The 144,179-nt window shown below is 45.9% G+C and overlaps 4 protein-coding genes, 2 long non-coding RNA genes and 2 pseudogenes across 38 annotated transcripts; 7 read left to right on the top strand and 1 right to left on the bottom strand.

Annotated features, from left to right (window-relative positions):
- Positions 1–39,501: 39,501 nt before the first annotated feature.
- Positions 39,502–44,823, top strand: LOC125508190 (uncharacterized). Of its 2 annotated transcripts, none has more exons than XR_015619368.1 (3): positions 39,502–39,932; positions 41,130–41,204; positions 44,500–44,823. XR_015619368.1 is itself a non-coding variant. In XM_048672831.2 (3 exons), the coding sequence occupies exons 1-3, from the start codon at positions 39,566–39,568 to the stop codon at positions 42,894–42,896; spliced, it is 537 nt and encodes a 178-aa protein (XP_048528788.2). In that variant the 5' UTR covers positions 39,502–39,565; the 3' UTR covers positions 42,897–43,115. The 2 variants fall into 2 exon arrangements, 1 of the variants encoding a protein (XP_048528788.2); XM_048672831.2 differs by lacking the exon at positions 44,500–44,823 and adding an exon at positions 42,802–43,115.
- Positions 44,824–49,138: 4,315 nt separating this feature from the next.
- Positions 49,139–55,498, top strand: LOC125547811 (uncharacterized). 18 transcript variants are annotated; one of them, XR_015619355.1, is made up of 8 exons: positions 49,139–49,690; positions 49,792–50,345; positions 50,497–51,537; positions 51,714–51,765; positions 51,977–52,910; positions 53,008–53,069; positions 54,870–54,952; positions 55,028–55,498. It is a non-coding gene; the product is annotated as an uncharacterized LOC125547811 (long non-coding RNA). The 18 variants fall into 18 exon arrangements; XR_015619357.1 differs by having other exon boundaries at positions 54,798–54,952; XR_015619356.1 differs by lacking the exon at positions 54,870–54,952.
- A 2,784-nt stretch (positions 55,499–58,282) lies between these two features.
- Positions 58,283–61,306, top strand: LOC125547868 (uncharacterized). 14 transcript variants are annotated; one of them, XR_015619338.1, is made up of 5 exons: positions 58,288–58,971; positions 59,102–59,312; positions 59,399–59,502; positions 59,976–60,146; positions 61,024–61,306. It is a non-coding gene; the product is annotated as an uncharacterized LOC125547868 (long non-coding RNA). The 14 variants fall into 14 exon arrangements; XR_015619344.1 differs by having other exon boundaries at positions 58,290–58,971; positions 59,428–59,502; XR_015619332.1 differs by having other exon boundaries at positions 58,291–58,971; positions 59,417–59,502.
- An 8,661-nt stretch (positions 61,307–69,967) lies between these two features.
- LOC147990113 (uncharacterized) lies at positions 69,968–70,615 on the top strand. The gene has a single exon (XM_087537127.1). The coding sequence runs from the start codon at positions 69,968–69,970 to the stop codon at positions 70,613–70,615; it is 648 nt and encodes a 215-aa protein (XP_087393253.1).
- Positions 70,616–77,793: 7,178 nt separating this feature from the next.
- On the bottom strand, positions 77,794–80,429 carry LOC147990112 (uncharacterized; annotated as a pseudogene).
- A 1,874-nt stretch (positions 80,430–82,303) lies between these two features.
- LOC147990111 (uncharacterized) lies at positions 82,304–93,179 on the top strand (annotated as a pseudogene).
- Positions 93,180–102,842: 9,663 nt separating this feature from the next.
- LOC125531752 (auxin-responsive protein IAA8) lies at positions 102,843–104,221 on the top strand. 2 transcript variants are annotated; one of them, XM_087547669.1, is made up of 4 exons: positions 102,852–103,141; positions 103,262–103,488; positions 103,600–103,717; positions 103,934–104,221. In XM_087547669.1, the coding sequence occupies exons 1-4, from the start codon at positions 102,921–102,923 to the stop codon at positions 103,995–103,997; spliced, it is 630 nt and encodes a 209-aa protein (XP_087403795.1). In that variant the 5' UTR covers positions 102,852–102,920; the 3' UTR covers positions 103,998–104,221. The 2 variants fall into 2 exon arrangements, with proteins under 2 accessions (XP_087403789.1, XP_087403795.1); XM_087547663.1 differs by having other exon boundaries at positions 102,843–103,488.
- A 2,833-nt stretch (positions 104,222–107,054) lies between these two features.
- BSH (transcription regulatory protein SNF5, putative (BSH)) lies at positions 107,055–110,908 on the top strand. The gene is made up of 10 exons (XM_087547653.1): positions 107,055–107,217; positions 107,322–107,410; positions 107,503–107,597; positions 107,733–107,804; positions 107,885–107,932; positions 108,041–108,124; positions 110,167–110,205; positions 110,365–110,444; positions 110,596–110,658; positions 110,808–110,908. Exons 1-10 carry the CDS (start codon positions 107,165–107,167, stop codon positions 110,899–110,901), a joined length of 717 nt encoding a protein of 238 aa, XP_087403779.1. The 5' UTR covers positions 107,055–107,164; the 3' UTR covers positions 110,902–110,908.
- Positions 110,909–144,179: the final 33,271 nt, after the last annotated feature.

Below are 144,179 nucleotides of genomic sequence, written 5' to 3'. Positions count from 1 at the left end.
TTAGCAGGTGCTACGCACGACAGATCTTTCAAAGACTTCAAACTATGCCGGTTGGTGATACTTGGCAGTATGGTGCTGAGGTGTATCAGTGGCGACCGCGACGTGCACAGCTGTTTGCGCGCAGGAAGGAGGTGTCGTTGGGCGCCGTGGTGGCGTCGATGATAGCTAAACGGAGTAAGGTTGATGCACCAGTACAGTTCTGAAGATGGAGCGGTGGCAGTTGGGGCGGCGGCCTCTGAGAGCACGCCGGACCGGCGAGACCCATGCCCGGCAGGCGTCCTGGATGGGTCCTCAGGTCTTAGATGTTAGGTTTGGCTGTGATGTCTATTTGGTATTAGGCTCAGACTATCTGCGCCCTTCATCAATTGGATAGGTGTAGCGACAGTTTGTTGCTTAGACGGCGGCTTTAGTCTTACTGTGGCATTACTTTGTAAGGTCTTGTGAGAATAATTAATAAAGTGGTTGTATGCATCGCCCAGATGCAGAGGCCGGGATCATCCTTCTTTTCTAAAAACAAACTAATAGTGATCTAAACACTCTTTTATTAGTTTACGAAGGGAGTAGCATTTAAGCCATGGAAGCTCTCTATATTCTCACGTTTGTGTGTTTGTTTTGTTTGACACATTTTGAACACCTCTCACGAGGTTGCCCTATTTCTTCAATAGTCTGGGTCACTGTCCTCGATTGGTACACAGGAGAGGGGAGGAAATCCATCATAGCAGCTTATCATTAGGATAAGTCTTTACCCTATATATTATGTGATATAAACTTGGTAACATTAAATTTGCATTCCATATTACTTAATTGTGGTTAGAGTTTTGTACCACCAAAGCTGCATGTTAACAGTGTTAGTGTACTTGGCCAAAAGCTTGTCCTAATGGACCTAATATGATAGGCAATCTTCAACAAAGGAAGTGTTTTTTCAAGACTCATTCCATACCATTTTGGAGGCTGCCTTCTTACCCCAAGGAGGAGATTGTCGAGAAGTTGATGACTTTTTCATTTCTCACGTAAATAACATATATTTCTGTTTTCCCTTGTCCTAAATCGATAGAATGACTGCTTTTCCGTACAAAACCTTACTTTTCCGTAACCTCGCGATATGATTTTTTTTACTAAGTTTCATGAAACGTGTCCATACATAAATGCATAGGTTTTGAAAATGCATTCTAGATAAAGAAGCTATTTTTTTAACACAGTACAGACACAAACGCTCATACATACGCGCATACACTCACCTCTATGAACCCGCACACACCCTTACCCCTATGAGCACCTTTGAGAGACTGAGTCGACATATCATCTTGAGATTTATGAAGTCACCATAGGTTCCTCATCGACAGCGGGAACGTCTCCTCCCACTGAGAGCGCATGGCCAAAAATTTCTGAAATAAATTCAAGAATAATGCGAGCACCGGGACTTCAACCCTGATGAGTTGTGGATATCATTGTCCCTCTAACCATCCAACCACAGGTTGAGTCAAAGTGCTCGCTCTAATGATGACATTCTTCTCATTACAAGAAAGATCCACGGCTCTGCAACTAAATGGTGATTCCCATGCCATAAAAACAAAAGTGATCCCCACCTCTCCAATGATGTCCTCATTCTTTCCTTAGTTTTCCATATGTGCGTCATTGAATTAGGTAGAACATCTGGTAGGAAATACTCTAAATAGAACACCATGACATAAAATTGAGGGGCAAATCAATTGAACATGTGAAGTAGTCCCGTCGAGAATAATTTCATCAGTGCCCCGTAGCATTATGTTAGTCACGCATGATTTTTTTTTGTTTGTGTAGTGAAACGACATCTCAGATCACCAGGGGTCTCTTGACATGACTTTTACTGAGTTTTGGGCCCCTAACATAAACGCCTTATGATCGATAGATGATCATGCTTATATGTGAAAGAGCTTGAAATAGATAACTTGACAACTTATGATCGATAGACAATCAGGGCAAGATGCGATATATCTGTCTGGCTTCTATTTTCTGGTTACGACGTGTGTAAAACTTGGATCCTCTCGCATGATGTTGGCATTATTTGTATAGTCGGGGTATTGGAGACTTCGTTTTCTCCGAGTAGGACTTCAAACCATACATGAGTGGGACTCACGGTCTCTTGCCAAGTACTTGTCAAGACTCCTCAGGGAACCCAGGGGTGTGCCAAGTAGATCAATGCAACCTGTATACGATATACATGACTCATGGAGACAGTAGTATGACTATCCATCGCCAACTCAAATCAAGATTACTCAAAATAAGAAATTTAGTGCGTGGACCCATTGGTATTTGTAAGACATACCTTGTGTAGGTTGTTCATTCATGTTCAATCTATGAATTGAATACTGAAGTACGACACCCACATATGTTCGCATTAGGGGCTCAAATCTTCATTTACTTCCCAAAATATAAGTCATATTTCATTGCTCTACGACATATGTTCTTATGTTTGGCCATGTGTGGTATTGGTAATACATATCTTGCATAGGTTGTCCATCCGTGTTCAATCTACGATTGGAACACTGATGTGGAACCCTATCTTGCATACATATCTTGCACATGTTCTCCTTGGGGATTAAACTCTTCTTCCTCCCAAAAATATAAGTCATATTTGTATTGTTCTAAGTCATATCTTCTTAAGTTTGACCATATTTTGTGTTGGTAAAACATATCTTGGGTAGTTGTCCATCCTGATTCAATCTACGAACTGAACACTGATGTATGATACCCACACATGTTCGCCTTAGAGCCTAAACTCATCTTCTCCAGAAAATATAAATCATGTGAGTATTTGTTTTGTTCTAATTCATATTTTCTTAAGTTTGACCAAATTTATAGATATCAATATCAATACAATAGGTACATCATGAAACATGTATTCATAGTCTATTTATTTGATATTAGACATCGACACTTTTTATAGACTTGGTCAAACTAAAAGAATTAGGACAAAACTAATGAGGCTTACATCTTGGGAAGCAGAGTATGCCCCATGATTTATGACGTATGCTAGCTTCATTTCAATGAATAAGGCATGTGCGGATCTTGAGATTCAACTTTGACATCAATTAGACTAATAATATACAAGTTATATGACTTAAAAGTTATGCCATTAAAACCTTATTTGAATATGAATCCAACAAATATAACTTTTATGGCACATAACTCACACTTTGTTGCTTACATTAATGGTCAAATTTAAATGTACAAACGTGTGCATGCTTTATTCGCTGAAATGGTTTTTTTTCGAAGCACTGGCCGTAAAACAATTGTTCTACAGTATTTATTCGCTGAAATGGTGGGTGTACGTATGATTTATTAGAGTGATCTTCGTCATAGATCTGGTTTTTATTTCTGGGTTAGTTTTGATATTTTTTTTATGATAGGACGAGTTGGGTGCGGTAATGCCATGGTGTGAAAACCACCCTCATGGCATGTGTGTGGGCTTGTCGATCTTGTGTTGTCCTCGTAATTATATATTCAAATAAACGAGATAAATATAAAGAAATGCATTGGTTCATGTATATGACCGAATGGAAATTATATATATTTAAATAACTCGTATCATCACCAGTTCACATAATCGGATTACAAATGAAATGAAATTAGAGGAAAAGCCAACACCGCATTGTTCGCATGTACGCATGCGCGGGTGCAACTGAGGTGATGCTAATATCGATCTCCCTCATGCCTTCTCCCCATCAGTAGAGGAAATATGCGATGAAGGAGACGGCGGCGAGGGCGGCGGCGGGGGCGGCTGCCACGGTGTTGGCGTCGCTGGCGGGTGCTGCTTCGGAGGCCACGACGGCGGTGGCCGAGGAAGCGACCATGAGGGCGGCGAGGGCGATCTTCTTCATCTCCATCGTAGATTGGTAGTTGAGCTTGGATCCAGATGGCTTATTCTTCACTTTGCTGCGAGATGGAGCTTATTGCTTTGATCTTATTGCGCTTGATGATGAAATGCAAGGGAAATGGCTTGATTTATAGGCCGGGACGGTTTGGATACGAGTGGTTAAGAGCAGGATTAGCTGCATGTATGGACGATACTGCGTTTGATTAGTTCTGGCTGGAGAGAAGGTCAAAGGGAGAGCAAAAATAGGCATCTATATATAGTGTACGTTTATGGGAGGCACTAAGTGTTTCCCTTTATTTTTCCTGGACGTATAGTTGACGGTTAATTCTGTTCGGGTTCTCCTGCCGCAGATATCAGAAAGCTGTGGTTGAGGTCGAGCTACATGGAAAACCTTATCCTCACCTTTTCAACATTGTTTTGAGATCACTCCGCAAATATATGCTTAGTCACCTGACGCAAATACACACGGGTACTTGCGGCCATCGAGCTCAGGTCAATCATGTCAAGTTTAGATAGAGAGACGTAACTAGGCCGTGTTCATTCTCTTGATGCACAAACATGAGAGCAACAAATCACATAGGGCAAATAAACACGGGAATTGTTATTAGTGAGTAGTACAAAAGTTTTCTTAGTACGAGAGTACCCAGATTGTCATCCTTCGACTTTCCTTCTTTTCTTGACCCTAATATTACGCTGGCGTTTTCTTATGAAGGTCACCCGAGCAAATTATCTTTTCCTACGGGAGCACTACCAGAATTTACCCAATTGCCGACGGCCCCCGTCCGCATCGACGGACCTATCCCGACGGCCCAGGTCATCGGGATAGGCTTGGCCCATGGACGGTGCCACGTCATCGATCCGCGCCATACGCCACGTCATCGATCCATGGCTCTACCCTTCTGTGGCTGTAGCTATGCCGACGGCATAGCTGTAGGCATAGATTTCTAATATTTTTCATATTTTATTTATTTTCTCTTTTTCCTTAGGCCGTCGGCATAGGCTTGGCCCATGGACGGTGCCACGTCATCGATCCGCGCCATACGCCACGTCATCGATCCATGGCTCTACCCTTCTGTGGCTGTAGCTATACCGACGGCATAGCTGTAGGCATAGATTTCTAATATTTTTCATATTTTATTTATTTTCTCTTTTTCCTTTTTATTTTTTTCCAAAATAATTAGATTAACTTAAATGTGCCTTATGTACAGAAAACATATCTGGATTATATATATATATATATATATATATATATATATATATATATATATATATATATATATATATATCGATTGCCCCCTCACGGGCGTCGCTTCCGTCGTGTTACGGAGAGGGGAGACGGGACGGGGTACCTGGGGGTAGCAATGCCGCCAGGTGTTGCGGTGGGCCCTCCTACGATTGTGGAAGCGTGGTGGCAGGCGCAGGCACCCGGCACGCGGCTCCAAGGTGTGCCCCTCCCCTCACGGGCGTCGCTGCCGCCGTGTCCCGGAGGGGGGAAACGACAACGTCGGGCCGACACGGAGGGAATCTTGGGGTGGGTTGGGCCGGGACTGTGTTGGGGGTGTACCTATAGGCTGGGCTATGACAACCAGGTGAAAAGGTCCACCGGTCAAACCCCGTGCGGTGAAAGACAAAGGGCTAGACCCGGCGGTCGTCTGTGTCAGGGTTAGACGGGACGGTGTACCTGGGGGGTAGCAATGCCGCGAGGTGTCGCAGTGGGCCCTCCTACGGTTGTGGAAGCGTAGTGGCAGGCTCAGGCACCCGACACGCGGCTTCGGGGTGTGCCCTCCTCACGGGCGTCGCTGCCACCGTGTCACGGAGGGGGGAAACGGCCACGTCGGGCCGACACGGAGGGAATCTTGGGGTGGGTTGGGCCGGCACGGTGTTGGGGGGTCTAGCTATGGGATGGGCTATGACAACCATGTGAAAAGGTCCACTGGTCAAACCCCGTCCGGCAAAAGTCAAAGGGCTAGACCCAGCGGTCGTATGTGTCACGGTTAGACGGGACGGGGTACCTTGGGGGTAGCAATGCCGCCAGGCGTTGCGGTGGGCCCTCCTATGGTTGTGGAAGCATGGTGGCAGGCGCAGGCACCCGGCACGCGGCTCCGGGGAGTGCCCCCCTCACGGTTGAGGTCCCGGTGCGACGCTCTTGTGCCATTGCTACCACGCACGGCCCCCGTCCTGCCTAAACCTGTAGCGTTTGACCATGGGATCTAGCCCTTTGACTTTGTACGGACGAGCTTTGACCAGTGGACCTCTCCACCCGGTTGTGTTACGTCAGCCCATAGGAACACTTTGGAACAACATCCGGGCCAAAGCCACAGCAAGATACCCTCCGTGTAGACCTAACGTGTTCGTTTCCCCCCATCCAGGTGCCGGCGGCGGCGCCGTCCGTGAGGGGGGCACACCCCGGAGACGCGTGCCGCCTCTTCGAACATGCCACCAGACCATCCCTCATGTATGAGGTCCCGGTGCGATGCTCCAGTGGCATTGCTACCCCCCAGGGCCCCTGTCCCGCCTAAACCTGTAGCGTTTGACCACGGGATCTAGTCCTTTGACTTTGCACGGACGAGCTTTGGCCAGTGGACCTCTCCACCCGGTTGTGTTAGGTCAGCCCATAGGAACACTTTGGAACAACATCCGGGCCAAAGCCACAGCAAGATCCCCTCCATGTAGACCTGACGTGTCCGTTTTCCCCCTCCAAGTGCCGGCGGCGGCGCCGTCCGTGAGGGGGGCACACCCCGGAGACGCGTGTCGCCTCATCGAACATGCCACCAGACCATCCCTCATGTATGAGGTCCCGGTGCGACGCTCGGGCGGCATTGCTACCCCCCAGGGCTCCCGTCCTGCCTAAACCTGTAGCGTTTGACCACGGGATCTAGCCCTTTGACTTTGCACGGACGATCTTTGGCCAGTGGACCTCTCCACCCGGTTGTGTTAGGTCAGCCCATAGGAACACTTTGGAACAACATCGGGGCCAAAGCCACAGCAAGATCCCCTCCGTGTAGACCTGACGTGTCCGTTTCCCCCCTCCAGGTGCCGGCGGCGGCGCCGTCCGTGAGGGGGGCACACCCCGGAGACGCGTGCCGCCTCTTCGAACATGCCACCAGACCATCCCTCATGTATGAGGTCCCGGTGCGACGCTCCTATGCCATTGCTAGCCCCCAGGGCCCCCGTCCCGCCTAAACCTATAGCGTTTAACCACGGGATCTAGCCCTTTGACTTTGGACGGACGAGCTTTGACCAGTGGATCTCTCCACCCGGTTGTGTTAGGTCAGCCCATAGGAACACTTTGGAACAACATCCGGGCCAAAGCCACAGCAATATCCCCTCCGTGTAGACCTGACGTGTCCGTTTCTCCCCTCCAGGTGCCGGTGGCGGCGCCCTCCGTGAGGGGGGCACACCCCGGAGACGCGTGCCACCTCTTCGAACATGCCACCAGACCATCCCTCATGTATGAGGTCCCGGTGCGACGCTCCGATGGCATTGCTACCCCCCAGGGCCCCCGTCCCGCCTAAACCTGTAGCGTTTGACCACAGGATCTAGCCCTTTGACTTTGCACGGACGAGCTTTGGCCAGTGGACCTCTCCACCCGGTTGTGTTAGGTCAGCCCATAGGAACAGTTTGGAACAACATCCGGGCCAAAGCCACAGCAAGATCCCCTCCATGTAGACCTGACGTGTCCGTTTTCCCCCTCCAAGTGCCGGCGGCGGCTCCGTCCGTGAGGGGGGCACACCCCGGAGATGCGTGTCGCCTCTTCGAACATGCCACCAGACCATCCCTCATGTATGAGGTCCCGGTGCGACGCTCGGGCGGCATTGCTACCCCCCAGGGCTCCCGTCCTGCCTAAACCTGTAGCGTTTGACCACGGGATCTAGCCCTTTGACTTTGCACGGACGATCTTTGGCCAGTGGACCTCTCCACCCGGTTGTGTTAGGTCAGCCCATAGGAACACTTTGGAACAACATCCGGGCCAAAGCCACAGAAAGATCCCCTCCGTGTAGACCTGACCTGTCTGTTTCCCCCCCCCCTCCAGGTGCCGGCGGCGGCGCCGTCCGTGAGGGGGGCACATCCCGGAGACGCGTGCCACCTCTTCAAACATGCCACCATACCAACCCTCATGTATGAGGTCCCGGTGCGACACTCCGGTGACATTGCTACCCCCAGGGCCCCCGTCCCGCCTAAACCTGTAGCGTTTGACCGCGGGATCTAGCCCTTTGACTTTGCACGGACGAGCTTTGGCCAGTGGACCTCTCCACACGGTTGTGTTAGGTCAGCCCATAGGAACACTTTGGAACAACATCCGGGCCAAAGCCACAGCAAGATCCCCTCCGTGTAGACCTGACGTGTCCATTTCCCCCCTCCAGGTGCCGGCGGCGGCGCCGTCCGTGAGGGAGGCACACCCCGGAGACGCGTGCCGCCTCTTCGAACATGCCACCAGACCATGCCTCATGTACGAGGTCCCGGTGCGACGCTCGGGCGGCATTGCTACCCCCCAGGGCCCCCGTCCCGCCTAAACCTGTAGCGTTTGACCACGGGATCTAGCCCTTTGACTTTGCACGGACGATCTTTGGCCAGTGGACCTCTCCACCCGGTTGTGTTAGGTCAGCCCATAGGAACACTTTGGAACAACATCCGGGCCAAATCCACAGCAAGATACCCTCCGTGTAGACCTGACGTGTCCGTTTCCCCCCTCCAGGTGCCGGCGGCGGCGCCGTCCGTGAGGGGGGCACACCCCGGAGACGCGTGCCGCCTCTTCGAACATGCCACCAGACCATCCCTCATGTATGAGGTCCCGGTGCGACGCTCCAGTAGCATTGCTACCCCCTAGGGCCCCTGTCCCGCCTAAACCTGTAGCGTTTGACCACGAGATCTAGCCCTTTGACTTTGCACGGACGAGCTTTGGCCAGTGGACCTCTCCACACGGTTGTGTTAGGTCAGCCCATAGGAACACTTTGGAACAACATCCGGGCCAAAGCCACAGCAAGATCCCCTCCGTGTAGACCTGACATGTCCATTTCCCCCCTCCAGGTGCCGGCGGCGGCGCCGTCCGTGAGGGGGGCACACCCCGGAGACGCGTGCCGCCTCTTCGAACATGCCACCAGACCATGCCTCATGTATGAGGTCCCGGTGCGACGCTCGGGCGGCATTGCTACCCCCCAGGGCCCCTGTCCCACCTAAACCTGTAGCGTTTGACCACGGGATCTAGCCCTTTGACTTTGCACGGACGATCTTTGGCCAGTGGACCTCTCCACCCGGTTGTGTTAGGTCAGCCCATAGGAACACTTTGGAACAACATCCGGGCCAAAGCCACAGCAAGATACCCTCCGTGTAGACCTGACGTGTCCGTTTCCCCCCTCCACGTGCCGGCGGCGGGGCTCCCGTCCCGCCTAAACCTGTAGCGTTTGACCACGGGATCTAGCCCTTTGAATTTGCACGGACGAGCTTTGGCCAGTGGACCTGTCCACCCGGTTGTGTTAGGTCAGCCCATAGGAACACTTTGGAACAACATCCGGGCCAAAGCCACAGAAAGATCCCCTCCGTGTAGACCTGATGTTTCCGTTTCCCCCCCCCCCTCCAGGTGCCGGCGGCGGCGCCGTCCGTGAGGGGGGCACACCCCGGAGACGCGTGCCGCCTCTTCGAACATGCCACCAGACCATGCCTCATGTACGAGGTCCCGGTGCGACGCTCGGGCGGCATTGCTACCCCCAGGGCCCCCGTCCCGCCTAAACCTGTAGCGTTTGACCACGGGATCTAGCCCTTTGACTTTGCACGGACGATCTTTGGCCAGTGGACCTCTCCACCCGGTTGTGTTAGGTCAGCCCATAGGAACACTTTGGAACAACATCCGGGCCAAAGCCACAGCAAGATACCCTCCGTGTAGACCTGACGTGTCCGTTTCCCCCCTCCAGGTGCCGGCGGCGGCGCCGTCCGTGAGGGGGGCACACCCCGGAGACGCGTGCCGCCTCTTCGAACATGCCACCAGACCATCCCTCATGTATGAGGTCCCGGTGCGACGCTCCAGTGGCATTGCTACCCCCTAGGGCCCCTGTCCCGCCTAAACCTGTAGCGTTTGACCACGAGATCTAGCCCTTTGACTTTGCACGGACGAGCTTTGGCCAGTGGACCTCTCCACACGGTTGTGTTAGGTCAGCCCATAGGAACACTTTGGAACAACATCCGGGCCAAAGCCACAGCAAGATCCCCTCCGTGTAGACCTGACGTGTCCGTTTCCCCCCTCCAGGTGCCGGCGGCAGCGCCGTCTGTGAGGGGGGCACACCCCGGAGACGCGTGCCGCCTCTTCGAACATGCCACCAGACCATCCCTCATGTATGAGGTCCCGGTGCGACGCTCGGGCGGCATTGCTACCCCCAGGGCCCCCGTCCCGCCTAAACCTGTAGCGTTTGACCATGGGATCTAGCCCTTTGACTTTGCACGGACGAGCTTTGGCCAGTGGACCTCTCCACCCGGTTGTGTTAGGTCAGCCCATAGGAACACTTTGGAACAACATCCGGGCCAAAGCCACAGAAAGATCCCCTCCGTGTAGACCTGACCTGTCTGTTCCCCCCCCCTCCAGGTGCCGGCGGCGGCGCCGTCCGTGAGGGGGGCACATCCCGGAGATGCGTGCCACCTCTTCAAACATGCCACCATACCAACCCTCATGTATGAGGTCCCGGTGCGACACTCCGGTGACATTGCTACCCCCAGGGCCCCCGTCCCGCCTAAACCTGTAGCGTTTGACCGCGGGATCTAGCCCTTTGACTTTGCACGGACGAGCTTTGGCCAGTGGACCTCTCCACACGGTTGTGTTAGGTCAGCCCATAGGAACACTTTGGAACAACATCCGGGCCAAAGCCACAGCAAGATCCCCTCCGTGTAGACCTGACGTGTCCATTTCCCCCCTCCAGGTGCCGGCGGCGGCGCCGTCCGTGAGGGAGGCACACCCCGGAGACGCGTGCCGCCTCTTCGAACATGCCACCAGACCATGCCTCATGTACGAGGTCCCGGTGCGACGCTCGGGCGGCATTGCTACCCCCCAGGGCCCCCGTCCCGCCTAAACCTGTAGCGTTTGACCACGGGATCTAGCCCTTTGACTTTGCACGGACGATCTTTGGCCAGTGGACCTCTCCACCCGGTTGTGTTAGGTCAGCCCATAGGAACACTTTGGAACAACATCCGGGCCAAATCCACAGCAAGATACCCTCCGTGTAGACCTGACGTGTCCGTTTCCCCCCTCCAGGTGCCGGCGGCGGCGCCGTCCGTGAGGGGGGCACACCCCGGAGACGCGTGCCGCCTCTTCGAACATGCCACCAGACCATCCCTCATGTATGAGGTCCCGGTGCGACGCTCCAGTAGCATTGCTACCCCCTAGGGCCCCTGTCCCGCCTAAACTTGTAGCGTTTGACCACGAGATCTAGCCCTTTGACTTTGCACGGACGAGCTTTGGCCAGTGGACCTCTCCACACGGTTGTGTTAGGTCAGCCCATAGGAACACTTTGGAACAACATCCGGGCCAAAGCCACAGCAAGATCCCCTCCGTGTAGACCTGACATGTCCATTTCCCCCCTCCAGGTGCCGGCGGCGGCGCCGTCCGTGAGGGGGGCACACCCCGGAGACGCGTGCCGCCTCTTCGAACATGCCACCAGACCATGCCTCATGTATGAGGTCCCGGTGCGACGCTCGGGCGGCATTGCTACCCCCCAGGGCCCCTGTCCCACCTAAACCTGTAGCGTTTGACCACGGGATCTAGCCCTTTGACTTTGCACGGACGATCTTTGGCCAGTGGACCTCTCCACCCGGTTGTGTTAGGTCAGCCCATAGGAACACTTTGGAACAACATCCGGGCCAAAGCCACAGCAAGATACCCTCCGTGTAGACCTGACGTGTCCGTTTCCCCCCTCCACGTGCCGGCGGCGGGGCTCCCGTCCCGCCTAAACCTGTAGCGTTTGACCACGGGATCTAGCCCTTTGAATTTGCATGGACGAGCTTTGGCCAGTGGACCTCTCCACCCGGTTGTGTTAGGTCAGCCCATAGGAACACTTTGGAACAACATCCGGGCCAAAGCCACAGAAAGATCCCCTCCGTGTAGACCTGATGTTTCCGTTTCCCCCCCCCCCCCCTCCAGGTGCCGGCGGCGGCGCCGTCCGTGAGGGGGGCACACCCCGGAGACGCGTGCCGCCTCTTCGAACATGCCACCAGACCATGCCTCATGTACGAGGTCCCGGTGCGACGCTCGGGCGGCATTGCTACCCCCAGGGCCCCCGTCCCGCCTAAACCTGTAGCGTTTGACCACGGGATCTAGCCCTTTGACTTTGCACGGACGATCTTTGGCCAGTGGACCTCTCCACCCGGTTGTGTTAGGTCAGCCCATAGGAACACTTTGGAACAACATCCGGGCCAAAGCCACAGCAAGATACCCTCCGTGTAGACCTGACGTGTCCGTTTCCCCCCTCCAGGTGCCGGCGGCGGCGCCGTCCGTGAGGGGGGCACACCCCGGAGACGCGTGCCGCCTCTTCGAACATGCCACCAGACCATCCCTCATGTATGAGGTCCCGGTGCGACGCTCCAGTGGCATTGCTACCCCCTAGGGCCCCTGTCCCGCCTAAACCTGTAGCGTTTGACCACGAGATCTAGCCCTTTGACTTTGCACGGACGAGCTTTGGCCAGTGGACCTCTCCACACGGTTGTGTTAGGTCAGCCCATAGGAACACTTTGGAACAACATCCGGGCCAAAGCCACAGCAAGATCCCCTCCGTGTAGACCTGACGTGTCCGTTTCCCCCCTCCAGGTGCCGGCGGCAGCGCCGTCTGTGAGGGGGGCACACCCCGGAGACGCGTGCCGCCTCTTCGAACATGCCACCAGACCATCCCTCATGTATGAGGTCCCGGTGCGACGCTCGGGCGGCATTGCTACCCCCAGGGCCCCCGTCCCGCCTAAACCTGTAGCGTTTGACCATGGGATCTAGCCCTTTGACTTTGCACGGACGAGCTTTGGCCAGTGGACCTCTCCACCCGGTTGTGTTAGGTCAGCCCATAGGAACACTTTGGAACAACATCGGGGCCAAAGCCACAGCAAGATCCCCTCCGTGTAGACCTGACGTGTCTGTTTCCCCCCTCCAGGTGCCGGCGGCGGCGCCGTCCATGAGGGGGGCACACCCCGGAGACGCGTGCCGCCAGACCATCCCCCATGTATGAGGTCCCGGTGCGACGCTCCTATGCCATTGCTAGCGCCCAGGGCTCACGTCCCGCCTAAACCTGTAGCGTTTGACCACGGGATCTAGCCCTTTGACTTTGGACGGACGAGCTTTGACCAGTGGATCTCTCCACCCGGTTGTGTTAGGTCAGCCCATAGGAACACTTTGGAACAACATCCGGGCCAAAGCCATAGCAATATCCCCTCCGTGTAGACCTGACGTGTCCGTTTCTCCCCTCCAGGTGCCGGGGGCGGCGCCCTCCGTGAGGGGGGCACACCCCGGAGACGCGTGCCGCCTCTTCGAACATGCCACCAGACCATCCCTCATGTATGAGGTCCCGGTGCGACGCTCCGATGGCATTGCTACCCCCCAGGGCCCCCGTCCCGCCTAAACCTGTAGTGTTTGACCACGGGATCTAGCCATTTGACTTTGCACAGACAAGCTTTGACCAATGGACCTCTCCACCCGGTTGTGTTAGGTCAGCCCATAGAAACACTTTGGAACAACATCCGGGCCAAAGACACAGCAAGATCCCCTCCGTGTAGACCTGACGTGTCTGTTTCCCCTCTCCAGGTGCCGGCAGCGGCGCCGTCCGTGAGGGGGGCACACCCCGAAGACGCGTGTCGCCTCTTCGAACATGCCACCACACCATCCCTCATGTATGAGGTCCCGGTGCGACGCTCGGGCGGCATTGCTACCCCTAGGGCCCCCGTCCCGCCTAACCCTGTATCGTTTAACCACGGGATCTACCCCTTTGACTTTGCACGGACGGGCTTTGAGCAGTGGACGTATCCATCCGGTTGTGTTAGGTCAGCCCATAGGAACACTTTGGAGCAACATCTGGGCCAGACCCACGGCAAGATCCTCTCCGTGTAGACCCGACGCGTCCGTTTCCCCCCTCTAGGTGCCGGCGGCGGTGCCGTCCGTGAGGGGGGCACACCCCGGAGACGCGTGCCGCCTCTTCGAACATGCCACCAGACCATGCCTCATGTATGAGGTCCCGGTGCGACGCTCGGGCGGCATTGCTACCCCCCCAGGGCCCCCGTCCCGCCTAAACCTGTAGCGTTTGACCACGAGATCTAGCCCTTTGACTTTGCACGGACGAGCTTTGGCCAGTGGACCTCTCCACACGGTTGTGTTAGGTCAGCCCATAGGAACACTTTGGAACAACATCCGGGCCAAAGCCACAGCAAGATCCCCTCCGTGTAGACCTGACATGTCCATTTCCCCCCTCCAGGTGCCGGCGGCGGCGCCGTCCGTGAGGGGGGCACACCCCGGAGACGCGTGCCGCCTCTTCGAACATGCCGCCAGACCATGCCTCATGTATGAGGTCCCGGTGCGACGCTCGGGCGGCATTGCTACCCCCCAGGGCCCCTGTCCCACCTAAACCTGTAGCGTTTGACCACGGGATCTAGCCCTTTGACTTTGCACGGACGATCTTTGGCCAGTGGACCTCTCCACCCGGTTGTGTTAGGTCAGCCCATAGGAACACTTTGGAACAACATCCGGGCCAAAGCCACAGCAAGATACCCTCCGTGTAGACCTGACGTGTCCGTTTCCCCCCTCCACGTGCCGGCGGCGGGGCTCCCGTCCCGCCTAAACCTGTAGCGTTTGACCACGGGATCTAGCCCTTTGAATTTGCACGGACGAGCTTTGGCCAGTGGACCTCTCCACCCGGTTGTGTTAGGTCAGCCCATAGGAACACTTTGGAACAACATCCGGGCCAAAGCCACAGAAAGATCCCCTCCGTGTAGACCTGATGTTTCCGTTTCCCCCCCCCCCTCCAGGTGCCGGCGGCGGCGCCGTCCGTGAGGGGGGCACACCCCGGAGACGCGTGCCGCCTCTTCGAACATGCCACCAGACCATGCCTCATGTACGAGGTCCCGGTGCGACGCTCGGGCGGCATTGCTACCCCCAGGGCCCCCGTCCCGCCTAAACCTGTAGCGTTTGACCACGGGATCTAGCCCTTTGACTTTGCACGGACGATCTTTGGCCAGTGGACCTCTCCACCCGGTTGTGTTAGGTCAGCCCATAGGAACACTTTGGAACAACATCCGGGCCAAAGCCACAGCAAGATACCCTCCGTGTAGACCTGACGTGTCCGTTTCCCCCCTCTAGGTGCCGGCGGCGGCGCCGTCCGTGAGGGGGGCACACCCCGGAGACGCGTGCCACCTCTTCGAACATGCCACCAGACCATCCCTCATGTATGAGGTCCCGGTGCGACACTCTGGAGGCATTGCTACCCCCAGGGCCCCCGTCCCGCCTAAACCTGTAGCGTTTGACCACGGGATCTAGCCCTTTGACTTTGCATGGACGATCTTTGGCCAGTGGACCTCTCCACCCGGTTGTGTTAGGTTAGCCCATAGGAACACTTTTGAACAAAATCCGGGCCAAAGCCACAGCAAGATCCCCTCCGTGTAGACCTGACGTGTCCGTTTCCCCCCTCCAGGTGCCGGCGGCGGCGCCGTCCGTGAGGGGGGCACATCCTGGAGACGCGTGCCACCTCTTCGAACATGCCACCAGACCATCCCTCATTTATGAGGTCCCGGTGCGACGCTCCGGTGACATTGCTACCCCCAGGGCCCCCGTCCCGCCTAAACCTGTAGTGTTTGACCACGGGATCTAGCCCTTTGACTTTGCACGGACAAGCTTTGACCAGTGGACCTCTCCACCCGGTTGTGTTAGGTCAGCCCATAGAAACACTTTGGAACAACATCCGGGCCAAAGACACAGCAAGATCCCCTCCGTGTAGACCTGACGTGTCTGTTTCCCCTCTCCAGGTACCGGCAGCGGCGCCGTCCGTGAGGGGGGCACACCCCGAAGACGCGTGTCGCCTCTTCGAACATGCCACCACACCATCCCTCATGTATGAGGTCCCGGTGCGACGCTCGGGCGGCATTGCTACCCCCAGGGCCCCCGTCCCGCCTAACCCTGTATCGTTTAACCACAGGATCTACCCCTTTGACTTTGCACGGACGGGCTTTGAGCAGTGGACGTATCCATCCGGTTGTGTTAGGTCAGCCCATAGGAACACTTTGGAGCAACATCTGGGCCAGACCCACGGCAAGATCCTCTCCGTGTAGACCCGACGCGTCCGTTTCCCCCCTCTAGGTGCCGGCGGCGGCGCCGTCCGTGAGGGTTAGACGGGACGGGGTACCGGAGGGGGGTAGCAATGCCGCCAGGTGTTGTGGTGGGCCCTCCTATGCTTGTGGAAGTGTGATGGTACGCGCAGGCACCCGACACGCGGCTCCGGGGTGTGCACCCCTCACGGTTGTCGCTGTCGCCATGTTACGGAGGGGGGAACGTCCACGTTGGGCCGAAAACTATCTATTCCGACGGGCAGAATGCAATCAATTTTTTTTTTGAGAACCAATAAACATGTGTAATATTTATGTGTTAGGAAAAATGCACCTTAAAATAATCAAAGAAAAAGAATATACCTATGCCGACGGCTTGGCCGTCGGCATAGGCGTACATGTGGCATACAGAGCTATGCCGACGGCTAAGCCGTCGGCATATCCTCACCTTATCCGCATCGGCCACCGGTGGCCACTCATTCTCTCTACCCTCCTCCTCGACCACTCCGCCTCCCCGACCCCGACCCATGCCGCGCCACCCGACCCCGACCCCCACCCGCGCCGCTGCTAGATCCCGACCCGCTGCGCCGCCCACCCTCGATGCCTCTGTCCGCCCCCTCCACCCAAGCCTCGCCGCGCCGCCACCCCATCCCCTCCCCCAACTCCGGCGCCGCCCCGCCCCAACACCACCGCCGCCCCCATCCCCTACCGTTGTCGCACCGCCCCGCCCCCGCCCCAACACCATCGCCGCCCCCATCCTCTCCCCTAACGCCATCGCGCCGCCCCCATCCTCTCCCCTACCGCCGCCGCACCGCCCCAAATCTGCCGTCGCCGCCGGGCCGGCCCGTCCCCATCCTCGGCCGCCCCGTCCCCGACGCCACTGCCCCGCCCGTCGTCGCCCTTCTCCGCCCCGTCGCCGCCCCGCCTCTGCCTCGCCGGTGAGGCCCCCGCTTGCTGCTTGATGCTTGTTGCTTGCGCTACTGCTTGCTGCTTGCTGCCACCGCTGCCGCTGCCGCTGGTTGCTGCTTGCTGCTGCCACTGGATAGATTAGTTAGTTAGTTTAGGGTTTAGATGGATATATTAGTTAGGTATATAAATAGTTAGATAGATGGATTATAAGATATAAAAATGTTGTTGATGGTTTAGTTGAGAAATAAAATTGTTGTTGATATATAGATGGATAGATGAGTGGATATTACATCATGATATATAGATGGATAGATGATATGCTATATATGTGGTTCGATGAGATGCTATATATTGCATATCCTGCAAAAAAATTGGTTCGATGAGATGAATCAATGATGATGACGAATAGATGTTGATGATGAATATGTGACGAATAGATGATGATGGTTATAGTTTTTTTGCCTACATGATGCAAAAATAAATGAATGCATGTTTAAATGTTTTAAATATGCTCTATGAGTTGTGATGTTCTAAATTTTTGACGCGATGGATTTTGTAGGCTTTGTGGTGTCGCATTTCATCGAAGTGACCGTTGTATGACGCGTTGGTCCCCCTGAGCATCCCTCTGCTGTTCGACTACTTCCTCTACAGCCGAGAGTGAGCTACAAGTCCATCTCCTCCATTTTTTCATATCACTAGATTTCATTCTCAAGTCAACTGGTGTAACCTAGGCGTCTCCCGTCCGAAAGGGTTGCATCGATAAATATGCATTCAATTGCATATTTATCACCGCAGCTCTTTCGGATTGTCCAGCGTTTTCCACGGACAGCCCGAGGATGTGTAGATTGGGTATGTTCTCCATGTTCTACCCCGTTCCGAGACAGGATTTCAGCGGCGCCTCCCCATTGTTCTCCGGAGCACATTCTCTCGGCTATTTGTTGAGACGTGTATCTGGAGAACAACGGGGAGGTGCTGTCGAAATTTTGTCTCGGAACGGGGTAGAATGGAGAACGTACTCAATCTACACATCCTCGGGTGGGATTAGGACCCATCTTTACCTATTAGAGATGTAGGTGGATTAAACGCGGTAGAAACTGAAAATTTGATGTGATTAATTTAAGTGAATCCTTAATTATGTTGTGTGGCTTGCAAAAAAGCAGAGGATGGCAGATAATCAGTGGATGTACAGTGGTTTTATCCATCGGAATCGAGTAACATCAGAGTGGATCACGAAAACCGATGTGTATTTGAAGGAGATATTCCGTCGTCCAATGAGAATTATCCCACAATGCCCCTGTGCGAGATGTGCCAGACGTCACCATAGAAATCAGACGGACATGAGTGAGCACCTTCGCACGCACGGATATATGCCAAACTTTGACATGCCGCCGATAAAATTAGCCGAGCAGGACCGTGGTAGAGAGGAGGTGATGCGACAACCCATCAATGGATATGAGGACGACGGGGTCAGGGACATGCTAGATGATGTCATTGTTGCAAAAACGGCAAATGCAACACCTTCAGAGAATGAACCGAAGGAGCCGAAGGCAACCGCAAAGGCCTTCTTGGAGGTCTTGGCCTTGTTGAAGAAACCTCTTTATGCGGGTGTGAAAATATCTCAGCTGGATGCCATCTCACAACTGATTGCAGTCAAGGCTGAGTACGGCTATAGCCAGAAATGCTTCGAAGAATTCCTGGGAGTATGGGCTAACAGCCTCCCTGAGGGTCATGAACTACCGAAAAGCATGTACGATACAAAGAAAATCATGAAGGCACTCTCTATGGATTATGAGAAAATAGATGTTTTCCCGAAGAATTGCCTTTTGTTTAGGCACGGGTATGCGGATGACAAGTACTGTAGGAAGTGCGGTTCGTCTCGGTACATTGAGGTGGTCGGTGAGGATGGTGAGAAAAAGCAGCTAACCATCCCCGTTAAGGTTCTTCGGTATCTTGATTTTATAAAAAGACTACAGCGCCTTTTCATCACGAAGGATTCTGCCAAAATGATGAAGTGGCATAAGGAAGGTATAAGGTACAATCCAAAAAAATCGTACATCCATTGGGAGGGGAAGCATGGAAGTCGTTCGATGAAGAATACCCCAAGGAAGCAGCCGAGGCTGGGAATGTCAGAATAGCCATATCAGGTGATGGGTTCAATCCATATGGTATGTAGTCCAATCCATACAGTTGCTGGCCTGTGTTTGTAATTCCGCTCAATCTTCCTCCCGGTGCCCTAATGCAACGGAAGACCATGTTCTTGTCGCTCATCATTCCGGGGCCTGAATACCCGGGGAAGCAATTGGGTGTGTTTATGCAGCCGCTTGTGGATGCTTTGCACCATCCTTGGTACTTTCCGAGGTTGACAGACGACCGGGATCTGCAGAGAAATTTCTTGATGAAAGTTTGGTTGCACTATTGCATGCATGACTTTCCCGGCTATGCTCTATTCTGCGAATGGTGTACAAGTGGGAAGATGCCATGCCCAGTGTGCATGCAGGCTCTGCGAATGATTTAGCTGAGTAAGGGTGGCAAGTATGTAGCCTTTAACCTGCATCGACAGTTCCTCCCTCCAGACCATCCAGACAGGGAAGACAAGAAGAACTTCACGAAAGGCCGGGTTGTTCATGAAGTAACCGAGATTCCAACATTTTCGAGGGCAGATGTTCTTGCTCAGCTAAAAGCTCTCAAGCCTAAAGTCAAAGGCAAAGGCAAAGGCTTCGAGGGATATGGTGAGACGCACAACTGGACTCACATTACCCCCTTCTCGCAGCTTCCCTATTTCAAGGACCTCAAACTTCCATACAATATTGATGTGATGCACACCGAAAAGAATGTGGCAGAGTCCCTTTTCCACACGATCCTCAACATTCCTGATAATACGAAGGATAACGTTAAAGCTAGAGCCGATCAACAGAGAATTTGTGATAGACCACGCCTGAACATGAAGCCTCCCACAGGCGGTCAAAAAAACTGGTTCAAGCCAGATGCTGACTTTGTCCTTAAACTGCAAGAAAAAAAAGAAGTACTTATCTGGCTGAAACAAATTTTGAAGTTCACCGATGGTTATGCATCGAATATAAGTAAGGGAGTCAATCTTTCAACGGGAAAAGTGACCGGCCTGAAGAGTCATGACTACCATGTATGGATTGAGCGGATAATGCCGGTGATGGTTCGAGGCTATGTCCCCGAGCATGTCTAGCGAGTGCTTGCCGAGCTTAGCCATTTCTTCCGCACGCTCTATGCTAAAGAAGTAAGTAAAGAGGTGATTGAAAAATTGCATAAGAAGGCACCGGAGTTGATAGTCAAGCTAGAGAAGATCTTTCCGCCAGGCTTCTTTACTCCGATGACACATCTCATTTTGCACCTCGCGAACGAGGTATTACTGGGGGGGCCTGTGCAGAATCGCTAGCAGTACGGCCCTGAGAGGCAGAACAAGCATCTCCGACGGAAATGTGGAAACAAAGCTAAGATTGAAGCTTCCATAGCTGAGGCAGTTATCCTAGAGGAGGTGTTAGACCTCAGGACATCATACTATCCAGACCACGTTCCCCATCTGCATAACAAGGTGCCTCGATATAATATAGAAGAGCCCAAGTATCAACCCAGGCTCGATCTATTCAACGCGCAAGGTGGGAGGGCTGGGGCCTCGAAATCTTATAACATGCCACGACAAGAGTGGGAGGACCTCATGTTCTATATCTTGCACAACATCAAGGACGTTGAGGAAGTGTGGATGAGGTAATACCACTACACCATTCCTTTATGTCTTCCACATCATCATGTTGCATGTTCACTCAGTCCCGGTCTAACACCGCTTTTCTTTTTTTAGTGATTTCGTTCAAGAGGAATGGATGGGAGTGAATCCTCCTACTGAGGCGGAGGCACTTACTCTTCTCCGTCATGGAAACCCTGGATGTAAAAATTTTGTTGCTTGGTTCATGGAGAAAGTAATTTTCCACACTCCCCTATTAAATACCTAGTTCAACATTTATTAGTTAACCGAACTAATGCACGCAACAATTTCCATTATACTTGTAGGGAAAAGATCCGAACATATCTATGGATGATGAATTGAGATGAGTTTCCATGGGTTTTGACCCTGCCGTCATGACATGTAAAAAGTATGATGTGAATGGGTATCGCTTCCATACAGAGGAGCACCAAAACAGCCAGCCCGATCCCAAAACTATAAATACCGGAGTGTACACCCCCGGTCAAAATTCAGTAGACTACTAAGGAAGGGTACAAAATATATACGAGGTTAAATTCCGCCAGGGGCGTGAGACCCTAAGTCTGCCTGTGTTCAAATGCCGATGGTTCGATGCGTGGGAGGGGGTAAAACATACGCCTTCCATTGGTTTGGTCGAAGTTAAACCATCAACCGTCTATGCCGGAGCCGATCTCTTCATTGCGGCTACCAAGCTACACAAGTATATTATCTGCCTTACCCATGCCAGAAAGTGTATCTAAAGGGTTGGGAAGTTGTGTTCAAGGTGTCGCCACATGGTAAGCTACCAGACCCGAATGAAGACGATTACTACAACATTAACCCCATGACATATGAGGGAGTGTTCTATCAAGAACCTGATGATGATGATGATGTGGTTAGAAACGATGACGCTAGACCATTGGGTGATGATGATGTGGATCCAAACGTCGACGATGCACGGAATGATGGTGAGACCATTGTTAATGAAAATGACATACTTATGCTAGAAAAGTTAAACAAAGACGCTGACGACGAGGAAGAGCCTCCACCTCCGTCGGACAACAAAGATGATATGATTTATAGTGATGATGAGACGGACCGAGAAAGAGGTTACAACAGTGATGATTCATATGGGTTCTAGCAGATGTATGTTTCAAGTCTTTTTTCTATAGTTTAGGAATATGCCTTTTTATGCATTTTTATTAATGTGTTTATTATCATGCCTTTTCCTTCATTTCATTAATTTACTAATTCCTTATTCTCTTTTCAATGCAGGTTCGTGGAACATGGGCAAGGGGAAGGCCGACGGCGTGGGTTTCCTACGCAAGGTCATCGGCATGTCTAGTCGGAGTGGTCGAGCACGTAATCCTCCCCCTCGGCTACTTGACGATGACTCCTCATAGGAAGGTCGAGGGAGAGGTGCCCCTAGAGGAGGAGTGGGCGGGGGGAGCCTCTAGAGGGCGAGGTGGTGGGGGAGAGCCACTACAGGGGGTCGCGGCCAGAAAGAGCGCACCCTCACCGACTTAGGGGTGTTGTCTTCGAGGCCCTCCTCTAGTGAGGAACCCTCCTCTAGTGAGGTACACTCTAGGGAGGAGGAGGACGAGGAGGAGGAGGACGAGGTTGGGGAGGAGGAGGCAGGCGAGGAGGAGGAGGTTGGGGAGGGGGAGGCAGGCGAGGAGGAGGGTGGTGGCGGGGATGATGGTGGTGACGGGAAGGGGGTTGACAACAAGCGGTGGCTGCGTGGTAACGCAAAGCTACCAAAGCAGGTTCCTGCTGCTGAGGAGCAGAAGTGGCTCATTGAGCCCACGGGAAAAGAGTAAGTGCCACTTTGTAATAATTTCATTATTTTGCTTGTCACATGCTTATTCCGGTTGTTATTTATTTTGCTTGTCACATGCTAATAGTTCATTCTTTTGTAGCAACTGGATATATTCTAAAGGGGTCCGTATTCCTAATGGCCTCATCACCGTCTTGTTGAAGTTATACTGGCCGGGGTTGTACTGTCCGGATCCAGTCAGGCAGCCGGACCGTCGGGTTTTGGCCACGAGCTGGGACCACTGGGAAGCGGTCCGCCACGCGGACCATGAGACCCATGCCAAGGCCGTGATCACTACTTTCTGGGTGAGTTCTCTTCAGAAGCACAAGTCCATTCTAGTTTCATGAATGATTTAACTCATGGCTTCTTCCATTCTTGTTTCTTTCATGATTGTAGAAATTCTATCGAGTTCTTCCGGAGCACAGGGCTAGAGCGGACCAGATCATGCTGCGCCAATGCAAGAAGAAGGCCTGCCAGATGCAGTACGAGGTGCGCTATGTGGCCATCTCCACATACTACCACGACGTTCTTGGTGTCAAGATGACCAAGGAAGAAGCGCGGAGGATGGGCATTACCTTGGAGAGGCCCGAGTTCTTAGCGGTAAGTATAAAAGATTTTTCATTATGCTTTCATATATTATGCTTTCATTATGCTTTCATTACCTTGTGGTACATTATGCTTTATGCTTTATGCTTCCATAACACCAATTTGGACACACCTACATGCCATTATGCTTTTATTATGTAGGTGTGTCCAAATTGGTGTTATGGAAAAGACGAGTCCTGGGCAGCATTGGTGGATCTTTGGTGTGATGAGGCTGGAGCCTGGGCGGCTATGAGAACCAAAAATAAGGCTAACCGAGGGACGGAGGGAGTACATGCTCAGGGAAACCGAAACCACTATCTCCACAAGGCAGTTAACGTATGACTAACCCCATTAAACATTCTTCTTCTTCTATTTACCATCACATTCTTATGTATGACTAACCTTTGTTTGGTGGTGCAGGAGGAGAAACTGAAGCGGCCGCTCTCACACATGCAGGCGTGGGAGATCGCCATGCGCGGAAGGACCCCAAGCCTGGCGAGCCCAAGTACTACGGCAAGAAGACCGCGGGGAGGAAGAAGGCCTACTCCGAAGCGTATCTGAAGTTACATCCTGACACACCTAACCCCATTGTGGCGGATCTGGACGACAGGGCGGTGGTGAGCATGGGGCCCAAGGAGCACGGTCGGGAGGCGGTTCTCGATGCTGTGATCACTCCTACTATCTCCTACACACAGCTCCGTCGGATCGACCCGAGCCTGAGCCAGCGCACGAGCCAGCCAGTGACCAGTGCACAGTCCCTCTTTCAGGAGCAACAATCTGTAAGTATTTTCCCTCTTATCTTCATTGCTCACTTTATTTTCCGCATTTAGTAGTTTTATGAGTTCCATCATGTCATACCGTAGACCTACCTGGAGTACACACGCCAGGAGACCATGGCGTGGCATCAGAGGCTTTATGAACACCAAGTGCAGAGGGATTGCCAGATGCAGCAGGCTTTTCAGGAAATGGCGGCCGGCAGGTGTCCTTAGTTGCAGCCAGCACAATGCCCTCCAGCACAACCAGTGCTGCTGACCTTTGAGGAGTTTGTGGCACAGAACGCTGGCCCCTCGCCGGTTAGTTCATCCCCAATCTATTCACCCAAAGCATGTCATGCCTTTCAACACAGTCATATATCCCGTTAATATGTCTTTTCAACATCCAGGGAACAGGTGGATCTACCGTTGGCGGTGGTCTTTGCAGCACTCCGGAGACACGGAGCCCGACCACTCCGATCCACGGAGGCGGAGGTGGAGGCGATGTTGGCGGTAGCGCTGCCACTAGCACTGACGACCTGGGCTTCGGTGGTCTTGGCGGTGACGACTTGGGCTTCGGCGGTCTTGGCGGTGACGACCTCCGCGGTGCTCGACGTCCTGGCGCTTAAGCCTAGTGTGTGGTGATGATGCTTGAGATGACTTGTGTGTGGTGATGATCATTTAGATGACTTGTGTGCTTTCTATATGCTTATGCTTATGTTGGTTGTGATGATGATCATTTAGAGACTTGTGTGTGATGATGCTTATGCAATTATTGTTGTGATGATGCTTATGCTTATGTTCGTTGTGTTCTATATGTATATTACATCATATATATCTGTTGTTATGTGATGTTCTTTGAACTGAATTGATTTGAAAACAAATAGAAAAAAGAAAAAGCAAACTATGCCGACGGCTATGCCGTCGGCATAGGGCTGGCGTGAGCTCCCAGTAGCTGACACGTGGCACCTATGCCGACGGCCTAGCCGTCGGCACAGTTTTTTAACTAAGCCGACGGCTAGGCCGACGGCATAGGTCCCACGTGTCAGCTACTGGGAGCTCTGTATGAAGGAGTATGCCTGGTCGCCATGTGGCAAACCTATGCCGACGGCCTCGCCGTCGGCGTAGTTTTGACTAAGCCGACGGCTAGGCCGTCGGCATAGGGGTGCCACGTGGCGACCTGTCGTTGGGCAAACTTGACGGCGGCCGCCGTTAGGCGCGATCGTTGCCGACGGCCGGGGCCATCGGCATAGATGTACGGCCCCCGTCGGCGTAGCATATATGCCGACGGCTTTTCTATGCCGACGGCCTCCCTGGCTGTGCCGGCGTATATGTTGCCGACGGCCCTATGCCGACGGGGGCCGTCGGCATAGGGGGCGATTCCGGTAGTGGAGGTCATCCAAATGAACTCCACAATCTGGGAGTGTTCGCTTAAAAATCATTTCCAACAAATGCTCAGGAGTGCCATGCTAAAACAAATATATTTGCCATGCTGTTGTATAAAAATTTGTCATATTGTAAAGAAAAAATGGCATGCTAGCAGAAAGATTGTCACGAATTTGCCATGTTGCAACAAAGTATTTGTTATGTGTTTTCAGGGATTTGCCAGGATGCAACATGGAGACTTACCAGCCTAGAAAAAAATGGTTTTAAAAAAAACTTGTTTGGGAGTTGCCATGCTGGGAGAAGAAAATTGTCATGCTACTGAAGGAAATATGCCCTAGAGGCAATAATAATGTTATTATTTTATTTCCTCATATCATGATAAATGTTTATTATTCATGCTAGAATTGTATTATCGGAAACATAATACTTGTGTGAATACATGGACAAACCAAACGTCACTAGTATGCCTCTACTTGACTAGCTCGTTAATCGAAGATGGTTATGTTTCCTAACCATAGACATGTGTTCTCATTTGATTAATGGGATCACATCATTAGGAGAATGATGTGATTGACATGACCCATTCCATTAGCTTAGCACCCGATCGTTTAGTATGTTGCTATTGCTTTCTTCGTGACTTATACATGTTCCTATGACTATGAGATTATGCAACTCCCGTTTACCGGAGGAACACTTTGTGTGCTACCAAACGTCACAACGTAACTGGGTGATTATAAAGGAGCTCTACAGGTGTCTCCAAAGGTAAATGTTGGGTTGGCGTATTTCGAGATTAGGATTTGTCACTCCGATTGTCGGAGAGGTATCTCTGGGCCCTCTCGGTAATGCACATCACATAAGCCTTGCAAGCATTGCAACTAATGAGTTAGTTGCGAGATGATGTATTACGAAACGAGTAAAGAGACTTGCCGGTAACGAGATTGAACTAGGTATTGAGATACCGACGATCGAATCTCGGGCAAGTAACATACCGATGACAAAGGGAACAAAGTATGTTGTTATGCGGTCTGACCGATAAAGATCTTCGTAGAATATGTAGGAGCCAATATGAGCATCCAGGTTCCGCTATTGGTTATTGACCGGAGACGTGTCTCGGTCATGTCTACATTGTTCTCGAACTCGTAGGGTCCGCACGCTTAAGGTTTCGATGACAGTTATATTATGAGTTTATGCTTTTTGATGTACCGAAGTTTGTTCAGAGTCCCGGATGTGATCACGGACATGACGAGGAGTCTCGAAATGGTCGAGACATAAAGATTGATATATTGGAAGCCTATATTTGGATATCGGAAGTGTTCCGGGTGAAATCGGGATTTTACCGGAGTACCGGGAGGTTACCGGAACCCCCCGGGAGGTATATGGGCCTTAGTGGGCTTTAGTGGAAGAGAGGAGAGGTGACCAGGGCTTTCAGGGATTTGTTATGTGTTATGTGTTTTATGGGCCTTATTGGGCCATACGGGAATAGAGGAGAGAGGCCAAAAGGAAGGAGGCGCCCCCCCCCCTCTGGTCCGAATTGGACAAGGGGTGCAGCCCATTTTTCCTTGTTCCTCTCCCCATCTTTCCTTCTCTCCTAATCCAACAAGGGAAGGAGGAGTCCTACTCCCGGTGGGAGTAGGACTCCCCCCTTGGCGCGCCCTCCTCCTAGGCCGGCCACCTCTCCCCTTCCTCCTTTATATACAGGGGCAGGGGGGCACCTCTAGACACACAAATTGATCGAGTTGATCGTCTCTTAGCCGTGTGCGGTGCCCCCCTCCACCATAGTCCAACTCCATAATACTGTAGCGGTGCTTAGGCGAAGCCCTGCGTCGGTAGAACATCAACATCGTCACCACGCCGTCGTGCTGACGAAACTCTCCCTCAACACTCGGCTGGATCGGAGTTCGAGGGACGTCATCGGGCTAAACGTGTGCTGAACTCGGAGGTGTCGTGCGTTCGGTACTTGATCGGTCGGATCGTGAAGACGTACGACTACATCAACCGCGTTGTGCTAACGCTTCCGCTTACGGTCTACGAGGGTACGTGGACAACACTCTCCCCTCTCGTTGCTATGCATCACCATGATCTTGCATGTGCGTAGGAAATTTTTGAAATTACTACGTTCCCCAACAGCTACATCAAAGGGAACTAGTGAAAATTGAAATGCTCTCAAAACAGAAATTTTCCATGCCAAATGTGTTCCCTCGGATCACCATCCTGAGCGAACCATTTAGTGTCGTCGGCTCATAGTTCGCTTAGAGGTTTGTGTGGGAGCGAACAGTGATTGCCATGTGTTTTGCTTTGAGACTCGTACATGAAAATTGAACATGTCACAACGCGTCCGCTCAAAAAAAAACCTCTAAATGACGTGAGGTGCTTAACATTTAGGTTTATTTTTAACATCAAACCATCCAAAGATTCATATGGTGGACATCCACAAAGATTCAAGGGCTCCCACTTCGAGTATTTGATAACACGTAGCAATCCTAGTAACAAACTTTCACCTAGTTCTAACCTAGCCATTGGAGGAGGTGGCCTCAATTTCCCGGTCATGTTCGGTTGGTTCCTCTCTTCTCCGACCACCTCTCAGTCACCAAGGTGTGTGGGGCGGGGGATAAGTAGAGACCATGTATCCACATTAAGTACAATTTGATACATTGGTGTATCTTTGACCCTGTCTTCTCGGTGTCATTGTGTCACAATAAATTTCTCACGAATTTATCTTCGTGTTGGTGTGTCTGTCGTAGTTGACACAACAGGGCATGTTGTATTTGATCCCACATATCATTGGTTTCAGATCCACCGAATTGTAAACATGTGCTTCGATCCTTCTTGGCGATGGTGGTGGCGATGATGTGTTAACTGATATTATTGTCAGGAGTTCTCTGGCTTAATTTTTGGTGCTCCTGGTCTTCTTCATTGACAATACAACAACAAACTTGCAATGTTTAAGGTAGAATTTTTTTAAATTTTTTTGTTTAATCTGGAAATAGACAAGATAATTACATGATGAACATAAATCAAGCCATTTTGATTATACCGGAAAACTATGGTTTGTAGAGATGCATTGTTCAATGTAGAATCATACAAATCTATACATGCCAAGAACATTATTGATAATGATCATAACAGCAATTGCTAAAAATCATAATCGACGGCAGGAGCACCCGCATTGTTGTTGGTGTTTTTGCTCGTCCACACAGTGGCTTGATGTAGAGGTCATCGAGGAAGTGGTTGTACGTTCAACGTCGAGTAGTAGCGAGCACTCACGCGTACACTCCCTAAAACCTTTTTCGCCCTCACTCCTGCAAGTTTTCCAAGGTGGATGATCGTGAGACAGTTGTCCCGGTGCAACTAGTGGACAAGTCTTGCAGAGATGGAGATGGTGTGCACCAGTGCAAGACAGAGGAATAAACGACAAGACATTGTTGCTCTAAAATTATCAACCTTATAAATTTGAATTTGATCTAGAACTTTTCATAAGAATAACCCCCCCCCCCCCCCCCCCCCCGCACTCACTCCTAGCCCTTAAACACTCGATCCTAACACTCTTGTCAACATTCCAACTCCATTTCGATCATATCCTCAATAGGTATTTAGTCCTTGTTGAGGATCCTGGTAGAGTCAATTGGGATGCCTAAATACTTGATTGGCTATGACCCAGTTTGACAAGTAAAAATATCTTCATAGTGACTCTGATTTTGCATCAAATGCCCAAAAAATAAATAATCACTTTTGTGAAAAGTAATTTTTAATCCAGGCAATTGTTCAAAAATCTTCAAGATGAATTGTAAGTTTCTAGCATTTTCTTCTTCATCCTTCAGGAATAAGAGTGTGTCATCTTTATATTGAGCAGTGCCATTCCTACATATGAGTTTTACGAAAAGTTTACATGCTAGTTTACTCTAGCGACGGTTACCTCAAATCAGGGAAGTCCTTACCAAGCTAAATGAACTTGATCGTACAGATTTTGTAGATTCCATACTTAATGGTATTTTCCTAGAGATGACATGTTATCCCCATCACCATTGTTGTTCTTTAGGGCTTGGTGAATGAGGAAAGCAAGTGCATCAATAACAATTCAAAACAAAATATGGCATGGTGGGTCCCCTTTGTGTCACACCTATGAAGGTGGTGAAATGGGGACCTTGCTCATTATTGACCATGCCATAAACTTCCACATTAACCATAACACTCAGGACTCGTGTCCGCAATAGGGTCGGAAAAACATGTAAGCCCCATGATTTTGTAAAGAAAAAAATTGATGTCATCATATGTTTCCTCAAAATTAATTTTAAACAACACTCCCATATTTTTTACTTACGCGCATCACGTAGGATTTCATGTAACACCAAGAATTCCTTCCATGATGTTTCTACCTTTCATAAAGGCAGTATGAGAGTGGTCAATAGTCTTATTCGCACACAAACTCATCATATTATTAGTTCCTTTGATTAGCAACATAGAAAAAATCTAGCAAAGATGCCATATGCTCCAGAAGTCCATAATAATATCCAATATGGAGGCTAGGGGCAAAAAGGCACTCTAGCAGAGTTGCCATATGGGTTGCTATCATCATGCATTATGGAGAACCCTCCATACCTGGCATCCCATCCTCCGCATTTGGCATCTCATGGACAACTTTTGGAGCGCACTCCATCCAGCAAAACCGTTCGCGAGAAGGAAACCTTACGTGGTCCACCAACACATCGTGAGGATGGAAGGAATATTGGGGAAAATGCCCCACCGACAAGAGGGTCTTGCGGTATGGAGGTTGCCAATATGGTGACTCTAACTTTGTGCATCGCTTTGGAAACCTCCATATTATTTTGGAGCGCGCTCCATATGCGTTGTGGAGGCTGATATGGCGATCCAGCTAGGGTTGCCCTTAAAATTAGCATTCAACGGACATATGTTTGAACTGTTGACATTTTTAGGCTCTTGAGACATTAGGAATCAAGGAAATTACTCCATAATTCAATTTGTGTACCTCGGGTTTTCTAGCATAGAAATCAACAAACAAACCTTGGAGCAAATATTTAAAAATAAATCAAACTGTTGATAAAACTCAATCGAGATACATCACAAGCAGGACCCTTGTTATGATCCATGGAGAAGACAAGCTTTTCTATATCCTCCAAGGAGTACTCAGCCAAGAATATTTAATTTATCTTAGGGTCTATAGTCTGAGAAAAAGGGAAATTAGTTGAAATAGAGCAACCAAATGATGCATCAAATAACTATTCATAGTATCTGATGTCCACTACGCAACATTCTTCTTATAGACTCGTGTTGGGCCTCCAAGCGCAGAGTTTTGTAGGACAGTAGCAAATTTTCCTCAAGTGGATGACCTAAAATTTATCAATCCGTGGGAGGCGTAGGATGAAGATGGTCTCTCTCAAACAACCCTGCAACCAAATAACAAAGAGTCTCTTATGTCCCCAACACACCCAATACAATAGTAAATTGTATTGGTGCTCTAGTTCGTCGAAGAGATGGTGATACAAGTGCAATATGGATGGTAGATATAGGTTTTTGTAATCTGAAAATATAAAAACAGCAAGGTAACTAGTAACAAAAATGAGCGAAAACGGTATTGCAATGCTTGGAAACAAGGCCTAGGGTTCATACTTTCACTAGTGCAAGTTCTCTCAACAATGATAACATAATTATATCATATAACAATCCCTCAATGTGCAACAAAGAGTCACTCCAAAGTCACTAATAGCGGAGAACAAACGAAGAGATTATTGTAGGGTACGAAACCATCTCAAAGTTATTCTTTCTGATCGATCTATTGGGCTATTCCTATAAGTGTCACAAACAGCCCTAGAGTTCGTACTAAAATAACACCTTAAGACACACATTAACCAAAACCCTAATGTCACCTAGATACTCCAATGTCACCACAAGTATCCGCGGGTTTGATTATACGATATGCATCACACAATCTCAGATCCATCTATTCAAACCAACACAAATAACTTCAAAGAGTGCCCCCAAGTTTCTACCGGAGAGTCAAGATAAAAACGTGTGCCAACCCCTATGCATAAGTTCACAAGGTCACGGAACCCACAAGTTGATCACCAAAACATACATCAAGTGGATCACGTGAATATCCCATTGTCACCACAGATAAGCACATGCAAGACATGCATCAAGTGTTCTCAAATCCTTAAAGACTCAATCCGGTAAGATAACTTCAAAGGGGAAACTCAATCCATTACAAGAAGGTAGAGGGGGAGAAACATCATAAGATCCAACTATAATAGCAAAGCTCGTGGTACATCAAGATCGTGCCAAATCAAGAAGACGAGAGAGAGAGAGAGAGAGGGAGAGGGAGAGGGAGAGAGAGAGATCAAACACATAGATACTGGTACATACCCTCAGTCCCGAGGGTGAACTACTCCCTCCTCATCATGGAGAGCGCCTGGATGATGAAGATGGCCATCGGTGATGGTTTGCCCCTCCGACGGGGTGCCGGAACAGGGTCCCGATTGGTTGTTTGGCTATAGAGGCTTGCGGCGGCGGAACTCCTGATGTAGGTTTATTTCTGAGGGTTTCTATATTTATAGAAATTCTTGGCTCGAGAATAAGTCAGGGGGGTCCACGAGGAGCCCACAAGGTCAGAGGACGCGCCCTAGGGGGTGGGGCACCCTCCATCCTTGTGGAGGCCTTGTGGCTCTTCTGGCCCAACTCTTTTGCTTCGGGGGCTTCTTCTGGTCCATAAAAAATCACCATAAATTTTCAGGTCAATTGGACTCCGTCCGGTATTTCCTTTCTGCAAAACTCAAAAATAAGGAAAAAACAAAAACTGGCACTAGGCTCTAGGTTAATAGGTTAGTCCAAAAATCATATAAAATAGCATATAAATGCATATAAAACATGCAATATTGATAATATAATAGCATGGAACAATAAAAAATTATAGATATGTTGGAGACGTATCAGTATCCAGGTATATGTTGCGTCAGGGCCTCTTGCCCTTCAACTCAGTCATTCCCATCCCTAAGAGACATAATTGAATTTCTATCATCCACCCACTGGCCTTACTCACGAAATATCTAGAGTTGCTATCCTGGCTTAAGGTCTTTTTCCTTAGTTCTTTTCTTCCTTTAGTGCCATCCTATTTCATGTTTTTTAAGCTCATCCTGTAGAGATTCCTCTATTGGATTTCATGAGCATCCAAACCACATAAAAGTCCAAGGCATTAAGCTTGTCGGCCGGATGACGGGTTTGGCCCCATGATGTGCCGGCCACACACCCTAGCGGGTCATCGGGTCTAATACCCGAAGCCCATGAGGGATTTGTAGCCAACCGTGTCGCTCCCCTAAACGAGAACGCCCCCCTCCCCCGACCCCCAAAAGGAAAGGTTTTCAACTACAATATGGAGAGGAGCCTGAGCCATCCAAGGCAAGAAGATCAAGACGGAGGGTAGGCGAATCGACTAAGGCCAACTATAAATAGGCGAGATCCCGAAGATGGAGGCCAAGCGACCTCATATCGAAGTAGCTGGACCCCTGATTATTCTTGACGATATGTTGCTCTTTTTTAATAATTCCATGTAGATTGGTGTTATTACTTGAATCACAAGGGACCAAACTTGGGTAGAATCTTAGCCATGTGTCCATCTTGTAATCGAAGGCCACATACTTACAATACCGTTGATGGGTACTTTGCAAAACACCACAAAGCTGGCCCTCTAGTTTTTTTATAAAGGATAGATTTTTATTGACTCAAAATGAAGCATCAAGAAGATACAGACACAATGAGCACACACCCGACCTCTGCATAACTAGGTTGCACACAACTAACACCAACGCACCCACACAAAAACACGCCGGCAAATAGCGAAGTCATATAAGACCAAAGCTATGCGTAGGGTGAGGAAACAAAAAAGAAAGAAAAATGTCCCAAAGCGATGAGATCCGCAATCGGCAAACTATAACAATGACCATATCTGAACCGATCATCTCATGACACCACGCGGGCGACGAAGTTCTTCAACACAACAACGCCCTCAGGAAGGGACCGACACTCAATTTTCGCCGTCATCGGATCCAACCATCCAATGCTAGAATCTAGGTTTTCACCCTGAAGAACCAGTCCAAGCATTCTGAACAATGCCTTCAATAAGGTAACAACGCAAAAACATCACCACTGCCAGGTATACACAACTTGGGGTTAGACCTAGGCTTTCACACCCTGGAGCTCGACCCCGGAAGCTCAAGTAGCATCACCATCGTAAGTCCTTTATGTGTTGTCGCCACCACTTTTCCGTGATCCCAACAGCTACATGTGATGTGACCATCGCTGTTGCACAATCATCCCTCTGCATCAAGACTTCGTCCATAGTTTGCATCTCGCCGCCGAAGTCAACCACCGGATCTGCAGAGATGAAACTCTTGTAAAGATCTCTTGATGGTGATTGCAATCCGTAGCAAGGCCGCCACCACTGGCCGAAGTGATCACCGTACACATAGCTGATGTCATGGTCGACCTAGCCATGGCTGGCCCGGGAGACGGTTTGACTGCTGCCGAGGAGCACGGGAGCCAACACCACCGAAGCTGATGTGCCTCCGTCCCGAATCCGCCCCCCTATGGCGCGGTCAAAAGCCAGAAAGAAGATCAGACCCTCTAAGTAGGTTATCCTTTTTCTATTTTATTCGCTACAAAAACAATATTCCATCCCTTTAGCTTCCTTCTCAAAGTCCTCATCCTCCACTGCCACTCATCTAGATGGTCATGTCCTTTTTAAGGAAGATTCCATACATACTAAACAACTCACTTCAAATCCTCTCTTTCGAACCAACACGTCTCAAATTTGAAAGGATGGTGTGTAATTAAAACCAGACCAGAAGCCACTAGAATGGAAGTATGGTCAGATAGATCTCACTCCAAGTCTTTAATTGTGAACATAGGATAATGTAAATCTCACTCAGGCTTCACAAGAATCCTACCAAGCTTCTCATATACGGTATTTTCATGATCATTGACCATGTAAACCTCCTGTTTATGAGATCTAGCTCAATCAAATTACTGTAAGAAAATTACTGCTCTCAATAATGCCATGGAAGAACATGATCCATTTTCCACATTCGCCATTATTTGATCTTTCTCCACTTCATCCTAAAATATTGAAATCACCCCAAACTCAAAAAAGAAGAAAAATCACCCCCAACACACACTGGCTCAGCACATTCGTTCATCCATCATAGATGATGATTTAGGCGTCTCTACTATCGGAAAAAGTCAGGGCTGGCACGTGCGGCGCGTGTGACTTCACGTGGGAGGGTGGACGCGCGCGAAATTAAGCGGTAGGTCTGCGTCGATCGTTGCGGCGCACCAGCATGCACAAACTTGACCCCGGCGGCCGACGGCGACATAGGCTTGCGGACGGAGTAAAAGAAGATGGTGATCGACGCATCAGTTCATCACGCATGTATCCACATACTATCGCGCAGCCAGGAATCTGCCGCCGGCGTGCGTGGCGCGAGCGGGGGACACGTACGCGCGGCGGGCCGGCGATGGGGACTAACCACTAACGCATCCGCTGCCGCGAAACCCAGGGCGGGCGGTGGAGGTACGTGGCCGGAACGACCGGCGCGAGCGAGCCATTCCGTACGACGGCGATGGATGCATGCTTGAGGGCGCCATGCATATTGTCCCTGGTGGTGCTTGCTGCCTTGCTGGCGTCGCCATGACACGTGATAAAGTTACGTGATTTGGATGGGCCGCCGGGAGTTATAAATGGAAGAACGATCCGCCCCTGTTGTGTACTAAAATTCTTGGGTCGAAAATGACGGAGGAATTTTGGGTTCCCCACTGCTGGGACGACACGTCTACTCCTCTCTTCCACAGGCCACTTGGAGTAGAGCCAAATGCCTCGTGAAGCAAAAGATGAGATATCGACAAAGAGAGGCGAAGATATATGCTAGTAGTAGTAGTAGATTTGCCACGCTTCAAGCATCCACTGCATGCATTTGGTATGCTACTTGAATTTACTACGTCGAAGAATTTTAGGGCAACCGTAAGTCGGTAGATCTTTTAGCTATTTGGTACGTGGACCATATCTATAGAGCGCTATACCATGCATGCACATAACAATTTCTTGGCTTTCAAAAGTAAAAAAACAGAACCAAAAGGAAATGTAGCAAAGACGTACTATGGGCGATGGGTCTCGTAGCTTTCGATTCTTCGCGGATCCCGCCACGCTGAGCGCGGATACGTAGTCCGTACAAGTGTAGATAGATGGTTAGCTTTTGATTCGCATCGTCCTGGAAGCGGCGGCGTGGCGCGGCGACGGCCGCTTGTTGCCGGCGAGCTTCACCTTCACGTGCCCACCGGGGCCACGGGGCCTCGCCCGACGCCCGGACCACCGATACCTGTCGTCCCTTCCGTCGCGCAAAGCCAAAGCCGGCGCCCACAACTATTTGTCCTCATGTCCGGGCTGCTGTGCCGCTGGTCCCATCCGATGCCCGTGTGTTGCCGCATCTGCATGCGTGTCCACCTTCATCATGGAGATCGGTGCAGCGTAAGTTCCGCTGCGATGTGCCGTGACATCTTTCTTGCGGGGTCAGGGAAGCCATTATGTTGGAGCAGGTGATGCTTTTCTGAACGGGAGAAAAGGTGTTTAAGAACAGTGAACATCTAGAGTGATAAACTGCATCTCCGCATGACAGATTTGATGGAAGCTCCGGTTGAGCTTGAGATTCTTATTTAGGATATTTTGAGCACAGGTATTTAGGATTTTCTTGGGTGCCTTTTCATGAGTTTTATGCCAGCCTAAGGCCCGGTTCTTTTGCCATAATCTGGGGATTCTTCCAGAATCCGACCCCTACTCAACTTCTCCCAAAACCTTTGGGTCTCGTTTGTTTTACAATCCTATCTAGCTAGAGTCTAATTAGATAGAATTGTAAAACAAATGGGGCTCAAAGATTCTGGGAAAAGCTGGGTAGGGGTTGGATTCTGGGAGAATTTCCAGATTCTGGCAAAAGAACTGGGCCTAAGATGAAAGCTCTACTTGAACTACAGATAGGATAACCCGCAAAAAAAGAAAAAACTACAGATACGATTTCAAGCAGAGATTTTTTTTAGTCCATTTCAAGCAGAGATATTTAGGCTTATTCAGGGTGCCCTTCCATAAGTTTTGGGCCAGCCCCAAACTAACTTCATTCCCGTATAGGAGAGCTCCTACTCGGCCTTTTTCTAATGAGAAACTCCTACTTGGCGCTTAAAGCATCAAGTTGTCGGTATAGCGCTCGCGGGCCGTGGCCCAGTCACTCACCCTATTGTCTCGGCCGCTCCCTGCTCGATACATGTATTAGAAAAATGTACACCAAAATGTATTAGAAAAATATTAACGTTGTATAAATAAAATATTTTACAAAAATATATTAGAAAAAATCTGAATGATCTGGAAAAAAAGGAAAAAGAAATGAGAGGGGTGTTCTAGAATATGAGGGGGTTTGGGGGAGACATCAAAAAAAGGTTCCTGGGAGAAATGGTGATGGATATGAAAGTATACTTCTTATGGTTGCAAGAAACTATGAGAGGTCAATTTTCTAGAAATGATCTACATGGGATCTATGCAGGCAGAGATTTCCACTGGCACCATGTACCTTCCAGAGGTAAATCTGGGGGATTGTTGTTGGGGGTCAATTATACTACATTAGATGTTATTTTACATGGGGATGGGGAGTACTATATTAAAATGACAGTCCAAGATGTGAAAATAGATTCATCTGGGATTTGGTGGTAGTGTATGGAGATGCACAATCTTCTGGCAAAGCTAGATTCCTTGCAGAGCTGTCTAGAATTTTCCAGAATAGTGTGAACCCTATCCTAATAGGAGGGGATTTCAACATTATTAGGAAAGCATCTGAGAAAAACAAACCGGGTACCCCAGGTCTCTGGAGCTTCCTTTTCAATGCCATCATAGAACAGGCTGGTGTGAGGGATCTAGATATGCATGGCAGACAATATATTTGGGGGAATAATTTGCCCCAACCTACTTCTGAGAAATTGGATAGAATATTATGTGATGTGGAGTGGGAAGGAAATTATCATTTGACTGATATCTCTGCTCTTTGTAGAGAAAAATCTGATCATATGCCACTTTTTCTGGATACTGGGGATGTAGTTAAAATTGATCCTTTATTCAGATTTGAAAACTCCTGGTTTCTCAGGAAGGGCCTAGATGAGTTGGTTGTTAGGACTTGGGAAAAAATAGGATCTAAAATTTCTAGTTTGGATAACTGGCAAGCAAAACTAAGAGGGTTGAGACCCACTATTGAAAGGGTGGAATAGAAACATGAATGCATGATATAGAGAACTTAAAAAAGATATCCTTGGAAAACTGGATAATGTAGATAAAAAGTGTGAGGCCTATGGCTTAAATGTTGCTGATAGAAAGGAACAAATGGAACTTGGAGCACAATTGGATAGGTTGCTGGCCAGGAGGCACTACATGAACCAGAGAACTAAATGGAAACAGAGAGCTAAATGGAAACATAGAGCTAAGGTAGATGAACTGAACTAATAGATGGGGACTGCAACACTAAGTATTTTCATGCAAAAACTAATGGGAGACGTAGGATAAATAAAATAACTGGACTGGATCAAGAGGAAGGGAGGATTGAGGGAAAAAATAATTGATTATGTTACAAACTTCTATAAAGGGTTATTTGGGCATCGTGGAGTTTCTAGCATCTCTTTATGTGTTGATAATCCTATAAATGTTTTGCCGGCACATAAAGAGATGTTGGTTGGGGGATTCTCCTTAGAGGAAATTAATAAAGTAGTTTTCCAAATGGCCCATAATAAATCTCCTGGTCCAGATGGTTTTGCTGCTGAATTCTATCAACATTTTTGGGATCTGGTTAAAAATGATCTCAAGCAAATGTTTGATGGTTTCTATAATGGGGTTTTGGATATAAACAGATTGAACTATGGGATTATTACCCTGGTACCAAAAAGCAAAGATGCAAATTGGATTCAGAAGTACATGCCAATATGTTTGTTAAATGTGAGTTTCAATTTTTTTACTAAAATTCTCATGAATAAACTAAACTTGGCAGCGGATACAATAGTTTCTCCGGTCCAAACTGCCTTTATTAAAGGTACATACATAATGGAAGGAGTTTTGGTGTTGCATGAAGATCTAAATAGTGTGCATACCAAAAAACAGAATGCTTTGTTGTTTAAGGTAGATTTCGAAAAAGCTTATGATAAAATGAAATGGCCTTTTGTTCTTCAGATGTTAGAAGGGAAAGGTTTCCCTGATAAATGGATAGACTGGGTAATGGGGACTATTAGAGGAGACTAATTTTGTATCAAGGTTAATGAGAATTATGGGCCTTATTTTTCCTACACATAAAGGGCTGAGCCAGGGAGATTCCCTGACCCCCCTGATGTTCAATTTAGCTGCTAATACTTTGGCTGTCCTAATGGACAATGCCAGGAAAGCTGGCCTAATTAAAGGGCTATTGACTGAAACCTTGGAGGGTGGTCTGAGTATGCTGCAATATGTAGATGACACTATTTTTCTTAAGCAGGATGATCATGAAAGTGCTCATAATTTGAAATATATACTATGCTTGTTTGAACAAATGTCTGGCTTGACAATTAATTTCCATAAAAGTGAATTGTTTCTGTTTGGTAAAGCTGCTAAAAAGACAGGAATATTCCAGGATTTTTACTTGTCCACTGGGGGAGCTCTGTAACACCCCGAGAATCATGCTACAGTAACTCCACACTAATGATGCCAAGTCATCATCATCATGCCCTAAGAAAAATAGTTAAGAATACTTCAACCTCATTTTCAAATTTAAAATGCAAGTCAAATATTTATTTCTTCAAGCAGTAAAACAAAAATGTTACATTGCCTATAAATTCCCCTGACCATTTTCATGTTGGAGCCAGCCTCTTTTGAATCCCCTAAGTGCCCCTAGGAATTAATTTAGTGGTCCGACATCGATTAAATTGGCCTTTTCATTTTCCAAAAAAAAAATGGTTAGACAACTCCTTTTGACCCCAAACTTTTTGTTCCATCTCCATATTTTTGTGTTAGAACTATGTGCCAAGTTATGTTCAAAACAAAACTCATTTGTTAATAAAAGGAAATGCAAAACAGTGACTTAAATGTTTGACAGAAAACAAAAGGAGATAAGAGAAAAGGCCTATGGAACTATTATGCACTCGGCCTACTCCTACAATACAAGGCCCAGCCCACAACCAGCCATCCCCTACCTTGCTACAGAGAAGAAATCGTGGCGGCCATCCAGGCCGCCATGGCCAATGATGGCGCCGTGTCCGCCATCCCCCGGCTCCCTTGGGCTATAAGACTGATGCCCACGACCCCGGGACAAACCCTAGCCCCTTTTCCTCCCCCTCCCTGTGTCGTTGCTCTCTCCCTCACACCCACCCGACGCCACCATCGTCACGTCGATCCCGCGGCCACCGGCCTCCCTTCGTCGCGCCAAGATGTCCAGAAGCATCCTCGTCGTCGTCTCCTTCGTCCTCGACCAGTGAATCAAGCCGGGAAGGCCCGTACGCTCGCCATCAAGCTCGTCGTCACTGCGTACATCATCGTCGCCGCCGTCGATTGCCGCCACTTCGACCGTCCCCGGCCCCACCGACCAATGCGTCGTGACCGCTGTGAGAACCCGCATCGAACCCCTCTTTGCCTTGTCCCTGAATTCGAGCTCGAGCGTGTTCCTCTGCAACCACCGTAGCTTGCCGTCCATCATGTCCGTTGAACCTGATGTTGCCATGCTGCCCAGACCTCGGCAGTGATGCGCACGAGCTCCTGAAGCTCGCAGGAGGCCGTAGCGCTCTTTGTCGCTCCCGCTAGTGCATCGTAGAGCCGTTGCCGCTTGCATCCGAGTCGCCGCCGCCCCTGTAGCTCGTCCAGTGCACGGCGTGGCTGCACCCTTGCGACGCCCGCCCGTGCGCGTCGTGCCTGTTGTTCACGCCACTGCGCTGCCCCTCTGCTCCCCCATTGCCGCTGCTGTTCGCTGCCTACTGCCGCTGCTCTGCCTGTACTGCTGCAGCTACAGTAACGGAAAGTTACTGTGGCGCTAGCTAGCTTTTTTAATTCTACATTGACTAACCCTCTAGACAGCCCCTAAACTCCGGCAAAACAATTGTTAACAGGATTAAAAAAATATGGGAAGGTAGTACACTTGACAAGGTTCAAAAGGTTTCATTTGATCAAATTCAAAAGGTGTAAGGATTAAATGCAATGAAAATGACAAAAGTCTATGTTCTGTTAACAAGAAACCGAAAAACAGTTTTATTTTCATAGCTACTTTAGTGCTCTTGATGTTCAAGCAAATGAACTCTAATATGGATGTAATTGCTACTAACATGTAGATCACAGAAAAGTACTCAAAATTAATATAAGGCACTAACTCATAGGATATACAGAACAATAGTTGTAGTCTTTTGAAAACAGCCAAGTGATGTTTAAAAAACTGTCGAATTCTCAGACGGCAAAATTTCAGGGATTTCTAGAATATTGGTTAAAACTTTAGAAATTTATATAAAATAAACTGTAGCTCGGATGAAAAATTTTTATACATGAAAATTGCTCAGAACGACGAGACAAACCGAAATACGCTCTCCGTTCATCTATCACATGCCCCTAGCATAGCGAACATCGAACCTTTCCCCTCCGGTTCGTCTGTCCGAAAATGCAAACTTCGGGAAAACTTTCCCGGATGTTATCCTCCTTCGCCGGTAGCGTGTAGTGCCGCGTTAGAACACCCCTAACACCGCTTTTCGTCTTGTCATGCATAGTATTGCATTTGTTTGCTCTGTATTTATTGTTCTTCCCCCTCTTCTCTCCGGTAGACCCCGAGACCGCTGCTAAGGCCCCGGTGATCGACTACGTCACCGACGACCCGTCCTTCTCGTCTGAGCAACCAGGCAAGTCCCCCTTTGATCATCCCGATATCGCCCATTCCATTCTCTCATGCTTGCATTAGATTTTGCTATTGTTATTGTTTGCTCCTATTATGATGCATAGCCTGCTTTTGTAACCTGCTCATTGTACCTTACTTGTTTACCCTAAACTGCTTAGTATAGGTTGGTTAGTGATCGATCAGTGACCCCCGCCTTGTCCCAGTTGCCCCGCTTTATGTTCGATGACTCGATCAACGTTATCGACGTCCAGGCCCCGACACCGCACATCACCCCCCCCCCTAGTTGTACGACTCTGCAGAGTTACTATCTAGTGCCGAGGGTGACACCTCATACATCACTCCTGATGAGATCTCTGTAGTGTAGCTGTTCGGTCGTGGTCATCGAGGGTGATTTCCTCCTTAACCACTTCTGATACGACTCTGTCGTGCAACCCCTCAAGAGTGAACCTCGAGGGTGGTTCCTCTTACGTTCACCTTGATGATTACATCGAGTGAAATCCATCGAGGGTGGTTCCTCAGGGTTCCCCTCGGTGTTAGACACACAGTTACTATGGTTACTATGACTTTACACTGAACCATGTTACTAAAGACGGGTCGACCCTGAGGGGTACCCGCGCGAGCTTATTTGCGAGTGATGTGGAGTCGGGTTGACCTGGAAGGTGCCCGCGAGATTCTTACGAGGCGTGGCCGGGCATTCTTAGCCCTTGCCGCATGTCCTCGAGACGGGGCGACGAGGTCACATCTTTCGTGAGTCTCTGCTCGTGACCGCACTACCAACACACTAACGGTTTGGATATTTGATCCGAGGGGCCTCTGGCTTGATAGCACTAACCATCACGTGGGCATAGTATGGGCGTTCTACATTGTATACATCAGCCGCAGCTTAATAGACGCCAGTGACTAAGCGGCGCGCGCCAGGTTGGACTACGTAAACTCCTGCCTTGTTTAAGGAGGTAGCTAGGTCTGCTCACCGGCCGCGTACGCAACGTGCAGGAGTTCCCGGGGAGATGGCCCATGACCCCTGGGGGCATAGGCTTAGTCTGGCATGCTAACCTCTCTATTAAGCCTAGGTCGGGTTGCAGCGTATTGTTTGGCCGAGGCCGGGCAGGACCCAGGAAAGTATGTCCGGCCGGAGTTAATCGAGCGTGATGGGTAAGTTGGTGCACCCCTGCAGGGAAGAAAACATCTATCGATAGCCTGTCCTACGGTAACGGACACTTGGAGTTGTATCCCGATCGATACAACTAGAACTAGATACTTGAGGTGATAACTGGATAGTATGGCTCTGGGATTGCTTTCTCGTAGGGAGTCGAGAAAGGATCTCTGGCCGAGGTTGATGACACTACTACTTTACTTTATGCTACTCTTATCTCTTCTGATGCTGCAAGATGTTTGAAGCTGCTTGAAGATGCTAGTCTTCGATAGGCTAGGCTTTCCCCTTCTCTTCTGGCATTCTGCAGTACGGTCCACAGATACTACCCATTTCATTGATACCGATGCATATGTAGTGTAGATCCTTGCTTGCGAGTACTTTGGATGAGTACTCACGGTTGCTTTGCTCCCTCTTTTCCCCTTTTCTTCTTATCGGATGTCGCAACCAGATGGTGGAGCTCAGGAGCCAGACGACACCACCGACGATTACTACTACACCGAGGGTGCCTACTACTACGTGGAGACCAACGACGACCAGGAGTAGTTAGGAGGCTCCCAGGCAGGAGGCCTTGCCTTTTCGATCGTTGTTACTTTTGTGCTAGCCTTCTTAAGGCAAACTTGTCTAACTTATGTCTGTACTCAGATATTGTTGCTCCCGCTGACTCGTTTGTATATGAGCTTATGTATTCGAGCCCTCGAGGCTTCTGGCTTGTAATATAAAGCTTGTATTATTTTAATTTGTGTCTAGAGTTGTGTTGTGATATCTTCCCATGAGTCTATGATCTTGATTGTACACATTTGCGTGTATGATTAGTGTACGATTGAATCGGGGGCGTCACAAGCTCCCTTTGAAATATTTAGGGCTCCCTATTGACAAAAAAAGAATTAGAAATAAACACTGGAAACCCTTTGAGGACAAAAGGGATAGATAGGAAATGTGGGACTTGGCAAGGTAGGCTGCTAGCTAGTGTTGGGAGACTGACCCTGATACAGTCCTCACTGTTAGGGATACCTTACTTCATGATGTCCTTCTATGGCTTGCCAGTAGGAGTTAACAGAAAAATGGACTTCTTTAGGGCCAGACTGTTCTGGCAGGAAAACATTGATAAGAAAAAATACCACCTAGTTAAATGGTCAAAGGTTTGCAGGCCTAAGGATATGGGAGGTCTAGGCATTCAAAACCCAGCTCTTATAAATAGAGCTTTATTATGTAAATGGTGATGGAAAATATATAATACAGAGGGGATATGGCAAAATGTGCTTAGATGCAAGTATATTAAAAAACATGTATCACCAGTGTTAGGGGTAAGGTTGCGGACTCACAATTTTGGGGGGAACTTCTAAAACATAAAGAATTCTTCTTTTCTTTTTGTAAATTTAATGTGGGGAATGGTGAGAACACCAGATTCCGGGAAGACTGGTGGATTGGTCCAAAATCTTTAAAGGACAGTTATCCTTGTCTTTATAATATTTGTTTTGATAAAAATAAGTCGGTGGCAGTAATTCTGAGGGGGGGCTAGATAATGTTAGATTCAGGAGAACCTTGCTGGGGGAATCACTGGAACTGTGGGGGCACATTAAAGAAGCTTGTGAGAGTTTAACTTTCAATGAACACCAAGACAAGATCAGATGGACTTTGACGGGGAATGGCAAATACGTTGTCAAGTCCTGTTATAGACATTTGGTCCAGAATGGGTTCAAATATCCCTATAAATTCCTGTGGAAAACGAAAATGCCACCTAGGGTTAAAGTTTTCCTGTGGTTGCTGTTAAGAAAAGTATTGTTACTAAAAACAACTTGAAGAAAAGAGGATGGCAAGGTGAAAGTAATTGTTTCTTTTGTGGTAGGGAAGAGGACATACATCACCTTTTCATACACTGCTTTGTGGCGAAAATGCTATGGATGGTCATGAAATGCTCTCTTGGAATGCAAGATATTCCTGATAATGTAAATGATATTTTTGGGGTGTGGATTAGTAGATTTGATAAAAATGACAAGAGTCTAATGACGGTTAGCATATCTGCAATGTTATGGACTATGTGGAAACTAAGGAACAAATTGGTTTTTGATAATCATAGGGTGTTTGATCCCTTGTGTTCCTGTGAACCTGATCATCAAAATTTTACATGATTGGTGTGTATTTGCAGAAAAATCAAGGAAAAATAAAGCGCATGAAGGAGGGCGTAAGGCAAGTTGAGCGGGTGGCTAGGGAGATCTTCAAAGCTGCGCATGGATGGACAATTGGGGTACCAAGACTGAAGGCTCCTGGAGATCAAACATGCTGAAGTTTCTCCCTCGCCTGAAGTTATCCTACCTATATTTCCTTTTATGGCCCTCTTGTTTGCCTTTTCTTTTGTTCATGTAAGAATGATATGTTTCTGAAATATGGCTAGACTTATCATGTTGGGTGGTTCCTGGTGTTCCCCACCGGGGTTTAGCCTATCTTGACGCGAGCTATGGAGGAGGGGGATGGCTCCCTCCCCTTACTATAGTGCTGTCAGATTTGCTAGGGGAATGTTGAGTAGCTAGTAAGAGCCTCGTAATGAACTTTGTGGTTTCTTCTAAACGAAATCGGAGAGGGAGCTCTCTTTTTCAAAAAGAAGAAAAAAAACTACGAAGCGTTTTAAAAACTTCTAAATGTGCATACAAGTTTCTCATGTATGCAAAAAAATTATACGAAAAAAATAAACTTTGTGTCAAAATGGTTGATCATGTATTTAAAAAATTAAGCATTTGAAAAACATGTTAAGAAGTATATAGAAAATGTTAATCAAGAATTAGAAAAATGTTAAATGTGCATAGAATTGTTTTTTACCATGCACCAAAAAATATTAATCGAGCATTTAAAAATGTTTAATGTGTATATAAAAAATGTTTACTAGTTATGAAAAAAGTCTTGTATTTGAAAAATATATTAATCACACATTTAAAAAATGTGTAAATAAAAATATGTTGACCATGTATTAAAAAATGTTTATCTTGTATTTGATTTTTTTATGAATCATTTCAAAAATGTTAAAATGCATACAGAAATAATGTGAGTGTGTATTTAAAAATTTAAACTTGTGTTTCAATAATTTTAAGTGCATATTAGAAAAATGTTCAATGTGTATAGTAAACAAGTTGACCATGTATTAGAAAAAATCTTGCACTTCAAAAAATGTTAATGAAGCATTTGAAAAATGTTAAATGTGTGTAGATAATTTTGAGACCATGTATTCAAAATATGTTAATCTTGTATTTGAAAAATATTAATCAAGCATTTGAAAAATAATAACCATGTATTAAAAAGAACTAAACATGTATATAAAATGTTTCTAATGTATCCAAGAAATGTTGAATGTGTACTTAAAAAAGTTCACATTGGTTGAACGAAGAAATCCGACGATAAACAACAACAAAAAGAAAGAAAAAAAAGAAGATCGATAAAAACCAAAAATAAAAAGAAAGAAAGCAATAGAAAAGAAAATGAAAAAACCCAGTTGTATCAACAACTCGGATATCTGAAAGAAACCCAGTTGTTCTTGCTAGAAAGTCACCCCATTCATCACGCAGTACAACAGCAGCTATAAGCGAGATGTATGTTAGTCTCGCAATAAACGAGATATAACACATGTGTTTCCCACATACGGCGGTGAATAGCCAGGAAACAAGCATCTCCAGTGACGTTGTATGAGCCAGCCCATTTTCGAGCTTCGGATGAGTCTTTCTCCAAATGTTTCTTTTTGGTTTTTTTCCTGCGTTTCTCTTCTATAGGTCATGTTCTAGTTTTATTGTTTTTTAATATAGTTTTTAATACATATTTATTCTCCTTTTTTTCATTATCCTTTTTAACAATTCGCTAAAATTTTCTGCATTTTGGATATTTTAAATTCATGAACATTTTTTAAAACTTAGAAATTTCTGTAATTCGCGAAATTTTAAAAATTCATTATTTCCATTCAAATTCATGATGTTTTTGAATTCATGAACTTTTTTACTTGAATGTGTTTTCAAACATATTAATTTTTTTGTATTCACAGACATTTTTAAATACTAGACCTTTTTTCTAATTCGCGAACATTTTTGACATCCTGAGAATTTATTATTTAATGATATTTTTCTTAAATTCGTGAACATTTCCAAATTAACTAACCATTTTTTATATCAAAGATTTGTTTTGAATTCACTCATATTTTCAAAATTCTAGGATGTTTTGGAAAATTGGGAGGATTTTTTAAAGTCTTTAATATTTTCTATTTCACAAAAAAGAATTGACGTCACGGACATCTTTTTAATTCCTTGGGCAATTTTCAGAGACATGAACATTTTTAAAAATTGTTGACATTGTTTCAAATTTGTGAATAGCTTTTAAATGGGTGGAAATTTTTAAAAATTGCTACATTTAATAGGAATCAGAAAATATTTTATCTATACATGAATATGTTTTCATACTTCAGTATATTTTTTTGGAAATAAATGAAGAAATGAAGGGACACTCCGCACCACCGCACTTGCCCAGCCCATAGTGCGCTGGGGATATCCTTTTGCTCGCTTTCCACTACACTGATCTGGGAATACTGGCTCCATACGTTTTCTGGTATTTTTGTTTTCCCCGTTTGCCTGTACGATCGTTTCGTTCACTCCTGACTACCAAAAATTGGAACGTTTGAAAAAATACCTCCATTTCTTGGTTCATGAATTTCGAAAAAGGTTCATACTTGAGGAAGTTGTCGATTGGAAAAAGTTCATGAAATTTGAAAGAAGTTCACAGATTCGAAAAAGATCTAGAATTCAACAACATTTCATGAATTCGAAAGGAGTTCTCTAATTTTAGAAAGTTCATGAATTTGATAATTTATGTATTTGAAAACAACAGGATCCAGGATTTTAAAAACTATTTAGGAAATTAAAAAGTTCGTGAATTTGAAAATTCACAAATTTGAAAACAAGAATGTCCAGTATTTAAAAATAGTTTACAAAATTTAAAAGTTCAAGAATTTCAAGAGTGTTTATGATTTTCTAACATGTTCATGAATTTGAAAAAAATCATGATTTTTTATGAAATTGCGAATTTAGAGAAAGTTCATGAAACTTAAAAAAACAAAGGCAAAACAGAAAACGACAAAAAAAAGATGAGAAAACAAAAAAACTAACAGAAATCTAACCATAAGCTTCCTGAAACTAACTGGAAGCTCCTAGAACCTTGCAAACGAGTAACAACTATGCTTTTACGACCGGTCGATTTACTAGTATGGCGTATGTGCCCTGTACTAGAATGAATTTGGCGCTCTAAAAATAGCAAAGTTCAGCAGTGGCCTGGCCCATTTACTAGCATACGAAAATATCTATAAGTGGCACTATAAGCGTCACGTAGGGAATAGGCCAGTTCTGTGGGATACAAATGTTTGGACAAACATAAAGGTGGGGCACACTTAGGCCTGACCCATTTTCCAGTTCTGACGGGTTTTTTCAGTTGATTCAGCTTTCTTGTCGTGTTCTCTCATGTTTTTTCTTCAATTTTTCTGGCATTCAGTTTCTAAATTTTTGATAGTTTTCCCTTTTCATTTTGGGTTGCTTGCTTCTTATTTATTTTTTTCAGATCTATTTTCCTCTTTAGGGAATTATTCAATTTTTACAAAAAAAGTAAATGAATATTTTTTTATATGCAAAAAATTTGTTTCGCATATATCTAGATTTGTGAAAATACAGGAAATTTCCTAAAGTTATTCTATAAAATAATAAAACCAAATGGTATATGAATGCATTTTAAGCATGCGGTATATACATGTGGCATTCTAAAGTTATTCTATCAATTAATAAAACCAAATTCTTGAACTTTTTCCGATCGACAAATAAAACTGAATAGCAGAGTTTGGGTGTTTTTGAGAAGAGGAGTTGGCTAGGCTATTTAAATAATCAAATAAACGGGCTTAGTGAACCCACACATGGCCCAGCCACCGACCCACGTAGTGCTCTCGTGTGTAGCTCATGTTCCGATTGAAAAATGGGCAAGTGTGTCTTGGACGAACAAACTACAAGTTTGTTTACACAGTAAAGTGGTACAAAATATATTCATGAATTTTAAAATAATACTATAATAAAATACCAACAATTTTGTAAATATCGACAGATCTTATCGTAAAAATCGTTTAGAAACATGCATTTTATGTACAATATTCATGTTTTTTCAAGTTCACTAATTTTGTGAAGATTTTAAAAAATGTTAATGGATTGTAAGAAGAAGTTCATGAAATTAAAAACCAAAAAAGGGAAAAGAAATAAGAAACCCGCCAAAACAGATGAAAATTAAACAGAAAATAAATAAAAACGAAAAAAAATTTGGTAGCAACCAGCGTCCTGCATACCGCGGGACCTACCGAAATGCTCCAACCCATACTGTCGGAGTGTGGGTGATATACTGGATGAATAGGATTTTCTAGACTTAATTTTAGAGTAATGCCAAAATTGCGGCATATAAGAGATGTGTCGCACAAGGATGTGGTCGTGGTCCATCGGTATAGTTAGGCTTCTATCGCTTCCAAGCCATGCTTGCTTACTGGACTGGCCCATGACGGGCCGCTCCAACAATTTGACGCATGGAATTGCTTATTCGGTGTTTAAGGCGCCAAATATAGGCTTACCTGTATTCTCTCAGCAAATATCTCTATTTCTAATGAAGCATTTGGTAGTCTTGTTTTCAGGTTTTTTTTCGTCTCACCACTTTCGTCCAGGTTTTTTTCGTCGGTTAATCTTCGTAGGTTTTTTTCATCTGGTTTTTCTTTCGTATCTCACCCCGCACCTAAAACAAACAGCCAACGAGGCTCCCTCAATCTCGATCTATTTCATCTCAGCCTCCAGCCCCGAGAGGAGCCGCCGCCGCCGCCGAGAGGAGACGCCCCAGCCCCAAGAGGAGCAACCGCCGCCGCCGAGAGAAGACGCCCCAGCCCCGAGAGGAGCCGCCGGGGAACGAGGTCGCCGCCGCCTCCAGGTGGCCGCCGTCACGCACCGCCTCCTCCAGGTCGCCGCCGTCACACACTGCCTCAGGTCCGTTGATCTCTCTCCTCCTCGCCACTCCTCACTACCAGCCCCGCACAGCTCTGCCTCCACGGCGGGGATTCACTCTATGGCGTTCAAGAGAGGTGGCTGCAGCCGCCATGCTGCCGATCCGGTCCTTGCTGCTGGATCCGGCTCTCTCCACCCCTCCTCCCGGTCCGATCCAATGGCGACAGATGCGGTTGGTGCGCGCGGGTCAGAGGATGGACGAGCTCTTGTCCTTCATAATCCACTCCTAGACTGTTTCGTGGTGGCAGCGCTCCGTCCGACGTTTGCCCTCCATCATCCACTCCTTCCTCAATGGTAAGTCTCCTCTTCTTCTTAATCACCACCTCTTTGCCATGTACCTCCCACCGCATGTGCTCCTGTGCATCTCCATCGTAGTGTATTCAATTTTTATTCAGATTTTGTGATAGGGACCATGGCGATCGGACTTGCGGGCGACGCGACTACAGGACGTAATTGAGCATATGCTATATTGGAATCGAAGAGGACCTAACGGGGAATATGTAGAGGCGCTCATCGGGCTAGGGGAGGCTCTACAGCGGCTGAATCAGTCAGAGGCGATCGTCGGGCAGAGGGGCGAAGTTGTGGTCGATGGCATCATCTCGGCGCTCTTCTGCTCAAATGCTTCTGCGGAGAGACACTGCGAGGCCTGGTGATGCTTGTGGACACGAAGGCGCGGCAATTCTTCGGCGGTGCTCACACGGACGATCAACGGCGGCTACGGCTGTGCACTCGGGCAAGCTTGAGATCGAGCGCTAGAGGAGAGGGAGAGAGCTCCAGAGCAACGGGAAAGTGAGAGGGGGTGCAGGGCATCTCCCAGACGAGCGGATGGGGACGAGGACGTGGGGGACAGCGCTAAGCAGGAGGTGGCAGCAGGGTGAGCCCGCGCGACACGCCTCTGCCTACAGGCAGACGTTCAAGAAGACCTGGCTGTGGGCTGGCTTGGCTTCAGGTATGTTTTTGGTTTTCTTTCTTTTTCTTTTCTTCTCTGTTTTTTATTTATTTGCCACTGTTCTAAATTCAAAACTGAAATCAAACCAATGCCAAATCTTCTGTGAATTAGCCGGGCTAACTAAACATCACATAAATGGTTGTGGATATAGGTGATTGCTCACAACATTGGCCTAGGGTGACAAGACGTTAGGTTATTGCTCCCTACATTACAGTCTTTGGCCAAAGGGAATCCACGACTTGCTCTAAGGTTTGTGATGGTAAGGGAAATGTTTGCTCTTCGAAGTTCAAAATGAGTAGCGTCCTATCATAAATGAGCTTTAGCTCACACTTAAGAAGTCGTCCAGTTATTACTTTATGTCTTGATCATAACAATTATTTCTACCGAAAGCATATGGTCTCAAATTGATATTGCAAATGGTACTACAAAATCATATCCATTTTCCCCAAGATCACATGTTGTATCCTGTTTAGCATGTAACAAGGCAATGCTGATTTCTAATTTCAGTTATCTATGCTTGTAGCCATTAGTTGTATCAAAGCGGCATTTGCAACTCTCCTTGATGGAAATAATTAGTGCTGCCCGCTGGAGCATATGGAATTGCCGTCCTTCTTGCAAGTGTTCTGTTTCAATATGTAAATGAATGGAGAAGTACCAATTAATGGCTACTGAATAAACTACATCAGTTGGAAAGACACTAACTAGAAAGAAAACATGCATAGGAAGAGGTTAAAGGAAGAGGACAAAGGAAGAAGTTATTTTATTTTCTTCTAACTATGGAATGGTGTACGGAAAAAGTCATCTTTCCAGTATTTATATTTTGGAATGTCCTCTTATTTGTTGTTGTACTGTCCGTCCTATCAAGTAGCTGCTCGTGATCGACGTGCTTACTATTACTATTGTTGTCGTCATGTCTATCGCAGATCACGGGTTGCAAGTTTGAGTACCTTCTCAAATTATGCAACTGAATCTATCTACTCTAAGTCTGCAACCTAGAACTAACATCTTAATCTGGCCTACTACCTGTACAATGACCAGGAATTTAATGGTGCACAACCTATCCATATTGTTTTATTTCTTGGTGATATTGAGAAAAATGGAAAGGAATAGGCGGTATTTTCAAGTGAAACAACTATGCGAGTGAGTGCTCAAAAAAGGATAGACGCAGGGCATGGTGAACTGCTTGCTTGAGGTATTATACAATACTGTTGCATTTCGAAATGGTATGACTCTTTGTATTGTTTTTCTTAAATTGAAGAAGCATGTTGCTTTCTTAAATTGAAGAAGCATGTCGAAGAATCATTCAGTACATCATCTCAATATGGAATGTCATCTAAAAAATGGAACTGTATCTTTTTTGGGCAACAGTATACAGGAACTAGAACAAGCACCTGAAGCGGGCAGCCGGGCTAGACTAGAGGTTTGTGCATAACCCCTAAACTAATTGATTTTAATTCGCTTGATACATGTCCTTTTAGTTTTGTTCTTTTCTTCAATGAGTTCTTTTGTATTCTTGTCAATTTCGATCCAGAAACTAACATCTGGACAACAATTGATATCATCTACCGTATAAGAGTTGTGTGATTGAATCAAGTTGTAGAGGAAAATCACAATTTTCTGCTGACGTTCAGGTTCCTTGACACACTGCAGCGCGTGTTCTACAGCAACAATGCCGGGCACGAAGCACTGGTGAAGATGTGCGCAGACGAGCACATGCAGCAGTGGAAGGTGCTTCACGGCGGTCGCCGTGTCGTCGGGTACATCGGTATACAGCTTCTCCTTCTGCAGAGTTCTCCTCTCCTTGTTGACATGTGCTCTGCTTGACTAGCGTAGATGCACTAAGCAGCTTTTTTTTCATTTGGGGTGATTCCCAGGGCTCCCAAGCTACTGAGGTAGTACACAATTTTGATGCTTTAGATTTCTATCTATGTAGCCTACATCTTAGCATTATGTATGTGTAGTCTCCGAGAGTAAGGAATATATTGTCCGGTTCAGTCACGTGGTGTGTATTGGTGTTTAGAATTCAGGCATGTACTCATTGATGCTGAAATTGAAATCTGAAAGGCTGGTGGAGGATGGTGTGGAGAGTGTCGCCGAACGTGGGTCTGTCCGGCTGTCACTACTGCTGGAGTTGCAGCGCCGGTACACAGAGATCAACAGGAAGGTGGCCATCGCCAGGACCCTCTTGAGCCTCATGCAGGAGGACATGTACGTACTAACATAAACAAGATGACAGATAAGTTCTCTGCTCTTCAGCTCAAAGTGATGGAGGTGAATGCGTTGTTCACCATGAAGCAGAATCACTCCTCCAAAGGTGAACTAATTAGCTTACATTGTCTTTTTTTTGTAGTTTATTCATGCCAAGTTCAACGGCCCTCTGAACTTATCTACGAAAGAAGTTTCTGAACTCTAAGCTTGTGTGACTAACGCTGAAGTGATCTATTGTGGTAACTCCTTTTGAATCTCCCAGACCTGTTAGGACAGCAAGGACAAGTGCACGATGGTGCGCCGAAGCATCACGGTGAACATGGTAATGTCAGGTTGTTGATGGAGCGATACAAATTGGTAATCGATTTTATTGAGAGTTAGTATTGTACATAATTTTCTTTATAAGAGGTACCTCTGTTATCCTGATAGAGATTACGCCCATTTGGTACCTTAGGTTTGAAGGCCGGGTACTACGCCGCCGCCAATATTGCGCGCAAACATTATTGAGTACCGATGGTGAGATTTTCCATTTCTTTATCTTTTGTCCTTTTAATCAAGAACAATATTGAGATCGTACATGGTTGTCCAAATTTAGTTCTGTAAAGAGAAATATTGATGTCATGCAATGATCAGTGTGGTGTACGATAGTTACAGACTTCTTCCTCTGTTCTCATTGAGCAAAGATTGGACGCGTGTGATTTGTTCTACTACCAAGTCAATCTTGGTCCATATTGTCAGAGTTTGCTTATTGAGTTTTTTTGCTGCTATTAGTATTTTCATTTATGCAGAGGCTGGGTGTAATGCTTAAACCTTTTAAGTAATAAAGCGTCCTTCATCGAAAAAACAGTATTTTCATTTAAACTGGAAGTTTATGTGAAGAAGGGGCTGGATTGAAATGCATGAATTTATGTTCCTATTTTCTTTGGAAGAATGAGATGACCAGGAAGGTTGTAGCTACTCATCGCCTCATCGTTAAAAAAAGGTTGTACCTGCTCACATAATATTCACACATCATCGGTGGCATGGCAGTGGCCGGCGGAAGGATGCTTCTGTTTGACACAGAAATCTTATTTTTCTAGCAACTACAAGAAATCAGTGAAGCAGTAGGAAGTAGGAACTTGGTCCAGAAGATTATCTGATGACCTAATATGCTATCTGGTGCCTTTTAGTACGTAATAAATGTAACTTCTTCCGCAACAAGAATAAGAATGAGAGGCATGTTACAGGTAGTTTTATCCTGAGAATTGGTCACCATTCTGTAACCTTAATACAAACATATAACTTGTGACATATCCATGCATATATGTGCTTTGCAAATCGACTGACCTTTTTTTGTCTTCTGTGAATAGATGTTGAATGACTTCCTAATTTTTCTTTCAATGGTGCATAGTTCAACTTTTTCTTCATTTGCTATCTTTAGATTCTTCAAAGCAATTAAATTTCTCATGTTGCACCTGAGATAAACCTACAATCTAGAGCACATTGAAACCATAGATCATTTTTTCGATTGCTTATGCAAAGTTAAGTAATGGCTTTCAGAAGTATTTAAACATCATTTCTTTTATATGGATGTCTACCTTTCCAAAAGAATTGATATTCTATCTGGTGTAATTCATGATCAATTGATGTATCAAACATAATATAGGACGCAAAAACAGAGTGTATGAGCATGCAGTATAATTGGTGAGACTAGGGGAATGTACTGACAAGTGACTTCCTTGCGTGTCCTTGATGCTGCTTCCTTGGCTCACACATTAGTTCTCTTAATATGTATCATACTCGATTTGATTGGCAGGCTTCAGGTAATTTGTATTCGTGTGGTAAGAATCAATTGCACCACTTTCTTGATGCAATCACATCAATGGACCTGACTGCTACAAATTACATCACGAACTATGTGCTACTTTATCAATTGTAGTTTCTTTGTTCAGTTAGTTCTCTGAAACAAAACCACTTCAACTCTCGATGTGTATGTTTCTCGGCAAAATTTGTTGTAATACTAATCTTCCAGAGATTATTGTAATAAATAACTATATTTAGTATCTTATCTCATCAGTGGGTTAATTCTATAGAACAACTAATAAGGAGATTTCTTAGTAGTACTGTATATGTTTGGAGCAGTGAGATAATTTTTTCCTATATGACTTTCTTTCTCTTGCCTTTCATGATTTTGCTATCCCCTCCATTTTTTTAGGTTTCAAAGTTTGACCGTAGCTAGCTTGATTTGGATACATTTCATGTTAGGACTTAAACTTTGGCTTGGAGGCATTGAGCTTTGGTTCTAACTAGCTTTGTTACTTGGTATACCTCTGTCAGCGTTCAGGTAAACAGTATCTACCACATTGTTTAATGTGGGGTTTACTCCGGTGCCAAGTGTACTCCGGTGCCAAGTTTACTTGGTAGGATTTAATTAGTGATCTTACTTCTTTTACTTCTTGGTGAATATGAAATATATGGCGTTTTCATGCAAGAAGGAGCCAGGTAGTTGTGGAGCGGGTCGTGCGAAAGACGGTCGGCGAGCGCAGGCTGGATGGGAAGGTGATGTGTGCGACGGCGACCATGCTGGCGGGTAGGGCAGGATTGACCGTGGCCATCATGATGTTTCCGAGGGAGAGCGAGGCATCCGCCATCGCGTAGCTAAAGAAGTCGAAGCCCCAGGCGAGGTTGGCCACCGTCGCCGGTGTGAAAGGTGACAGACCTAAAGGCCTAAAGGCTGGTGACAGGTTCGCCGCCGTCGCACCTTCTTTGAACTTGGTGGGGACGTGGAAGGAGAGCGGTGGCGTTGTGAAGAGCTCGACGTCTGCGACCACGATTATGATCATGACCATTGTGTTGGTAATAACTAATTGTTTACATATCCCTCAACTTCGGAAACATTAGATAAATATCCAACTTATTATTGAAAAATATTGATTCAAGATAAATGGAACCTTTCCTATATACAATGAGCTTTGGAAACATTAGATACATATCCAACTTATTATTGAAAACTTTTGATTCAAGATAAATGGAACCTTTCCCATACACAATGAGCTTATTGTTGAAGGTTGCGTCGATTGCGCTATTATTGCTGAAATAAGAGGCTTATGAATTTGGTAATCTTTGTGTACCTTGTAATAGCGCCTGTCAATCTTTATGTACCTTGTAATAGTGACACGTGGATGCGTGAAGTTGAGTGATACTCCCTCTGTTAAGAAATATAAAAGCGTTTAGATCACTTATATTTCTTTAGAGGGAGTACTAATACTATTAAAAAATAGACAATCTATATGCAGTTATGAGTTCTTGGGTGGCGAGCGATTAGGATGGTTAAGGAGATAGAAAGATTGCCGAGAAAAGTGGAAGAGAATCTATATTCTTCGTCGCATGATAAAAACCGAATGTAACCATGCTTAACCCGTATTTTTAAATTAGAAGAGTAATTTAATCAATGTGTTCATATTTTTATTATTCTGTGGCAATGCATGGGTATTCGGCTTTTGCCCGTAGCAACGCACGGGCGTTCTACTAGTAAAATATAGGCTCACCGTTAACCAGCGCTCATAACGGTCACGTAACCTGGCCGTCCCATATAAAGGAAGAAAACTTGATGATTAATGGGAAAATTCTAGAATGTCCCCCCCCCCCTTTCCAGTTTTCAATCTGTTGGCTCACCGATTTTTCTTTTAATTTTCCTTTTATTTTCTATTTTATTTTTACTTTTTATTTGTTTAGTTGTTATTTGAAAATTTCATATTCTTATTTCGAATTTTTGTAAACTTTTTCCAAATTTCAAAAGGTTTTCCGAATTGTTGAACTTTCTAAGTCTATTTATTAATTTGTGATATTTTTTTAATTTATGTCGATTTTTATTCATGAACTTGTAAAATTCATGAACATTTTGAAAATCTAGACCTTTTTAAAAATTCCTTTTAATCTGTTGGTCATAAACTTTCCGGCGAGGTCGTATTTTCCTGTTTTTAATCTGTTGCTTCACCGATTTTTCTTTTTAATTTTCGTTTTGTTTTCTATTTTTGTTTTCGCTTTTATTTTTACTTTTTATTGGTTTAGTTGTTATTTGAAATTTTCACATTCTTATTTGAAATTTTTGAACAAATTTCAAAATTTTGTGAACTTTTTCCAAATTTGAAAAGGTTTTTCTGAATTGTTGAACTTTCTAAGTATTTTTATTAATTTGTGATATTTTTTCAAATTTATGACCATTTTTATTAATGAACTTGTAAAATTCATGAATATTTTTCAAATCTAGACCTTTTTAAAATTCAAGATCATTTTCTAAATTCATGAACCATTTTCCAAATTCATGAAGATTTTTATATTACATGATATTTTTAAAATTCACCAATATTTATTTCAAGTGATGAGCTTTTGGAAAATATTATAACTTTTTTCAAATTTGTGATACTTTTTGTTCATTTTTCACTCACTCTATTTTATGTAATTGCTGGGCATGCCATTTATCAAGCGGTTAAGCAGCCGAGCGAGCGAACCAGCGAATGATGTAATGGGTTGTGTGGCCTGCCTTATGTCCTCGCTAGCGCCATCAGCGATTCGGGTGTTAAAGGCGCTGAGGAGGAGCTCTGTTCACGCATCGCGTGTCTAATACGAATTCTTTCTAATGCCCATGAACAAAATGTCCGGTCCCTTCGTCGTTTTTCTTCTGGGTCAAGCCCAACTCATATGCTAGATTCTATCGGATGGGGTCAGGCTGCAACGATCTTTGATTCTGCAGGCCTTTTAAGTAGGTCCATTTAAGTTACTTCTAGAAAAGAAGACTCGTCGAGAAACTCCATGAAGATTGAATCATTTTTTTCCAACCGGGTTTGCACCTTTCGGTTAATTGTTTGATGAAAATACCGAGTCCGTACTGAATTACTCAATCAGAGTCAGTACCTCTGGCATCTGCAGTGGCTTGGGCACTAATCCCCTCCAAGCTTCGCCAGCGAGCCCGTGGATCCACCATCCCTCTCCATTGCCGCTTAGGTGGTCGGTGGCGGGGTCTAGATGCCTCGTCTCCGACAGGTAGTTTAGGTTAGGAGTTTTTTCTCGCTGGGGCAGCGCTTCAACTTTTAATTGGTCTTCCGAGCTTCGATTCTCCTCAAGTTCGTTCATTGGGACGACGTCGATGGCGCTCTGGTGTAGATTTAGTCGTCTCCTTAGAGCGGCGAGTCTAGGGTTTCTCTCGTGCATGCACATCGATGAGATTTGGTGCCAGGCTTTCAGATTGATTGAAGGTTCCTCGGCTATGGAACACTAGTCCTTAAAGGCACGTCTACGAAGACTTGCCGACCGTCGTCGACAAAGTCAAGCTGGCTCCAACAGGGGAAGCAACGACCACGACGCATCGACACCTCGTTTTGACGACGGTAGTCGTCGTTCGTCCTTGATGTAAATTTTATTATGTTTAGAATGCTTTGTACCCCCTTGATCTAAAAGATCTTATATTAGTACAAAGTGAGTACTTTTTTTTGAAACAAGTAAGTGAGTACATTTTATGAAGTTTCATAATACTATATCTGAGTGTTTTGCATGGAAAAAATAAAGAGAAAGGGAAGAGGGGAAAACGAGTTGGGGCAAACTAGTAGGAAACCCAGAGTACACTACAAGGATACCCCCTATAATGCAACACATATCGTACAACGTTTTGACTATACGTTGCAAAGTTCACAAGAGATACGTATATAGGCATTGTAGCATATGCGTTGTAGTGCAGCTCGTGACGCATTGCTCCATGTAAAGCCCAATGCACTAACCCAGCCCAAGTTGGCTTTCACGACTAACCTAGGTCGTTCCCTTTCCTCCGCCTCCCCTACTCCTCTCGAGCCCTCCCACCTCGGCCGCCGCCGCTCGTCAGTCGTTGCCACTCCTTTGCGCGGCTGCGACCTACCTGCATCCCTGCACGCCGCCCCTCACCACTCGCCTGCGATCCTCTCTCCCGGCGCCGCTCCTCACCACTGCCCTGCGACCCTCCGTCCTAGCGCGCCGCCCCTCGTCACCGCTCCCCTGCGACCAACGGTGAATCCAAGGTACGGCCATGAACAAGCACAGGCAACCACATCCCTCGTTCCACATCCGTAGCCCCTCGCGGTACCAATGCATTATCCACATCTGTAGCCCCGTTCGTCCTCCTCCGGTGCTCCTCCTAATTGTTTTCCACTATTCACGTGTCCTCCGTGTAAAACGATCCAGGAAGCCTCTTTTTTTTGCGAATAGGAATCCTCTCCCTGATCCCTGCTCTGGAACCTTTTAATATCCACTGCACCAGGACATCCTTCCAATCTCACATTCTATGCCCAACGAAAACTGAAATCCAATGCAGTGGAGAAGGCGGTACATCAAAGAAAGTTTGTATCTGATTGGACAGCCTCTATTGTTGATGAAGTTGTGGAGAAGAGGAACTATTGCAGGCTGGTCGCAGGTATGGAAGGAGCAAGAAGAGAGTAGGTTTTTTGCTTTTGAGGATTTTTATGTTGTGTTGTACTATTGAAATCTGGGACGTACAACCTAGAGATTTGTTTTGGGGAATATTGATAATGTGTTTTCTTTAGTTTCAGACATCTGAAGATACACATTACTTGGATGGCTAAATTAGTAGGTGCTACACAAGCAACTAGGTGATTCAATTCAGCGAAGGCGTGGTCGTACCTCTGCACAGCAAACTCAAGCACCACTTCTAATATTGTTGGAAAGTGGATAAGTCGTTTTGGAGCATTACACGATTTGTTCAGTCTACTTCGCTATGTTCCTTACATGCAAAAGGTATGGGTTTGTTTACTTGATATGTTCTTTCAATTTTATCCTCACCCAGTGATCCACATCTTAAAAGCACAAACTACTCTGTTCAGATGGAATATCTTTGATAGTGTTGTTGCAGACTTGAAGGTATATGCATCAGGAGGTCAAGGTGGCAGTGGCACCGTAACAGTATTTATTTGAAACTACACGCGAGGTCAAAAAATGATTCTAAGTTAACCTCTTTCCTCGTATATTTTTGTCTGCTTGGTTTGTTTTAATGTCGTTCTTTTGTTAAATTGATGTACTAAATAATTAAGAACATATTTGTATTCATTTTTAAAATTTCATGCATCTGGTGTATGGTGCTAGAACTTGCTTAGGAAGAGCTGTTATGAAATTAAGATCTGGTTTCTGTAATTCGCTGACTGAATCCATGATACTAAACTGTATGTTTGTTATAGTTCATATATATGTTATACATACACGTGCAGTTACTAGGCATGCATTGTGAGTAGATAAGTTGAGTCTCCAATTATTTCGTTAAGCACAAAATATGACCTTGCATACATGTATTTCCATTCTCATATGATGGAAAATATACTGAAGGGAAGACTCATGCTGTATGCTTCTGATTCATGTTGAAAGTGTGTAACCTGTTTGCCGCAATTTTTCCTTTTCACATAATAGGAAAAGGTCAGTAACAAAAAAAGGAAGCTCACTGAGCACGTCAATACAGATTACCTGACGAAAGCCCAGGCGATGAATAGGATGATCAAGTTGAGATCCCACGGAGGACGTATAATGGCTGAATGAACTTCTGATCCACGCTTTGGCAATCCCGTGCCTCCAGGTGTGTAGGTATTGGCTTCATACTGTTCTATTTTATACATGCACGTACTGGACTAGAGGTTTGATTTCTAGGATAATTTCTTATTACTACTTTACACCTTTCCGCATGATGCATGGATGATGAGCTCATATAAGTTTGGAGAGCATGGATCATATGATTAGTTGCAGTGGGGCTAAGCTAAAAGAGGATTAATGATGCTTACAATACGTATATCACAGCCACACACTTTGTGATATTGGTATGTGTAGTATATGATCTATATTTTTTTAAGCTCTCAATCTATGTTTTTGTTCTGATCCTATACGAAAGAGAGCAAAACCATCTCAAATCAGTACGAGCCAAATAAATCTATTAATTAATCCATGATTTGATGTACTATTTAAAAGGGAAAAAATTAAGCTACATGTATGTATCATGCACGAAAAATATATCTTCTAGATGAGTATGTATACCATATATTTGATATGCGTACATATGCATTTGTTAAGTCTTACAATGGGTTTCTTTGGAAACTCTTCAACATAAATGACCCGTTGGAATATTTCAATGGATTTTCTGTATATCACCAAAACAAAATAAATGTCCTCCTTTTAAGTGTTCATCCCATATACAGGAGCCAGAACGCCTCTTTCTGCAGAAACATAGATACATGGTCCCTTCTAAATATTCCTTGGAATATTTTAGTTTGAGTTTCCAGTTTTATCGTCCAATAGTGGCCATCTTTTTTTTCATCTGAATCCATGGCATAAAACGACCCGCTGTGAGATGTTCAAAATGTATTACACATTCTCTAATTACACTTACATTACCACAGAAAGTCATTCGGTTTTTTGTTTTTTGTTAATGCATTGTGTGTTAACAGTTCATTTTGTTTTTTGTTTGTAGGTTCAAAAGATAAATGGATGATTATATGGGCGCGTGGCAAATATACTGATGATGATGATGATGATGATGATGATGATGCTGGATGCTTTCAATTTTAGTTCAGTTGTAGGAATGATGTTCCTCTATTAAGTTTAAGTGATGTTGAGGGATACTTTCGGTTTTTGTTTTGTTGTCAAGAAAATATATAGATTATGCATCACATTTGGATGATGTTCCTCCTGTAATATCCATTGTTGTAATCCAACAATTATATATATATATAGATTTCTTCCTCCCGTGAGTATATTCTCTTGTTTTTTGTTCACTTGAAATGCATATATAATTATCACCATTACGTGTAGCATTAATTTAGTTGCTAGCAATATGTATAAAAACAATATTATTCACATTATATATGTACCGAGTTTTGAAGCATTGCAAACTCTCTGTTGCCAAGCAATGGGATTTTGATTCCTGTACATTAAGCACCAACATATAAAAGTGTTGCATAAGTCTGTTTTATGTGTTGCATTTTTGCAACGGTCCCTTTACCAACGGTGGTATAACGTTGTAATATGCGCTAGCAACACTGGATAAGGCAACGCATCCCAAACCGTTGGTATTGACATTAACAACGCATATATGAACTTTTAGATACGGAAAAAGCATTGCTATACGGGGGTTCCTGTTGTAGTGGTACCCGATTTCAAAGATGCAACCAAAGTAGGAGCATGAAGATTGAATCACGATGCCACACCCTCCGCCCCATAAAAACCCTGTTGTATTACGGGGCGGAGTGAGTAGAAAACAAATAGAGGAGTGTTCCGATTTGTCCTAGTTTACTCCAGGTTGCATGTTCTCGTAGTCAACGGTAAAAGCACCGCATCACATTCACACTAGAGCAACTCCAATGGGACGACCCATTACGTCCGTTGCCGTTCGTTTGGGTCGACGCGGACACAAAAGACGGCCTAACAGGCCGACTTAAACGGACGCGTGTCCGCTTTTCATCCGCGGGCGACCCATTCCCGGCTCATTTTTTAGTCAGATTTGCGTCGGTACGGACACGCGACGGACTGATAACCTACAAGTATAGAGGATCAATTGTAGCATTTTTCGATAAGTAAGAGTGTCGAACTCAACGAGGAGCTAAAGGTAGAACAAATATTCCCTCAAGTTTTATCGACCACCGATACAACTTTACGCATGCTTAACATTCGCTTTACCTAGAACAAGTATAAAACTAGAAGTACTTTGTAGGTGTAACGGGATAGGTTTGTAAGAATATAAAGAGCACGTAAATAAAAACTAGGGGCTGCTTTAGGTAAAGAAGCAATAAAGTTGATATAGCGAGTGTGAAAAAGTGGTGGTAGGAGTTGCGAAATTGTTCCTAAGCAATTGACTACTTTACTAGACTGATAGAAAGTTTTATGTGGAAGAGACCACTGCTAACATGTCATCTCTGACTTGGAATTCTATGCACTTATGATTGGAACTATTAGTAAGCCTCCGCAACTACTAACGTTCATTAAAGTAAAACCCAACCATAGCATTAAGATATATTGGTCCCCATTCAATCTCGTATGCATCAATTTCTATGCTAGGTTGAAATTTCTGTCATTCTTGCCCTCTAATACATAGTCCTATCAACATACAACTAACCCTATGGTGTGATCCACGCGCGCGCTCGTATGGTGGGTACCAAAGGACAGCAACATAACCACAGGCAAATTAAACCAATCATAGCAATTCACCAATTATCGATAGGACAACGAAAGTTTACTCAGACATCATAGGATGGGAACACATCATTGGATAATAATATGAAGCATAAAGCACCACGTTCAAGTAGAGGGTACAACGTGTTGCAGGAGAGTGGACCACTGTAGATAGATGGAGGAAGGTGATGAAGATGTTGGTGAAGATGACGGAGGTGTTGGTGTAGATCGTGGTGATGATAATGGCCCCGACGATGTTTCAGCGCCACCGGGAGAGAGGGGGAGAGAGCCCCCCTTCTTCTTCATTGACCTTCTCCCTAGATGGGAGAAGGGTTTCCCCTCTGGTCCATGGCCTCCATGGCGGCGGAGGGGCGAGAGCCCCTCCTAGATTGGATCTGTCTCTCTGTCTTTTTCTGTTTCTGCGTTCCAGATTCTGCCCTTTCACCGTTTTCTATATTCCCGGAGATCCGTAACTCCGATTGGGCTGAAATTTGGACACGATTTTTGTCCGGATATTAACTTTCTTGCGGCGAAATAAGGGCACCAACCACCTTACGGGGTGGCCATGAGGTCCCAGGGCACGCCTGACCCCCTGGGGCGCGCCCCCCTGCCTCGTGGCCCCCTCGGGCATCGTCTCGCGTTGATTCTTCTTTCCCAAAATCACATATATTCCAAAAAAATCTCCATCAGTTTTTATCCCGTTTGGACTCCGTTTGATATGGATTTTCTACGAAACAAAAAACATGCAACAAACAGGAACTGGCACTGGGCACTGGATCAATATGTTAGTCCCAAAAAAAGTATAAAAAGTTACCAAAAGTATATGAAAGTTGTAGAATATTGTCATGGAACAATCAAAAATTATAGATACGACGGAGACGTATCAGTATCCCCAAGCTTAATTCCTGCTCGTCCTCGAGTAGGTAAATGATAAAAAAAATAATTTTTGATGTGGAATGCTACCTAGCATAATCTTGATCATGTAATATAATCATGGCATGAATATTAAGACACGAGTGATTCAAAGCAATAGTATATTATTTGACATTAAGACAATAATACTTCAAACATACTAATAAAGCAATCATGTCTTTTCAAAATAACATGGTCAAAGAAGGTTATCCCTACAAAATCATATGGTCTGGCTATGCTCCATCTTCACCACACAAAATATTCAAATCATGCACAGCCCTGATGACAAGCCAAGCAATTGTTTCATACTTTTGATGTTCTCAAACCTTTTCAACTTTCACGTAATACATGAGCGTGGACCATGGATATAGCACTATAGGTGGAATAGAGTATGATGATGGAGGTTGTGTGGAGAAGACAAAAAGGAAGAAAGTCTCACATCGACGCGGCTAATCAATGGGCTATGGAGATGCCCATCAATTGATGTCAATGCGAGGAGTAGGGATTGCCATGCAACGGATGCACTAAGAGTTATAAGTGTATGAAAGATCAAACTGAAAACTAAGTGGGTGTGCATCCAACTTGCTTGCTCATGAAGACCTAGGCATTTGAGGAAGCCCATCGTTGTGGTATACAAGCCAAGTTCTATAATGAAAATTTCCACTAGTATATTAAAGTGATAACTCAAGAGACTCTATATGAAGAACATGGTGCTACTCTGAAGCACAAGTGTGGTAAAAGCATAGTAACATTGTCCCTTCTCTCTTTTCTCTTATTTTTTTCTCTTTTTTTGGCGGGCTTCTTTGGTCTCTCTTTTTTATTTGGGCTTCTTTGGCCTCTTTTATTTTGATAACCTCACCTGGAACAATGTTCTAATAATGATGATCATCACACTTTTATTTACTTACAACTCAATACTAGAACAAAGATATGACTCTATATGAATGCCTCCGGCGGTGTACCGGGATGTGCAATGATCTAGCGTAGCAAAGATATCAAAAAACAGACAAGCCATGAAAATATCATGCTACCTATTTTACGATCGTGCAAAGCAATATGACAATGAATGCTCAAGTCATGTATATCATGATGATGAAAGTTGCATGGCAATATATCTTGGAATGGCTATGAAAATGCCATGATAGGTAGGTATGGTGACTGATTTGAGGAAGATATAAGAAGGCTTATGTGTGATAGAGCATATCATATTACGCGGTTTGGATGCACCGGTGAAATTTGCACCAACTCTCGAGGTGAGAAAGGGCAATGCACGGTACCGAAGAGGCTAGCAATGATGGAAGGGTGAGAGTGCGTATAATCCATGAACTCAAACATTAGTGATAAAAAAACTCACATAGTTATTGCAAAAGTCTATTAGCTATCGAAACAAACTACTGCGTGCATGCTCCTAGGGGGATAGATTGGTAGGAAAAGACCATCGCTCGTCCCTGACCGCCACTCATAAGGAAGACAATCAATAAATAAATCATACTCCGACTTCATCACATAACGGTTCACCATACGTGCATGCTACGGGAATCACAAACTTCAACACAAGTATTTCTACAATCCACAAATACCCACTAGCATGACTCTAATATCACCATCTTTATATCGCAAAACTATTGCAAGGAATCAAACATATCATATTCAGTGATCTACAAGTTTTATGTAGGATTTTATGACTAACCATGTGAATGACCAGTTCCTGTCATCTCTTTAAATAGATATAAGTGAAGCAAGAGGGTTTAATTCTTTCTACAAAATATATGCCCATGCTCTAACAAATATAAGTGAAGCAAAAGAGCATTCTACAAATAGCGGTTTTCTATGTGAAGAGAAACAGGCAATCCAAACTTCAAAAGATATAAGTGAAGCACATGAAGCATTCTATAAAGCCATACTCAAAAGATATAAGTGAAGTGCAATGAGCATTCTATAAATCAACCATGAACTATGTCATACCAGCATGCTGCATAAAAAAAAGAAAACTAAATGCAAAAGACGCTCCAAGATTTGCACATATCACATGAACGAAACGAATCCGAAAACATACCGATACTTGTAGAAGAAAGATGGGATGCCTTCCGGGGTCCCCAAGCTTAGACGCTTGAGTCTCCTTGAATATTTACTTGGGGTGCCTTGGGCATCCCCAAGCTTGAGCTCTTGCCTCTCCTCCTTCTCCTCACATCGAGACCTCCTCGTTCTTCGAACACTTCATCCACATAAAAACTCAATAGAAAGCTTGATAAGATCCGTTAGTATAATAAAGCAAATCACTACTCTAAGTACTGTTGAAAACCAATTCATATTTTATTTTTGCATTGTAGATACTGTAATATAACTTTTCCATGGCTTAATCCACTGATAGAAATCGATAGTTTCATCAAAACAAGCACACTATGCATCAAAAACAGAATCTGTCTTAAACAGGACAATCTGTAATAATCTGAACATTCATCATACCTCTGGTACTCCAAAAATGCTGAAATAATTAGGAAAAATAAAAAATTTGTATATAAAGACAGTGCAAAAAGTTTCAGAACCATTTGACGTTCCAGTAAAAAATTTAAAATCGCGCACTACAGCCAAAGTTTCTGTTTTGCACCGCACAAACCAACAAGCAATGTAAACATCCTAAAGACAAATCTTAGCACATTATTTTTATAATACAATGGAATTATACAAAGGGATAATTATTTTTGTTGAAAAGTTTCTGTAATCAAGATTCACAAAGTTTCCGTGAGCACGAACAAAGTTCAAGGAGCTCCCCCACTTTAACAATGCTTGTCTCTCTCACTTTCACTTTCCTTTTTGAAAAGTTTTGGGTTCCCCTCTTTATTTTTTTTGTTTTTAAACTTTATAAAAGCACTCAACAGAAATAAATGACTCTCTAAAACTTCCGGGTTGTCTCCCTGGCAGCACTTTCTTTAAAGCCATTAAGCTAGGCATAAAGTGCTCAAGTAATGAATCCACCCGGTTCCCAAGGTATGTCAAAGCCAATTTGAATCAACAATGATTTGTAATTTAGTAGTGAGAACAAAGTAACATATATCAAGCAATGACGAAGTCTAACTCTCTTCCTATGCATCAGCATGTCATACAAGAACAATTCATGCACATCAAGTAAAGGCCAATACATAGCATAAGCAGTTTCTTGCAATTCTATCATGTTAGAAACACAAAGAGGCGGAGATGTAGTTCCTCTCTCATAATAATTGCAAGTAGGAGCAGCAAGCACATGCATATTATAGTCATCAAAATTATCATGTGCAACGGTAAAAGGCAACCCATCAATATAATCCTTAATAAGTGCAAACTTCTCCGATATAGTGTAGTCGGGAGAATTTAAAAAGATAATAGGACTATCATGTGTGGATGCAATAGTAATAATTTCATATTTAACATAAGAAACTATAGCGAGTTCATCTCCATAAGCATAATTCATATTGGCATCTTGGCCACAAGCATAGCAAGCATCATCAAAAAGGGATATTTCAAAAGAATCAACGAGATCATAGCAATCATCATAGCATTCATCCTTCGGTAAATTCGAAGGGAAATTAAACAATGTATGGAATAAAGAGTTACTCTCATTAGATGGTGGGAACAGGTGATCAATCCGCTCTTCCCCCTTTTGTTTTTCGCTCTCATCCTCATGTTTTTCATCCAATGAGCTCATAATGTCATTAATTTCTTCTTCCGTAGACTTCTGCAAAATATTAGTCTCCTCTTGGACAGCGGAAGAGTCCTCAATATATGGTTTAATATAAGGATTAGAAGCATAATTATCATAGCAATATTTAAGTATGGCCAAAATTTTCAAATTTGTAGAGAGTAGTATCACACTCTTCAATAAAAGAAGCAATTTCACAAGTACCCCTAAAAGCAACAAATTTTTCAATTTGTTGAACATCATAGTAATTATAAACACCCTTAGTATACAAAGATACGATTTCATTATCACTAAACCCACATTGGTAAGGAAGGTGTTCCTTAGGGTCTTTAGAACAACAAGTGCAATCATATATTTCACATAAATTCCAAGCATAGCACTGCAAAGGTGAATTTGATCCAGTAAAAATTTTCCTTTTTCAGATATGCGGTGTCACACATAACAAGCATGCTCATCTAAAGATTTGCCCTCAACTAAGCTAGTTGGGGTTTCAGCCCGAGCACATAGGGATCGAAGGTGATCCAAGTAAAAAGCTTCAGTAGTGTGATAGATTTTGACTGGTTCTTCAACCATTGGTTCAGTAGGTACCACTAATTTTTTTTGGTATTTTGTGTTTCATATCCATTACTTGGTGATAAAGCAAACAAGCACGCACGAGAGTATTCACCCCATGCTATAATTCCCCGGCAACGGTGCCAGAAAAAGGACTTGATAACCCACAAGTATAGGGGATCAATTGTAGCCTATTTCGATAAGTAAGAGTGTCGAACCCAGCGAGGAGCTAAAGGTAGAACAAATATTCCCTCAAGTTCTATCGACCACCGATACAACTCTACGCACGCTTAACGTTCGCTTTACCTAGAACAAGTATAAAACTAGAAGTACTTTGTAGGTGTAACGGGATAGGTTTGCAAGAATATAAAGAGCACGTAAATAAAAACTAAGGGCTATTTTAGGTAAAGAAGCAATAAAGTTAGTATAGCGAGTGTGGAAAAGTGGTGGTAGGAGTTGCAAAATTGTCCCTAAGCAATTGACTACTTTACTAGACCGATAGCAAGTATTATGTGGGATAGGCCACTGCTAGCATGTCATCCCTGACTTGAAATTCTATGCACTTATGATTGGAACTATTAGTAAGCATCCGCAACTACTAACGTTCATTAAGGTAAAATCCAACCATAGCATTAAGATATATTGGTCCCCCTTCAATCCCGTATGCATCAATTTCTATGCTAGGTTAAAACTTCTGTCACTCTTGCCCTCCAATACATAGTCCTATCAACATACAACTAACCCTATGGTGTGGTCCACGCGCGCGCTCATATGATGGGCACCAAAGGACATCAACATAACCACAAGCAAATTAAACCAATCATATCAATTCACCAATTACCGATAGGACAACGAAAATCTACTCAGACATCATAGGATGGCAACACATCATTGGATAATAATATGAAGCATAAAGCACTATGTTCAAGTAGAGGGTACAACGGGTTGCGGGAGAGTGGACCACTGTAGATAGATGGGGGAAGGTGATGGAGATGTTGGTGAAGATGACAAAGGTGTTGGTGTAGATCGTGGTGATGATGATGACCCCGGCGGCGTTCCGGCGCCATCAGGAGAGAGGGGGAGAGAGCCCCCCTTCTTATTCTTCCTTGACCTTCTCCCTAGATGGGAGAAGGGCTTCCCCTCTGGTCCATGGCCTCCATGGCGGCGGAGGGGCGAGAGCCCCTTCGAGATTGGATATGTCTCTCTCTCTCTGTCTCTGCGTTCCAGATTCTGTCCTTTCACTGTTTCTTATATTTCCGGAGATCCGTAACTCCGATTGGGCTGAAATTTGGACACAATTTTTATCCGGATATTAGTTTTCTTGCGGCGAAAGAAGGGCACCAACCGACTTACGGGGTGTCCACGAGGGCCCAGGGCACGCCTGACCCCCAGGACGCGCCCCTGCCTCGTGGCCCCCTAGGGCATCGTCTCGCGTTGATTCTTCTTCCCAAAAATCACATATATTCCAAAAAAATCTCCGCCAGTTTTATCCCATTTGGACTCCGTTTGATATGGATTTTCTGTGAAACAAAAATATGCAACAAACAGGAACTAGCACTGGGCACTGGATCAATATGTTAGTCCGAAAAATAGTATAAAAAGTTTTCAAAAGTATATGAAAGTTGTAGAATATTGGCATGGAAGAATCAAAAATTATAGATACGACGGAGACGTATCACGAACGCGCGCACGCTCGCCTTCTCCTCTCTCCGGGCCCTCTGGTCGGTGACTCATTGGCCTCCCCCCGCCCCCAGGCAACAGCAACCCTCTCCCACCTCGTTCGTCACCGACGCCACCGCCCTTTTTTGCCGGCGACTCTGCCTGTTGTCGCCGCCTCCACATCCGCCCAGCAACGCCGCTCACTCCTCCCGTCGCCCGCCACCGCCGTCTTGCCGCCGAGGAGCAGTCTGCTTCCCACCGCCGCTTCCCCAACCTCATAGCCGCCCGCGACCAAGAGGCCGCCTCGCCGCCCGGCCAGATCCTCACCGGCACGCTCGTTGGACACCGGTAGGGCAGCTAGCTGGTCCGTGTGCGCCACGACTCCCCTCGTCGGCTGTCTCCTTCTTTGACGCCCGCAAGTTGTTCGACAGTTTGCCAAGGTACGAAAATGGACTCCGCCGACGAGTTCTTTTTTCACAATTTCTTTTGCGACTCCGATAATTCGTCCGACGACAAGGAGGAGATATTGGCTGCCGTGTTGGTCCATCACCACCTCAACAGCCAGCGGTCGTTGTTTCGTGGCTCCATTCCGGGCCACCTTCCGGCGTTGAATCACAATCGAGAGAGCGGGCATTTCCTTCTTTGCAAGGACTACTTTGATACAACAAACCCGTTGTTCAAACATCAAAAATTCTGCCGCCGTTTCCGTATGAGTAGGCATCTTTTCAACCGTATTAGAGAGGGGGTGGTCGGCTATGATGACTATTTCGAGTGCAAAGAGGATGCCGTCGACAAGATTGGTTTCTCCTCTTATCAGAAATGCACTGCCGCCATCCGGATGCTTGCATACGGAGTGCCCAGTGATCTCATTGACGAGTACGTCTGTATGAGTAAGTCTACATGCCTAGAGTCCCTGTATAAGTTCTGCAAGGCTGTTATTGCTGTGTTTGGCCCTGAGTACTTGAGAGAGCCGATAGCTGAAGATACAACCCGTTTGTTGGCGATGAATGCCAGAAGGGGCTTCCCAGGGATGCTTGGCAGCATAGACTGCATGCACTGGGAGTGGAAGAACTGTCCTTCTGCTTGGCAAGGGTAGTATAAGGGACATGTCAAGGCTTGCACTGTCATATTAGAGGCCGTGGCGTCTCAAGATCTCTGGATTTGGCACTCTTTCTTTGGCATGGCTGGATCACACAATGATATCAACGTGCTTCAGCGCTCGCCGGTGTTTGCTAGGCTTGCCGAAGGCAACAGCCCATCGGTGAACTTTACTGTCAACGGACACAACTACGACAAAGGATACTACCTGGGTGACGGTATCTATCCTCAGTGGATCACTATTATCAAGACAATACCCAACCCTGTCGGAGAGAAGAGGAAAAGATTTGCCCAAGAGCAAGAGAGTGCCAGGAAGGATGTCCAGCGTGCCTTTGGTGTTTTGCAATCTCGATGGGGCATTGTTCGGTATCCTACTAATACCTGGAGCACGCAGAAACTGTGGGAGATGATGACTGCTTGTGTGATCATGCATAATATGATCGTAGAAGACGAGCGCTCGGAACGTCTGTACGATCAAGGGTTTCAGTTTCAGGGTGAGAATGTTGTGACTGAACATGGAGTAACGCCAACATTTGAACAGTTCACCCAATTTCATGAAGACATGCGTGGCTGGGAAACTCACGTGCATCTGCTAAATGATTTGGTTGAGTATATGTGGGCTCATGTTGGCAACCAATAGATGCATCTTTTTTTATTCGCTTGCAAAACTATGTGAAACATTATTATTTATATCCGGCTTGTAAAACTATAATATTTTTATTCAGTAAAACTATGTTATTTGACAATATGTTTGAATGCAAATCAATTAAATACTGAGCGGCCAGCCGGCCACGTCGGTACATATGGATCGACGCGTTAGGTGTGCTGCTGACCCAAATCTAAAAAAGGACGGACGCAGGGCGGGCGGACGCAAGGCGGACAGCCGACCCAAACGAACAAAAAACGAATGAAATCACTGTTTGTTTGGATTGGCCCGTTGAAGTTGCTCTTAGCGCACCCAGCTCCCCCTTTGACGGCGTTCACAAGCTTTGCAGAGATGCAAACATGCTGGAGCGTCGGCACCGGGCAGGTCGCACTGCGCACTACACATGCCATCGATCGCTTCTTCTGTTCTTGTCGTTCCGCCTTACCTCTGCATGCCTTTTGCAGATAGAAATGTGTTCCCTGATGCTCTGCCTTTCTTTCTCCAGAAGCAAAGGCATGCAGCTGGATCTGTTCCCTGATGCATCGCTACACGATTCTTGAGGACAATAATTTAGCACTCCAGCTAGAGGATTTGCTAACAACAAGGTGATGATTTTCTGGAGAATATCGACAGGGTTATGATGATCTTCGTGAGCCGATTTAGCAGCTGGATCGCAAAATCTGTTGGGCATAAGCCACAGCGATCGCGTCGGGTGTACGTGTGTGCACGCAGGACGGATCGGGAGCGTGGCGGACGCGGCCAGATGTGTGTGTCCGTGCGTGCGTGCGTGCGGGCTGTAGTTAGTTGGCGAGAAAAGTGGAGAGATGACTGCGTTGGGCGCTGGACTCAGGATCACGTCGACTGTGTTTGTGCGCGTCGGGTGCGTGATCCAGAGAGCGTGCGACGTGGGGAAGTGGGTGAGCGGGGCTTGCGGGAGCGCGGCGCTGTAAGCCTGTGCACGCCCATATAAGCTCACGGCCATCTCCACTTTGTAGCCAGCGGGGCTGGAGTTCGTGCTCAAGGAAGTGTGCGGTTCGTGCGGCGGCGTATGTGCGCCAGAAAACAACCAAGTCCACTGTGTCTTCTTGTTCCTATCTCTTTCCTCTGATCGTTCGTGCGAGAGGGTTCAGGTAGACGAGAGAGAGCTAGGGTAGACACCAACAAAATCGCCAAAACCTTGTGGTGTCGGCGGGGTGCATCCCTGTGCTTGCTTGCTGGATGGCATATTCGCCGGCTCCGTGTCAAGCATAAAACCTATCTGGTGCCTTGCCTTGCGGAGAAGCCTGCAAGACCCAACTATGCATACTTGCGTACACTCCTTTTGCCCGTGGAGGAGGAGCTACATAAAAGGGTCTCTTTCCTTGTCGTTCACTTTATTGCATGGTCACATTCTTTCCTTGTTCGTTTCAAAAAAGGATTCTTTTGCTAGAAAGAGTGCGGAAATTCTTTTTTTTTTTGGTGGCAAGAGTGCGGAAATTCAAATATGCATTGAGGAGCATGATTTTCCGGGTGCAAAAGAGAAATATTTTTCAATAGTGAAAAATCTGAAAGAATTTATTCGTGTACTCCCTTCGTTTCCTTTTACTCCATGCATTAGATATTCAAGTCTTTTGTGCGCTTGTAAATTTTCGTGGAACAATGGATCTTGTCATTGCGTGAAAAAATAAATTTAGTGCTTACTTTTGGGGATTTTAGAGCAATTTTTTTCTCTCGGTGCATAATTTTTGTTTGTTATGGAAAACACTAGCGCATGGAGAACTCCAAAAATACATGCATAGGTTTTTCATTTGATATTTTAAGCATTATATATTAATGAAAAAAGTCCATGTTACTTCCCTGAACAAAGTGGATGATTTACTTTACCCCTAATCTATTTGTTGGCTTCTTCTAGACCCCATACAAAACAAAACCGGACAAAACACCCCCCCCCCCGGCTGGTTTGTCTCCATTCGATGTTGATGTGGCACGGTCCAACGGCGGTTTTGATCGGGGTGGGGCCTACTTGTCAGGTTGGACTGTTATAGAGCTGCTGTTCTCGTTGCGATCTGGATCAGACAGTTCCCGTGGCAGGTTGTACGCGTCCTGGCCGAGGCGGAGGCGCGCACTGAAGTGGAGCGTCTCGCGAACTGTGTGAGCAGCAGGCAGAGGACGTCATGCTGGGTGTCGTAGACGCAGAGTCAGCCGGAGAGGATTTCGGGGGGAGCTGGGCTCAAGGCGGCCGGAGAGGATTTCGAGCAGCGTAGACTTGCCGGCACCGCTGGGTCCGATGATGGCAAGCAGCTCGCCGGGGTGCGCGCGGCAGCTGACGTTGCGGAGCACTAGGCGGCACCGGCTGCTGTAGCTCACTGGCGGAGATGCGGGCGCAGCAGGGTCGCCGGTGGCGTCAAGGAGGAGGTCGTCGGGCCTGCTCCATATCTTGAGCGGGTGAGGCAGGGCGGAGACAGTGATGCCCGCGGCCTCCACCTCGCACCTGTTGCTTTCTACTCCTCCGCTCTTCATTGATTCGCTCGCTAGCTCGTCGTCTTCCTTTTTTTTTGAGCCGGGCATAACCCCTTTCCATTACTTAGCATAACGGAAATACAAATAGTTTTAAGAGTTCAAAAGGAGACCTAGAAAGGGGAAGCGAGCTCAAAGCACCGCTGGGAAACCCACAATGAGCACTCGTCATCGAGCAGCTCACCATGGGACGAAAACCCAACGACACCCTAAAACCAGCCGACTAACTCTAACCAGGAGAATTCCAACAAGTTTTAGGAGGGTTACTCCAGACATAAACCATGAGCCCACGCAGGGGCGAAAGGACTATTTTTCCAGATATAGTTAAGCACTCACGCAGGAGCAAACAAACTATCTTTCAGCAGCAAACGCTTCAGCTCTCAGTTTGAGGTTCCCCTCGGCGCTGCACAGATCCGCATCATGTTCGACGCATTGGTCCTCAGCATCTTGGCTCCGCGCTCCATCATCTCTCGATCATCTCCTGTCATCAAACCTGCCCAGTAGGTAAGAAAACCACATGCAGAGTAAACCATATCAAAAGGCGACCTCATCTGTTTAGACTCAAAGGTAACACTGTTACGATTAATCCACATCGCCCAACGGAAACCTGCTAGACCAAAGGTATAAAATTTCTCCCCGTCAGATAAAAACATGTAAGCCCATGAATAGTACTGCCAAATGTTACTTGGACACAGATCCGTGCCCAATACACAGCCTACAGTCCTCCAGAAGACTCTGGCCACAGGGCAAGTGAAGAAGAGATGCTGGGATGTTTCTCTCTCCGCACAGAAGGAGCAGGCAGGATTTCCCAGCCACTTTCGTCTACTCATCACATCTCTAGTTAGGATAGCGTCCTGAAACAGTTGCCAAAGGAAAATTTGAATTTTAAGGGGAATTTTTGCTTTCCATATCCACTTGTAGTTTGCCCCCGCCACATTTCTTTCCAAATATTCATAAATAGATTTCGTAGTAAACCTACTTTTCTTCCCCAAGGTCCAGACCACTTGGTCGGCTTCGCCAGTCATCGGCCAAGTCCCCACTATAGGTTTGATATTACTCCATTGCTCAAGCATGGGAGGGTGGAGTTGCCTTCTAAAAAAGTTTTTTTCCTCCACCCCTTCCCTGAACTTAGCAACCGTGATATCCTGATCATTGCAAATATCATAAATCATAGGAAACTGCAACTGGAGGGGAGGTTCATTGCCAACTGGATCAACCCACAGTCTAGCAAGATCTCCAGATTGTAAATTCACTTTTCTGCCAGCCAGGTAGTAATCTTTAGTTTTCATGATTGCTTTACAGATTGGCGAGTCATTGAATTTAGTTTTGACAGAGGTCACCGTGTCTTGCTTAAAGTACTTGGCCCGGATCACATCCTGCCATAGCCCTTGTTTAGTTTCCAGCTTCCACCACCACTTGGTGAGGAGGCTTAAATTCTGTTTATGAAGATCCTTGACTCCCAGTCCCCCTTTCTCTTTGGATCTACAAATTCTATTCCATCTCACTAGATGGTATCGTTTACGCCCCTCATGTTCTTGCCAAAAGAACCGCTTACGGTGTTTATCCAGTTTCTCAATCACCCCTTTAGGAAGAAGGAACATAGACATGTAGTAAAAGACAATGCTAGTTAATGAGGAATTGAGAAGGATGAGCCTCCCACCCGAAGATGCTGCATTACCAATCCAGGATTCACAGCATTTAAGGAACCTCTCATCCATAAAATCCCAGTCTATGCTACGCAAAGAAGAGAAACTGACTGGGACTCCCAAGTATTTCATTGGGAAATGTCCAATACTACAATTAAAGAGATCAACATAAAAGGAAAGGGTACTATCATCTCCACCGACACAGAGGATTTCGCTTTTCATAAAATTGATCTTCAGTCCTGACATAATTTCAAACAGGTACAATAGAAGCTTCAGATTCACAGCCGCTTCCTTATCATGTTCAAAACATATTACAGTGTCATATGCATATTGCAGGATAGCCACACCCCCTCAATCAAGTCAGGTGCTAAGCTCGTCAGCATTTTCTCTTTTTGTGCATTAAGAACCATTTTCGAGAGTGTCTCTACAACCAGGTTAAAAAGGAAAGGAGAATGGGGGAGAAGCCTTGCCGGACCCCCTTGTGACTTTGGAAATACGCACCTGTTTCATTGTTCAGTTTAATGCTCACCGTGCCATTATGTAGGATTCGTTCGATCCATCCACACCAGGTTGCCCCAAAGCCACGATTACGATGACATTCTAGCAGGAAGTCCCAGTTTATTTTATCGTATGCTTTTTCAAAGTCCAATTTTAATACAATCCCACATTTTTTCTTTTGATGAGTGTGATGCAACACCTCATGTAGCGTGAGGATTCCATCCATTATATTTCTATGCTTGATAAAAGCATTCTGGTGCTTGCTAATCAGCTTATCAGCAAATACCGCAACCCTATTGTCCAGAACTTTCGTGATCAGTTTGTATGGGCATCGTAGGAGGCATATTGGGCGGTACTGTTGTATTTTCTTTGCTCCATTCATCTTAGGAATCAGTGTTATGACACCATAGTTCAGGCGTGCCACATCCAAGGTATTGTTGTGGAACGCTTTGAATAGGTGCATAATATTGTTTTTAACAAATTCCCAACAGTGTTTATAGAATTCCACAGGGATATTGTCAAGGCCGGCTGCTCTGTTACTTTCCATACTAAACAAGGCTTTTTTAACTTCCTCTTCTGTAAATTCACTTGTAAGGATCAGGTTATCTTCTTCCTTAAGTTTTTCTTCATCCATCCAAGTATCAGGGGCAAGGTGAAATAAGTTTCCACTAGCAGGTCCAAAAAGATTTTTATAGTAGGCAGTGGCATGGTCAAGGAGATTTTGAGTCCCTTCAATAATAACTTCTCCATCAGTAAAGGAGTGTATCGTGTGCCATTGGCTATTCGATGAAAATAGGCTGTGTTTTGATCCCCTTTAAGTAACCAATGCTCATTAGAGTGTTGCAACCAAAAAAGTTCCTCATATGCAAGGATTTCATTAAGCTCTATATTTAGGGTTGTCCTCCTCTCATATGATTCCGGGTCGAGGGGGCCTTCTTCTTCCTGTTTTTCTATTTTTTCCAACTCCTCCTTAATCCATTTTTTCCTCTTTCTAGCATGCCCAAAGGAATGTGCCCCCCACCCTTTATAATATTTATTGAGGCGTTTCAACTTGATATTAAGGATATCGATAGGATCATCAGAATGCACAGGTCTTTCCCAAATCTTTTTAGCCGTCCTAAAGAAATCCTCATTCTTAAGCCAGCTCAGCTCGAATCTGAATTCGCGCTGCCGGGTGGGATTTTTTCTAATAGGGTTCGTCGACAGCAACAACGGGTTGTGGTCTGAGACATCTCGTACCAACTTACGAACTGTAACCATAGGGAATAGATCTTCCCAAGTAGGGTTCATAAGGATTCTGTCCAGTTTCTCCAGCGTAGGGTGTTTTTGCTTATTGGACCAGGTGTATTTTCCCCCTCCCATATGAATCTCTCTAAGGTTCAGGGACTGAATGATAGCGTTGAAGCTATCTGTATATTGGGAGTAGGTTAATTTTTTATTCTTGTCACCACTTTCACGTAAAATATTAAAAATCACCACCAACCACATAAGGATTACTAATCGTGGCACATGTCGTAGCCAATTCTGCAAGGAAATCATTTTTTCTCTCTTTTTGGGCTGCCCCATATACCACCACTAGGGTCCACACACATTTGAGGTTCACATCAAAGACAGTAGTCTGCATAAGGAATTCACCCCCCGACCAGGAAATAATCTCCAAGGTTTCTCTCCTAGTCCCACACAATATGCCTCCAGACTTACCAATCGAAGGGATCCAGTTCCAATTGAACTTATCAAGAGGGTCAATTTTTCTAAGGAGTTTAGGGGTGAAATTCTTCTTCTTAGTTTCCTGGATACCAAGGAAGTCCAGGGAATGATCTTTTATTATATCAGCGAAGCAGGTAGTCATCCCTTTCTTACCTGCTCCCCTGCAGTTCCAAAATATACCGTTCATTTTTTCTTTTTGACACCCCCCTGCCTGGTGTTTCTACTAGGAAGCAGAGTAGATCCACCGGCAACATTTTGCAAGGAAGCCCCCTCTTTTTGACTTCTAGTGCAAGGTCTAGCTATCACCACATTAATCTTTCTCTCTCTTTTCTTCCTAGATCGGACCATAACAAAGTTATCATTATCCACATCACTATTATCCTCCCAGTTCATATTAAGAGGAGTCTGGTCCCCTTTTGCATTAGTTAATACCAAATGTCCCCCACCCACATCAGGTTGAGTCTGTTTGTCCTTAACAGTTTCCACATTTCTACATTTTTCTAATTCTCTAATGATATCAACATTAGTAAAATCAGCATCTGGGATGTTTACCCCCATTTTCACAGCTCTGAGAATAAGTTCAGGATTAGATAGCGTATCAAAAGAGTTGGGGACTCGAGGAGTACCTTCGATGTCTCTCTTTTTTGCAGCTGCCCTGGCCTTTTCGTCAACCCTCTCCATCTTGTTCTATGCATTCCTCAGACTGAACCGAAGATTTTCTTCAGTGACCAGGGGAGGAGCAAGGATCATTTCAATATCCCCCTCCATATCAGGAAACTCCACTCTGTATTCATTATTTTTGGCCGTCTTGGCCTCCCCAACCACCTTCTCAACTTTTTCATCCATTGTCTCCTGATTGAAGGAATCTAAAAACAAGGTCGTGTGCAGTGACTCATCAGATTCCACACTCTCCTGCGACTCCCGAATAGGGTCCTATTTTCCCCCTGGGAATGCAGGGAGATTTCCCTCCAAGCCTAGTGGAAAAACTACCCAGGTTAGCTCCAGGAGTCGACAACAAGGAATTTTTCATCTCCATATTTTTTTCACCAGTATTAGAGGAAGCTTGAACAACTTTTTTCTCTCTATTAGGATCCCTCACCAGAATCTGATCCACTTCATAAAAGAAATCATAAAAATGATCACCAAGCACAGCCTTTGCGACTGCAGGAATGTCCTCCACATTTCTACAACCAATCCGGACCCTGATAGATGCCGGACGGTGCAAGGTAGCAGCATCTACTTCCAAAGGAACACCCACCAGCGAGGCAACATAAGCCAGATTCCTATTACTCCTTTTGTCCAGAGGGATATTGCTAATTTTGACCCAAGCTATTTCCATAACCCCTTTAGCCCCAACAGCAGATGACCATTTAGTAACATGAATAACAGACCCGCTAGTTTTAAGAGTGATTTTCCCCACATAGCAAATTTGGGCCACTGCTCGAGGATTAGGAAAGCGCACTACAAAGGTTCTTGGTCCTATTTGCATGAGCTGAACAGCGCCAATCAGTAGCTAAGTAAGCAGATAAATCAAGTTCCATTTGTCTAGTAGATGTTTCTCCCTCTACAATCGTGACCACAATGTTATTAGCCCTCTCTTTAAGCTGGTTGGCGGAGCAAGCGTCATGAATATAGTAAAACCCTTGCACTTTGCCCTGGAACTCACACATCGGTGCCACACATTCCCATGGCAGAAATTCAGTACAAACAGAAGCAAGGTGTCCTAATTTGCCGCATCTTTCACAATATGCTTGAGGGCATCGAATAGGAGGATGTTCATAAGACTTGCAAATGGGGCAGGCAATGGATTTTTTGGACAGAGGCACCTGAGCAGGGTTTTGTATTCCCTGTATGTGGCACCAAGGTGAAGAAGATTGATGCTCGGTGGAGATGCCGCCAGATTCGGACGATTCCTTGGCCTTCTGCACCCAGATCCCGCCGTCTTGGTCGCGATGCTTGGGCGCCGCCGCCTCGTCCCACCGCGAGGCGCCCTCCGAGGCCGGCGCGATTGCGGAGGATGTAGAGTTGGTGTGGCCGCTTCCCTCGTCCCGCTTCCATGAGAACTTGCTGCGGTCGCCTCCGCGGCCGTTGCCACGGCCAGGTTGCCGCCCTCCCCCGCGGTTCGCATGTCCCGCTCCGCCCCCTCCATGGTTCCCGCGCCCCACCTCGGTCGCCATGGGAGGAGGTGGTACCTTAGCGGTCGCGACCTCCGCAAAGGATCTGGGATCCCCTCCGACCTTGCCCTTCCACCACTCGAACGACTTCGAATTTCTCGATCTAGGGTTTTTCTCCGCCGCCCAGAAGTGGGAGAATGATTCCTCTAGGTCAAGGATCGGGCGAGGCGGGGGCTTTATACCAGTGTTTCCCACCTGCCGATGGGGATGGATGGCCGGATCAGCTCCCACGTGGCTTGCATCCTCCATTGGCGGGCGGTGAGTGGGGCTTGGATCCGTTTCGCCTGGACTTGGCCCACGCACACGCAGCGCCGTGCCCTTCCCGTGTACCGCATTGCCATGTCCCTCGCCCCGCGCCTCCTTCTTCGGTGTAGCGCTCGCCGCCGGTAGTCGATCTCGAATCTTCACGAAATGACACGGGAAGGAAACAATCTTGCCGATGTCGACGATTTCCCCCGAACGAAGAAACCGCGCGTCCACCGTAACTCCGCGCCTGTCCGAGAGAACGAGGCGGAGAGCGTCTCGCCGTAGCGTGAGCACGCCGTCGGAGAAGGAGACTGTGCGTGTGATGAGATCGGCGGCGAAGGAAACCCGCCATCGCACATCCTGTTTGTCGCCAGTCGTGTTGCTACTCGAGCACGCCATCGGTCCTACTCGACGGATATGTGCGTACCTACATACCCCGTTCCCTCCTGGCTCGTTGTCTTCCTGGATGGTTGCTAGTAAAGGTGCTGCTTCACCTGCCGGATGCATGGAAGACGATGAGCTTCGTGGTTGCTAGCTTTATGGTTTGTGTTGGCTGAAGCTCGGGTGAAGCTTGGATGATTCATGATTGGGCTTGGCTGAGCTTAGTTTGGCTTGCTCGGTGGGCGTACATGGGCATGGGAGTGAAAGCTTGGAGTGGAGTGGCACATGATGATACCATGTACGTGCTGGTCTTCTTGGAAGGTGGCGGGCGCCGCTGGGGCTGACGATGGCGAGCAGAGAAGTCCTTGACCCTGGCGTCCGCGATGCGGGTCAGGGTGAGGTCGTCGATGAGCGTGTCGACCGTGGTGGGGTCGTACGCGTCCGAACCGAGGCGGCCGAAGGCGTGCGCTGAAGTGGAGCGTCTCGCGGCGCACGGTGAGGAGCGGGAAGAGAACGTCGTGCTGGGTGACGTAGCCGCAGAGGCGGCGCAAGGCCACGATGTCGACCGGGGAGCCATTGACGCGGAGGTCAGTAGGAGGGGAGGAGCTCGGCTTGAGACGGCCGGAGAGGATCTCGAGCAGCATGGACTTGCCGTCTCCGCTGGGCCCGACGATGGCGAGCAGCTCTTATACGCCGCCGCGCTCCGCATTGGCATGCTCGTCCCCGCAGGTTGCAGCGTTGCGCCGCTCCGCTGGCGCACCTGCGCATAGCTAGTCTTCCCTGGTCGCAATGGCAGCTCATAACAGTCCAACCTGACAAGTAGGCCCCACCCCGGTCAAAACCGTCGTTGACTGTGCCACATCAGCCTCGAATGGAGACAAACCAGCCGGGGGGTGTTTTGTCCGGTTTGGTTTTGTTTGGGGTCTAGAAGGAGCCAAAAAATAAATCAGGGGTAAAGTAAACCACCCACCTTGTTCAGGGGAGTAAAATGGACTTTTTCTATATTAATCAAGTCTTCGTCTAGTTTGTTTTCAACTTTTCGTATTGAGAAGGGCATGCAGCTATGGTTTTTGTGCCTCCAGTCGACGTCGCCACCGGTCTGCATGGTCTCCTATGGTCTTAGGGCCATGAAGGCGTGGTGGATCTCGGCCCTTGCAGACTATAGGGCTTCGTTTTGGATGTTTCTTTCGAGTTTTGTTAGGGTTTGTGTTCTGCCCAGAGAGGCGAGGCGGTGGTGGCTCTTGAAAGATGGAATAAGGTTCTTCCCTCCTAGCCCCTGTTACAGCGGTGCTTCTAGTATCGTCGGAGGACGTGTGGGGGTTTGTTTGCGGCATATCTCACGGGATTTGGTCGGTATTTGTCTTTAGTGAATCCATGTGGATCTGTTCTTCGTTCGTGTGTGTTCGTATGTTTACAGCTTGAATTCTTCTGATTCATTGCTTCAGTGCTTGTAGTTGTCGTTAGGTGGTCTACGGTACTAAATATAATTTTTGTTACCGTACTATCTTTACTGTTGATGAATATATTAATAATTTTTCTTGCAAAAAAATAAAAAAATCAAGGGTTCATCCAGCGAGCCCATGCTCCTCTTTGCCATTTTGGCGTATTCACTAAGTTCGACTCTCCGTCGTTGCAACCATAGTTTAGGAAATTGGATTTGTCCGATTAAAAATCTAAACAGGCATGCGTGCTAACAAAGTGAGATTGTTGAAAGCATATCTCTTTTCTCCTCCACAAGCAGCCCCTTCTCCGTGCCGCCACCAGTCCGCCCCATCTCCGTAGGCCTCTGAGCCATGGAGGTGTGGAGGATTTTGGCACCCTGCCGGCGGGAGGGATTTTGATTTCATTCTTGTTAGAGCAGCATGGACTTGCCGTCTCCGCTGGGCCCGACGATGGCGAGCAGCTCGCTGGGGCGGGCGTGGCAGATGACGTCTCCTGGGGGCGAGCCGGCGATACAATCGGCGCTGGGGGCGGTTTTGCGTCCAGTCGTCGCCCCCAACTCGCTCCCAGGCGCCAAAATTGGTCCATTTTGCAGCCCCATTTCGGCGAATAAAGGGCCTATATGAGCGAGAATAGGCCCATATTCGGCGTGGTTCGCCGTGTCTCGGCGTTCAATTATCAACACAATTTTTTCTTACCACATATTTCATCACAAAATCAAATACTTCAACAAAATATACAACAACAAATAGTTCGATACAAATTATATAGTTCAACAAATAAAAACTCGTATTTCATCACACAGCGTCCCCTTTGAGCCTCCATAGGTGCTCAATCAGATCTTTCTGCAGTTGATGATGCACCTATGGGTCTCAAATCTCCTGATGCATACTAAGATAGGCAGTCCAAGTTGCCGATAGCTGGTGATCAACTTCGGCTAGAGGACCCTGCCTGTAGTATGGTTCAGTGTCAAACACTGGGTCTTCTTGCTCGCTCTCAATGATCATGTTGTGCAAGATGACACAACAAGTCATAATCTCCCACATTTGATCTTTGGACCACGTCTGAGCGGGGTACCGGACAACAGCAAATCGAGATTGGAGCACACCAAATGCCCGCTCGACATCCTTCCTACACGCCTCCTGAATCTTCGCAAACCAGTCGTTCTTGCCTCCTGGCACAGGGTTTGAGATGGTCTTCACAAATGTCGACCATCTCGGATAGATGCCATCAGCTAGATAATACCCCTTATTGTAGTGCCGCCCATTGATCTCGAAGTTCACCGGAGGAGAATGACCTTCAACAAGCTTGGCAAAGACAGGAGAGCACTGCAGCACGTTGATGTCATTGTGAGTTCCTGGCATACCAAAGAAGGAGTGCCAAATCCAGAGGTCCTGTGTGGCCACCGCCTCAAGCACCACACTGCAACCGCCTTTGGCGCCTTTGTACTGAAGGAAATATGCCCTAGAGGCAATAATAATGTTATTATTTTATTTCCTCATATCATGATAAATGTTTATTATTCATGCTAGAATTGTATTATCCGGAAACATAATACTTGTGTGAATACATGGACAAACCAAACGTCACTAGTATGCCTCTACTTGACTAGCTCGTTAATCGAAGATGGTTATGTTTCCTAACCATAGACATGTGTTCTCATTTGATTAATGGGATCACATCATTAGGAGAATGATGTGATTGACATGACCCATTCCATTAGCTTAGCACCCGATCGTTTAGTATGTTGCTATTGCTTTCTTCGTGACTTATACATGTTCCTATGACTATGAGATTATGCAACTCCCGTTTACCGGAGGAACACTTTGTGTGCTACCAAACGTCACAACGTAACTGGGTGATTATAAAGGAGCTCTACAGGTGTCTCCAAAGGTAAATGCTGGGTTGGCGTATTTCGAGATTAGGATTTATCACTCCGATTGTCGGAGAGGTATCTCTGGGCCCTCTCGGTAATGCACATCACATAAGCCTTGCAAGCATTGCAACTAATGAGTTAGTTGCGAGATGATGTATTACGAAACGAGTAAAGAGACTTGCCGGTAACGAGATTGAACTAGGTATTGAGATACCGACGATCGAATCTCGGGCAAGTAACATACCGATGACAAAGGGAACAAAGTATGTTGTTATGCGGTCTGACCGATAAAGATCTTCATAGAATATGTAGGAGCCAATATGAGCATCCAGGTTCCGCTATTGGTTATTGACCGGAGACGTGTCTCGGTCATGTCTACATTGTTCTCGAACTCGTAGGGTCCGCATGCTTAAGGTCTCGATGACAGTTATATTATGAGTTTATGCTTTTTGATGTACCAAAGTTTGTTCAGAGTCCCGGATGTGATCACGGACATGACGAGGAGTCTCGAAATGGTCGAGACATAAAGATTGATATATTGGAAGCCTATATTTGGATATCGGAAGTGTTCCGGGTGAAATCGGGATTTTACCGGAGTACCGGGAGGTTACCGGAACCCCCCGGGAGGTATATGGGCCTTAGTGGGCTTTAGTGGAAGAGAGGAGAGGTGACCAGGGCTGGGCCGCGCGCCCCTCCCCCCCCCTAGTCCGAATAGGACAAGGAGAGGGGGGCGGCGCCCCCCTTCCTTCTCTCTCTCCTCTTTCCCCCTTCCCGAATCCTATTCCAACTAGGAAAGGGGGGGAATCCTACTCCCGGTGGGAGTAGGACTCCTCCTGGTGCGCCCTCCTCCTGGCCGGCCGCACCCCCCCTTGATCCTTTATATACGGGGGCAGGGGGCACCCCTAGAAATGAAAGTTGATCCACGTGATCATATTCTTAGCCGTGTGCGGTGCCCCCTTCCACCATAATCCTCGATAATATTTGTAGCGGTGCTTAGGCGAAGCCCTGCGACGGTAGTACATCAAGATCGTCACCACACCGTCATGCTGACGGAACTCTTCCCCGACACTTTGCTGGATCGGAGTCCGAGGATCGTCATCGAGCTGAACGTGTGCTAGAACTCGGAGGTGCCGTAGTTTCGGTGCTTGATCGGTCAGGCCGTGAAGACGTACGACTACATCAACCGCGTTGTGCTAACGCTTCCGCTGTCGGTCTACAAGGGTACGTAGATCACACTCTCCCCTCTCGTTGCTATGCATCACCATGATCTTGCGTGTGCGTAGGAAATTTTTGAAATTACTACGTTCCCCAACAGTGGTATCAGAGCCAGGTTTTATGTGTTGATGTTATATGCACGAGTAGAACACAAGTGAGTTGTGGGCGATATAAGTCATACTGCTTACCAGCATGTCATACTTTGGTTCGGCGGTATTGTTGGACGAAGCAGCCCGGACCGACATTACGCGTACGCTTACGCGAGACCGGTTCTCCCGACGTGCTTTGCACATAGGTGGCTTGCGGGTGACAGTTTCTCCAATTTTAGTTGAACCGAGTGTGGCTATGCCCGGTCCTTGCGAAGGTTAAAACAGCACCAACTTGACAAACTATCATTGTGGTTTTGATGCGTAGGTAAGATTGGTCCTTGCTTAAACCCGTAGCAGCCACGTAAAACTTGCAACAACAAAGTAGAGGGCGTCTAACTTGTTTTTGCAGGGCATGTTGTGATGTGATATGGTCAAGACATGATGCTAAATTTTATTGTGTGAGATGATCATGTTTTGTAACCGAGTTATCGGCAACTGGCAGGAGCCATATGGTTGTCGCTTTATTGTATGCAATGCAATCGCGCTGTAATGCTTTACTTTATCACTAAGCGGTAGCGATAGTCGTGGAAGCATAAGATTGGTGAGACGACAACGATGCTACGATAGAGATCAAGGTGTCGCGCCGGTGACGATGGTGATCACGACGGTGCTTCGAAGATGGAGATCACAAGCACAAGATGATGATGGCCATATCATATCACTTATATTGATTGCATGTGATTTTATTTTTTATGCGTCTTATCTTGCTTTGATTGACGGTAGCATTATAAGATGATCTCTCACTAATTATCAAGAAGTGTTCTCCCTGAGTATGCACCGTTGTGAAAGTTCTTCATGCTGAGACACCATGTGATGATCGGGTGTGATAGGCTCTACGTTCAAATACAACGGGTGCAAAACAGTTGCACACGCGGAATACTCAGGTTATACTTGACGAGCCAAGCATATACAGATATGGCCTCGGAACACGGAGACCGAAAGGTCGAGCGTGAATCATATAGTAGATATGATCAACATAGTGATGTTCACCAATGAAACTACTCCATCTCACGTGATGATCGGACATGGTTTAGTTGATTTGGATCACGTAATCACTTAGAGGATTAGAGGGATGTCTATCTAAGTGGGAGTTCTTTAAGTAATATGATTAATTGAACCTAAATTTATCATGAAACTTAGTACCTGATAGTATCTTGCTTATTTATGCTTGATTGTAGATAGATGGCCCGTGCTGTTGTTCCGTTGAATTTTAATGCGTTCCTTGAGAAAGCAAAGTTGAAACATGATGGTAGCAATTACATGGACGGGGTCCGTAACTTGAGGATTATCCTCATTGCTGCACAGAAGAATTACGTCCTGGAAGCACCGCTGGGTGCCAGGCCTGCTGCTGGAGCAACACCAGATGTTATGAATGTCTGGCAGAGCAAAGCTGATGACTACTCAATAGTTCAGTGTGCCATGCTTTACGGCTTAGAATCGGGACTTCAACGACGTTTTGAACGTCATGGAGCGTATGAGATGTTCCAGGAGTTGAAGTTAATATTTCAAGCAAATGCCCGGATTGAGAGATATGAAGTCTCCAATAAGTTCTATAGCTGCAAGATGGAGGAGAACAGTTCTGTCAGTGAGCATATACTCAAAATGTCTGGGTATAATAATCACTTGATTCAATTGGGAGTTAATCTTCCAGATGATTGCGTCATTGACAGAATTCTCCAATCACTGCCACCAAGCTACAAGAGCTTCGTGATGAACTATAATATGCAAGGGATGAATAAGACTATTCCCGAGCTCTTCGCAATGCTGAAAGCTGCGGAGGTAGAAATCAAGAAGGAGCATCAAGTGTTGATGGTCAACAAGACCACTAGTTTCAAGAAAAAGGGTAAAGGGAAGAAGAAGGGGAACTTCAAAAAGAACAGCAAGCAAGTTGCTACTCAAGAGAAGAAACCCAAACCTGGACCTAAGCCTGAAACTGAGTGCTTCTACTGCAAGCAGACTGGTCACTGGAAGCGGAACTGCCCCAAGTATTTGGCGGATAAGAAGGATGGCAAGGTGAACAAAGGTATATGTGATATACATGTTATTGATGTGTACCTTACTAATGCTCGCAGTAGCACCTGGGTATTTGATACTGGTTCTGTTGCTAATATTTGCAACTCGAAACAGGGACTACGGATTAAGCGAAGATTGGCTAAGGACGAGGTGACGATGCGCGTGGGAAATGATTCCAAAGTCGATGTGATCGCAGTCGGCACGCTACCTCTACATCTACCTTCGGGATTAGTATTAGACCTAAATAATTGTTATTTGGTGCCAGCGTTAAGCATGAACATTATATCTGGATCTTGTTTGATGCGAGACGGTTATTCATTTAAATCAGAGAATAATGGTTGTTCCATTTATATGAGTAATATCTTTTATGGTCATGCACCCTTAAAGAGTGGTCTATTCTTATTAAATCTCGATAGTAGTGACACACATATTCATAGTGTTGAAGCCAAAAGATGCAGAGTTGATAATGATGGTGCAGCTTATTTGTGGCACTGCCGTTTAGGTCATATCGGTATAAAGCGCATGAAGAAACTCCATACTGATGGGCTTTTGGAACCACTTGATTATGAATCACTTGGTACTTGCGAACCGTGCCTTATGGGTAAGATGACAAAAACACCGTTCTCCGGTACTATGGAGAGAGCAACAGATTTATTGGAAATCATACATACAGATGTATGTGGTCCGATGAATGTTGAGGCTCGTGGCGGATATCATTATTTTCTCACCTTCACAGATGAATTAAGCAGATATGGGTATATGTACTTAATGAAACATAAGTCTAAAACGTTTGAAAAGTTCAAAGAATTTCAGAGTGAAGTTGAAAATCATCGTAACAAGAAAATAAAATTCCTACGATCTGATCGTGGAGGAGAATATTTGAGTTACGAGTTTGGTGTACATTTGAAACAATGTGGAATAGTTTCGCAACTCACGCCACCCGGAACACCACAGCGTAATGGTGTGTCCGAACGTCGTAATCGTACTTTACTAGATATGGTGCGATCTATGATGTCTCTTACTGATTTACCGCTATCGTTTTGGGGATATGCTCTAGAGACGGCCGCATTCACGTTAAATAGGGCACCATCAAAATCCGTTGAGACGACGCCTTATGAACTGTGGTTTGGCAAGAAACCAAAGTTGTCGTTTCTGAAAGTTTGGGGCTGCGATGCTTATGTGAAAAAGCTTCAACCTGATAAGCTCGAACCCAGATCAGAGAAATGTGTCTTCATAGGATATCCAAAGGAAACCATTGGATACACCTTCTATCACAGATCCGAAGGCAAGACTTTTGTTGCTAAATTCGGAAACTTTCTGGAAAAGGAGTTTCTTTCGAAAGAAGTGAGTGGGAGGAAAGTAGAACTTGACGAGGTAACTGTACCTGCTCCCTTATTGGAAAGTAGTACATCACAGAAACCTGTTTCTGTGACACCTACACCAATTAGTGAGGAAGCTAATGATAATGATTATGAAACTTCAGAACAAGATACTACTGAACCTTGTAGATCAACCAGAGTAAGATCCGCGCCAGAGTGGTACGGTAATCCTGTTCTGGAAGTCATGCTACTAGATCATGATGAACCTACGAACTATGAAGAAGCAATGGTGAGCCCAGATTCCGCAAAATGGCTTGAAGCCATGAAATCTGAGAAGGGATCCATGTATGAGAACAAATTATGGACTTTGGTTGACTTGCCCAATGATCGGCAAGCAATTGAGAATAAATGGATCTTCAAGAAGAAGACTGACGCTGACGGTAATGTTACTGTCTACAAAGCTCGACTTGTCGCAAAAGGTTTTCGGCAAGTTCAAGGGATTGACTACGATGAGACCTTCTCACCTGTAGCGATGCTTAAGTTTGTCCGAATCATGTTAGCAATTGCCGCATTTTATGATTATGAAATTTGGCAAATGGATGTCAAAACTGCATTCCTGAATGGATTTCTGCAAGAAGAGTTGTATATGATGCAGCCGGAAGGTTTTGTCGATCCAAAGGGAGCTAACAAAGTGTGCAAGCTCCAGCGATCCATTTATGGACTGGTGCAAGCCTCTCGGAGTTGGAATAAACACTTTGATAGCGTGATCAAAGCATTTGGTTTTATACAGACTTTTGGAGAAGCCTGTATTTACAAGAAAGTGAGTGGGAGCTCTGTAGCATTTCTGATATTATATGTAGATGACATATTGCTAATCAGAAATGATATAGAATTTCTGGATAGCATAAAAGGATACTTGAATAAGAGTTTTTCAATGAAAGACCTCGGTGAAGCTGCTTACATATTGGGCATTAAGATCTATAGAGATAGATCAAGACGCTTAATTGGACTTTCACAAAGCACATACCTTGACAAAGTTTTGAAGAAGTTCAAAATGGATCAAGCAAAGAAAGGATTCTTGCCTGTGTTACAAGGTGTGAAATTGAGTAAGACTCAATCCCCGACCAATGCAGAAGATAGAGAGAAAATGAAAGATGTTTCGTATGCTTCAGCCATAGGCTCTATCATGTATGCAATGCTGTGTACCAGACCTTATGTGTGTCTTGCTATAAGTCTAGCAGGGAGGTACCAAAGTAATCCAAGAGTGGATCACTGGACAGCGGTCAAGAACATCCTGAAATACCTGAAAAGGACTAAGGATATGTTTCTCATATATGGAGGTGACAAAGAGCTCATCGTAAATGGTTACGTTGATGCAAGCTTTGACACTGATCCGGACGATTCTAAATCGCAAACCGGATACGTGTTTACATTAAACGGTGGAGCTGTCAGTTGGTGCAGTTCTAAACAAAGCGTTGTGGCGGGATCTACATGTGAAGCGGAGTACATAGCTGCTTCGGAAGCAGCAAACGAAGGAGTCTAGATGAATGAGTTCATATCCTATCTAGGTATCATACCTAGTGCATCGGGTCCAATGAAAATCTTTTGTGACAATACTGGTGCAATTGCCTTGGCAAAGGAATCCAGATTTCACAAGAGAACCAAGCACATCAAGAGACGCTTCAATTCCATCCGGGATCTAGTCCAGGTGGGAGACATAGAGATTTGCAAGATACATACGGATCTGAATATAGCAGACCTGTTGACTAAGCCTCTTCCACGAGCAAAACATGATCAGCACCAAAGCTCCATGGGTGTTAGAATCATTACTGTGTAATCTAGATTATTGACTCTAGTGCAAGTGGGAGACTGAAGAAAATATGCCCTAGAGGCAATAATAATGTTATTATTTTATTTCCTCATGTCATGATAAATGTTTATTATTCATGCTAGAATTGTATTATCCGGAAACATAATACTTGTGTGAATACATAGACAAACCAAACGTCACTAGTATGCCTCTACTTGACTAGCTCGTTAATCGAAGATGGTTATGTTTCCTAACCATAGACATGTGTTGTCATTTGATTAATGGGATCACATCATTAGGAGAATGATGTGATTGACATGACCCATTCCATTAGCTTAGCACCCGATCGTTTAGTATGTTGCTATTGCTTTCTTCATGACTTATACATGTTCCTATAACTATGAGATTATGCAACTCCCGTTTACCGGAGGAACACTTTGTGTGCTACCAAACGTCACAACGTAACTGGGTGATTATAAAGGAGCTCTACAGGTGTCTCCAAAGGTAAATGTTGGGTTGGCGTATTTCGAGATTAGGATTTGTCACTCCGATTGTCGGAGAGGTATCTCTGGGTCCTCTCGGTAATGCACATCACATAAGCCTTGCAAGCATTGCAACTAATGAGTTAGTTGCGAGATGGTGTATTACGAAATGAGTAAAGAGACTTGCCGGTAATGAGATTGAACTAGGTATTGAGATACCGATGATCGAATCTCGGGCAAGTAACATACCGATGACAAAGGGAACAAAGTATGTTGTTATGCGGTCTGACCGATAAAGATCTTCGTAGAATATGTAGGAGCCAATATGAGCATCTAGGTTCCGCTATTGGTTATTGACCGGAGACGTGTCTCGGTCATGTCTACATTGTTCTCGAACCCGTAGGGTCCGCACGCTTAAGGTTTCGATGACAGTTATATTATGAGTTTATGCTTTTTGATGTACCGAAGTTTGTTCAGAGTCCCGGATGTGATCACGGACATGACGAGGAGTCTCGAAATGGTCGAGACATAAAGATTGATATATTGGAAGCCTATATTTGGATATCGGAAGTGTTCCGGGTGAAATCGGGATTTTACCGGAGTACTGGGAGGTTACCGGAACCCCCCGGGAGGTATATGGGCCTTAGTGGGCTTTAGTGGAAGAGAGGAGAGGTGGCCAGGGCTGGGCCGCATGCCCCTCCCCCCTAGTCCGAATAGGACAAGGAGAGGGGGGCGGTGCCCCCCCTTCCTTCTCTCTCTCCTGTTTCCCCCTTCCCGAATCCTATTCCAACTAGGAAAGGGGGGGAATCCTACTCCCAGTGGGAGTAGGACTCCTCCTGGCCAGCCGCACCCCCCCCTTGATCATTTATATACGGGGGCAGGGGGCACCCCTAGAAACGAAAGTTGATCCACGTGATCATATTCTTAGCCGTGTGCGGTGCCCCCTTCCACCATAATCCTCGATAATATTGTAGCGGTGCTTAGGCGAAGCCCTGCGACGGTAGTAAATCAAGATCGTCACCACACCGTCGTGCTGACGGAACTCTTCCCCGACACTTTGCTGGATCGGAGTCCGGGGATCGTCATCGAGCTGAACGTGTGCTAGAACTCGGAGGTGCCGTAGTTTCGGTGCTTGATCGGTCGGGCCGTGAAGACGTACGACTACATCAACCGCGTTGTGCTAACGCTTCCGCTGTCGATCTACAAGGGTACGTAGATCACACTCTCCCCTCTCGTTGCTATGCATCACCATGATCTTGCGTGTGCATAGGAAATTTTTGAAATTACTACGTTCCCCAACATGTACATCCCCTGCCAAGCAAATGGCAATTCTTCCATTTCCAATGCATGAAGTCGATGCTTCCAAGCATCTCAGGAAATTCTCTTGCTGCATTTTGTGCTAGGATCCGAGCAGTGTCTTCCGCATTGGGTGTTCTCAAGTATTGTGGTCCAAACACTGCCACCACTGCCCGACAGAACTTGTAGAAACACTCTAAGCTGGTGGACTCGGCCATGCGCCCATAGTCGTCGAGTGAATCACCGGGAGCTCCATATGCAAGCATCCTCATCGCTGTCGTGCACTTCTAGATGGAGGTGAATCCAAGAGCGCCGGTGCAATCCTTCTTGCACTTGAAGTAGTTGTCGAACTCTCGGATGGAATTCACAATCCTGAGGAAGAGCTTTCGGCTCATCCGATAACGGCGCCGAAATGTTTTCTCGCCGTGAAGTGGAGCATCGGCGAAGTAGTCGGATTAGAGCATGCAGTAGCCTTCGAGACGATGCCGGTTATTTGCTTTCACCCGCCCAGGCGCCGAGCCACCTCGTCGCGGCTTTTCATTGCTCGCCAGCAGCTGGGCGAGGGCGGAGAGCACCATGAGATGCTCTTCTTCCTGGACGTCGGCCTCGTCTTCCTCCTCCAGCAGCGCGACGAGCGCTTCCTCGTCATCCGAGTCCATCGCCGAGGCAGGCAAATCACCGAACACCTTGCGCCCGGTAGGCGTATACCCGCCGTTAAACTGCTCCTCCGCGGCCGGAAACGGCGACCGGAAACACCCAGCTGCTGTTGGAGGGGCTGCCGCGGCGGAGCGCTGCTATTTTTTCGGCGGGGAATGGCTATCTAGCGGTGAAGGGCGGCGGGCAGCGCCGGGATATAGCTAGTGGTGGCCGAGGGCGCGGGGGGTGGGAGGCGAGTCGGGGAAGAAAACCTTGACTTTTCCCCTAACGGTGTGGGCCAGCCACGCTTTTCCCTTGCGCCGGAGCCCCCAACTGCTCCCCAGTGCGCCGGGTTCGGCCTGTGACCGCCGGGCGGAAAAAAGGGCCGAACCGGCGATTTTCGGCGTCATGGGGGCGCGACCGGGATGTTTTTTTCGCGCCGGCGCCGAAAAAGTGACTTGGGGGGGCTGTTGGGGGCGCCGCTGGAGATGCTCTTAGATTCACTGTCTTAATTGAGGCTATGTGCCGATGACGATGTCTCTTAATAGGAATCACCCCCCCCCACACACACACACACACATTCTATCCCGCCTCGATGGTGCATCTAGCATCGTTGTAGGGTGTATGTAGGTGTGTTTACGCCGGATCTCGTGGGATTTGGTCGGCGCTAGTCTTAAGTGAATCTGTTTGGATCCGGTCTTCGTTCATTTTAGTTTGAGTATTTACATGTTCGATCCTTTTGATCTACGACTTTCTTCATCGACGATAATTGCTACTCTGGTGCGTTGGTCCTATGGGGCCTTAGCACGACGATTTTTCGACTGTCACTACAACAAGGTTTGCCTGACTCCAGTGACGAGGGGGCGTTGACGGCGGCGCGTCTTTGGCTCGCTCCAGTGCTTGTAGTTGTCGCTAGATGGTCCACATATATGGTTGCAATTTTTATTACCTTTGTTGTTTCTTGTACTGCCATGATTGAAAATGAATAAATTGAAAGTTTTTCGAAGAAAAAAAAGCTAAACAGGAGCCTTGTTGGGTTTTATAAGATACATATATCTACATTTGAATAATGATGTACTCCTATCAACTAAGAATCGAAACCCTAAACCCGACCCATCACACGCCAAAGGCCCAATACCAACTTATTGATCGATTGAATTCAATATTATGTGTATTTATTTAATCAATGGTCATTTTTTAAATAAAATTAGTTGGAATATCCATCGGTTTGGTTGTCGGTCTGTTTCTTAAACTATAATCGCAACTTTGGCACATTGCTTACTTTATCGAAAACAACAATAATTTTTAAAACTAGGGAGATTTAGTTTAAAAAATAAACCCTGCAATATTACAAGTATACAGCATATGTAAAACAAACAACAGTGCGAATTTTTGGGACCTGTGTCTAGGCGAACCCGATTAGGCAAAAATAATAAAAAGAACTTTGTTGGAACAAGCATTGTCAAGTGTATTACTCATGTGTACAGGTTTTGGATAAAATGACTTGTGTTGTATTGTTGGCAAAAAAGACAAAATTGCAAGTACAAACTGTGTGAATAGTAAGTTTAATATAGTATCATTTTTGTTTCTATCAGTTCAGAATACCATGAAAGTCATTTTGCCGTGGAACTTTACACACGAGTAATACACTAGACAATGCGTGTTTTGAAAAAGTTCATAAATATTTGACAATTTTTTTACTATTTTTAATTTTCTTTTGCAAATCAGGTGCATGTGCACCCATGTACCGAGGTGTATTTTCGAAATAAGCGGCTCGTTGAACTTTTTTGAAATGAGGCTCCTTGAATTAGAAAGGTCAAGATTCAGAGATCTGCCAATAATTGAGGAAGACAAATTATTTGTGTCCATTTTCATATGTGTGGACGGAGACGATGCATATCGACATATCATTCACGCGTCGTTTTACTACAGCAACATGCAGGACATGCTCTCGTCTTCTCCGATCTGATCTGATCCGACCCGATCAATTAGCTAACAAACTGTATGGCTAATTAGCAGTGTTGCTCCTCTCTGCTTTGACCGCCCAACCAAACATATTGATGAGTGACGATGACCGATGCGTGCTGGGTGCTGCTGTAGCGAGCCGGAGCATAAAAAACAGTCATTCTGAGATGACTGCAATACTTCCTCTGTCCTATAATATACTCTCTTCGTCTCAAAATGTAAAATATTTTTTTGATACTATCATAGTGTAAAAAACGTCTTATATTTGGGATGGAGGAAGTAAGTTGCTGTTACAAGGAAAATACACTTCGGTTCCTGATTGTATATACACCTTATATGAAGAGTTTTTTTTAATAATTAAACATAAAGTCAAAATAGTTCAGATTTTTTTAGAATAAACTTGACTTACTTTTACACTAGTATGTAAATTTTCACGAAATAAAAATCAACGTTAACTTCACAACGAAAAAGACAAAATTTATTTGCTATTACAAGTCACTATTCACACTATTTTGGTCAAAATTTTGTCTTTTTTGAAAAGAAGTCAAAGGGAGATTTTTTGTGAAAATTTTCTCACAAGTACAATGTAAGGTCAAGTTTATTTCAAAAATATTTTCAGAATTTTTTGACTTTTTATTGAATTACTAAATTATTTTTTCATATAGGGTGTATATGTCCCCATAGACCAAAAGTTCCCCTCCGCTATTACAATAAATACATACTTATATAAGAAAACTAATAATCAGATGCGTATGTAGTTATTATATACTACTTTCTCATTGTAAAATATACTAAATCAAAGACACTTATTTTGAGACGAAAAGAGTACCTTAGATGAGTGTGAGACCTATTCAAATAGTGCAGGTACGTGTGATCCATGCACCGACGCCAAACGATGTACGAGCACTTGGTTGCGTCGTTTCTTAAGTTTCCACTGTTCGGCTTACTTCATGGTGCTAACTGTTGAAAATATGAGCAATTTACCAAATAATTTTATTAACAGAAATACTAGATAACGTATGATTAATATAGTAGAGATAAAACAAGTCATGGATTCTGACAGAGAGAAGGTAAATAGCTTCTGCATATATGAACCGTAGCCTATCATATTTAAAGCAGACAGTATAGCAAGTAGCATATATTAAGTAGAACCTATCATGTGTAGGACAAGGACTAGAATAAGGAACTGTGGCAGAACCTTTAACAGAAAATATAAGAACACGTACGGGACAGCAGCAGCAGAAGCGCTGGACTTGGGGACGGTGTCCTCGCCTGCCATGTCGTCGAGGAGGTCGTGGACGTCGGGGAAGAAATCGTCGTCGGGGAAGTAATCGTCGGCGACTGGATCGTCCGTGATGAAGCAGCCAGTAGTCGCGCTGAGCGCTCCCCAAAAACCTTATCACCCTTCTCCCGTACAGGACTCAAAATGTGCGGTTTCGGAGGCGTACTGTCCTGACCTGCGGTGCACGCCGCAAGACGGGATGGGGAAGAACGTAGCAGCAACGCAGTGGTCGGAACTTTGTGGCGAGAGGAAGAGGAGCTTTTGTTGTGTCTCTCTGGAGAGGAGTGACCTCTCTTATATAGGCACAGGAGAAGGACGCGAAGAGGCTGCCGCAGTAGATGAAGCAACGAAAGGAGACGAAGTGAACAGGCAGCGGCCGAAGGGGCGCGCCGTTCGAATTCAGTGTCCACTACAGAAAATGTTTCAACTCCCACGTGACCTTTCGTATACCCGTCGTGCGTGGCAAAAATTTAGATATCGGCTCGGCTCATTCCCGCAACCCACGGCGCATCGTGACGTGGCGAGGCGGGCGGCGGAGGAGGAGCGCGCGTGGATATCCCTCTTGTTCTTATGCTCGTACAAGTGGGGAAAAAACCTCCCTTATAAGGAGTTCCAACTCCCACTAAACTAGCAATGTGGGACTAAACTTTAGTAGTATCCTTTGCCTTGCACAAATGGGCTAAGTGGGCCTCTAGGATTTATTAGGAATTTCTGAAATAGTTATTGGGCTGCTCAAAATAGACTAAATTCCAGCAATCCCCCACTAGATCCCAGAGGCACACAGAAATTTGCCTTTGATTCCAAAATACTGTTTTATATACCAGTACTGCAGTGGAGACTGTTAAGTTGAACTTCCACCTAGAACTCTATGCTACACTAGTAAGCAACTTGAACAGTGGACTGGGCCTTGAACTGCAAGTTTTCTGCGAATCTAACTTCACATAAAGCCTTGACCGATACGTGGCTACCGTGGATCTTCCCCGTGGGTGGAGTTTATGTGTCATACTCCGTGACCTTTCATGAGTTTACTAGAGAGAAGCCTACTCTCATAGATTGCGACGTTTGACAATCAAACTCATATAGGTGTGTTCTTCAAAAGATGTTCTGCAGGATAACATCTCTGCTTAAATAAGCCACTTAGAACACATTAAGATATACATCGACCTGCCATGCAGATTAGGAGAGTATTGCATCTTCATGGAGTGGTATTGTAAATAGTAAGGATACTCTCCTCTTAGTTGACCAACAGCTTGTCTTCCACATCTAATTCACGGGATCTCCGATCACAAAAAATAGGTTACCACTGTGAACAACTCATATTGTGGGTCTCATACCCATCTCCCTCGATGCATTATCTATCACATTACGTGATAGACCCTTGGTAAAAGGATCTGCCAGATTTTTAGACGTTTGGATATAATCCAACGCAATAACTCCAGAGTTTTTCATTTTCCTGACAGACTTTAACCTTCTCTGAACGTGTCTTGATGACTTCATGTTATCCTTTGAACTGCTCACTTTCGTGATCACAGTTTGATTGTCGCAGTTCATAAGGACACCCGGTACAGGTTTCTCAACAAACGGCAAGTCATTCAAGAGCCGGCGAAGCCAATCTGCTTCAACCATAGCTGTATCTAGTGTTGTGAGTTCTGCTTTCATTGTTGACCTCGTTAAGATGGTCTGCTTGCAAGACTTCCAAGAAACAGCGCCACCTCCATGAGTGAATACATAACCGCTCGTGGCCTTTATCTCATCAGCATCTGAGATCCAGTTTGAGTCACTATACCCTTCAAGCACCTTGGGATGCCCGGTGTAGTGAATTCCATGATTTGTAGTGCCTTTTAAATAACGCAAAACTCTTTCTAGAGCTTTCCAATGCACATCTCCTGGTTTTGAAACAAACCGACTCAGTTTGCTAACAGCAAAAGATATGTCAGGTCTTGTAGCACTGGCTAAGTACATAAGCGAGCCAATAATCTGAGAATACTTCAATTGGTCTCTCGCAATTCTTCGATTCTTTCGAAGCAACACACTAGCATCATATGGTGTTGGAGAGGGCTTGCAGTCACTATAGCCAAAGCGACTCAAGATCTTTTCCACATAGTGAGATTGAAGCAATGTAATCCCACCATCATCGTCTCTCAACAACTTGATGTTCACAATGACATCAGCCACTCCTAAATCCTTCATCTCAAAACAACAAGATAGGAAATCCTTGACCTCCTTAATAACATTCAGATTGGTTCCGAAAATCAGTATGTCATCAACATACAAGCACAGGATAACTCCCTCGCCCCCACCATGGCGATAGTACACACATTTGTCAGCTTCGTTCACAACAAAGCCTGCAGCTGTTAAAGTTCTTTCAAACTTTTCATGCCACTGTTTGGGTGCTTGCTTAAGTCCGTACAAAGACTTCAGCAACTTGCACACTTTCCCTTCCTGACCATCTAGTACAAACCCATCTGGTTGTTCCATATAAATTTCCTCGTTCAACTCTCCATTTAGGAAAGCAGTCTTAACATCCATTTGATGAATGAGAAGACCATGCGAGGCAACTAGTGAAAGTAGAACTCGAATAGTGGTCAGTCGAGCCACAGGTGAGTAAGTATCAAAGAAGTCTTCACCTTCCTTTTGGGTATAACCCGTAGCCACGAGCCAAGCCTTGTACTTTTCAATAGTACCATCAGGCCTAAGCTTCTTCTTGAATACCCATTTGCATCCTATAGGTTTGCACCCATAAGGACGATCAGTTATCTCCCAAGTTTCATTTGCCAAGATGGAATCCATCTCGCTACGAACCGCTTCCTTCCAGTAGTCAGCATCTTCAGATGCATAGGCCTCTGAAATAGAACTGGGAGTGTCATCTATGAGGTACACAAAAAAATCATCACCAAAGGACTTTGCAGTCCTCTGTCTCTTGCTCCTAATAGGAACTTCATTGTTCTCCTCCACAGAACTTTCAAAGTGTTCCATCGAAATTGTAGGTTCGGTAATTGTAACTGGTTCCTGATTCGATGAACTAGGCATCTCCTGATTAGATGAGGTAGCCATATCCTTCATGGGAAAGCTATCTTCAAAGAAAGTTGCATCATTCGACTCCATGATCGTACCGACATGCATGTCAGGTACCTCAGATTTTACAACCAAGAATCTATAGCCAATGCTATGAAAAGCATATCCCAGGAAAACACAATCCACAGTCTTTGGTCCAAGCTTCCGCTTCTTTGGAATTGGAGCATTGACTTTCGCCAAACAACCCCATGTTCGCAGATAAGAGAGTTTTAACATTTTCTTCTCCCATTCCTCGAATGGAGTTATCTCTTTGTTCTTTGTGGGGACTCGGTTCAGGACATGACATGATGTCAATATCGCCTCCCCCACCATGCCTTGGAGAGACCCGATGTTCCTAACATGGCGTTAACCAAATCAGTTAGAGTACGGTTCTTTTTTTCGGCCACCCCATTTGACTGAGGTGAGTAGGGAGGAGTCCTCTCATGGATTATATCATGTTCCGCACAAAAAGCATCAAACTCATTGGAAAAATACTCTCCACCACGGTCGGACCTAAGCCTCTTGATTGTTCGATCAAGTTGGTTTTCCACTTCAGCTTTATAGATCTTGAAAAAGTTCAAAGTCTCATCCTTAGATTTCAGAAGATACACACGGCAGTATCTAGTGGAGTCATCAATTAACGTCATGAAATATTTCTTTTCACCTTTTGTCAACACACCATTCATTTCACATAGATCTGAATGTATGAGCTCTAGTGGTGCAAGATTTCTTATTTCCGCAGTCGTGTGAGACTTACGAGGTTGCTTAGCTTGCACACACACTTGACACTTAGATCCCTTGACGGTGGTGAAACTAGGGATTAAGTTCAACTTCGCTAGTCGTGACATGCAACCAAAGTTAACATGACAAAGACGTGAATGCCACACATTGGATTCACTATTGTTGCAAATATGATTAACAACTTTATTGCAAACGTCTGATAAGGATAAACGAAACAAGCCTCCTGACTCATAGCCTTTACCAACAAAGGTTCCATACTTGGATATTACAAATTTATTCGACTCAAAGACAAGCTTGTAGCCATCTCTACACAGAAGAGATCTGCTAACAAGATTTTTATTGACGGAGGGGACATAATGCACGTTCTTCAGCCGCATGATCTTCCCCGAAGTAAACTTCAGATCGACCGTGCCAACACCACGAACAGAAGCACTTGAACCGTTGCCCATCGGCACGGTTGAAGTCCCTGCGGTCTGATAAGACGAAAACATGGAAATATCACCGTATACATGCACATTAGCACCCGTGTCAATCAACCAGTCAGGAGAATGACATACTGAAAGAATAGTGGGAAATATACCATACCCAGCATCCTTCATGTCAGTGTCTCCAATGACAACATTAGCGGTCTTGCCGCCTTTCCCAGGATGACGCTTGTCATAGCGATTAGGGCAACTAGGAGCCCAATGATCAGGATCCCCACACACATGACAAGCACCTTTCTTCTTGCCATTCTTCTTCTTGAAGTTTGTGTGTTGCACAGCCTTGTTCTTCCCATCAAACTTTGCTTTTCCATCAAACTTGCCCTTGTTCTTGAACTTGTGGGGCTGGAAGTTTTGCTTCTGTACCACATTGGCACTAGATCCTCCCTCAATACCTCGAGCACGTGTGTCCTTTGCTCTCGCCTTTTCTTCCACATCAAGAGTGCCAATGAGATCCGGGACGGAAAACTCCTGCCTCTTATGCTTCAGCAAGGTAGCAAAGTTCCTCCATGAAGGAGGAAGCTTAGTGATGATACCTCCGGCAACAAACTTGTCCGGTAGCATACAACTGAAGTGATCAAGTTCTCTAGCAAATGACTGTATCTCATGAGCTTGCTCAACCACGGAGCGCTCTTCAGTCATCCTGTAATCATAGAATTGCTCCATGATGTATAGCTCAGTGCCAGCATCCGAGACCCCAAACTTGGCCTCGAGTGCATCCCACATATCTTTTCCATTATCAATTGACGCATAAGCATCAACTATGTTCTCACCAAGAACACTCAAGAGAGCAGCCTTAAACAGAGTATCCATTTTTTGAAGAGCTTGTGCCTGTTGAGCATCAAGCTCTCCTTCAGGTTTGCCGAGAGTGGCGTCATAGCAACTCATGGTTTGAAACCATAAGACTGCTCTCACGCGCCACCTTTTATAGTGGATACCCTCAAACATAGGAGGTCTCATGGAAGTAGCAAAACCACTTGGGGTAAATTGCCTATAATAAGGTTTTTGGATTGTTGAAAATATGAGCAATTTACCAAATAATTTTTTTAACAGAAATACTAGATAACGCATGACTAATATAGTAGAGATAAAACAAGTCAAGCGTTCTGATAGAGAGAAGGTAAATAGCTTCTGCATATATGAACCGTAGCCTATCATATCTAAAGCAGACAGTATAGCAAGTAGCATATATGAAGTAGAACATATCATGTGTAGGACAAGGACTAGAACAAGGAACTGCGGCAGAACCTTTAACAGGAAAGACAAGAACACGTACGGGACAGCAGCAGCAGAAGCGCTGGACTTGGGGTCGGTGTCCTCGCCTGCCATGTCGTCGAGGAGGTCGTGGACGTCGGGGAAGAAGTCGTCGTCGGCGACCGGATCGTCCGTGATGAAGCAGCCAGTAGTCGCGCTGAGCGCTCCCCAAAAACCTTATCACCCTTCTCCCGTACAGGACTCAAAAGGTGCGGTTTCGGAGGCCTACTGTCCCGACCTGCGGTGCATGCCGCAAGACGGGATCGGGAAGAACGTAGCAGCAGCGCAGTGGTCGGAACTTTGTGGCGAGAGGAAGAGGATCTTCTGTTGTGTCTCTCTGGAGAGGAGCGACCTCTCTTATATAGGCACAGGAGAAGGACGCGAAGAGGCTGCCGCAGGAGGTGAAGCAACGAAAGGAGACGAAGCGAACAGGGAGCGGCCGAAGAGGCACGCTGTTCGAATTCAGTGTCCACTACAGAAAACGTTTCAACTCCCACGTGACCTTTCGTGGCGTGGCGTGGCGAGGCGGGCGGCGGAGGAGGAGCGCGCGTGGATATCCCTCTTGTTCTCATACTCGTATAAGTGGGGAAAGAACCTCCCTTATAAGGAGGTCCAACTCCCACTAAACTAACAATATGGGACTAAACTTTAGTAGTATCCCTTGCCTTGCAAAATGGGCTAAGTGGACCTCTAGAATTTATTAGGAATTTCTGAAATAATTATTGGACTGTCCAAAATAGACTAAATTCCAGCACTAACTGGGGCAAAAGGCGCAAATTTGATCCGAAAGCGAAACTATTTTATAAACTAAACTGTGTTTTAAAATATTTCATCCAGTTGTGTGCAATGTCTGATAGCAAGGCGATGCACTCTATTGTGCAACCGTCTAACATTTAGATGCCATACATGTATAATGTCTAGCTGTAAGAAGTTGCACTACACTGTGCAGCGCCTAGTTGTAAGGAGTTGCATAGTAGAGTGCAGCGCTTAGCTGTCGGGCTCTGCACAAAAAAATTAACGGTGTGAACTTTTTCCGAAAACAGTTTAGTCTTGAGGTCAAATTTGTTACTGGAGCCTATTTCATTACCCTCCACCCCCAATCGCCAATGGTCGAAAAAATCGATTCCAAGAGTCATGCCCATGACTCCATGAGTGTAGTTGGTGATCTGGATCATGAGGACCAACGTGTTGGTTGGTGGAGTGATGAGTTGACGAATGGCAACGGCAACGGGGCCAGCAGGGTACGTTCACAGGAGATCTCGGCGGTGGCAGGTCACGTTGCCGTGCACTCGAGTGCACACCGTAACGACCCGACATTCTCCACCGTCACGTGAAGTCCTGCCTAGATCACGGACGCAAAGAAACGAAAAGAAACAAGAAAAAGTCACGCACGGTCACTGCTAAAGCCACCTCCATTCGTACACACGGCCATATAAACCTCAGCCTTCCTTATGCCACCGCTCTCCTCCTTTCTCTCTCTCTCTACTCTTGTCTGATGGAGTGCAAGGCGGCGAGCGAGTCGTCCTCGTCGGCCCCCTCTTCTTCCATGGACAGCTGCGGCGCCGGCGGGCCGCGGGCGACGGTCTCCACGGCGTCGTCCTGCTACCGGCCGGCGATCGGCAGGGGCCTAAGCACGGACCTTCACCTCGGGCTCAGCCTGCGGTCATGCTCCTCCTCCTTCCACACGGCCGACGGCGTCTCCGCTTCCACTCCAAGGTCTCTCTACAGACTCGTAATTTTATCTAAAAATTTAAACTTCTTGTTCATCATTTGCATCGGTCGGTCTCTGGCTCCTCTCTGCACATCAACCGATGCATCGATCAACCCGTTTCTTAGGAGCACCCTGACGACGACGACGACGATGACGATGAGGCCAACGGCGCCGTCGTCTGATCCGGCGCACCAGAGAGGAGGAGGCGGCGGCGGCCATGGGCAGCGGTCGCTGTTTGTGAAGGTGTACATGGAGGGCGTCCCCATCGGCCGGAAGCTGGATCTGCTGCTGCTGGACGGCTACGACAGACTCCTCGCCGTCCTAGGCCGCATGTTCAAGGCCTCCATCATACGTACGTACGCGGCTAATAACATTCATATAAATCACCACAACAAAATTTAACTGTCCGTCCATCGATCATGTACTACTTCTTCTCTGATATTCAGTTTGTTTTTCAATCTAGATCCGGATACTGTCGGCCGTGATCACCGAGTGGTTCTTGGGGAGAAGCAGGCTCGCCATGTTGTCACTTATCAAGACCAGGAGGGGGACTGGTTGATGGCCGGGGACGTACCGTGGGAGTATGGCTCCACTCTGAATTTCAGACATATCACTTCTTCCATCTTACAATAATTCCACAGAATTGAGTTTGAACTATCGACCAATGATGCAAAACGTGTGGATGATGCTTCAGGGAATCAGATTAAATTGCGCTCTACATCTTTGTCGAACTTATTTCTAGAGGATCTTTGTGGAGATCTTAAATAATTATTTTCCTTCAATAATTCTTTGGGCAGGCTATTCCTGGCGGGTGTGAAGAAATTGAAGATTGCAAGGGTGGACAGTAGCACCTCTGATTGATTCAACGAGGGCGACTCATGTGGCCTCCATTCCTGGGTGTGCTTGGATTTCATTAATTCATTTATGGGGGATTAAGATGAGATGGTTATTTCTTGGTGAAGTCGGCTGCTTCATAGTGTACAGTCTGCAAAAGTGTGGGACATATTCCTGAAAAAAAAGGAGCAACACATATATAATACCTTTTTCTAAAACTATTTCGCTTCAAATTTGATCGTTTATTTTCTCCTCTGTGGCTGACACTATGAATATAGATCAAGTACCGGGCTTGCTAAAACTCAGTCAACTAGGATTTAACCAAGTCTTAGTCGACTGCATAGCCATTAGACATTTGCGTAGAGATTCGTGCTGGACTGAGCACCGTCCAACAGACCCCTCAACATTTTGTCCCACCGTTTGCAATATATCCTTCTACCGGTTGCAGCATCTATCTTGCTGGTTGTAGCATGTCGTCTCACCGGGCACAATATTTGCCCTCGTCAATTGTAGCACGTCGTCCCGCCAGTCGCACCATCCGCCATTGATGGTTGCAGCATTTAGTCACAACAAATGTAGCGTCTGTTGTCATTGCTCGCAACATTTTTCGTCACTAATTGTAGCATCTAGACATGCCACTCTTAACACCACAACTGATGTCACTCGACTGAGACTTTGTTAAGTCTCAGTCGACTGAGTTCTAGCCACACCCATCAAGTATGCACCATAGGGAAGGAAAAAACTGACACCCCCCCCCCCCCCCAATCAGCCTAATATGAGTCAATTTGCACACAAAATTAGGAAAAGTGATACACATAACCCTTGTAGTGGTCGTTTACGTTGTATCCCACAATTTTTTTGTATTTTTTTTTTGAAATCTTCAAGATGCCTCAACTGGCATACAAGTGTGCCACTAGGCGAGCTCCCCTCTTATAATCCGCTGCAATTGTATTAAAATCCTATTATAATACATCATTTTCTTTGTTTAACAAATTTTGCAAAAAAAAAGACCGCAACATTCCAAAAAAGCGGAAGCAACATATTTGTGCATACGCAATGAATCACTGTTTGATATAATAAAATCATGATAAAATGTTGCAACATAGATAGTTTAAGTAAAGAATATATTTCTATTTTTTGTAAGTGAAATAAAGATTTTTTGTTTTCAGAACATAAAGAGTTCAGGCGGAAAAGATTTAAAAGAATTTGTTACAAACAAAGACCCAAAAACATTGCGCACACACACCAACTTCCGTCTCGTACCGCAGTAGATAAAAACAGCGGGTGTAAAAGCATAACTCAAACACCCATTGATTTCTCTCCAATACCCAAGCATGTCCTCACTATCCTCGACCTTGTAGCTGACGTAACTGGCCAAATCTAACCCATCGGTGTTACATAGGACTCCAATACGAGATCAATGTTGCTTTTATCATGACCTCAACTCTAGGCCTGGTGTTAGCGTCTGATGTAGCTCCACTGCTAGATATGCAATGCATCATGGGCACAATAAGGTCTAGAGAAAGGAGCCTTGGCCTAAATAGAAGAGATGTCCCTAGAGAGAAAATGCAGGTGTAGAAGACTGTGTCGTGTAGGCTGGAGACGGTTATTAGAGTGCGACACTTGGATCGGAAGAAGGAATGAGAGAGTAATTGATCGAACATATTAACACCACGCGTGGCGCGAGCAATACAGAGAAGTGCATCATTACACAACAAAAAAAACATTATGTATATTTTTGCCGGAAATGTTCCATCTTTTTTTAATTTTTATTGCATAATATTTCGAGGGATACGGGTAATAGATGACGGAGACGTAAGCCAAACATGGTGGCTTGCCTCCAAAGACGAAGCTGCTTTAACTAAGTTGTGAGCTTTCATATTACAACTTCTTTTCTCATGCGATAATTGTGCATTAGCAAACATTCTCTGCTTGAGCACGAACTCCTTCACGATGGGTCCATAGCTGCATGGGTTCTCCTCCTTGATGTTTTGCACCACCTCCAGATAATCAGTGGCCACCTGTACATGTGAGACATTGAGGTCGAAAGCTAGGGACAATGCTTCATTGCAAGACACCGCTTCCAAACTCGCTGGATCAGTAAGCCCATCAACGACAATCGTTGATGCCCCAAGGAAAATTTCATTAGCTCTCTGCAAATCGCACTAGCTGCACCACGGTCTCCTGCCCAGGATAAACCACCATCCACGTTGATCTTAGCATAACATGCGGTCAGTGCTATCCAGACCCCTGGCTGAGTTGGCCGTGCAATTGCCCGATGACCTAATTCGCCTGCCATTCAAAGATCATCAAGGAATTTTGAATGAAGAGAAAAGTGCCCACAAAGCTACCATTACCTTCATCGCTTCCATGCGTGGCAGTTGATCAAGCATATCTTCATCAAGGAGTGTTGTTTGCTTGTAGCAACATAATCAACAATGTCTTCATCAAGGAGTGCCCAGACTCCCTTGGCTCCACGAGTCCGGCATCGCGTCACACACTTTGTAAACATCTGAATCTGCCATATTTTGGCTTTTTCTAACATCCTCCGTTGGCAGCGACACTCGTGCTAGCCGCCAAATGAATACGTTCACTTTTGTAGGAACCTCTATGTTCCAGAGTTTGGTCCATGTTTTTCGTAGGTTTTTCACATCCGAGCATGCTTCTTTATTTTCTACTTTCTAGCCAATCCTCCCGCTGCTTTTTTTTATCAACCAACAGCTTGTAGGCAAAAATGTTGCATCTTGTTTTTTTTTTTGAGGAAATGCATCTTTCTTTTTTGAGAGAATTTTTTTGGGGTAATTGTTTTGAGGGAATTGAGGAAATGCATCTTGTTTAAATGAAAGTTTTTTTAGCAACTAATTTTTTAGGCAACTTTTTTTTTTGAGAATTTTTTAGGCAACTAAATGGAAGTTCCAATACGGATTAGACCTGGGCCGTTCTCATGAATCGCGGTTTCTTGGGCTGGCTAGACCACCGTGACCGGTCCAATATGAACCCACAATGAGTTGGCTAAAAGAATGTGCACATTGAGTCCACATTAGATATGGGCTCTGAAATTTCTCAAAAAAAAAAAGAGATATGGGCTCTGAAGTCCGTATTAGCCCCGTCCGCGGCGGAGCAGGCAAAAAGAGGACATCCGCCCTCGAAATCCCCAACCGCACGGCGGCGACGAACGGACCGCCCGGACGGCGATGAAGACGGTGAGCCTCGGCGCCCCGCGATCCTCCACTGTGAAGTTCCGCATGTACATACTCTCTCTCTCTCTCTCTCTCTCTCTCTCTCTCTCCGAGGAACCTTGGATCTGTTGGGGGATGGGGGAGGAGCTAACCGCGCTGCTGCGCTGGGCAGGCCGACGAGGGACAACCTGGTGCCGATACGCGTCGACATCGAGGTGGACGGCCAGCGCTACAGGGATGCCTTCACCTGGAACCCCCGCGGTACGGTGCCGCCTTTCCTGATGTTCCGGTCTTTTCGTCAGGTTCATCGGTCTTTGCTGATGTTTCCTGATGGTCTTTCCTGCGCCGTACAGATCCCGACTCGGAGGTCATCACCTTCGCCAAGAGGACGGCCAAGGAGCTCAAGCTTCCGGCCACCTTCGTCCCACAGATGCTCCAGTCCATCCAGGTACCACCGTTCTTTCTCAGCTTGCTTCATCTTTGTGGTTCATTTAGCATTGTTTGTATTGCTATTCTGCAATTGGACAGCTCTGTGGCTTACTACTAGTTGTGTCAATTATTTGTGTGTGTGTGTGCCGAAAAGGGGCAATTGGCAGAGTTCCGTTCCTACGAGGGGCAGGAGATGCAGGTCAAGGAGAAGATTATGCCCCTCAAGGTTAGCGTCTTTTGGTAACTGCAGACATGTGGACTGTTTCGGTGCCATTTCGTTTGAATTCACATGAATGGTATGTGCAGATTGACCTCCGAGTGAACAATACGACAATTAGAGATCAGTTCTTGTGGGTACGTGCACGTTTGTCGATAATTATTTATGTAGACTGTTTGCCTTATCAGGCTGTTCGAATGCATTATTAATTTTGACTCGGTTTCGCATCAACTTTAATGTACCAGGATATAGGCAACCTTGAAAGTGATCCTGAGGAATTTGCAAGGACGTTATGTGATGATTTGAACATTACAGATCCTGAAGTTGGGGTAACAATCCTTTAATTCTTGAGAGATTTGTATGATTTCATTTGAAACACTTATTTTAATGTAATCAAACAAAATAGGCAATTGATGCATCATGTTAAGGATGTCAGTTTTCTTCGCGATCCAGGTGCTATCTACACATTTAGGCTACACCTAAATCCCTTACCAAATATGGGAAACCTGTCACATTTCTTTTCAATAACTGAGCTACACGGAGATGCAACTATAGTTTTGACTTCCCTTAATCTTCAGTTTCATACCAGTAGTATTTGCATCAATAGACATACCATTAATTTATACCAGCACGCGCGTGATTTGTGCTCTACGAGTGGCCGCGTCACAGCCGTTAGATCGTGCATCGCTTCACCACGTGTGTGTGGGTGAGCACCGACAAGTGGGGCAGGGACTGTGGGGGCATAGTGCAACCTTGACCGTTTGTCTTCTTCGATCTCTCTCTCGAAATTTCTTCCAGTTCCTCTTTTCTCTTCTCATCCTCTCCTTCCTCAGCTCTAGGGTTCATCTCCCATATTTGCTACTCGTCAACGGGATCGAAGAGGCAGGGGGGCAGGGGGGAGGGGCTGTGGCAGAAGGAGATCGACGGCACTGCTGTTACTCGGCCTCGGTAGAGATTGGTGGGGGTGGAGCGGCGAGCTGGAACACACACACACGACGAGAATGTCCTTTTGCGCGGGGACGGGTGTTTGTTGGATGCTGGATGCGCTGCGTGGGAGCATCAAGGCAGAGGGTGGTCCTCCAATGAGGCACTGCCCAGGAGCCAGGAGGGGAAAATACAGAGGGCGATGCAACACTAGGAAAGTGCAGGAGTGTTTTTTTTGTGCGCGGGGGGGGGGGGGGGGGGGGGGGGGGAGCATGGTGACATACTTTTCATTGTGCTTTGTATCCCTGCTGATTTGCCTCAGATTTTTTCAAGAAACGCCAGTCTGTAGTAATTTATTTGCCCAGATGTTTGGAGTTGCATCTGTTAACAAGTAGTTGCCTCGAGTTCTCCTTGAAAACTGGATGCCAGTATCATGTTAGTGGCCTGTTATCCTCTTCGTAGAAGGCAACTTCCTGACCTTGTTTGCCAACGAAATCAACAGACGTGGTGCCCTGTGATGCGCTTTCCGTGTGCTTTGTGCATTCCACCTCTCTTGTTTTCTTCCCTTTTGTTGCTGCAGCGCCTTGGATCTGCTACAGTGTTGTTTTCTTGTTGCCTCATTTTTTGCATGTGGCGGCGCAGGTATACCTGCGAGGGAGGGGGGGGGGGGGGTGCAGCGGATTTCTTGCCTCTTTCTAGAGAGGGAGGGGGACAACTCGCCAGAAAATAGGGGACCTGGTCGCGTGGGGTTGCCTTTTTGGTTCTATTGTTTACAAAAGAAGGAAGCCACCTGATCGCGCTATGCACATAACATTTCCTACCTAGTATCGTTGTAATTTATATACATGGAACTTGAAATTTCCATTTAAACATAAGAATACTAACAAGTTGAGCGAGATTGATTGAAAGCGCTGTGCCAACTTGCGTACAAGATTTTTAGACATTGATGTTCCTACAGCAGCCTGATCGCGCTATGCACATAACATTTCCTACCTAGTATCGTTGTAATTTATATACATGGAACTTGAAATTTCCATTTAAACATAAGAATACTAACAAGTTGAGCGAGATTGATTGAAAGCGCTGTGCCAACTTGCGTACAAGATTTTTAGACATTGATGTTCCTACAGCAGCCTGATTCTTCTATTTTACGTTTGGAAGAATCTTGTAGATGTTTCGGCTTTAACCTTCATTATATCTATTGGTTCTGAAGCTTTGTTGAATTTAATTTATCTGTCCTAAAGTTTTGGATTTACATGTATATTTCTGGGATTTGACAGCAATTTGCACCGCTATCAAACTCAATTCTAACCTTTATTTGGTATTGTTGTTTTATGCATGATACATATTTATTATTAAATGGACATTTCTTATTGGTGTATAGATGGTGTGTAGTATTTCAGTAACTTTGTTTTACACTGATAAAATCATGCTAATTGATGTGCAGCCTGCAATAGCTGTTTGCATCCGTGAGCAACTTTATGAGGTTAGATATACTTCCTCTGCTATTTATCTTTACAATTTCATGAAATTTCTTTGTTGGTTTGTTTTTCAAGTAAATACCTGCAAAATTTGGCTTTCACTAGTTATTGGATAGGATAATTTGTTGGCCAACATGAATAAACAAACGACATGAACTTGACAGATTGCTAGCCAGACTGTTTCTGCTATGAGAGAAGCTAAAATGTCAAAGAAAAGGCGAGCACCAGAATTTGCCTCTAATAGGTTTGTGGAAGTGTCTACTGATGTTATTTTTGTTGAGTCTTCAGTTTTTAGTGGAACTACTACAGGACTGGCAAACCTTTCCAAACTATGCCACATCCCTTATTTACATGTTGTATCTGTTATTTTAAATGGTGTGCCCATGTTTTTGCAGTAAAGCCATGAACAACGCAGTGGATATGTTCAAGTATTTTGGGAGCAAAGGAAGCGTCATTCGGTAAGATCTGCTATAATAAAGCCTTTTATAGACATGACTTATACAGTTTGGTTTTTATCACACTGTTTATTCCGCACTTATAGGGACTAAGGCAGGGATTTGTTGCAGCTCCGGCCTTCTATTAAAACTGTCTGTTTTGCATATATTAGGAAAAAGAAGGAGTGGTACCTGTACGAGCCTGTTGTAGATGTCGTGCCTAAAGAGGAAGCTGCAGTTGTGGATGCAAAGGAGCAGCTGAAATAAACTCTAGGTAAGAGAAGTAGGCCACACTGATCATTTATCATCATCAAACTCTATTTACTGTAGTGAATTTCATTTTGTTTTTGTCCAGAAGCTTTTATTTGTATTATACATTAAATTAGTGCTCTGACAGCAAATGACTGTCCCTAATAATAGCATAAAGCGGTTAGCAAAAATAAATCAGCCTTTTTTGGTTGTAGGATCATTGGTGCTTATTTTGAAAGATCAGCAGTGCGTAATTATGCACCAATGCTTAGTAGGTGCTTACACATTTAACTTGCACTCATTAATATATAGGGGAATATTATTGTGCTGACATTCCCTTAGAGGTCATGGCAAAATGAACCTTTTTTATGGCAATTTATATTGCCGCGGGGATGGCAAATTTGGACCTCCTTTGGTTCATAGGATAGGACTACCATGGGAAAAGGAAAACCATAGGAAGTGAGATGGCTTGTATCTTATATAATTCCTATGGGTAAAACATGCCATTTGATGCATAGGATAGGGATTTTTTCATTGAGTCTAGGTTTATGTTTTTTTTCCTTTGAAATGTGAAGGATTGATTCCTATCCTACATAGGAATGGGAATCTGGTTTGTATGGTTTTCTGATTCCTATGGTATTCGTACCCTATGAACCAAAGGAGGCCTTAGTTAGCAAGCACGGCAAATCCTGACAATAAACTGAACTGAGGCGGATTTGTCGTGCTTGCCAACTAAACTTACCATCCTTGGCCAACATAAACTGCCATGCAAATCATTCGCAATTGCCATGCTTCCAAGGGAACCATTGCCGGTTAAGCCGGCCCTAATATATAATAATAAATCATCTAATCACCTACAAAGAGATGCTCGCACTAGAGGAGATGCATATCATATGGTTGCTTCATGTTGCAGAAAAACCAATTCCCTTCAGTCTGTGTTCCGCAAGCGTCGGGCGCAGGCGTTGGTGCGAACCCCGAAGCGAGGACGAAGATTGCCGAGCAGCAGCTGCCAACCTTCCCTCCCTGCCCGTCAACGAGTTGTATGTAGGGTCTCCGTCGTTGTACACAGCTTGAGCAGCGCGAGTGCTGGAGGTAGAATAGGCTTGCTCGGTAAATACTTACCCTGCTTTCCCTCACCCCGTCACCGAGGATCGTATCGTGTGCTGCTGATGTTGACTGGAAACGAGACCGCATCGTGCCTGTTGGGAACATTCTGTTGTGCTAATAGTTTCAGCTGTCAGTGTCAAGAAACAAAATAGTTTCATCTTTCGTCTGTCTGCTGGCTGCATGGTTAATATCTAGCAGTGGCCGGGTCGAGGCAGCTTGGCGGCGACGTGTTTGGTCACGGCTTAGTCAGCCGCGTCCAGCTCCACAGCGCCTAGATAGCGCTAAAATTTGACTCGGACTAGTCCCCGCTTCCCACGTAGTGACCGAAAGCGACGGAGGAGCTGTAGGATCCAAATATTACACATCTCGTTCACGTCTTCGAGGGAAGCATGCAAAGTTGGACAGGCTAACCCAGTGGGCTAGCAGCACGTAGCGACTGCTGCTGATGCATGCTCATAGTCGAAAAGTTGACTTGCGTTTTTGTCCAGATGCATTTGTTGCCGGTTCTTGTGGGTAGCGTTTAGGAGGAGGAGAATATGGTGCCATGTTAGATGGACACTTCACGCCAGCTAGGTGCTTATCTGTAAGCTGAAGCTTTGCTGGAAAAATGAATGGAAAGAGCGAGACCCAGAAAGGAGAATCATATGACAGAAGGGAGGAATGAAAGGGGAATCATATAGCAGACGTGGGCAGCGAGGGCAAGACAAGAGTGTTAAGTGCCTCGTTGGATAATATGGACGAGAAACATATAAAGGAAAACACACAAGAATTTTACATGGATGGGAGAGAAAACTGGCGACCACAAAACACATACAAATTGTATGAATGATAACATGTGGATTGAAAAAGATTGCCTCTGATTTATGCAAATGAACGCATAGAATATTAGACCGTACGATGAATTTTCTCCAAAATTGGAAATATGAAAAATGAAGAGGAGCCTTGGCGCAATGGTAAAACTGTTGCCTTGTGACTATGAGGTCATGGGTACAAGTCCTGTAGAAAAAAAAAACCTTGCAAAAATATAGGGAAGACTGTGTACTGTAGGCACGACATAGTAAGAGTATTACTTTTTGCGGGGATTCATATAAATATGTTAATACCATTTCTTGGAACGGAAGAGCTTTTGCCCAAAAACCAAGATTTATTCTTCGGTCAAAATCTGCTGATGAAAACAATTTTTATTCTTTGGTGAAAGTCTCACGTGGGCAGTACTTCTTATCCTTCAGCTCGTTTCGGTGCTTGTAATTGTTGCTAGGTGGTCCATAGAGCTGGTTGTAATTTTTGTTACATCTCCGGACTACCAGATGATGAATAGATTGAAGTTTCTTCCGCAAAAAAAGAAAGTCTCTTGGAGGCAGCAATATTTTATGGAAGAACATGTTGCCTATTAATGGAAAAACCAGTTGAAACTAGATAGATAATACGAAGCTTTCATACGGTGAATTGTATTGACATATCTTTGTATCTGATAGTACATGATTTGTAGTCTATCTTTGCCTTCATCTCTACAAAGAGACTTCTTGTCCCAGCCTTGCACTCTATGTGAACTGTTCGTCGCTCAACAACAAACATTGAATTGAGTAAATTGCACAAAACCACCACTTTGAAGGCTAGGTTTGCGAAAAACACTACAATACATTTTTTTTGCAGAAAACATCACGTCTACGGTAATCTTTTTGCAAAAAACACTGATCGGTGGATTTGACTCGATTGAGCATGTTTATGACAGATTAGGCCCGCTAGTCAGGCTGACGTGGCACCGACTAAGTAATTGCGACGTTGGCAAACGTTATCATCCCGTGTGGCCCTGTGGGGTCCACCTGTCATCGAAAGAAAAAAAGAAAAAAAGCTGGTGGTCCGTGCTCGTCAACCTCACGCCGTTGGACAGAGGAGCGCTGTGGCCGCCGGCGCTGGAGTCGACCGGGGCCCGAGGGAGCTCGCCGATGACGGCTCTGGAACAGGCGCTCCGCGCCGCGTCCGGGGGGTGGCTGCGGGGTCGCATGGGACAGCCTGCAGCGTTGCCGCCATGGGCCAAGCCGCGACGGCTGAAGAGCTGCGATGGAGGCGCCCGCAGGGCTTCCCCTGAGGAACTCGGGGGCGGCAGCAGTTCGAGGGCATCCAGAGGAGTCGGTTATGCCAAAGGAAAGGAAGGGGAGGGCTGCTGGCAAGGAATTTGGCCAACGGGATGGGCGGCGGCACCTCGGCCATTGGAGGGGGGAGGAGCTCTGAGGCTTGGGGAAGGAGTTGAGGACTGCGAGGGGGCAACGGGATCCCTGCGCCCTCGCGAGCCACGCGAGGTCTGCGTCGAGGCAGAGCCTGCCATCGTCGTTGCCGCATCGAGGCAGACGCCGCCATTCGTCTGCCCTCGGCCGAGGCAGAGGCCTCCCCGCCACCAGTGCTCCCCCACGGATTCCGTCCTTGAGCACGGCCGCCGCATCCCGGCGCCACGGTCCTTGCTGTCCTTGACCTTCCTCGCCTGGCTGAGACTCGCAACGCCGGCCTTTGTCCGCCGGCGTGTGCACTGCACTCAAACTGTTCGATGGAATGCCAAAGAGAGGCTTGATAGGCTGACAAGCGGGCCCCACATTCAGCAAACGTTTTCATGTAACGGTGTGAGAAACTGGTGCCACGTCAGCCTGACTGGCGGGCCCCATTTGTCATAAACTCAATTAACCGAGCCCGATCCGCCGATTAGTGTTTTTTGCAAAAAGATTACCGTAGACGTGGTGTTTTTTGCAAAAAATGTATTGTAGTGTTTTTCGCAAACATAGCCTTCAAAGTGGTGGTTTTGTGCAATTTACTCCATTGAATTGGATACAAACATTGAATTATCCAATTCTCATCCTATTTCTTGGTATCAGGTGCAAGATTATAGACCAAGCTGAACCACAACTTCCAGGATGCCCACCCTCCCCCCCACCCATAGGAGACCGATCTTCGGGATCTCTATTGGGGGTTTCCCCAACCCGTATCTAGATTCGTCCGCAATCAGATTTGATTGGCTCCCCATTAGAGTATTTTCCTGATTATAGGTTTTTCTCACTGCTCATCATCCTGACGCGCCTCTACTTTGACATCACTTTCAATGCTTCACTGACTATTTCCTCATCAACAACCATGGGGTAAGGCTGGACACGCCGCACAAAGGATTCCTTCATGCATCAGATCGGTTGCTCTTGTACACATAACATACACGGTTGGTTCGTTGTGCCACCATCCACCAAGCCATCTTCGACATCGCCACCAGCAACTCCAATATGTGCGGCATCATCCCTGACTATCGTGGCCACGTCTTGACAAGATCTACACCATGCGTACCTCCATTTGATTATCCGAACATGCAACATTACCGATCTTCCTGCGTTGGTTTTTCTGCATAAGTTATGTAGCAGTCAACCAGCTTCTCCGAGTATGTGTGTTCCTCCACCGATTGAGCAATGGACTACCACTATGTCGCTCCTTCGTGCAGTGGCGTTGCCGCCTATGGTCCTTGTTGCCAGCTGCCGAAGCGCCTTCTTAGTTGCGAACATTTTTCATGGCCACCTCAGCCATTGCATCACACATGAGCGTCAACTACATCACCACTCGAGCCCTAGTGTTACCTCACGCGACTTGTCATTCCCTGGGTGCAATATCATCAACCTCTGCACGTCGTCTTCATCACGTTGTTGGTTCCTTTCTTGCTTACTCGAGTATTGCGTCGCACTTCTACATGCGATTGACACACCTTCATGCCACTTCTTGTTGAGCTGACATCACCTTTGTCTACGACCACTACAACTCTTATCCCTAGTTTATTCACCACATCCCTGACTACATGTTCTCTTCTCCGACTATTCTGGCTTTCCCGCTCGACACCTTGCCCCTCTCTTGGAGGTCTCCTTTGGTAGCCTTTTCACATTGCACATAGTTCGTGATGGTCTCTATCTATGCACGCTTGATAACGGTAACATTGACGCATGCCTTTGCCCTGAAGTGTCCTCATGCCTTTCAAACCTGGCACGACGCATTATCAACAACGGTTTTGACAACATCGTGTTCAACATCGACACCCTCCTCAATGACTGCCTCAATTACCTAACAATCTTCTTTTGGTGCATCTCTGCGTCCCCTACTCCATGTCGCTTCCTTGTGCATGACACGGGGGGCAACCCCGACCTTGACACTAACTATGATGCATCCTTCCATGGCTATACCATGCCACACTCTAGGCTGCCTCAACACTGTTAGAAAGGGCTACCATCTCGCGTGAGCACCTCACTGGTTTCATAAAAAAGTCAAGTGTATACCCCCCCCACACACTGTAACGCCCCGAGACCGATGTGCCAGGTGTCTTCCTATTATTCCCTGTTGTTGCCATGTCATTTGCTTGCGTGTTGCATCTTGTCATGTCATCATGTGCATTGCATCATCATGTTTTCAAAACTTGCATCCGTCCGGGTTCCTCCAGTTCCGTCCGTTGTCCGTTCTGAGCCCAACCACACTTGCACGCGCCCGCGGCAGGTCCGAAATAGTATTTTATAAGTGGCCGGAAGATGTTCTCAGAATGGGATGAAAGTTGACGTGTGGTCTTATTATAGTGTAGATAGACCGCCTGTTAAGTTTCATCGCATTCGGAGATCGTCTGTTGCCCCAACGGATAACTATAGTGGCAATATAGCCGGTCTAACGTCGGACGTTTTCGGTCTCCGAAAACTGTTGCCGGACTTTCCCTCTCTTTTCCTCCCTAGACCATCTTCACATTTCACTACACACCCTCATGCCCTACCTAACCCCTCTCGTCAGCCCGCGGCTCTCCTCGCACGCGCGTCCGAAAAGCTGTCCCGGACTATAATACCCTCGATGCGACTATAGCTCCCACGTGTCGAGGCACGACTTAGAGACATAATCGCATTGAAGGCATATGTCGCAAGTCAGGCAATCATCACAAACATCCCATGTAATATAGATAATAAAAGGGATAACATAGTTGGCTTACACTCGCCACGTCAATCAAGGTACATAAATAACATTACAACAACCAAACACTCATGGCCCGACTACGGCGCCAAAATAAAAGATAACCCAACATGCGACATGGTCCCGATCACCCCAACTGGGCACCACTACTGATCATCAGGAAAGGAAACATAATAACGCTGAGAGTCCTCGTCGAACTCCCACTTGAGCTCGAGCGCGTCACCTGGAGCGGAATCATCAGGCCCTGCATCTGGTGTAATAGTAATCTGTGAGCCACAGGGACTCAGCAATCTTGCACCCTCGCGATCAAGACTATTTAAGCTTATAGGTAAGGCAAGGTAAAAGTATATGTGGAGCTGCAGCAAGCGACTAGCATAATATGGTGGCTATCCTATTCGCAAAAGAGAGCGAGAAGAGGAGGCAAAGCGCGAGCGAGAAACTAGAGAGCAACCTGCGCAAGCATTACTCCAACACCGTGTCCACTTCCCGGACTCCGCCGAGAAGAGGCCATCACGGTAACACACTCAGTTGATTCATTTTAATTAAGTTAAGGTTCAAGTTATCTACAACCGGACATTAACAAATTCCCATCTGCCCATAACCGCGGGCATGGCTTTCGAAAGTTCAAATCCCTGCAGGGGAGTCCCAACTTAGCCCATGACAAGCTCTCACGGTCAACGAAGGAATAGACCTCCTCCCAAGACGTTCCGATCAGACTCGGTATCTCGGTTCTTCAAGACAACTCCGACAATGGTAAAACAAGTCCAACAACACCACCCTCTGTGCCGACAAATCCCGATAGGAGCTGCACATATCTCGTTCTCAGGGCACACCGGATAAGCTAAGCGTACGGGAGCCAACGTAGCCCAAGTTGCCAAGGGACGGCCCCGCACGGTGCTCTAGGTTGGACCAACACTCAGAGGAGCACTGGTCCGGGGGGGGGGGGGGGTTTAAATAAGATGACCCTTGAGTCCGCGAAACCCAAGGGAAAAGGCTAGGTGGCAAATGGTAAAACCAAGGTTGGGCATTGCTGGAGGAGTTTTATTCAAGGCGGACTGTCAAGGGGTTCCCATTATAACCCAACCGCGTAAGGAACGCAAAATCCGGGAACATAACACCGATATGACGGAAACTAGGGCGGCAAGAGTGGAACAAAACACTAGGCGAGAGGCCGAGCCTTCCACCCTTTACCAAGTATATAGATGCATTAAGATAACAAGATAATATAATGATATCCCAACAAGTAAATAAATGTCCCAACAAGGAACGGCCTCCAATCTTCACCTGCAACTAGCAACGCTATAAGAGGGGCTGAGCAAAGCGGTAACTGAAGGAAATATGCCCTAGAGGCAATAATAAAGTTATTATTTATTTCCTTATATCATGATAAATGTTTATTATTCATGCTAGAATTGTATTAACCGGAAACATAATACATGTGTGAATACATAAACAAACAGAGTGTCACTAGTATGCCTCTACTTGACTAGCTCGTTAATCTAAGATGGTTATGTTTCCTAACCATGAACAAGGAGTTGTTATTTGATTAACGGGATCACATCATTAAGTGAATGATCTGATTGACATGACCCATTCCATTAGCTTAGCACCCGATCGTTTAGTATGTTGCTATTGCTTTCTTCATGACTTATACATGTTCCTATGACTATGAGATTATGCAACTCCCGTTTACCAGAGGAACACTTTGTGTGCTACCAAACGTCACAACGTAACTGGGTGATTATAAAGGAGCTCTACAGGTGTCTCCAAAGGTACATGTTGGGTTGGCGTATTTCGAGATTAGGTTTTGTCACTCCGATTGTCGGAGAGGTATCTCTGGGCCCTCTCGGTAATGCACATCACTTAAGCCTTGCAAGCATTACAACTAGTGAGTTAGTTGCGGGATGATGTATTACAGAACGAGTAAAGAGACTTGCCGGTAACGAGATTGAACTAGGTATTGAGATACTGACGATCGAATCTCGGGTAAGTAACATACCGATGACAAAGGGAACAACGTATGTTGTTATGCGGTCTGACCGATAAAGATCTTCGTAGAATATGTAGGAGCCAATATGGGCATCCAGGTCCCGCTATTGGTTATTGACCAGAGACATGTCTCGGTCATGTCTACATTGTTCTCGAACCCGTAGGGTCCGCATGCTTAAGGTTACGATGGCAATTATATTATGAGTTTATGCATTTTGATGTACCGAAGGTTGTTCGGAGTCCCGGATGTGATCACGGACATGACGAGGAGTCTCGAAATGGTCGAGACATAAAGATTGATATATTGGAAGCCTATGTTTGGATATCGGAAGTGTTCCAGGTGAAATCGGGATTTTACCGGAGTACCGGGAGGTTACCGGAACCCAGTGGGCCTTAGTGGAAAAGAGAAGGGGCAGCCCAAGATGGGCCGCGCGCCCCTCCCCTCCCTTGGTCCGAATAGGACAAGGAGAGGGGGCCGGCCCCCCTCTCTCTTTTCCCCCCTTCGCGAATCCTATTCCAACTAGGATTGGGGGGGGGGGAATCCTACTCCCAGAGGGAGTAGGACTCCTCCTGGCGCGCCTCTCCTAGGCCGGCCGCACCCCCCCTTGATCCTTTATATATGGAGGCAGGGGAACCCCAGAGACACACAAGTTGATCCACATGATCATATTCTTAGCCGTGTGCGGTGCCCCCTTCCACCATAGTCCTCGATAATATTGTAGCGGTGCTTAGGCGAAGCCCTGCGACAGTAGTACATCAAGATCGTCACCACGCCATCGTGCTGACGGAACTCTTCCCCGACACTTTGCTGGATCGGAGTCCGGGGATCGTCATCGAGCTGAACGTGTGCTAGAACTCGGAGGTGCCGTAGTTTCGGTGCTTGATCGGTCGGGCCGTGGAGACGTACGACTACATCAACCAAACGCTTCCGTTGTCGATCTATAAGGTACGTAGATCACACTCTCCCCTCGTTGCTATACATCACCATGATCTTGCGTGTGCGTAGGAAATTTTTTGAAATTACTACGTTCCCCAACAGTGGTATCAGAGCCTAGTTTTTTTATGTTGATGTTATATGCACGAGTAGAACACAAGTGAGTTGTGGGCGATATAAGTCATACTACTTACCAGCATGTCATACTTTGGTTCGGCGGTATTGTTGGACGAAGCGTCCCAGACCGACATTATGCGTACGCTTACGCGAGACCGGTTCTCCCGACGTGCTCGGCACATAGGTGGCTTGCGGGTGACAGTTTCTCCAACTTTAGTTGAACCAAGTGTGGCTACGCCCGGTCCTTGCGAAGGTTAAAACAGCACCAACTTGACAAACTATCGTTGTGGTTTTGATGTGTAGGTAAGATTGGTTCTTGCTTAAGCCCGTAGCAGCCACGTAAAACTTGCAACAACAAAGTAGAGGACGTCTAACTTGTTTTTGCAGGGCATGTTGTGATGTGATATGGTCAAGACATGATGCTAAATTTTATTGTATGAGATGATCATGTTTTGTAACCGAGTTATCGGCAACTGGCAGGAGCCATATGGTTGTCGCTTTATTGTATGCAATGCAATCGCGCTGTAATGCTTTACTTTATCACTAAGCGGTAGCGATAGTCGTGGAAGCACAAGCTTGGCGAGACGACAACGATTCTACGATGGAGATCAAGGTGTCGCGCCGGTGACGATGGTGATCACGATGGTGCTTCGGAGATGGAGATCACAAGCACAAGATGATGATGGCCATATCATATCACTTATATTGATTGCATGTGATGTTTATCTTTTATGCATCTTATCTTGCTTTGATTGACGGTAGCATTATAAGATGATCTCTCACTAATTATCAAGAAGTGTTCTCCCTGAGTATGCACCGTTGCGGAAGTTCTTCGTGCTGAGACACCACGTGATGATCGGGTGTGATAGGCTCTACGTTCAAATACAACGGGTGCAAAACAGTTGCACACGCGGAATACTCAGGTTATACTTGACGAGCCAAGCATATACAGATATGGCCTCGGAACACGGAGACCGAAAGGTCGAGCGTGAATCATATAGTAGATATGATCAACATAGTGATTTTCACCAATGAAACTACTCCATCTCACGTGATGATCGGACATGGTTTAGTTGATTTGGATCATGTAATCACTTAGAGGATTAGAGGGATGTCTATCTAATTGGGAGTTCTTTAACTTATCATGAACTTAGTACCTGATAGTATCTTGCTTGTTTATGTTGATAGATGGCTCGTGTTGTTGTTCCGTTGAATTTTAATGCGTTCCTTGAGAAAGCAAAGTTGAAAGATGATGGTAGCAATTACACGGACTGGGTCTGTAACTTGAGGATTATCCTCATTGCTGCATAGAAGAATTACGTCCTGGAAGCACCGCTGGGTGCCAGGCCTGCTGCTGGAGCAACGCCGGATGTTATGACCGTCTGGCAGAGCAAAGCTGATGACTACTCAATAGTTCAGTGTGCCATGCTTTACGGCTTAGAATCGGGACTTCAACGACGTTTTGAACGTCATGGAGCATATGAGATGTTCCAGGAGTTGAAGTTAATATTTCAAGCAAAAGCCCGGATTGAGAGATATGAAGTCTCCAATAAGTTCTATAGCTGTAAGATGGAGGAGAACAGTTCTGTCAGTGAGCATATACTCAAAATGTCTGGGTATAATAATCACTTGATTCAACTGGGAGTTAATCTTCCAGATGATTGCGTCATTGACAGAATTCTCCAATCACTGCCACTAAGCTACAAGAGCTTTGTGATGAACTATAATATGCAAGGGATGAATAAGACTATTCCCGAGCTCTTCGCGATGCTGAAAGCTGCGGAGGTAGAAATCAAGAAGGAGCATTAAGTGTTGATGGTCAACAAGACCACTAGTTTCAAGAAAAAGGGCAAAGGGAAGAAGAAGGGGAACTTCAAAAAGAACGGCAAGCAAGTTGCTGCTCAAGAGAAGAAACCCAAACCTGGACCTAAGCCTGAAACTGAGTGCTTCTACTGCAAGCAGACTGGTCACTGGAAGCGGAACTGCCCCAAGTATTTGGCGGATAAGAAGGATGGCAAGGTGAACAAAGGTATATGTGATATACATGTTATTGATGTGTACCTTACTAATGCTCGCAGTAGCACCTGGGTATTTGATACTGGTTCTGTTGCTAATATTTGCAACTCGAAACAGGGACTACGGATTAAGCGAAGATTGGCTAAGGACGAGGTGACGATGCGCGTGGGAAATGATTCCAAAGTCGATGTGATCGCAGTCGGCACGCTACCTCTACATCTACCTTCGGGATTAGTATTAGACCTAAATAATTGTTATTTGGTGCCAGCGTTAAGCATGAACATTATATCTGGATCTTGTTTGATGCGAGACGGTTATTCATTTAAATCAGAGAATAATGGTTGTTCTATTTATATGAGTAATATCTTTTATGGTCATGCACCCTTGAAGAGTGGTCTATTCTTATTGAATCTCGATAGTAGTAACACACATATTCATAATGTTGAAGCCAAAAGATGCAGAATTGATAATGATAGTGCAACCTATTTGTGGCACTGCCGTTTAGGTCATATCGGTGTAAAGCGCATGAAGAAACTCCATACTGATGGACTTTTGGAACCACTTGATTATGAATCACTTGGTACTTGCGAACCGTGCCTCATGGGCAAGATGACTAAAAAACCGTTCTCCGGTACTATGGAGAGAGCAACAGATTTGTTGGAAATCATACATACAGATGTATGTGGTCCGATGAATATTGAGGCTCGTGGCGGATATCGTTATTTTCTCACCTTCACAGATGACTTAAGAAGATATGGGTATATCTACTTAATGAAACACAAGTCTGAAACATTTGAAAAGTTCAAAGAATTTCAGAGTGAAGTAGAAAATCATCGTAACAAGAAAATAAAATTCCTACGATCTGATCGTGGAGGAGAATATTTGAGTTACGAGTTTGGTGTACATTTGAAAAATTGTGGAATAGTTTCGCAACTCACGCCACCTGGAACACCACAGCGTAATGGTGTGTCCGAACGTCGTAATCGTACTTTACTAGATATGGTGCGATCTATGATGTCTCTTACTGATTTACCGCTATCGTTTTGGGGATACGCTCTAGAGACGGCCGCATTCACGTTAAATAGGGCACCATCAAAATCCGTTGAGACGACGCCTTATGAACTGTGGTTTGGCAAGAAACCAAAGTTGTCGTTTCTGAAAGTTTGGGGCTGCGATGCTTATGTGAAAAAGCTTCAACCTGATAAGCTCGAACCCAAATCGGAGAAATGTGTCTTCATAGGATATCCAAAGGAGACTATTGGATACACCTTCTATCACAGATCCGAAGGCAAGACTTTTGTTGCTAAGTTCGGAAACTTTCTAGAGAAGGAGTTTCTCTCGAAAGAAGTGAGTGGGAGGAAAGTAGAACTTGACGAGGTAACTGTACCTGCTCCCTTATTGGAAAGTAGTACATCACAGAAAACTGTTTCTGTGACACCTACACCAGTTAGTGAGGAAGCTAATGATAATGATCATGAAACTTCAGAATGAGATACTACTGAACCTCATAGGTCAACCAGAGTAAGATCCGCACCAGAGTGGTACGGTAATCCTGTTCTGCAAGTCATGCTACTAGATCATGATGAGCCTATGAACTATGAAGAAGCGATGGTGAGCCCAGATTCCGCAAAATGGCTTGAAGCCACGAAATCTGAGATGGGATCCATGTATGAGAACAAAGTGTGGACTTTGGTTGACTTGCCCGATGATCGGCAAGCAATTGAGAATAAATGGATCTTCAAGAAGAAGACTGACGCTGACGATAATATTACTGTCTACAAAGCTCGACTTGTCGCAAAAGGTTTTCGGCAAGTTCAAGGTATTGACTACGATGAGACCTTCTCACCCGTAGCGATGCTTAAGTCTATCCGAATCATGTTAGCAATTGCCGCATTTTATGATTATGAAATTTGGCAGATGGATGTCAAAACTGCATTCCTGAATGGATTTCTGGAAGAAGAGTTGTATATGATACAACCAGAAGGTTTTGTCGATCCAAAGGAAGCTAACAAAGTGTGCAAGCTCCAGCGATCCATTTATGGACTGGTGCAAGCCTCTCGGAGTTGGAATAAACGCTTAGATAGTGTGATCAAAGCATTTGGTTTTATACAGACTTTTGGAGAAGCCTGTATTTACAAGAAAGTGAGTGGGAGCTCTGTAGCATTTCTGATATTATATGTGGATGACATATTACTAATTGGAAATGATATAGAATTTCTGGATAGCATAAAGGGATACTTGAATAAGAGTTTTTCAATGAAAGACCTCGGTGAAGCTGCTTACATATTAGGCATTAAGATCTATAGAGATAGATCAAGACGCTTAATTGGACTTTCACAAACCACATACCTTGACAAAGTTTTGAAGAAGTTCAAAATGGATCAAGCAAAGAAAGGGTTCTTGCCTGTGTTACAAGGTGTGAAGTTGAGTAAGACTCAATGCCCGACCACTGCAGAAGATAGAGAGAATATGAAAGATGTTCCCTATGCTTCAGCCATAGGCTCTATCATGTATGCAATGCTGTGTACCAGACCTGATGTGTGCCTTGCTATAAGTCTAGCAGGGAGGTACCAAAGTAATCCAGGAGTGGATCACTGGACAGCGGTCAAGAACATTCTGAAGTACCTGAAAAGGACTAAGGATATGTTTCTCATATATGGAGGTGACAAAGAGCTCATCGTAAACGGTTACGTTAATGCAAGCTTTGACACTGATCCGGACGATTCTAAATCGCAAACCAGATACGTGTTTACATTAAACGGTGGAGCTGTCAGTTGGTGCAGTTCTAAACAAAGCGTCGTGGCGGGATCTACGTGTGAAGCGAAATACATAGCTGCTTCGGAAGCAGCAAATGAAGGAGTCTGGATGAAGGAGTTCATATCCGATCTAGGTGTCATACCTAGTGCATCGGGTCCAATGAAAATCTTTTGTGACAATACTGGTGCAATTGCCTTGGCAAAGGAATCCAGATTTCACAAGAGAACCAAGCACATCAAGAGACGCTTCAATTCCATCCGGGATCTAGTCCAGGTGGGAGACATAGAGATTTGCAAGATACATACGGTTCTGAATGTTGCAGACCCATTGACTAAGCCTCTTCCACGAGCAAAACATGATCAACACCAAGGCTCCATGGGTGTTAGAATCATTACTGTGTAATCTAGATTATTCACTCTAGTGCAAGTGGGAGACTGAAGGAAATATGCCCTAGAGGCAATAATAAAGTTATTATTTATTTCCTTATATCATGATAAATGTTTATTATTCATGCTAGAATTGTATTAACCGGAAACATAATACATGTGTGAATACATAGACAAACAGAGTGTCACTAGTATGCCTCTACTTGACTAGCTCGTTAATCTAAGATGGTTATGTTTCCTAACCATGAACAAGGAGTTGTTATTTGATTAACGGGATCACATCATTAAGTGAATGATCTGATTGACATGACCCATTCCATTAGCTTAGCACCCGATCGTTTAGTATGTTGCTATTGCTTTCTTCATGACTTATACATGTTCCTATGACTATGAGATTATGCAACTCCCGTTTACCAGAGGAACACTTTGTGTGCTACCAAACGTCACAACGTAACTGGGTGATTATAAAGGAGCTCTACAGGTGTCTCCAAAGGTACATGTTGGGTTGGCGTATTTCGAGATTAGGATTTGTCACTCTGATTGTCGGAGAGGTATCTCTGGGCCCTCTCGGTAATGCACATCACTTAAGCCTTGCAAGCATTGCAACTAATGAGTTAGTTGCGGGATGATGTATTACAGAACGAGTAAAGAGACTTGCCGGTAACGATATTGAACTAGGTATTGAGATACCGACGATCGAATCTCGGGTAAGTAACATACCGATGACAAAGGGAACAACGTATGTTGTTATGCGGTCTGACCGATAAAGATCTTCGTAGAATATGTAGGAGCCAATATGGGCATCCAGGTCCCGCTATTGGTTATTGACCAGAGACATGTCTCGGTCATGTCTACATTGTTCTCGAACCCGTAGGGTCCGCACGCTTAAGGTTACGATGACAGTTATATTATGAGTTTATGCATTTTGATGTACCTAAGGTTGTTCGGAGTCCCGGATGTGATCACGGACATGACGAGGAGTCTCGAAATGGTCGAGACATAAAGATTGATATATTGGAAGCCTATGTTTGGATATCGGAAGTGTTCCGGGTGAAATCGGGATTTTACCGGAGTACCGGGAGGTTACCGGAACCCCCCCGGGAGCTAGATGGGCCTTAGTGGGCCTTAGTGGAAAAGAGAAGGGGCAGCCCAAGATGGGCCACGCGCCCCTCCCCTCCCTTGGTCCGAATAGGACAAGGAGAGTGGGCCGGCCCCCCTCTCTCTTTTCCCCCCTCCGCGAATCCTATTCCAACTAGGATTGGGGGGGGGAATCCTACTCCCAGAGGGAGTAGGACTCCACCTGGCGCGCCTCTCCTAGGCCGGCCACCCCCCCCCCCTTGATCCTTTATATACGGAGGCAGGGGACCCCAGAGACACACAAGTTGATCCACGTGATCATATTCTTAGCCGTGTGCGGTGCCCCCTTCCACCATAGTCCTCGATAATATTGTAGCGGTGCTTAGGCGAAGCCCTGCGACAGTAGTACATTAAGATCATCACCACGCCATCGTGCTAACGGAACTCTTCCCCGACACTTTGCTGGATCGGAGTCCGGGGATCGTCATCGAGCTGAACATGTGCTAGAACTCGGAGGTGCCGTAGTTTTGGTGCTTGATCGGTCGGGCCATGGAGACGTACGACTACATCAACCAAACGCTTCCGTTGTCGATCTACAAGGTACGTAGATCACACTCTCCCCTCGTTGCTATACATCACCATGATCTTGCGTGTGCGTAGGAATTTTTTTGAAATTACTACGTTCCCCAACAGTAACATAGCCAATCAACGGTTTGCTAGGACAAGGTGGGTTAGAGGTTTGACATGGCAATTTGGGAGGCTTGAAAGCAAATGGTAGGCATCGTAGCATTGGCATAGCAAAAGAGCGAGCAATCTAGCATAGCAAAGATAGTAGTGATTTCGAGGGTATGATCATCTTGCCTGCAAAGTTGTCAGAGTTGACTGGATCCTCGAAAGCAAACTCAATGGGCTCCTCGTTAGTGAACTCGTCTCCTGGATCTACCCAAACAAGACAAACAAGCAACAAGGACACAATCAACCACGTGCAAGGATCAAACAATATGATGCAAAGATGATATGCTATGCGGGATGCGGTGCGGGATGCATATGCAAGATGTGACAGGAAATGCAAGATCCTGGCCTCAACTTGGAAATCCAAGTGTTCCACTGGAAATATGAGATGAAATCGCTTGAAAACGATATAAAGATCACCGGAATCGGAGTTACGGTTTGGAAATGGCAAGCAAAACAAATATGACACCGGTCTGCGATTTACAGCAAGTAGCCATCTAAATGCAATGAGATGAACATGCTACAGCACCCAAACATGACAACAAAATACATGGCAGGGATGCATTCAAGATGCTTAACAAAAGTCTAGCACTGATCTACGGCCAATTCATCCATTAACAGGTTCAAACAAGCATGGCAAAAATGCATATGGCAAACAGATCTCAGACTTAGTGAAATTAACACTTGTCTGAAATTTCAGATCAGGTAGCCCTCTTCGGAGCAACAAAACTACATGCTACAGGACCTGAACATGGCAAAGTAAAGCATGGCATGGAGCTAATCAAAGAGCTTAACAAAAGTCCCTTAGTGACCTTGAGTCAAAAGGGATCAGAAAATACAATTGCAAGCATGTGAACATGGCAAAAACATAATCAGTTTTCAGACTTAGTGAAAACTGGCACATGCTGAAAACAGATATCAAGTAGGCATGTTTACGAGCTCGATGCACTCACTACGGAGCAAGTCATGATAAACTAAGCATACATCTATCAAGAACACACAAAATTCAAGCTAGACATGGCAAGAACAATAGCATAGCATGCACGGGTCAACTACAACATCATCGGCAAAATTGCAAACAAGTTGACAATCTGCCCAGATTTACAAAGTAGCAAAAGTAGAGCTTGATTGACTCAAGCTAGGATGCTCCATAATTGCAAGCAAAGGCATGGATGGATAGAGCACAACAAGATTAACAAAACATCCTTACTGATCATCCTCAAAAGAGGCACGGATCACTAGGAAACAACATGAACATATGACAACATGAGATAAACAGCTCAAGGACTTAGTGGGATTGCTAAGTCCCTGAAATCAGCACTACCAAGTGCCTCACTTGGCAAGCTTGTGCTAGTCACCACACACATCACAAAAATACATGGGTTGCACCTCTGGAAAGATGACAAAACCCTTAACAAAACATATGTAGAGTATCAGGGCATATCATGCACACAATAATCATGGCAAAAATGACAAAAGCTAGATGGAGTAGCAGATCTGACAAATAACTCAAATAGCCCTCTTCTAACAGCATTTCGGGCATCAAGATGAACTCAACTGAAAATGATGCAATGGAATGAAATGATGTACTCTCTGAGATGAACATTTTGATATGCTATATGCATGAATCGGAGCTACAGATGCAAAGTTACGAGGCTATGAACATGAGCATATGGACGAACCACCAGATCTAGGGTTTCGGTGGCACGCAATCCGAGGTTGACCGGATCCCTCGCCGGAGTCGTTGGCCGGGGCGGCGGCAGGAGCGGGAGGAAGAGGCCGGGGCGGCGGAGAGGAGGCGAGGCCGAGGCGAGGGGCGGCTGAGCCGCGGCGGCCGGCGAGGTGGCGGCGCACGGTGGCGGCGGCTCGCGGCGGAGGCGGTGGGGCCGGCGAACGGGGCGAGGAGGCAGGCGGCTTCGGGCGGCGGCGCGGGGGAAATTGGCCGCGGGGGCCGGCTCCGGGCTCCCCGGGCCGCGCGGCGGCGGGCGGCGGTACAGGGACACGTGGCGCGACGGGAAAGGCTGGGAGCGGCGGCGGGATTTGTCCGGTGTCGCCCGGACGTGTCCGGTGGCGCGGAGGGAAAAATTAGGGTTTCGGGGGAGAGGAAGATCCGGATTCGAAGGGTTTCTTTAAATAGGCATAGAGGGAGCTAGGAGAGTCCAAATGAGGTGCGGTTTTTGGCCACACGATCGTGATCGAACGATCTAGATGATGGAGAGGGTTTTGATGGGTTTTGGGCGAACTTGGAGGGGTGTTGGGCTGCAACACACACAAGGCCTTTTCGGTCCCTCGGTTAACCGTTGGAGTATCAAGCGAAGTCCAAATGATACGAAACTTGACAGGCGGTCTACCGGTAGTAAACCAAGGCCGCTTGGCAAGTCTCGGTCCAATCCGGAAATGTTTAATCCCCACACACGAAGGAAAGCTAGAAATGACCACCGGAGGAGAACGAAGCGCCGGAATGCAAAACGGACAACGGGGAAAATGCTCAAATGCATGAGATGAACACGTATGCAAATGCAATGCACATGATGACATGATATGAGAAGCATGATAACGATAACAACACACAGAGACAAAAACCCGAATCCGAGAAAAATAAAATAACTTAACGCCGGAAACGGCAAGAGTTGGAGTATAAATTGGGAAAGTTACATCCGGGGTGTTACACGGACCCGACTCGGATTGTCGCCACCGTTGTGTCCGGAACATCCCCAAACATCTACAAAACGTCACTGTTTTCTTATTTGGACTCCCTAGCTATTTTATTCGCGACCGTCCGATTTTTATCGGAGGCTCCAGATAGTCCCTAACCAAAAATCCAATACTATAAATAACCAGTCAAACCCTAGCCTATCCTGTCCAATCCACCAATCCTCCTCCTCGCCGCCGCCACTCTCTTCATCGGGATCCTCCCAGAGCCATCCACCCATTCCCAGTCGATCCCGACCAACTCCCTCGTTTTCAGCACCGGTCCAACATTCTCCTCCCCTCGATCCACCCAATCCCGCAACCTCCTCCTCCCGAGAGCCCCGGCCAGAGTACCGTCGAGCAGAGCATCGGCCGACCCCAGCGCCTCGTCTCTTCGAACGAACCAGGGACGAACGCCTCGCCGTGCGCCCCTACTCTTTCTTCTCTTTCCCTCTCTTCCTCCCTGACCCTTTTCTCGTGCCCGTGTCCTGCAGGAGCTCATCGCGCGCCGACCGTCCCGAGCTCCAATCCGCGACTCCCCCTTGCCGGAGTTGAACCCAGGCGCCTCCCCGTTACTCCCCGTGCCCTCGTTCCCAAGCTCCATCGAGAGGAGAGGAGCCCCCGCAAGCCACTGCTCCGCCGCTGCCCTCGTGCCCGTGCCCGAGCTCCTCCCGATCCAGATCGACCCCGCCGCCTCACGTCGCTGCTCCGGCCACCAGGCCTCGCCGGAGCTCCGACCTCGTCGGAGATGAGTAGCCGCCGCCCTGTTTCCTCTCCTCCCCCCTCTGATTGTCTCTCCTAACCACCCACTCCCCTCTCCTGTTTCTCTCTATCAGGGACCGAAGCATGGCCGCCGCCCGTCCAAGGACGCCGCCGCCCCATGGATCCTTCTCCGCCTGGAGCTTCTTCACCTGCATCCGCCCCCCCTCCGTCCAGATCCGCCGTCTCCGCCTCCCTTCCTTCGTCTCCGGTGAGCAACTGTGCCGCCGCGGCTCTGCTTCCTGTCGAGTAGTAGCGAGCGCGTTAATCGACGAGTCCTGCCCGTGTTGACCGAGCCTCGACCCCCTCCCTTTGCTTCGCTCGCGCGGCCCAGCGCCTCCTCTTCGCCCGTTGACCCCAACTCAAGCCGGCCCACTCCTCCACCGACTGTGCTTGGCCCGATGTGAGCAGCTCCTGTCGTTTCCTCTGATGGGCCAACAAGATTTGGCCCGTGTTGTTTTTTTCCTGCCAGGACGAATTTTCCTATTATCTAGAGAACTGCATATTTACAGTTTACCCCTCCATGTTCATGCATTAATAACTCTTGAACCGTGCATCGGTTTAAAATGGTTTAAATATGTAAAATGCTTAGTTTTTCATCTAGTTTCATAATATGCCACTTTCATCTATGTTTAAAATATTTAAATTGATGTTTGCTTAATTTGCCTATTGCCATGTTAAAATGATTTAATTCCTAACTAAATAACCGTAGCTCCGTTTTTAACAAACTTTATATGTAAATGGGGTAGAAAATTGCCTAGTTTAACATGGTGCACTCATCTTGTATGTTTAACAACTATAAAATTGGGTTTAGAGCAGAACAACACCAAACCTAAAATATGCACATGAGGAGTTTCTGGACTTGTTGCTTGTTGTTCCGGCCTCATTTAAACTTGCCTAGATAGGTAGTTTTGTTGTGTTTCACCCCTTGCCATGTTAAGAACATTTAATATTGTTGGGTACATAACGAGATCGAACTAAATAACTTGTCGTGGTGTTTCGTCAATATGCAACTCATTGCATATTGCGCTCCACTTAATTTGTAGGGTTGATTGTGCATTTTGCCATGCCATGCTCCATTAAACCGGACATCATCATAATTGTTTGTGCATCATGCCATGTCTATGTGTTGGTTGTTTACTATGTTGTTTGCTTCTTTCTGGTGTTGCTTCTTCGGGTTGGTTCTGATAACATCGTGTTGTGAGGATTCGTTCGTCTACGCCCGTTTGTCTTCTTCATGGACTCGTTCTTCTTCCTTGGGGGATTTCAGGCAAGATGACCATACCCTCGAAATCACTTCTATCTTTGCTTGCTAGATGCTCGCTCTTTTGCTATGCCTATGCTGCGATACCTACCACTTGCTTATTATGCCTCCTATATTGTTGAACCAAGCCTCTAACCCACCTTGTCCTAGCAAACCGTTGTTTGCTTATGTTTCCGCTTTGCTCAGCCCCTTTTATAGCGTTGTTAGTTGCAGGTGAAGATTGAAGTTTGTTCCTTGTTGGAACATGCAGATGTTGTTCCTTGTTGGGACATGTTTACTTGTTGGGATATCACAATATATCTTATTTAATTAATGCATCTATATACTTGGTAAAGGGTGGAAGGCTCAGCCTTATGCCTGGTGTTTTGTTCCACTCTTACCGCCCTAGTTTCCGTCATATCGGTGTTATGTTCCCGGATTTTGCGTTCCTTACGCGGTTGGGTAATAATGGGAACCCCTTGACAGTTCGCCTTGAATAAAACTCTTCCAGCAATGCCCAACATTGGTTTTACCATTTGCCACATAGCCTTTTTTCCCTTGGGAGTCGCGCTCCTGAGGGTCATCATTATTTTACCCCCTCGAGCCAGTGCTCCTCTGAGTGTTGGTCCAAACTAGAGTCCTGTGCAGCGCCCCCTCGGGGAAACTCGAGGTTTGGTTTTAGTTGTATGGAGCGCTCATCTGAGTGTGCCCTGAGAACGAGATATGTGCAGCTCCTATCGGGATTTGTCGACACATTCGGGCGGTGTTGCTGGTTTTGTCTTACCATTGTCGAAATATCTTGAAGAACCGAGGTACCGAGTCTGATCGGAACGTCTCGGGAGGAGGTCTATTCCTTCGTTGATCGTGAGAGCTTGTCATGGGCTAAGTTGGGACTCCCCTGCAGGGATTTGAACTTTCAAAAGCCGTGCCCGCGGTTATGGGTAGATGGGAATTTGTTAATGTCCGGTTGTAGAAAACCTGAAGTTGACCTTAATTAAAATACATCAACCGCGTGTGTAACCGTGATGGTCTCTTTCCGGCGGTGTCCGGGAAGTGAACACGGTGTTGGAGTTATGCTTGACGTGTTGGGGAACGTAGCAATAATTCAAAATTTTCCTACGTGTCACCAAGATCAATCTATGGAGTCATCTAGCAACGAGGGAGGAGTGGATCTACATACCCTTGTAGATCGCGCGCGGAAGCGTTCAAGAGATCGGGGTTGATGGAGTCGTACTCGTTGTGATCCAAATCACCGATGATCCTAGCGCCGAACGGACGGCACCTCCGCATTCAACACACGTACGGAGCAGCGACGTCTCCTCCTTCTTGATCCAGCAAGGGGGGAGGAGAGGTTGATGGAGATCCAGCAGCACGACGGCGTGATGGTGGAAGTAGCGGGATTCCAACAGGGCTTCGCCAAGCGCTGCGGGAGGAGGGAGATGTGTCATGGGAGGGAGAGGGAGGCACCAGGGCTTAGGTATGGCTGCCCTCCCTTCCCCCCACTATATATAGGGACAAGGGAGAGGGGGGGGGCGCAGCCTTGGCCCTTCCTCCAAGGAAGGGTGCGGCCCGGGAGGAGTCCATCCTCCCCAAGGCACCTAGGAGGTGCCTTCCCCCTTTAGGACTCTTCCTTTCCCTTATCTCTTGGCGCATGGGCCTCTTGGGGCTGGTGCCCTTGGCCCATATAGGCCAAGGCGCACACCCCTACAGCCCATGTGGCCCCCCGGGGCAGGTGGACCCCCGGACCCCTTTCGGCACTCCTGGTACAATACCGATAATGCGCGAAACTTTTCCGGCGACCAAAACAAGACTTCCCATATATAAATCTTTACCTCCGGACCATTCCAGAACTCCTCGTGACGTCCGGGATCTCATCCGGGACTCCGAACAACTTTTGGGTTACCGCATACTAATATCTCTATAACCCTAGCGTCACCGAACCTTAAGTGTGTAGACCCTACGGGTTCGGGAGACACGTAGACATGACCGAGACGACTCTTCGGCCAATAACCAACAGCGGGATCTGGATACCCATGTTGGCTCCCACATGTTCCACGATGATCTCATCGGATGAACCACGATGTCAAGGACTTAATCAATCCCGTATACAATTCCCTTTGTCTAGCGGTACGATACTTGCTCGAGATTTGATCGTCGGTATCCCGATACCTTGTTCAATCTCGTTACCGGCAAGTCTCTTTTACTCGTTCTGTAACACATCATCCCGTGATCAACTCCTTGATCACATTGTGCACATTATGATGATGTCCTACCGAGTGGGCCCAGAGATACCTCTCCGTTTACACGGAGTGACAAATCCCAGTCTCGATTCATGCCAACCCAACAAACACTTTCGGAGATACCTGTAGTGTACCTTTATAGCCACCCAGTTACGTTGTGACATTTGGCACACCCAAAGTATTCCTACGGTATCCAGGGGGTTGCACAATCTCATGGTCTAAGGAAATGATACTTGACATTAGAAAAGCTTTAGCATACGAACTACATGATCTTGTGCTAGGCTTAGGATTGGGTCTTGTCCATCACATCATTCTCCTAATGATGTGATCTCATTATCAACGACATCCAATGTCCATGGTCAGGAAACCGTAACCATCTATTGATCAACGAGCTAGTCAACTAGAGGCTTACTAGGGACATGGTGTTGTATATGTATCCACACATGTATCTGAGTTTCCTATCAATACAATTCTAGCATGGATAATAAACGATTATCATGAACAAGGAAATATAATAATAACTAATTTATTATTGCCTCTAGGGCATATTTCCAACAGTCTCCCACTTGCACTAGAGTCAATAATCCAGTTCACATCGATATGTGATTAACACTCAAGGTCACATCCCCATGTGACTAACACCCAAAGAGTTCTGGGTTTGATCATGTTATGCTTGTGAGAGAGGTTACAGTCAACGGGTCTGAACCTTTCAGATCCGTGTGTGCTTTACAAATCTCTATGTCATCTCCTAGATGCAGCTACCACGTTCTATTTGGAGCTATTCCAAATAACTGTTCTACTATATGAATCCAGTTTACTACTCAGAATAATCTGGATTAGTGTCAAAGTTTGCATCGGCGTAACCCTTTACGACGAACTCTTTTATCACCTCCATAATCGAGAAAATTCCTTAGTCCACTATTTACCAAGGATAACTTTGACCGCTGTCCTGTGATCCATTCTTGTACCCCTTGACTGACTCATGGCAAGGCACACATCAGGTGCGGTACACAGCATAGCATACTTTAGAGCCTACGTCTAAAGCATAGGGGACGACCTTCGTCCTTTCTCTCTATTCTGCCGTGGTCAGTTTCGAGTCTTACTCAATGTTCACACCTTATAACATAGCCAAGAACTCCTTCTTTGCCGATGAATTCCTTCAAAATCTTGTCACGGTATGTATTCATTTGAAAGTACTATTAAGCATTTTGATCTATCCTTATAGATCTTAATGCTCAATACTCAAGTAGCCTAATCCAGGTTTTCCATTGAAAAACACTTTTCAAATAACCCTATATGCTTTCCAAAAATTCTACGTCATTTCTGATCAACAATATGTCAATAACATATATTCATCAGAAATTCTATAGTGCTTCCACTCACTTCTTTGGAAATACAAATTTCTCATAAACATTGTATACACCAAAATCTTTGATCATCTCATCAAAGCATACATTCCAACTCCGAGATGCTTACTCCAGTCCTTAGACGGATTGCTGGAGCTTTGCATACTTATTAGCATCTTTCAGGATTGACAAAACCTTCCGGTTGTATCACATACAACCTTTCCTCAAGAAAATCATCGAGGAAACAATGTTTTAACATCCTATCTGCAGATTTCATAAATAATGCAGTAATCACTAATATAATTCCAACAGACTCTTAGCATCGCTACGAGTGAGAAAGTCTCATCGTAGTCAACTCCTTGAACTTGTCGGAAAACATCTTAACGACAAGTCGAGCTTTCTTAATGGTGATACCTACCATCATTGTCCGTCTTCCTTTTAAAATCCATATGTACCTAACAGCCTTACGACCGCCAAGTAGTTCTCCCAAAGTCTACACTTTGTTTTCATATATGGATCCTCTCTCGGATTATATGGCCTTGAGCCATTTTGGAATCCAGGCCCACCATCGCTTCTCCATAGTTCGTAGGTTCATTGTTGTCTAGCAACATGACTTCCAAGACAGGATTACGTACCACTCTGAAGTAGTACGCATCCTTGTCATCCCATGAGATTTGATAGTGACTTGATCTGAAGTTTCATGATCACTATCATAAGCTTCCACTTCAATTGGTGTAGGTGCCACAGGAACAACTCCCTGTGCCCTGCCACATGCCAGTTGAAGAGATGGTTCAATAACCTCATCAAGTCTCCACCATCCTCCCACTCAATTCTTTCGAGAGAAACTTTTCCTCGAGAAAGGACCCATTTCCAGAAACAATCACTTTTGCTTCCAGATCTGAAATAGGAGGTATACCCAACTGTTTTGGGTATTCTATGAAGATGCATTTATCCGCTTTGGGTTTTGAGCTTATCAGCCTGAAACTTTTCACATAAGCGTCGCAGCCCCAAACTTTTTAAGAAACGACAGCTTAGGTTTCTCTAAACCATAGTTCATACGGTGTCGTCTCAACGGAATTGCGTGGTGCCCCTTTTAAAGTGAATGCGGTTGTCTCTAATGCCTAACCCATAAACTATCGTGGTAATTCGATAAGAGACATCATGGTATGCATCATATCCAATAGGGTGCAGTTATGATGTTCAGACACACCATCACACTATGGTGTTCCAGGCTGTATTAGTTGTGAAACAATTTCCACAATGTCTTAATTCTATGCCAAACTCGTAATTCAGATATTCATCTCTATGATCATATCATAGATATCTTATCCTCTTGTCACGATGATCTTTCAACTTCACCCTGAAATTACTTGAACCTTTCAATAATTTAGACTCGTGATTCATCAAGTAAATATACTCAACATCTACTCAAATCATCTGTGAAGTAAGAACATAACGATATCCACTACACGCCTCAGCACTCATTGGACTGCACACATCAAAATGTATTAGTTCCAACAAGTTGCTTTCTAGTTCCATTTTACTGAAAACGAGGCTTTCAGTCATCTTGCCCAAGTGGTATGATTTGCATGTCTCAAGTGATTCAAAATCAAGTGAGTCAAAACGGTCCATTTGCATGGAGTTTCTTCATGCATATACACCAATAGACATGGTTCGCATGTCTCAAACTTTTCAAAAATGAGTGAGTCCAAAGATCCATCAACATGGAGCTTCTTCATGCGTTTTATACCGATATGACTTAAGTGGCAGTGCCACAAGTAGGTGGTACTATCATTACTATCTTATATCTTTTGGCATGAACATGTGTATCACTACGATCGAGATTCAATAAACCATTCATTTTAGGTGCAAGACCATTGAAGGTATTATTCAAATAAACAGAGTAACCATTATTCTCCTTAAATGAATAACCGTATCGCGATAGACATAATCCAATCATGTCTATGCTCTACGCAAACACCAAATAACAATTATTTAGGTTTTAATACCAATCTCAATGGTAGAGGGATCGTACGACATTTGATCAACCTTGGGAATACTTCCAACACATATCGTCATCTCACCTTTTAGCTAGTCTCCGTTCATTCCGTAGATTTTATTTCGAGTTACTAACACTTAGCAACCAAACCGGTATCTAATACCATGGTGCTACTAGGAGTACTAGTAAAGTACACATTAACACAATGTATATCCAATATACTTCTATCGACCTTGCCAGCCTTCTCATCTACCAAGTATCTAGGGTAATTCTGCTCTAGTGGCTGTTCCCCTTTATTACAGAAGCACTTAGTCTCGGGCTTGGGTTCAACTTTGGGTTTCTTCACTTGAGCAGCAACTGACTTGTCGTTTCATGAAGTATCCCTTTCTTGCCCTTGCCCTTCTTGAAACTAGTGGTTTCACCAACCATCAACAATTGATGCTCCTTCTTGATTTCTACTTTTGTGGTGTCAAACATCGCGAATATCTCAAGGATCATCATATATGTCCCTGATATATTATAGTTCATCACGAAGCTCTAGCAGCTTGGTGGCAATGACTTCGGAGAAACATCACTATCTTATCTGGAAGATCAACTCCCACTCGAATCAAATGATTGTTGTACTCAGACAATCTGAGCACAAGCTCAACAATTGAGCTTTTCTCCCTTAGTTTGCAGGCTAAGAAAATCGTCAGAGGTCTTATACCTCTTGACGTGGGCACGAGCCTGAAATCCCAATTTCAGCCCTCGAAACATCTCATATGTTTCGCGACGTTTCAAAATGTCTTCGGTACCTCAACTCTAAACCGTTTAACTGAACTATCACGTAGTTATCAAAATGTGTATGTCAGATGTTCGCAACATCCACAGACGACATTCGAGGTTCAGCACACTGAGCGGTGCATTAAGGACATAAGCCTTCTATGAAGCAATGAGGACAATCCTCAGTTTACGGACCTAGTCCGCATAATTGCTACTATCAACTTTCAACTAAATTTTCTCTAGGAACATAACTAAACAGTAGAACTGAAGCGCGAGCTATGACATAATTTGCGAAGACCTTTTGACTATGTTCAGGATAATTAAGTTCATCTTATGAACTCCCACTCAGATAGACATCCCTCTAGTCATCTAAGTGATTACATGATCCGAGTCAACTAGGCCGTGTCCGATCATCACGTGAGACGGACTAGTCAACATCGGTGAACATCTTCATGTTGATCGTATCTTCTATACGACTCATGCTCGACCTTTCGGTCTCTTGTGTTCCGAGGCCATGTCTATACATGCTAGGCTCGTCAAGTTAACCTAAGTGTTTTGCATGTGTTCCGAGGCCATGTCTGTACATGCTAGGCTCGTCAACACCCGTTGTATTCGAACGTAAGAATCTATCACACCCGATCATCATGTGGTGCTTCGAAACGACGAACTTTCGCAACGGTGCACAGTTAGGGGGAACACTTTCTTGAAATTTTAATGAGGGATCATCTTATTTACTACCGTCGTTCTAAGCAAATAAGATGCAAAAACATGATAAACATCACATGCAATCAAATAGTGACATGATATGGCCATCGTCACTTTGCTCCTTTTGATCTCCATCTTCGGGGCTCCATGATCATCATCGTCACCGGCATGACACCATGATCTCCATCATCATGATCTCCATGATCGTGTCTTCATGAAGTTGTCTCGCCAACTATTACTTCTACTACTACAACTAACGGTTAGCAATAAAGTAAAGTAATTACATGGCGTTGTTTAATGACACGCAGGTCATATAATAAATAAAGACAACTCCTATGGCTCCTGCCGGTTGTCATACTCATCAACATGCAAGTCGTGATTCCTATTACAAGAACATGATCAATCTCATACATCACATATCATTCATCACATTCTTCTTGGCCATATCACATCACATAGCATACCCTGCAAAAACAAGTTAGACGTCCTCTAATTGTTGTTTGCATGTTTACGTGGCTGCTATGGGTTTCTAGCAAGAACATTTCTTACCTACGCAAAAACCACAACGTGATATGCCAATTGCTATTTACCCTTCATAAGGACCCTTTTCATCGAATCCGATCCGACTAAAGTGGGAGAGACAGACACCCGCTAGCCACCTTATGCAACTAGTGCATGTCAGTCGGTGGAACCAGTCTCACGTAAGAGTACATGTAAGGTCGGTCCGGGCCGCTTCATCCCACAATGCCGCCGAATCAAGATTGGACTAGTAACGGTAAGCATATTGACCAAAATCAACGCCCACAACTACTTTGTGTTCTACTCGTGCATAGAAACTACGCATAGACCTAGCTCATGATGCCACTGTTGGGGAACGTAGCAATAATTCAAAATTTTCCTACGTGTCACCAAGATCAATTTATGGAGTCATCTAGCAACGAGGGAGGAGTGGATCTACATACCCTTGTAGATCGCGCGCGGAAGCGTTCAAGAGATCGGGGTTGATGGAGTCGTACTCGTCGTGATCCAAATCACCGATGATCCTAGCGCCGAACGGACGGCACCTCCGCGTTCAACACACGTACGGAGCAGAGACGTCTCCTTCTTGATCCAGCAAGGGGGGAGGAGAGGTTGATGGAGATCCAGCAGCACGACGGCGTGATGGTGGAAGTAGCGGGATTCCAACAGGGCTTCGCCAAGCGCTGCGGGAGGAGGGAGATGTGTCATGGGAGGGAGAGGGAGGCGCCAGGGCTTAGGTACGGCTGCCCTCCCTTCCCCCACTATATATAGGGCCAAGGGAGAGGGGGGGGGGCGCAGCCTTGGCCCTTCCTCCAAGGAAGGGTGCGGCCAGGGAGGAGTCCATCCTCCCCAAGGCACCTAGGAGGTGCCTTCCCCCTTTAGGACTCTTCCTTTCCCTTATCTCTTGGCGCATGGGCCTCTTGGGGCTGGTGCCCTTGGCCCATATAGGCCAAGGCACACCCCTACAGCCCATGTGGCCCCCCGGGGCAAGTGGACCCCCTTGGTGGACCCCCGGACCCCTTTCGGCACTCCCGGTACAATACCGATAATGCGCGAAACTTTTCCGGCGACCAAAACAAGACTTCCCATATATAAATCTTTACCTCCGGACCATTCCGGAACTCCTCGTGACGTCCGGGATCTCATTCGGGACTCCAAACAACTTTTGGGTTACCGCATACTAATATCTCTATAACCCTAGCGTCACCGAACCTTAAGTGTCTAGACCCTACGGGTTCGGGAGACACGTAGATATGACCGAGACAACTCTCCGGCCAATAACCAACAGCGGGATCTGGATACCCATGTTGGCTCCCACATGTTCCACGATGATCTCATCGGATGAACCACGATGTCAAGGACTTAATCAATCCCGTATACAATTCCCTTTGTCTAGCGGTACGATACTTGCCCGAGATTCGATCGTCGGTATCCCGATACCTTGTTCAATCTCATTACCGGCAAGTCTCTTTTACTCATTCCGTAACACATCATCCCGTGATCATCTCCTTGATCACATTGTGCACATTATGATGATGTCCTACCGAGTGGGCCCAGAGATACCTCTCCGTTTACACGGAGTGACAAATCCCAGTCTCGATTCGTGCCAACCCAACAGACACTTTCGGAGATACCTGTAGTGTACCTTTATAGCCACCCAGTTACGTTGTGACGTTTGGCACACCCAAAGTATTCCTACGGTATCCGGGAGTTGCACAATCTCATGGTCTAAGGAAATGATACTTGACATTAGAAAAGCTTTAGCATACGAACTACATGATCTTGTGCTAGGCTTAGGATTGGGTCTTGTCCATCACATCATTCTCCTAATGATGTGATCCCGTTATCAACGACATCCAATGTCCATGGTCAGGAAACCGTAACCATCTATTGATCAACGAGCTAGTCAACTAGAGGCTTACTAGGGACATGGTGTTGTCTATGTATCCACACATGTATCTGAGTTTCCTATCAATACAATTCTAGCATGCATAATAAACGATTATCATGAACAAGGAAATATAATAATAACTAATTTATTATTGCCTCTAGGGCATATTTCCAACATGACATAGGTTGTTTTAGGATCACTTCTTGATCATACTTTTATCGACCGTGCTTTGCCTTCTCTTCTCGCTCTCATTTGCGTATGTTAGCCACCATATATGCTAGTCGCTTGCTGCAGCTCCACCTCATACCTTTTTTCCTTATCCATAAGCTTAAATAGTCTTGATCGCGAGGGTGTGAGATTGCTGAGTCCCCGTGGCTCACAGATACTTCCAAAACCAGCTTGCAGGTGCCGATGAGTCCGTGCAGATGACGCAACCAAGCTCAGGAGGAGCTTGATGAAGATCTTGTCCTTTATGTTGTTTCGTTCTAGTTGATCAGTAGTGGAGCCCAGTTGGGGTTCTTCTTTTATTTTGGTTCCGTAGTCGGACCTTGATTGTATCTGGTTGATGTAATGCTTTATTTATGTAATTGTGTGAAGTGGCGATTGTAAGCCAACTATGTATCTTTTCCCTTATGTATTACATGGGTTGTTTGCGAAGATTACCTCACTTACGACATTGCTTTCAATGCGGTTATGCCTCTAAGTCGTGCTTCGACATGTGGGAGATATAGCCGCATTGAGGGCGTTACAAGTTGGTATCAGAGCCTTCCCCGACCTTAGGAGCCCCATTGCTTGATCGTTTTTAGCGGCCGAGTTGTGTCTAGAAAAAAGTTTTTGAGTCATTTAGGAATTATATATCGGAGAGTTTAGGAATTCTTTTTACTTCTCAGTCTCTTCATCGCTCTGGTAAGGCATCCTGACGTAGAGTTTTGACTCTTCTCTTCTCAAATTTCACTAATTTTTTTAGGATCACGCGGGTATCTTGGAATCATTCCGATGGTTTTGTGACGAGAACATTGTCTTGGTGCCTCCTGTCAGGGGTTTTGTGGCAGTGTCCTGGGGAGTTGAGCTCCGAGGTGTTGTCGTCACAATTTTATCGTTGCAGTTCTGGAATACCTGAGTTTAGTACGCCGACATCGAAAATCTCTTTTATGCAGTTCGTTGGTGAGATAACCTCGACGCCACCCAGTACTGGGGCGGGAGTTCGGGAGTATCGCCATAACTTGTAATACGGATGCTTGTCGAAGGTTGAGGTAGACAATTTCCGAAGGTTTCTTGATTATGTGTTGAAGGATGGATACAGCTGGATGTAGGATTTGCTAGTTTGGGTGAGATATTATGCTTCCCTGTATCCCCAACACCTGATTGCATAACCGGAAAGGTTCGGGAGTTTCATAAGTGGGAATTCAAGTAGCTCTTAGGATTTCTTTCCGACGGATGTATGATATGAAATTGGGGTTCGACGTCTAGTGGTCCGCCTATTCACGGTCGGTTTTACAGTGGTCTCGTTGTGTCTTAAAGAGTCCTTGGCTATGCCGACTCGGGGACGCTTCGTATGTCATGTGCACTGCCTTGTACATGATGGTGCTGTACGATCAAGCCCGTGTAGGCCCCACCACGAAAACTTCGGACGAAATCTCTATCATATGTTTGTTCCGGCTTATTCTGCAAGCCAATCCTTTGTTTTGTTTTGAGTTGTGGTATTCGAGTTGCTTCAATGTCAAATGTTGATTCCATACCTTCCCCTAAATGGTGTTCTCATACTCCGATGTGAGTACTAATCCTTCTCGGTCATCGAGATTGTGTTGTCAATCCTTTTCAACCGGCGTGTTTTCTCTTCAAGTGGATCCGAACATTTCAACATCCGCAAGATCAAGTATCAGTTATTCTCAACGGTGTTTGTTTCATCTGTCTCAAAGTTGCCTTTGTTTTTTTTCCCGCCCACCCAACCCCTTTTCTTCGAGGACTCAGATTTCTTTATCAAGTATCCTTTTTGTGAAGTCTCTCCATCCTTTTTCCGTCAATATTCTTATCCGGTGATTCTCATGAAGATTTTAACGGAGCCTCAAGGTCATCATCCTTAATTTGTTTCTTCTCCGGTGGATTCAATTCTAACTTTGTTGATCATATCCTTTCCTCGTTTCAATGCTTTCTCATGCTGGTGCAATTCTTAATCATTCACTTCTCGCTATTCAATTGTTCTGGAGTGCTGAAGATATCTCTGAAGGCTTGTCTTTTCATTCAAGATTCGTTCAAACATATCTTCGAGGACGTTCTCTCATTCTAGACTTTTTATTCAACCGGTGCAATCTCTCCTTCAAATCGTTCTACGGTGTATCTTTTGAGTGGGCCCTAACCCACAGGTCTTTTCCCAGGATCTTACCTGACTCTTCTTATTTTTCCCGGAGCTATCCTAAATTCTTTTCGAAGTTTGACATAAGAATGATTTATCATCAGTCAAATGTCTTCTCCAAGATCTTCCAAATTATTTTCATCGTTGGCTCAACCTCTTCGTTTTGATTCTTCCGGAGTGTCTAAATAATTCTTGGTGGTGTTTCTCGTTGTCATTCTCAACATTTAAGGACCAAGGAATAATTTTCTCTTCAATCATATCCGTTCTCGTGAAGATTCATGATTCTAGCTTGTTGCCTTCCTCTCATAATTGCTTTCAATTGTGAGAATTCTTTTCACCCAGCCGGAGTAATTCAGGAGTCTTTCTAGTTTGTTTCTCCGGAGCCCATCATTTCAGAAGATTTGTTAATTCTCAGCTTTCAGTTATCATTCTCCCATCCTACCGCTGAATCGTTCAAGAGATCTCTAATCGGCTCATGATCTCTTCGTTCTCATGGGTCTAAATTCTCTCAAGCATCTTCATTCATTTGCTAATTCTTCCCGGTGTCTTCCTTATCTTTTCTTTGTTCATTTTAATTCTTACGGTGGTTCGTTCAAGAGTTTTCTTCCTTCGTGTATCATATCTATGCATTCGTGCTTTCCAAATTCTACCGGTGGATCGTTGAATACTTTCTCAAGTTTGTGCCATATCTATCTTAATCTTTCTACGAGA

Source organism: Triticum urartu, chromosome 1A (genome assembly GCF_056163025.1).
Source record: "Triticum urartu cultivar PI428250 chromosome 1A, HENAU_Tu73, whole genome shotgun sequence".
NCBI lineage: Eukaryota > Viridiplantae > Streptophyta > Magnoliopsida > Poales > Poaceae > Triticum > Triticum urartu.
This window is presented reverse-complemented; position numbering and strand designations above follow the sequence as displayed.

Bases quoted from the DNA above. Each gene is read 5' to 3' on its own strand.
- LOC125508190 (XM_048672831.2), top strand. From the start codon at position 39,566: ATGGCCAATGATGGCGCCGTGTCCGCCATCCCCCGGCTCCCTTGGGCT. The intron at 39,933-41,129 runs GTGAGAACCCGC...TCTCTCCGGTAG, and splicing joins ACCAATGCGTCGTGACCGCT to ACCCCGAGACCGCTGCTAAG. The intron at 41,205-42,801 runs GCAAGTCCCCCT...TGTCGCAACCAG, and splicing joins CTTCTCGTCTGAGCAACCAG to ATGGTGGAGCTCAGGAGCCA.
- LOC125531752 (XM_087547663.1), top strand. From the start codon at position 102,921: ATGGAGTGCAAGGCGGCGAGCGAGTCGTCCTCGTCGGCCCCCTCTTCT. The intron at 103,489-103,599 runs GTACGTACGCGG...TTTTCAATCTAG, and splicing joins GTTCAAGGCCTCCATCATAC to ATCCGGATACTGTCGGCCGT. The intron at 103,718-103,933 runs GTATGGCTCCAC...TTCTTTGGGCAG, and splicing joins GCCGGGGACGTACCGTGGGA to GCTATTCCTGGCGGGTGTGA.
- LOC147990113 (XM_087537127.1), top strand. From the start codon at position 69,968: ATGGACTCCGCCGACGAGTTCTTTTTTCACAATTTCTTTTGCGACTCC.
- BSH (XM_087547653.1), top strand. From the start codon at position 107,165: ATGAAGACGGTGAGCCTCGGCGCCCCGCGATCCTCCACTGTGAAGTTC. The intron at 107,805-107,884 runs GTTAGCGTCTTT...TGGTATGTGCAG, and splicing joins AGAAGATTATGCCCCTCAAG to ATTGACCTCCGAGTGAACAA. The intron at 110,659-110,807 runs GTAAGATCTGCT...TGCATATATTAG, and splicing joins AGCAAAGGAAGCGTCATTCG to GAAAAAGAAGGAGTGGTACC.